Source organism: Microcebus murinus, chromosome 1, assembly GCF_040939455.1.
Source record: "Microcebus murinus isolate Inina chromosome 1, M.murinus_Inina_mat1.0, whole genome shotgun sequence".
NCBI classification, from domain to species: Eukaryota; Metazoa; Chordata; class Mammalia; order Primates; family Cheirogaleidae; genus Microcebus; species Microcebus murinus.
The window spans coordinates 139,798,067-139,915,524 of record NC_134104.1 but is presented as its reverse complement, the minus strand read 5'-3'; the positions used below and the strand labels follow the sequence as shown (position 1 = coordinate 139,915,524).

Genomic DNA, 117,458 nt, shown 5'->3' with positions numbered 1-117,458 from the left:
CTGGGCAACAGAGCAAGAATCTGTTTCTAAAAAAAAATAAATAATAATAAAAATAAATAAATAAAAAAGAATCAACGTATTTAGAAGTAGGGATTCTTAGAACATGGAAGAATAATAACTAATTTTTTGTTGGCATATTTTGTGTCACACAGTCTTAACTTTAAATAATTTCATTAAGTCACTGATCTTTTTAAAACTTTGGGGCATCTTGATCTCAACAAGAAAGATGGACTCCTCAAAGTTCTGAGCTGTGTTCATTGGCTCAACATTTATTTTCCTACGATGTGCCACTCACCATTGGAATACACAGGTCAGTGAGACACTGTCCCTTTCCTTAATACATCATCAGGGAAGTGAGAGGGAGACCAGTACACCAGGATGGGTGGGACCCCTGCCAGGTCACAGGTGGGCCCAGGGTCAGGCTGGAGCTCAGGCACAGTTTGCTCAAGGAGCAGACATTTACACTGTTTTCAAGGGCCATTCAACTTTTGCTAAGCAAAGAGTAATGGCATAGAGGAAATTCCAAGAGGAGGGACACAACCCCTCCCAGCAGGAAACACTTGTGTTTGCTGAGAAATGCTGCTGGCTGGAGGGAATTTCAATCCTTTCTCTCTCCAGCCAAGAAACAATGGGCCCTCCCTGCTCCTGCTCCCTTTGTTCAACAAACTTGCACTAACTGTTCCTCTAAGGTGAAGATTGGAGAAATTCCATCAGTGAGCATTTATGAAGCTTGAGGTCATACCATGCTCCTGTTCAAGACAGGGAAAGCAGACGGGGGTATGTATTAATATGTGTGTATATATATGTATAACATCTTAGAGGGGTGAAATACTTGAGTATTGCTTAGTCTGCAGGCTTTTTACTTTTTGGGGCCACTAGTGGGCCAAGCCAGTAGAAAATTAAATTGAAAAAATAAATAAATAAATAAATAAATATATATATATATATATATTTAAACATGTGTTTCCACAAAACAAGGATCAGTAAGGGAACATGGGATGGGTGGGTACAGGGTTAACTTTGCCCTCTAGGGTGGCTTAGTTGACCCCACACCAGGTTGCAGAGCAGAAAATAACTTAGGTTTGCTGAAGGAAGGGCAAGTTTTCCTGATCCACGTCTCGCAGGGGCCCATTTATCACATCCAAACAAGGAAACGGACAGCATAAATCACCAGCAGACGGAAACCCATGAGTGGGCTGTATCTGAGGATGAGGCCCAAGTGAGATGAACGTTGGTTTCAGAGAGGAGATCAGCTGAGTTTGGAGGAGCCTCCCTGGAAGTTGCAAGGAATGGTGGGAAATCGGAAGGCAGCTGCTGCTAAAAATACCCTGTGCTTGTTAATAGCACCTTGTGGAGGTTCCATGGGCCAAAACCTACAGGCTTTATTTGTAGGACTGAAAAAAATTCTAGGATTTTTTAAAAGGGACTTGAAACAGGTGAAATTGAAGGTCACAGTGCCAGTACCTTTCATTCATTGGTGTTGAGCAGGCATCCATGTGCAAATTCGTCTGCCCAAGGTGCCGCAGGATGGAAGGCCTGTCCTTCCAGAGCTGACCACACCTAAAGAAGTGCCGGGACACTTCCAAAGTGAAATCAGAAGTGCATCAAAAAAAAAAAAATTGGGCAGCAGAGATGAAAAGCAGAATAATTATACCCATAATGTGCCTCACCAGAAGACTCCCCAAAAGGAACACATCAAGCAAGCAATTTAGGGAGCGGTTATTTGCTTACCAAGTACTTTTTGCTTTAGAAAGAATTAATTGGAAGGTTCTTCTGACCCAAAGGAGCCAACAAACATGTGTTTGTTTATAGACAATTAACTATTTGACTCAGGAGAGGTGATGGAGCCAGAGAAATTTAAAGGCGGCTAGGATCTTTGTCTAAAGAGTCCTCACCAAGAAATACCAATAAAACAGCTAATTTGTACAAAGAGGTATATGTAATTATGCTTCTTGAAGAGTTGCTGGCAAATAAAAGGTATAATATATTATGGGGTTGTTCTAGAAATTCTATTGCCTATCAGTTTATGATGCTAAGAATCACTCCTTCCTTTGTTTTTTAATTCCCATGTCCAAGTCCATTTTGCTGGAAGGTAAATAACTGTGCCTTCGGTCCCAGCATGGGCTTATTTGGGGGTTATGAGAGACGCTGTGGGCCAGGGTAGCCAGGCCTGCATTGCATGAGCTGCAGTAATACTAGCTTCAGGCTTATTACTGGGTGGCAAACTGTCCTTCCCCTCCTTTGACCTGGTGAATCCAGGTAACCAGAAAATCCAGTTAGATCTCCTGGAGCAGGGATGCCTCCGTGGGATCTGTGCTTTCCAGGGTGGAGGAGCCTGGAGCCTTGCCTGGGAGGGCCTTGGAACCTATCACAAACTTGAGAGAATGTTGGCGCTGCCAGAGAGAATGGAATTCACCGTGGACACCTTAGCCTGGTGCCTGGCAGATGGTAAACATTCCGCAAGATGTGAGGAGAGGATGGGATAAAAAGTGGTACTTTCCCTAAAACCAGAGTATTGTGGGGCCTCTAAACAGGTCACTGTGGACAACTGAGCCAGCTTGGCACAGAGCCTCACATGTTATCATTCTCTCCACCTCTGGGAATGGTGCACATTCGCTTCAGCACACCAGGAGGAGCTTGTATGGGTCTTTTAAGACCCAGATTAGAGATTGCAATCACTTCTCTTTGGTAGTCTTCTCAGTTATTTTAGCCACCTGCTCACAGCGGAAACTCTAGTTGTCTCTGAATGTCCACTGTCCCCTCCTTCAAGGATAGAATTCTAAGACTTTAGGTGGACACACAGCCACCCGGTTAAGGACATTTCCCAGCCTCCCTGGCAGGTGTGGCCAGGTGGCTAAACAAATAAAAATAATAATAGCTTACACTCTTGTATGTGCCAGGTAACTATCCTAAGTGCTTTAGATATAATATATTAACCCATTTAATTTTCACAATAACTTCATGAAGTGTTAGGAAACAGAGGCACAAAGACATTACGTGACTTGGTCAAGGCCATGCAGATAGTAAGCAGCAGAACTGGGATTTCATCTCAAAAAGTGGGGCTGCATCCTGGCTCACAGTTAGCCCAATGGATGTGAGTAGAACTTCCGGCCACGGCCTCAAAGGGGAGGGGATTGTTCCTTCCTCCTAGCTGCAAATCACCATGGTGAACTACAAGACGGAAGCCATGTATTGAGGATGGCAGGACAACAAGCTAGAGATAGGCTGGGTGCCCAATGCAGCAGAACTGTCCTGTCAGCCTGGATTCCTTATGTTCACATTGTTACACGAGAAAGAAACCTTTATCTGACTTTAGCCGTTGTTATTTGGGGAGGAGCCATACTGTAACTAAGAATATATCCTGACCTACCTCATATAAAGAGTGACATGATGGAGGGACAGGAAACACATTTTTGAGCACCTACTGCATTTTCCAGTGTCTGCACACATTATTTCACTCAATTCCCACGGAAGTTCTGCAGAGTAGGCCTTGTTAGTCAGTATGAGCAGTGACGAATCTGAGGCTCAGACAGGTTAAGTAATTTGCCTAAGATTACATAACTGGATAGTTGGATGGGCTGGGATTTCAACAAGTCTTCCCCAAAGGCCTCTTTTTCACTCTAGCAGTACCTCCTGGAGATGGTGACTCATTCATAAAGGGCATTTCTACAACCTCTGTATCATGATTCATAATCCTTTTATTAGTTACTCTTTAAAGCAATCTTCTCAGATTGGGACTCTTAGTTCCATTTTATAGATGAGAAAACAGGCAAGACAAGCAATTATACCCCCTAAGTCAACAAAAGGCCTAGATTTAGAAGTCACAGCTGTAGAAATTCAAGACTGATGATTCCTCCACAAATAGAACCAGTATGAGACCCCAAAAGATTTTATTCTTGAAACTTGAAAAATAGTCTCATTTTTCATGAATTTTAGAGGAGGAGAATAAAAGGGGAAGGGTGTCAGTTGCTGATGACTCAGAAGTGCTGTGTTTAAATTGATTTTTAGAGATTTTTTTCCTAAAAGGCTTGACTATTCCTGGTTTGTTGGTTACATTGACCTTCCAGGTTGAAGGGACAGTTGCAGAAATCTCCCCCCTCCCCACCCACCCCCGCCCAGCAGGGAAGCTAGCCCTGTTCTAGAGACAAAGGTGGTGGTCATGGAGGTTCTCGTTTACTCTGCCATGTATAGCCTCGAGGTGGAAGACCTGGAGACTCCACGTCCCAAGACTTTCTATGCTTCCTCTCTGGCTTGCTGCACGAGACCAGCTTTCTCTTCCTGATCCATCTGGTGGGAAATGGCAGCCAACATTTCCACACTGCATATTTGCTGGATTCACAAGGATAGCCAGAGTGAGCTGGAAGGCGCCTCTCCTCACCCAATTTCCAGGGAACCAACCCAATGTTAGAGCGGACAACCAATGCCTGCCCCCAAATCCAATCAACAATGGTTGGTGTGCTGTGGATTTGGGGAGAAGGCCTTTCTCATGGAAATGGTAGGAGCCAGGTGACTTAGGACAGGGGCCCTCAACCCTGGCTGCACATTAGCACCACCTGAGGATCTTAAAAAACTACCAAAGCTCAAAGCCCACCCCAGAGACTATGAGTTTTTGGTGTTTTGTAAAATGTTGCCCGGGCAATGATTTGCAGGCCGTGGTAAAGTGTTTGCAACGTGTCTTAACGGCACAGAGAAACCCTTTCAGAAAGGTTGCAAGCAGGGAGGTATGTGTTCTGAAAAGCTTTTTGCTTTGTTCTGTGACTTTGCAGTGGCTCCATCCTCTTCAAATGTTAAAGAAACATCTGAAGATCTGCTGCTTGAGGAGTGGTCCACAGACCAGTGGCATGTCATCACCTGGGAGCTCTGTTGAAATGCAGCCCCCCCCACCCCCGGGCCCCATGCCTGCCCTGCTGAACTAGAATCTGCATTGTAACAAGATCCCCAGGTGCTTTTTGTGCACATTAGAATGTGAGAAGCTATGTCTTCAGACACTCGTTCTCAAATGCGGTTGCATGTTGGAGTCACCTGGGAATATTTTATTTATTTTTTTTTTAATTTTTTTTCTCAAATTTATTTTTTATTTTTTAATTTATTTTTATTTTAGAGTATTATGGGGGTACAAGTGTTAAGGTTACATATATTGCCCATGCCCCCCTCCCCGCCTCGAGTAAGAGCTTCAAGCGTGTCCATCCCCCAAATGTTGCACATCTTACTCATTATGGTTGTATATACCCATCCCCTCGTCCCCCCTCCCACCCTCCCGACACCCGATAAATGTTACTCCTATATGTCCACTTAGGTGTTGATCTGTTAATACCAATTTGCTGGTGAGTATATGCGGTGCTTGTTTTTCCATTCTTGAGATACTTCACTTAGTAGAATGGGTTCCAGCTCTATCCAGGAATATACAAGAGGTCTGGGAAGATTTTTAAAATCTTGAGGCCAGGTCCCACCTCCAGGGATCCTGATTTAATTGGCCTGAAGAGTAGTTTGGGTATTGAGCTTCTAAAGAGCTTCCCTAGGTGGCGGTAATAGGCAGCAAAAATTTGAGGACCTTGGCCACAAGGGTCTTCCCTCCCATACTCCCCACTTCACTTCTCCACCCCCCACTCCCCAATTAGCTAGGAGAGTCAGTACTGAAAATCCCATTTCTATTAGTACAAGAAATCCCAAGAAAGCAGTTTTCCTATTGTGCTATTTGATTTAGGCCTAAAGTAAAGAGCCCCAGGCAAAAATACAGCCCTAAAGATTTGACTTGAATCTTTCCAAGAATTGACTTGAATCTTTCCAAGAATTGATTGGAGGAAACTTTATACCTATTTCTCTACCCCTTCCCTCTCCAGAACCACACCCCTAGGTGTCAGCCTCTTCTCTCTCTCTTTTCAAGCCACTTCTTTGAAGACAGGGAAAGGAGTAAATAGATATTAGGCTCCCTGATGCTCACCTTGGCGTCCACAGCAAAGAATGCAATTTGATATTGATTTGATGTCTCAACCTGGGGAAGTTTTCCATTTTGTTTAAGGTCTCGGCTTTCTGGGCTGCTGGATTTATGCCTTGCCCCTACTGTGAGCAGCTAGACTGAAAAGCACTCCAGAACTCATCCAGCAGGCTCATGTTTTCTCCCGGCAGATAGCATCAGAGGGAAATAATTGAAAGCTACTGTGGAACAATCGTCCTTTTATGGCAAGGCAGCCTCCACCGGGGGAGGGGACGCCTTTGCTTTATCTTCCTTAAAAATTAGCCTCACAGGAGAGGGTCTGTGCCCTCCCCCAGATGTCCGTCATCGCCCCAGTCCTGGGCTTTTCAATGTCGCCTCTCAATCTCCCCCACTCCCTCTCTTTTCTTTTCTTGGGAAAGAATCACGTTTCCTAAAATGGGTCGAGGCAGATGTTGAAACTCAAAACCAGAAAGTCTAAATCTGTGGGAAGTAGGGCGGCCTCTGGCAAGCAGTGACTGGCGAAATATGGCGGAGGCAGAGACAGAAGGCTGAACAAACCAGGACCTTGGTGGTCTCTCCAAATCTGGCTCAAATGAACAGCCACCTGGAATTACAAAAATATGTCACAGTTCCTCAGATCTTCCTAAGCCAAGTCTGGAAGCTGAAGGATGAGTTCACGTAGGAAAGGATGGGTTTGGGAGACATTGACATTGCCTCTCTCCAATATCGATCATACCCCTCCACCATGGGGGGGGGGGGGAACGAGTCGACCCCACCCCAGCTCCACAGCTGGAGCCTGATTGGTCAAGGCAATGGGGAGAGGGAATCCTCCCTTAGCCATCCTGATTGGTATGAAGGGAAGCTGGTCTGAGAACCAAGTCTACACCTCATGGAAGACTGAGCTGAAAAAATAGAGCTGCAGCCCTCAACAATACCTCTCTACTCTCGGGAGTCAGTGTATACATACCCCAACTTCCCCACGCTGGTGTGTAGGATAGAAGCGACGCTGGTAGCTCGATGCTTGATACTGGTGGCCACAGAGGAGGAGGCAGGCGGTGGTTAGACTCTGGCTACCTTACTGAGATAGAGCCAACAGGATTCGCTGATGGGTTGGGTGGGGGTGTGAAAGAAAGGACTGACAACGACTCCAAAAGTTTTTGGTCTGAACACCAGGGGGGATGAAATTGCCATCATCTGACATAGGAAGTCAGTCTGTGGGAAGGCAGCGAAGGGGACTTGCATTACTGCCCCCAGAGGGACATCTCGACTGGTGACAACAAGCCTCTCCCTCTGTCTAGCTGCTTCCTGTCTTTTGTGAAAACCCAGGGAGGTATGACAAACACACAGTTTGTTTTCTCCCAGATCTTTCTGAAGCCAAAGCCAAGGTGGTGGCTGCTAAAGGTCAGCCCTGGAATTGTGGGGAGGGGTATTTGTTTACCTAATTAATCATCTTGGAACCCGCCTGGCCCAGACAAAAGTGTGAGGGAGACAGTGCTTCTCCTTAGCATTCCGGAGACTTTTCACCCACGTCCTCTTGCACCCTGCGGAAGTGGCGTGCACCAGTAGAAAGAGCAGAGATCGCTCCGTCAGAAAGTTCTGGATGATAGCCCTGGCTGTCAGCTGGGCAGTGCCGGGCAAGTTATTTAACTTCTCCCCCCCCCCACCCCCGTTTCCCAATCTGGAAACAATAGTGATGGTTGTCATGTGGTTACAGGAAACAAAGGTGAGCGTTGGAGTGTTCTGTTACTATTGCTGCATAACAAACTACCCCAACATGTAGTGAGTAAAAACACACACCGTGTTACTACATCTGACAGATTCAGCAGGTCAGGAGTTTGTGCAGGACTTGGCGGGGTGATTTGTCCCATCCTTGTGGTGTCAGCTGAGGTTGCTCAGCTGGCCTGGGGGCTCCAAGATGGCGTCGCTCCTATCTGGCACCTTGGCAGAGATGGCTGGAAGGGCAGGGGCTGCTGGGGCTGTTGAGTGGGATGCTTGCATGCGGCCCATCCAGCATGGCAGTCTTAGGGGAGCTGGACTCCTTACGTGGCAGCTGGCTTACCCCAGAGAGAGTGTCCCAAGAGAACAAAGTAGAAGCCATATGGCCTTTTCCCACCTAGCCTGGGAAGTCACATCATTTTCTTCACATTCTTTTGGTTGCAAGTGAGTCATAACATTAGCCCAGATTCAGGAGGAGGGGAATGAGGCCCCAGCTCTTGATGGAGGAGTGACAATGTCAGATTGTAGAAGAGCAGGAAAGGGATGAGGCAAGAGGGGGTGCAGAGGCGCTGGGCCTGGTGGCGCAGGCCTCTAATCTCAACTACTCAGGAGGCTGAGGTGAGAGGATTGCTTGAGTCCAGGAGTTCTAGGCCAGCAAGACCCCATCTTGCTGGCCTAGATGTAGCAAGACCCCATCTCAGTAAATAAATAAAAAAGAAGAGCATGTGGGATGGGAGATAATGTGGTGTCTTCGGAAGCATTAAAAGAAACAAAGGACCGGCGCGGTGGCTCACGCCTGTAATCCTAGCTCTCTGGGAGGCCGAGGCGGGCAGATTGCTCGAGGTCAGGAGTTTGAAACCAGCCTGAGCAAGAGTGAGACCCCGTCTCTACTATAAATAGAAAGAAATTAATTGGCCAACTAATATATATATAGAGAGAAAATTAGCTGGGCATGGTGGCACATGTCTGTAATCCCGGCTACTTGGGAGGCCGAGGCAGGAGGATTGCTTGAGCCCAGGAGTTTGAGGTTGCTGTGAGCTAGGCTGATGCCACAGCACTCACTCTAGCCTGGGCAACAAAGTGAGACTCTGTCTCAAAAATAATAGAATATTGGCCGGGCGCGGTGGCTCACGCCTGTAATCCTAGCTCTCTGGGAGGCCGAGGCGGGCGGATTGCTCAAGGTCAGGAGTTCAAAACCAGCCTGAGCAAGAGCGAGACCCTGTCTCTATAAATAGAAAGAAATTAGTTGGCCAACTGATATGTATATAAAAAATTAGCCGGGCATGGTGGCGCATGCCTGTAGTCCCAGCTACTCGGGAGGCTGAGGCAGAAGGATCGCTCGAGCCCAGGAGTTTGAGGTTGCTGTGAGCTAGGCTGACGCCACAGCACTCACTCTAGCCTGGACAACAAAATGAGACTCTGTCTCAAAAAAATAAAAATAAAAAATAATAGAATAAATAAAATAAAATAAACAATGGAAGTAAAGCACCTGGCATAGCAGCAGGCTCATAGCAGGTCGTCCGGCGACTTTTCCTTTCTGTTGACCTTGTTCCCCCACCACTGAAGCCCCTTGTGCTTCCCAGCAGGGCTTTGCTGTCAAGTCACGCTCTGTGGGGGCGGGGTGGGGGGACAGGTAACCATTCATGCTCACCTTTTGCTGTTTGCACTTCCATAGTGGATCTTGCCACAATCTACCACCAGTCACGCACAGAACCAAAAGTGTCCCAAACCCAAGGGAATCACGTTTCGATTGTTAGGAAAGGGGCTTGTGGCGAGTGGTTGGAATGGAGCCCCTGGATCGCAGCCCAGGCTGCGTGCTGTGGGCAGGGCCCAGGCTTGTGTCCAGGAGGGTAGTTACTATGTGACTTTGGGCAAGTTACTTAAGCCTCCGAGCTGCCTTAGTCCCCTTAGCTATACAACAGGGGTAGAAATGTCTGCCCAGTCTTCACAAGAGAGGCAATTGATTTGTAAAGTGTAAAAGACTGTACAAATCTCAGGTGCTGGATTCTATTTTTCAGGTCGTTCCTAATGAAAGAGCAGCTAAACTAAAGCATTGGCTAGAGTGAAGTCTGTGTTTCACTCTGGTTGGGGTTCTAAAACCTGCCTGCAAATGCTTTGCCACTCCTCCCATCAAGATGTGAAGTCTAACCTGGGCAACATAGCAAGACCCCATCTCTACCAAAAAGAGGACAATTAGCTGGGTGTGGCAGCGTGCGCCTATAGTTCCAGCTACTACTCAGGAGGCTGAGGCAGGAGGATGGCTTGAACCCCTAAGTTTGAGGTTGCAATGGGCTCTGATGATGCCACTCCACTCTTGTCTGGGTGACAGAGCACTGTCTGGAAAAATAATAAAGATATGAGGTCTATGTCCTCTCATGTAGGTTGTACCCTTGAATGTGGCTAGAAGTGTGGCGCTGTGTGACTTCTGAAGATAGCTCATAAAAGGAGATGCCACTTTTACCTTATTCATGCCTGCCTCAGCCTCCCGGAGTACTAGGTTTACAGGCATGAGTCATCGTGCCTGGCCCTAAGCCTGGGTTCTAAAAGCGATTTTGATCTCATTGTATCCTTGTGAACATCTAATGAATGTGTGCATGTAAAGTACCCAGCATAGTTCCTGAGGCATAGGAATGTTTGGTATTGCTGTTACCCTTATTCATTTGTGCAACAAGTATTTTTTATTTTTTGAGACAGAGTCTCCCTTTGTTGCCCGGGCTAGAGTGAGTGCCATGGCGTCAGCCTAGCTCACAGCAACCTCGAACTCCTGGGCTCAAGCGATCCTCCTGCCTCAGCCTCCCGAGTAGCTGGGACTACAGGCATGCACCACCACGCCCGGCTACTTTTCCCTATATATATTAGTTGGCCAATTAATTTCTTTCTATTTTTTTTTTTGTTATAGTAGAGACGGGGTCTCGCTCTTGCTCAGGCTGGTTTCGAACTCCTGACCTTGAGCAATCCGCCCGCCTCGGCCTCCCAGAGTGCTAGGATTACAGGCGTGAGCCACCGCGCCCGGCCACAAGTATTTATTGAACACATAGCAAGAGGTGGACTTACCATGAAGCTAACGGTGCTTAAGCTATAAACCCCTCAATTGCACAGGTCCTTACAATGGCACTATGAAGGCTCCTGAGAACGTCATTATATTATTTGTCTACCTTTGTGTTCATAATAGTGTATTCTCTTTCTTAAAAAGGGCCCTCAAAACTACAAAAGCGGCCGGGTGTGGTGGCTCACGCCTGTAATCCTAGCCCTCTGGGAGGCCAAGGCGGGTGGATCACTCAAGGTCAGGAGTTCAAAACCAGCCTGAGCAAGAACAAGCCCACCTCTACTAAAAAATAGAAATAAATTAATTGGACAACTAAAAATATATAGAAAAAATTAGCTGGGCATGGTGGCACGTGCCTGTAGTCCCAGCTACTCGGGAGGCTGAGGCAGAAGGATTGCTGGAGCCCAGGAGTTTGAGGTTGCTGTGAGCTAGGCTGATGCCACGGCACTCTAGCCCGGGCAACAGAGTGAGACTCTGCCTCAAAAAAAAACAAAAAACAAACAAAAAAAAAACCTACAAAAGCTTCTCATCCTACAAAACCTGGGTCTGCCTTCTTAAAGTTTATTATTAGTAGTAATAGTTATTATTTGGGTGATAATCATTATTTGTTGGGAAATCAGATGGTGTTGTAGGTGACTTCTGAGGTCTTATATTATTACCCTGAATCTTTTTGTTTTTAAGTATCCCAAGGAAGGCCAGTCCTGGTGGACTCACAGGCTGGGGGCAGAGCTCTGTGTATCCAAACAGGGGTGATAGCATTTCCTCCTTTATCACTTCCTTTGGCACGTTGTTAAGCCTGAAAATTCATTTGGAAAGAAAATCGCTTGCGTCAGCTGCTGCCAGTGATGCTTTGTCTCAAGGCTGTGGCCTGGACTAGCGTTCTTTTGGCAGGGAGAGAACTCAGAGACCATGGAGCCATGGGCTTTCAATTCACAGATACAAGAGCAACCTGGATGGCTGGGCGCTCAAAGTTAGGACCTGAGCCCAATACTCCTTTCCCGACAGCAGCCTGGATCCAGCACCCAGACAAGGGACAACCCCTATTTGTCAAAATACCACGGAACCTGCGTCCAGGTGTGTTTTCACAATGCACTGGCTGCTCAGGTATCTGCTACACACATACAAGCGTCATTCCCAACCCGCCCCGGTGGAATGGCCTGTTTGGACGGCAAATAAGACTTTGCTCCCTCTGAATGCCTCTGTACACAGAATGTGTACAGCCAGCTGACCCCATGCAGCTGACTTGGGAAAACAAACAAATTTGTCAGTAGGCACAGCCATTAAAGACACACACCGACAATTTATTTTACAGGGTTCTAAGTAAGTCCCTCTAGAAAAATTTATGCTTTTTTTGGGCCAGAAATATCTAAGCAAGTAAATTTAAAATAGTTTGACATTTTAAGCCACAGTAAGGTGCTGTTCCATATATATATATATCTAGTGTTATTTATTGCCACTCTGAAAAAAAATGTGTAAAATAAAATCGCCTGTCATGTAGGTCTTTGTGGGGAATTACATGCAAAATTAATTTACTCCTTAAACCAGACAAGCATATATAATTATCAGCAGTGGTGAGGATTGAAGTTTTATTTATTTATTTATTTTTTTATTTTCTTTAAGGTCCAAAGACAGTAGTAAGGATTGAAGTTTTAAACAGTGCTGGGAATAGAAATGGATGAGAAAGGAAAGACTTGGATGGGTGCTTTCAAATAAATACTCCATTACAGCTGGTTTATTAGCTTTTGATATTAAATGAATGTATCTGTGACATCCTTGTTCCAGGAACTAATTATCTTTACCCTTCCCCACGTACCCAGATGCCCATACAAATTTCAAAAATTACACTGGGTAACCTTGCTTTTAAATGTGCCTTTCATACTAAGGTCATTTGAACAAAGGTTCCTCACAAGTTAAATAACTTAATTGCACATAATTTTTTAAAGCATAGCTTTGAAAGTCCTAGGGGATCTGAAATAGATGGTAATTTTTATTTCAGTTGTTTTGTTTTGTTTTGTTCAGTTGTTTTGTTTTTCCAGCCTTCGTTTTTGTTCCCATAACATGTTGTATAAACTCCCCTTAGAGCCAGGGACAGGCTGGGTTTACATGTCTTGTCCAGATATCATATTAACCGTGTCCCTTTTGACTCTCAAAACTATCCCATCTTGGGGACAGTTACCTGGCCGCTCTAATTATACTTCAAGTCACCATGGGTTCTGGTGTCTCCCTGCTGAGAATCTGGGTCCCCTGGGGAGGAGAACCCTGTCTTTTCTTCTTCTTCTTTTTATCTTTGTGTTTCTAGTACTTAGAAGAGAATCTGGGAGTGGGGGGGGCAAAGGCAATATACATAACCTTAACATTTGTACCCCCATAATATGCTGAAAAAAAAAACGCCAACAGAAAAAAAAGAGAATCTGACATGTGGTAAGTACTCAGAAATGTTTAATGAAGGATTAATAGCTAGTCACCAAAGGATTCATAGTTGCCATTGAGATGTATAGATTGAGCCAAGACTTAATGATTTCATTTTAGTTACTGACTTGTGCCTGAGCCTAGTAGCTAATTGCAATTGGTCACTAGTAATGGTTGAAAAAGAAAAAAATTGAGTTACCTTGATAGCCATTGAGTGATAGAGTTATAAGAAGATACCAAGCAGAGGAAAACAAAGGAGGAGGAGGTGAATATGACCCAAAGCCGGGGAGTGTTCCAAACACAGAAATGACTTCAGAATTTTCAGAACAGGATCTGCTACTGCAAAACCAAAGTTTGGAAAATTGAATCTCCCTTGCAGTCAAAGAGTATTAAGATCCTTCAATATTTACAATAATATATGCTGGAAAGATAAAATTATTTATAGTGTCTGACTTGCCTGTGGCTGTACGATGATATATTTTAATTTTAAAGACATAAAAATGATACTTCATGGAATTATAATAACTATCTAAACCTTTATGAAAAGGTCTAGAACCCTAAGGGAAATGCATAAGATTCATTTTTCTATCATGTAGTTCATTTCTTAGCAGAGTAGTAGAAATAGTAGTTTTGATTTGTATATTTATCCCATGCTGAAATTATTTTAATAAATCTTAAGGACCACTGAAAATGGAACGAGATTTCCCTCTGATAACAAAAACATGCAGGAACATTTTCACTGGGTGATTTGAGTCTTATAGCTGTCTAAGGGAATGTCTGCCGTGAACAGTTCCCTCGGATTATAAAAGAAATAGCAGCTCGTTGTATAACATTCCATCAGTAAAGAAACACAATAAATTAAAATTACTTCTTCCCTATTCTACTCTCTAGAAGTAACCATTATTTTATTTTTAAATTTAAGCAGGATTTTTAAAAATAAAATTAAAAATTTTTAAATATGCTTTGTACACACACACACACACACACACACAAAATATCAACACAAAGATACTTTTTCCAGGGGCAATGGCTCTGTGACTCTCCCCATGGACACATGTTAAATAAGTTTGTATGCCTTTTCTCCAATTAAAAAAAAAGGTCAATTTCCCTTTACGTGTTAATGGTGTATAAATCAATGTCCAGTCATGATCCTAAGACCCGATGATCCAAAAGATCATTTCTTTTTAACTTTTAACTTTGAAATGATTATAGTCTCAAAAGTAGTTGCACTCACAGTATGGAGAGGTCCCTGGTGCCCTGAACCCAGCTTCCCCTATGGTTAGATCTGATGTAACTACAGTGTGCTAGGAGACAAAGAAACTGACCAGATAGAGCACTTGTTTTTGAAACATCAAGTCATTTGGGGAAAATCCTGCTATAGATATAACAAGAGGCCCTTTGAATTATTATTTTTTTATTTATTTTTTTAGACACAAGAGTCTTGCTCTGTCACCTAGGCTGGAATGCAGTGGCACAATCCTCAATCCTCGCTCACTGTAACCTTGAACCCTTAGTCTCGAAGGATCCACCCACCTCAGCCTCCCAAAGTGCTGGGATTACAGGTACGAGCTACTGTGCCTGGTCTCTGAATTCTTTACACCCAAATAAAATTATTCTGCAAGGTATCTATGTAGTAGAAGGACCTCTTAGCAACTGTAATTATTATAAGTAAACCAGATACTAAGTCACAGACCTGGATAGAAGTTAACATAGAACATTTAATGGGCTTTGATGGGCTATGTATTGGTTTAAATTCTGTACCCTCCCAGTGTGAATGAATAAACTGAATTTAGAGTAACAGATGATATTGATGAACCGAACACATTTATGCTTAGCAGTAATGAGATTGAAAATAAATTTTTCTTTAAAGTACTATGAAGATGTATCACGTATACTTCGGAGCATTGCTTCAAACAGCATCTGTAACAACCAGAAGAACTTACGGCACCTTTCTTGGAGTTAATACAGTCTCCATATGGCAAAAGAAATTTAAATAAAATAATTTGAAAAAAATTTAAAATTTAAAAAAAGAACTTACGGCACCAGTCTTTTAGCTATAATATTCAAAGCCTGCCTTGAAGGACACACATTAGCTCCTCAAAAGCTCTGTGTTTTAATTTATTTAGGAAACACCTTCATTTGGTACCTCATTTCCTTCACTCTTGAGGTAACATTTAGCAAAATCAAAGAAAACAAATAACATGGTAATGAGGCTATTCCCAAATTGCAGTTTTATTGTTATTAAGCAGGTGGCTTGGGGCTTGGCAAACATAGCGACAGTATATTTTTATAAGTCAGAACTACGAAACAGAGGAAAATAGCAAGGCAAAAGAATCTTTAATTCTTCAGGAAAAAAAAAAAAAAAAAAAAAAAAATACCTGCTGATTTTCTTCAGGAAAAAAAAAAAAAAAAAAAAAAAAAAAAGAATCTTTAAGATAAAAAAATCAATCTATATATTTAAGAAATACTGAAGGTCACCTGATACACAGGCACAGTCTTGGGTACTGAGTATACAATGCTAGATTCGAGCTTCCTCCCACTGCCCCCCCCAACATTTTTTTTTTTTTTTTTTTTTCCGTGGACGAGGTTCTGGGGCCCCAAGAGCGGGGCCCCAGAAGTCGCCCTCCCCCAACATTTTGACATCTCAGAAATAGAGAGCTAGCTAATGGTGTCTTAAAAGCACTGTTGGCCAAATGGTAGTTGGCACTGTCTACACATTTGTGAATTTAGTTATAATTCCTGGTTGTAAAACTGTTTAACTGCCACCCTTGAATGTTTTGGTCAATGTTTTAGCCCACCCATTTCATACAGCTATAACAAGGTAATTTACGGTGAACAGAAGTGCATTGCCTCATGGTTCTGGAGGCTGGGAAGTCCAAGGTCAAGGGCCAGCAGCTGGTGAGGGTCTTCCGGCTACATCATCCCATGGCAGAAGGACAAAGAGAAGGTGAGAGAGAAGAGATCAAACTCACAGCCTCAAGCCCATTTATAGTTGGCACTAATCCATTTCTTGAGAGTAGAGTTCTTATGACGTAAACACCTGGAATTAGGTCCTACCTCCCAACACTGTTGTATTGGAGATTATGTTTCCAACACATGCTTTTTGGGGGGATACATTCAAACCAAAGCAGTCAACAAACCATTTGAGAAGCATTTGAAGAAGGAATATAAGTCCTGGTTATTGTCTGAAAACCATCCATTTACCCAGAAAGATCTTAAAAGTATCAACATTAAAACTCACAAAATGAGTGTCAAAGCACTGAAAAAAAAATCCTGGAGACATGAATGGAGCACTCTCTTAAGGGATTCTGAATATATAACATGCTTGATGTCTTTGAGGACAATATGATATATATAAATAATATATACATTATGTATATATTAACCAATATATATTTCCTTTTGTATATATACAAGAGGGAGATATGATAAAAATATGTGCCTAAATAAGTTTATTTTAAAAAGGCCAAAGTAATCCAATAGAGAAATAAAAATCTTTTAACAAATGGTGCTACAATGGATACCTATAGAAAAAAAAAAAAGGAATCCTGCCTTCTACCTCACACCATATACAAAATTAATTTGAAACCGTAAGGTGGTGGATATTTGGGTATAAAATTGTTTCAATTTTTTTGTAGGATTGAAAATTTTCGGCCGGGCATGGTGTCTCACGCCTGTAATCCTAGCACTCTGGGAGGTAGAGGCGGGCGGATTGCTTGAGGTCAGGAGTTCGAAACCAGCCTGAGCAAGAGCAAGACCCCGTCTCTACTATAAGTAGAAAGAAATTAATTGGCCAACTAATATATATAGAAAAAATTAGTCGGGCATTGTGGTGCATGCCTGTAGTCCCAGCTACTTGGGAGGCTGAGGCAGGAGGATTGCTTGAGCCCAGGAGTTTGAGGTTGCTGTGAGCTAGGCTGATACCACGGCACCCAATCTAGCTTGGGCAACAAAGTGAGACTCTGTCTCAAAAAAAAAAAAAAAGAAAAAAAAGAAAATTTTCAAAATAAAATGGTGGGAAAAAATAAGTCTAAAAGGGCTCTTTTAAGAAGTACAAAATAAAAATTCTAAGTGACAAGGAGTCATTGCCTCATAGTTTAGTTGGCAGGGGTTTCTCCCTTCTTAATTATATATAAAATAATGATATAAAGTTGAGGGAATTTTAGATTTGAAGAAATGTAATGGCTCCTAGTTTGGAAGGAAATATAGTCTTCTCTCCCCTCCATGGTGCTAAGTGCTATAATGGGATGGTGGGACTGCATGCACCTTTAAAGCAAGCCTTACAGGCTGGGCGCGCTGGCTCACGCCTGTAATCCTAGCACTCTGGGAGGCCAAGGCAGGAGGATCACTTGAGCTCAGGAGTTCAAGACCAGCCTCAGCAAGAGCAAGACCCTGTCTCTATTAAAAATAGAAAGAAATTAGCCAGCCAACTAAAAATAGAGAAAAAAAAAAATTAGCCGGGCATGGTGGTCCATGCCTGTAGTCCCAGCTACTTGGGAGGCTGAGGCAGGAGGATTGCTTAAGCCCAGGAGTTTGAGGTTGCAGTGAGCTAGGCTGATGCCACAGCACTCTAGCCCAGGCAACAGAGCAAGACTGTTTCAATAAATAAATAAATAAAGCCTTTATTTTTAGAGCTTTACATTGGACTTTCATATTTATATTCATTGCATCTTCTTAACCACCCTGTAGGTAGGCCACAAGGTTAGCCCAATATACATTGATTGAATGAATGAATGACTGAACCCATAAAGATACTAGGGCCCAAAGAGGTTAAGTATCTTAACCAGGATCATCCAACTAGTAAAGGCTCAGTCTGACACTTCGTTCTTCCAATAATTCTTCCTTCTAAGCCATTTGTCTTAGGATGGGTTCCCTAGAAGCAGAGCCTGAGATGGGAATGCCTCTATGCAAGTGATTTATTAAGGTTGTGATCTCAGAAACAACCTGTAAGGGACTGGATGTGGGGTAGGGCTAGGAATTGAAGCTAAGTGAAGACGTAAGTTCAGCCTAAACCCAGCACCAGCCTGATCTCATGGGTAAACCTAGAGAGGGAGTTTTCCCGCCTTGGGGTATGAGGCTGGGGTTGTATAGTCCTATATCTGCCTGTCAGTGGCTTTGGGTGCCCCACCCTTTCATGTAGGGGTTAGGCATCTCTGAACAAGGCGGCTCTGACGGTGGCTCTCTGGAGAAGGTGGGGAGCTGTAACCCATTAGCAGCCAGAAGCAACAGCAGCTAGGGAATGGGTGCACCAGCCAGGAGGCAGCCCCAGCTTCTCCTACAGCACTGCTGTTCTCACGGAGAATATTATCAGAGAGCCCTGGCCTCACGTATCATGCATGCTAGTAGGGTCATAGTCCTGGCTAATGGCCTCACTGTGAGATATTGGGAACAGGGTGGCATTTACCCTTGAGACCCGCTCTGGAGTTAGACAATGTTTACCACAAAATAGAGTTAGAGATAAACTCCTGGTCCTGCTTTATCTCAGTTTACTGTAGAGGTCATGAGCCAGCGCTCAAAAGGCAGGATTTAGCTCACAGATGTGTTTCCTTTGGCCAGTATGGTGTTTAAAGGTTTCAGAAAATTGTTGACATTTAAAAATGTGGAGATTCCCTGTGAAGACGTGGATCTCTTGCTTTCATTGACAATTGGAAAGGGCTGACCGGCTATGCCTGCCTTCCAACACGGCAACAGTGTAAGGCTCGATGCAGAGCAAGCTGAGCCGTGGCCCCACATTGCAGACAGGTGCCCCTCCCCCTGGCCAGGTCCACCTCTCACTTTCACTTTCTCTGCCACTTGACCCTGAGTATTTCAGTTAGTGGCTGCAGGTGCAACCTCCTTGCAACCACTTGGATGTGTTTTTTACAAAAGTGTATGAAAAATGTATGCACTTGCCCCAGTTATCCATTCATACCTAGTATAATTATTAAAAACTGAAGTATAATATACATACAGAAAAATGCACCGTTCACAATGCACACTTTGATAAATGTTCACAAATTAAACACGTCTGTGTTACAGCACCCAAGAACTAAAACATTTCTAGCACCCCAAAAACCTGCCTATGCCCACTTCTGGTCACCCCTGCCCCCGGCTCACCACTATCCTGACCTCTAACAATATAGATCGGTCTTGTCTGTTTCTGTATTTTATAAATATGGAATTGTCCATCTAGTATAACTTTTTTTTTTTTTGAGACAGTCTCACTCTGTTGCTGGGGCTAGAGTGCCAGGACATCAGCCTAGCTCACAGCAACCTCAAAGTCCTGGGCTCAAGTGATCCTCCTGCCTCAGCCTCCTGAGTAGCTGGGACTACAGGCATGCGCCACCATGCCTGACTAATTTTTTATATTTTTTAGTTGTCCAGCTAATTTCTTTCTATTTTTTTTTTTTTTTTTAGTAGAGATGGAGTCTTGTCCTTGCTCAAGCTGGTCTTGAACTCCTGAGCTCAAACGATCTGCCCGCCTCGGCCTCCCAGAGTGCGAGGATTATAGGTGTGAGCCACCATGCCCAGCCAATCTAGTATAATTTTAGAAATATTTCTTATAGAATACATTTAACAGCAGCTTATAATAAAGTGATAAACATTACTGTCCTATCATATACTTTGCACAGGATTCTACCTCGCGTAATTGCTTTTCCAGGTAAGCAGGGCACAATTTAATTCCATCGAGTTTTTCTGTACACTCCTGGAAAGAGCTTGGCCACATAGATGTTGTGCATGAGAAGGGTCATCTTGGTCCATAAAGACATCCTTCATCCTTTTATTCCACTTCCAAGTGCTGATACTTTGGGGACATAGTTGCTCTTTATCAGGGGAGATTATGAGGTTTACCCACAGCAACAGCCTTGGTTTTCAGTTGACAAATAGTTAACAACTCCCCACTCAATGCTAAGCCCCGGCGGACAAATAAAAGAGAAGCTTTCCCTTAAGATCTCATTGTTTGGGCCCGGATAGAAACTGGGCGCTATTTCCAGTTCAGGGTGATAAAAGACTCTGGAGTCAGACTGCTCGGGTTGGAAATCAAATCACCACCAATTAGCTGCGGGGCCTTGGCTCAGCTCCTTAAGCTCTCTGTGCCTCAGTTTCCTTACCAGTAATTGGGTCATTAATAGTACCTGCTTCAAGGGGCTGTTGGGTGGATTAAACATTATCATCTAAGTAAAGCACTTAGTGCAGTACCCAGCAAACAGGGACAGCTCAGGAAATGCCATCACTGTGGTTTCTATAAAGGAATGCACAGGCATACGGGGTGTACAGAGGAGGGGCTCTACCCCAAGTGGGGTGGGAATCAGGGGCCAGAGAAGGGAGAGGAATAATCAGAAACGGCTTGGATTAGGTGAGACTTTGGCTGAGTTTGAAGTTGCCCTATAGGAGTTAACCAAATGTTAACCAAGTTAAACGAGGGGACAAAGGACTGGAATGGGGTAGAAGAGAGGAAGGGTGTTTGGGAAGAAGGAACAGCCTGTGCAAAAGAAAGCAGGCATGTGTGGGCACTACATGTCCTGCGCATTGCACCCCAACTGTTTTTCCTGGAGAATCAACGAAGTGACAGGAAATGAGCCTGGCAAAGTACATGATTGTGCAGAGTGTTTGCACAAATTATAGAAAAATTAGAAATAAAATCAAGTGGATGACTGCATATGATTTCAATGTCATACTGAAGCACTGAGTAAATGCCCACCCAAGAATTATTTAATTCTCTAGGCAAATGTACTATTGTGAGATTTTGCCATTTACTGTTAGTTAAGGACTCAGACTTCATGAAGTTCCATGTAAATTAGATTTATGTGTAGCAGAGATGTAAATAACTTCTGTCTGGTAGAAAAAAATCATCCCAAAAGTTCCAGTTTTATTCCCTTACAGGACATTAACCAGCTTTGTATCCAACCTAGCAAACTTCTGACTTTCTTATTTTTTAAGGACTATATAAATCCCAGTTCCTCAAGCATTCCTTGAACCAGCTTTATTTGCTGATTGGTTTTCCCACTAATTAATGAATTCAATGAATTTTAACATTTTTGTTCTGTATTGTTTGAAAGTCTTATTTATTTATTTGAGATAGAGTCTCACTCTGTTGCCTGGGCTAGAGTGCCATAGCTTCGAAGCAGTTTATGCATGAGAATGACAAAGTATATTGGTGCTTTAAAAAGTTCATTTTGGGGCTGGGCGCGGTGGCTCACGCCTGTAATCCTAGCTCTCTGGGAGGCCAAGGTGGTCAGATCGTTTGAGTTCAGGAGTTCGAAACCAGCCTGAGCAAGAGCGAGACCCCCGTCTCTGCTATAAATAGAAAGAAATTAATTGGCCAACTAATACATATAGAAAAAAATTAGCCGGGCATGGTGGTGCATGCCTGTACTCCCAGCTACTCGGGAGGCTGAGGCAGGAGGATCGCTTGAGCCCAGGAGTTTGAGGTTGCTGTGAGCTAGGCTGACGCCACAGCACTCACTCTAGCCTGGGCAACAAATCGAGACTCTGTCTCAAAAAAAAAAGTTCAATTTTTGCATCACTGTCTAAAGAACTGAGATAGTCATTCATGAAATTTAAACCTGGAAACCACTGGACGTTTGGTGGTGAAAGTAGTGATAAGAATTTCTGAGTATCCTGGGAGCAGGTAGTATTAATAATTTCTGTATGGAAATTTTATCATGTACAGAACCAAGGAGGAAGAGTTCAGAAGGACGTCCTGCATGTTACTATATATTAACAACCACTATGGAAATGAGTGATCATACGTATTTTAAGTAGATAAAAGAAGTTGTCCCCTAGGTTACCATCAGAAGCAAATTATTAATGTTAAAGCAGCCTGAGGTTTTTTAGGGGGTTGGTTTTGATTTTGGTCACATGAAATATACTGATCCTTAACTGATACACTCTATTTCTAATGTGACTTGGAGTTTTCCATTTTCAGACTAATGACTTTAACCACTTCGGTACGGCGCTCACCAGCCTGGAACCCTTGCCCACAGCCGGCACGCACAGTCCGCACGACAGTTTGTGCTGTGCATTGACCACGAATCCGTTTTGCTCTTGTGTGATGAGGAAAGCTTGAAAGCACTGAAAGCTTGTTTTACTTTACAGGCAGCTTTACTTGTAATGTGAATCAGAATAGGTAACATATACATATATGTTTTCATTACGTTATTTTTAAATGTTCACAATTTTATTTGGATAAATGAAAAATTAGAAAAGTCATATCATGGCTGTCGGCTAAAGTCGCTGTGCGCGTTCATCTGTGGCTGTCGACTACAGTCAATGCTGGTACCGAAGTGGTTAAAGGATGAACCCAGCCTATAACAGATCATTTAAAAAATAACCATTTGCTGTTAAAAGCACTTAACACACATTACTGGCAAGAGAGCCTCATAGTATTTGAAATTTACAATTACTTTTTTCTTTTTTGCTCTTAATCAGAACTGATTACTCTGAGTACTCTTTCTTGATGTTTTCCTTTTATATAAATGAACTGTAATATCGCCGTATGGGTCCAATCAGGAGAAAGAAACACACAATAGGTTTAGTAGGGGAAGTTTTATATGAAGAAGTATTAAACCTTTGCACTCGCTTGTTTTTTGCTCAATTCCTTTATTCTACTTGGGATTTATTTTTTGAGACAGAGTCTCGCTTTGTTGCCCAGGCTAGAGTGAGTGCCGTGGCGTCAGCCTCGCTCACAGCAACCTCAGACTCCTGGGCTCGAGCAATCCTCCTGCCTCAGCCTCCCGAGTAGCTGGGACTACAGGCATGCGCCACCATGCCCGGCTAATTTTTTTTTATATATATATATCAGTTGCCCAATTAATTTCTTTCTATTTATAGTAGAGATGGGGTCTCGCTCTTGCTCAGGCTGGTTTTGAACTCCTGACCTCGAGCCATCCGCCCGCCTCGGCCTCCCAGAGTGCTAGGATTACAGGCGTGAGCCCCGCGCCCGGCCAGGGATTTAATTTTTTAAATACCCCAGATTTTACAAAGCGCGGCAGTAGAATAAAAAACTGGAGTTTCTTTTCATATGAACTTATTTATTTGGATTTTTTTTATATTTCAAATTATTGATACATTCAAAGAGTAATTTTAATCTCTATAATTTTTGCTAACCGTGTTGAGTCACACTCGACATGCCTGTGCAAAGGGTTAACTGTGATAAAAGAGTAACAAGAAGATATAAAGGAGTTCTGTGTGGTACCCTTAGGGCTGAGGGGAAGAACCCAAGGGAGCACAAACTTGGAAGGGGTTCAAATCCCACTGGGGAAGGTATGGTTCCGCCCACCGGGCAGCAGAGCCGAAGTTGGCGAGCGGCTGCTGGGAAGAGACAGGCCGTCCATGCTCCGGAGTGCAGCGTGGGGAGCCTGGCTGGGGTGAGCCGTGGGAGTCCACACGGGGATAGTACCCTGGCTTTGGGTACCACGTCAAGAGGGCTATGGAAAGGTTGCTGCCAGGCTGAGGCCGCAATGTCACCGAGGGACTGTGTTCTGGGCCCCTGGCTTAGGCAGGCTCTACTGATGTCCTCAAACCATATAGCTGACCGGCTCACTCAGGAAATTGCAGGAGGGCCTCTTCCTCCTGAGTGTTCCCCCAGCGCCCTCTACGGGGAAAATTGACCTCATGCTCCACTTCAAGGAGAAACGCTTAAAAGAATTCTGGGTAGATCGCAGAGCATTAACGAAGGGTGAGTTCAGAGGTGAGAAGCAATACATTGTGTTTTCCCAAGAACACAGCTCTGTCCGACTCATCAGGTTCTATGGGTGGGGGGTGGGGGAGGGGGGGTGGGGGGAAGAATGACAGAAGTTGACTGATCTCACCCACACTCTGAGTTGGGTTAAGGGGTTCCTGGAAGTGTGAACTTAGTCTAGGGAGGTCTCTACTAGAGTGTGTTCTCCGCACTGGTATGAAGCAGAAGAAAATTGGGGCTACGCTATGCTAAACAAAGCGATAGGATTTATTTACACTGGACACTTCAGAGGCTTTATATGCTAATGTATGACTTCTTTCCAAATTATTTGAACTTGTAACTCTTTTTTTTTTTTTTTTTTTTGAGACAGAGTCTTGCTTTGTTGCCCAGGCTAGAGTGAGTGCCGTGGCGTCAGCCTAGCTCACAGCAACCTCAAACTCCTGGGCTCAAGCAATCCTCCTGCCTCAGCCTCCCGAGTAGCTGGGACTACAGGCATGCGCCACCATGCCTGGCTGATTTTTTGTATATATATTTTTAGTTGGTCAATTAATTTCTTTCTATTTTTAGTAGAGACAAGGTCTCACTCTTGCTCAGGCTGGTTTCAAACTCCTGACCTCAAGCAATCCGCCCGCCTCGGCCTCCCAGAGTGCTCGGATTACAGTCCGAGCCACCGCGATTACAGTGAGTCACCGCGCCCGGCCTGAACTTGTAACTCTTTTTCCTTCAGGTCCAGTTATCTAGAAGGTGTCTGTAGCAGATTGTTTTCTTTCAAAATACCCACAGTATCACCCACATTCCTTTTTACAATGTGATTTAAGAACTCTTGCCATTGAGAATTCGGATCTATTTTCCTTACCATTGAATTCCAGTGAGCAAATGACTGCATTGGCAGTGCCACTACATGACATCCAAGGTTAGATTCTATAAGACAATGCAGCTTCTGCCTGGCTCTCTTGGGACAACTGCTCTTGGAACATAGCCACCATGCTGCCAGGAAGCCCAAGCAGCCACATGCAGATTTTCTGGCCAAAAGGCCTAGCTGTAGGCCCAGCCAATAGCCAGAACCAATCACCATACATGTGAGTGAGTGAGGGTGCAGTTGAATCCAGCTCCCAGGTATTGGGTCACTCCCAGCTTTTAAGTCTTCCCAGCTGAGGTCCCTGACATTCTGGAGCACAGGCAAGCCATCCATGCTAAGTCCTTTCCAAATTTCAGACCCATAGAACCCACTGGCATAATACAATGGTGGTTGTTGGAAGCTACCAAGTCTGGCCTGGTTTGTTGCACAGTAATAATAACTGGAACACATGCTATGGGAAACCCTTTCTTGCAACTCCCAGCTGGCCCGCAGTCTCTGCCCCTCCTTCCATCCTTCTTCCTGCCAATGCCAGGCTGCCCACTGGCCTGTCCTGGCATCCACCATTCTACTGACACGAATGCCAGCGTCCTGTGCCTCTGTAGCAAATCTGCTGTGTGTGACCCCTAGTGACGAGGGCATATTCGAGATTCTTTCTTCAGAGTGCAAGGAATGTTGTCTTTAAGACCAAAGAGGACAAGATGCATGACTTAGCCCAGGTTGTTTGACCTCAGGTTCATGTCTTGCTCACAAATTGTAAAGAAGTGAGTCTGAGCTTAGTTTTGTTTCTTCCCTTTCAGAGTGACAGCCCCTTGAGGCAGTAGCCTCCCAAGGAGGATGCTATCTCCTCCTCCTTCTCCTCCTTCTCCTTTATTTTCTCCTCCCCTTCCCTTCTTCCTTCTTCTTCTCTTTCCCCTCCTCCTCTTTTTTCTCCCCCCTCCTCATTCTAGGTGGTTACCCAGAGCCAGGTACAACATAACCAGGTGGTAAGAATCCTTACCCTCCGCTAGCTGGTGCTGTCTGTATTCCATATCCCAGTGGGTTCCTTCCCCATTTCCCTGCACACAGGCTCTCTAGCCAGCACCTGAGTCTCTTTGGTTTCTTTGTCCTAGGATGGCTCTTGGGCGGCCTAGTTGCAAATGCCTGGCAGTTTACACACCTTCCCCAGTCGCCCTTAGCCTCTGTGGAACTGAGCCCAGACTACCCTCTCTGGGATTTGGCTTAATGCGGCCCCTGGCTTGGCCCTTTTCCCTTCCCTGCCCCAGCCTACTCCCCCATGGGTCTCTCCTGGGAATACTTCCTGATAGTCTCAGGACTGCTTCTGAGAAATGCAACCTAAGATGTTTTTATTTAATGGTCAGGGAAACTGAGAAGAAAATTGCACAAGCTCCATAAAAAATCAGTGCTTGACACTGAGATTTAAACCTGGCTCCCTTCTGATCTCCAGTCGGCATGTCTGCTCATTACTGCTCGCTGCTTCCTGAAACGAGGCAGTCAGTTAACATCTAGGTCTCCCCAGAGGACAGTGCTGGGCAAAACACTGCAAGGAAGGGCCAGCCACACCAAGTCAGCCACCTCTTTACCCACCATCCTGGGGTTCTTTGAAGTTAGTCCTTTGAGGACAGACTGCTATATTCAACTTTGCACCCTCCTTCAATCACGCAGAAAACTTTCCAATATCCAAGTGTCAGGGATTAATGCCTGGCCATGATAAAGCTTTAATTATGCTATAGTAAAAAGGAACAAAAAAAGGCAATCTGGTGAATTTTGTGTGACATCAAAGGCATTCAATTTAAAAGACTCCTCTTGGCTCATACCTGTAATACTGGCACTCTGGGAGGCCGAGGCGGGAGGATAACTTGAGCTCAGAAGTTCAAAATCAGCCTGAGCCCTGTACAAGAGCAAGAGCCTGTCTCTACTAAAAATAGAAAAAATTAGCCAGGTGCGGTGGTGCATGCCTGTAGTCCTAGCTGTTCAGGAGGCTGAGGCGGGAGGATGGCTTGAGCCCAGGAGTTTGAGGCCAGCCTGGGAATATAGTGAGGTCTCTGTCTCAAAAATAAACAAATAAAAATAAAATAATGTTTTTATTTTTCACCTTTGATGGTTTTGTAGGTAATGGATTATGGACCATTTTTTGTGGTTTTTGTTTTTGTTTTTAGAGATACAGGATCTCACTCTGTTGCCCCCTCAGGCTGGAGTGCAGTGGTCTGATCATAGCTCCCTGTAACCTTGAATTCCTCAGCTCAAGCCATCTTCCTGCCTCTGTCTCCCAAGTAGCTAGGATTACAGGCACACACCACCATGCCTGGCTAATTTTTAAAACTTGTGTATAGACAGGGTCTCACTATATTGCCCAGGCTGGTCTGGAGCTCCTGACCTCAAGCAATCCTCCCACCTTGGCCTCCCAAAGTGCTGGGATTACAGGTTTGAGCCACCACACCCAGCTTCTTCTTAATATTTTTCTGTAATTGAGGAAACCCCAAAAATACTATTTTGGGGGACATAGTATTCTTCACTCAATAGAGAAATCCTCCCAGACCCATCAAGTGCTGCTGGAACACTTCAGTGGGAGAGAATGCATTGCCACACAAGGTGATCTGTCTCCCAACACCAGACAGCTACCTCGGTGAGGTTATTACATGAAACCCAAACCTGCCTCTCTCTCTCTCTCTCTCATGAGTGCACTTCTGGGCTCTGGACCAAGATGCACAATTCGGGTCCTGCCCATGAACGCCCTCTGGATATTTTAAGATCTCTATCAAGTTCATCCCATATGTTCAGCCCAAGCTTTCTGTCACTTAAGTTAATCATACCCTACACCATCCTGCCTGTCCTCTTCAAGATAGATCTTCATCTTAAATGTTGCCTATGAAAGGGGCGGGCGTGTGCCTGTCCTGAATACCGTATGTCTTCATTCCTTCGTCGACTACACATTGAGCACTTATTGGGGACCAGGCACTGCAGTGCATCCAGGGACCTGTAAGAGGGCAAGATGGACCCAGTCCCCGCCTCACGGAGCTTACAGTATCCCAAAGGAGGCACATGCAGAGTCCCAGGCACTGCTATTATCTCTCATGACCAGGACTCGACCAAAACTTATTTGGTTTCGACAGTAAACCACTTTTTCACACAAATTGGGACAATGCCAGGCACCTGACATCCTGTACCTGCGCAGGTGTATTTATTTTATGCTTAAATACAGCAGTCATTTCCCTTTCATCTTGTTAGTTACATACACCCCAGCGTTCTGATCTGTCAAAATCATCTAAATGTTATTTATGTTATCGCTTATATTTGCCACTTTGCCCAGCTTAGGGTCATCTGCAGAGTTGCTAAGTATGGCTTTTAAGGTTTTTGTTTCTTAATTAACAGTTGATTTTTTTTTTTTTAACGGAAAAGGCAAAGCAATGGACAGTACCCTATGGAATACCACACCAGTTCAAAGAGCCTCAATAATATCCCGGAAGGAATGAATATGTACTTTTCTCTGAAATTTTTTAAAACCTGCCTTTCTAAGGTCTCCTTGGCTGTTCTTCAAATCAATTGATCACTTTTTCCAAAGAGTCCCTGGCATGTCGATGTCACTGGACTGGTTGTGGTTATCTGTGGTCTGGTCGCTGGAGGATTGCCCAAGTTACCACACCCCCACTCATCCTCAGCTCTCCCCTTCAGAGAGGGAAATTGGGTCATTGAATGCCATGTCCAATTTACCTTAGTTGTGTCAAAAAGGATAACCTTTTTAAAAATTGCCTAAAGTCAACAAAGACATCTGCTCAACCATTTTGTTGGCCCTTTTAAAGCCTCAGGCTAGTCAGGAAGATTCTATTTTTATGCTCATTGTTGAGAGAATCAGGTAACAACAGGAAAGCAAATCCTACTGAATGAGATCAGATAATCCCAAACAATGGCTTGTCCACTGCTGCCTTGAGCCCGAGGACAGTTAGGGTCCCCTCCCAGCACTGGAGCAGCTTGAGCTAGCAGCAGAGCAGAAATCAGAGCCAGATGAAGGAGGCCTGTGATTTATGAGGCTAAGTAAAACCGGGAAATAAAAATGGTTCCTGCTTGCGCTGGCCCAGGCTGTGCCCCCGGGCTGGGGTGTGTGTTGTGTGTGTGTATGTGTGTGTTTGTGTGCACTCCTCACCGGCACAGACCCATCTATCTGCCTAGTATTTTTTGTAGCATGTGGTGGTAGGTAAAATTCCAAGACCAAATATTGCTTGTCATCTTGCTCTTTGCAGGAACTGACAGATTTATTATCTAAATTAAAAGTGTTTTATGCCTCCCAATAAGTTTATAGACCCCTCATGCACCGCTGTGTCGGGGAGTGGATTTGGTTTAGTCAACTTGGAAAAGCAAGTGGTCTGGAAGTACTTAGAGAAATTAGATGTGCAAATATGTACCTGAGAGCCCAGCATTCCCGTCTCCTGGTATGTGTGCCCCGGAGAATGTCATTGCTAGGTCCATGAGGACACATGGATAAGAACACTCATTGACCCATCCTGTGTGAGAGAGGGGTTGGAAGCAGCCTAGGTGTTTGTCACTAGGGGAGTAGAAAAGTGGGCTGTTGAAGAGAGGCAGCCCATGCAATCCTTGGACCGGCCAGAAGCAATGAACTAAAGGTACTTACAAAATAGAGACAGATCTTGAAGACAGGGAGTTGGCATGATAAACTTTAAAAATAGAGGGAGAGGGCCAGGCGCGGTGGCTCACGCCTATAATCCTAGCTCTCTGGGTGGCCGAGGCGGGCGGATTGCTCGAGGTAAGGAGTTCAAAACCAGCCTGAGCAACAGCGAGACCCCGTCTCTACTATAAATAGAAAGAAATTAATTGGCCAACTGATATATATATAAAAAATTAGCCTGGCATGGTGGCGCATGCCTGTAGTCCCAGCTACTCGGGAGGCTGAGGCAGTAGGATCGCTTGAGCCCAGGAGTTTGAGGTTGCTGTGAGCTAGGCTGACGCCATGGCACTCACTCTAGCCTGGGCAACAAAGAGAGACTCTGTCTCAAAAAAAAAAAAAAAAAAATAGAGGGAGATTTGGAACAGCGCCACTCAACACGTGGTCCACTGTGTAGCAGCCTCGGCATCTGCAGGGAACCTGTTAGGAAGGTAGGATCTCAGGCCTCGTGTAGACCTGCTAAATCAGAGTCTGCAGCCCAGGAATCTGTGTTTTCTCCAGAGGATTCTGATGCAGCTGAAGTTGCACTACCACTTATATGCATTTTAAATGCATGCAAACGTTAAACAGTTGTCTGTATTTTTCAAAGGTAGCTTCACATCCAAGGAAATAATACACACAAGAGTGAGTGCTGATGGGGAGAAGCGTGGAACAGAACGCACAACAGAGAGGAAGGGGGAAAAAATCCGGTGAGACAAAATAAACATAAGAGCAACACACGGCCCAGAGAGAAGATGACAGTAAATGATATTGAATGATATGAGTAACTTAATTTCTAGAACTCACATTACAAATATTTGTCTAGCTCAGAAAAAAAATCCCAGAAGAAAACTGGAGAGAGAATGAGGACTTACAGACCCAGGGGGACATTTCCTGCCCTCAGTTTTAAGCCCCTCAACTGTGCTCCAGCCTGCAGAGCTATACTCAGCGAGTCGGACTGTTTGTGCCCACGTTTGAACAGAAAATCAGTTCCTCCCACTCCCACTAAAGAAATGTTTAAAGAATATCAGTTTGAGGGGATGCCAAATTATTAGCCTGGCTAAAATGTTCATATACCTTACTCTGGCCCTAGAGCATTACCTGATTTTAAGAGACCCATAAAGCAGGTGGAAGAAAAACACGCTTTCTCCAGTAACCATTTAGGCCGCAGATCACTCAGGACAGGGCCAGAGAATCCAGTCTGACGCAGCCTGGGCCCACACAGTAAGAAAGCTGACATGACCACAGAGAGGCTGACTTCTCTCCTGTTTTTGTTGTTGTTGTTGAGACTCTTACTTCTGACTGTTGGGAAAAGCAGAGCAGAGGCTTCACCTGGCTGAGGCCTTAAGCATCAGGTAACTAAGGGCCAAAAACAACAGAGGCGCCTCCTGGGGTGATGGCGGACAGGCTGGCACCGCGCTGACGGGCGCTGTGCGTCCCAGGGCACACCCACCACGCCACTCGCCTGCACGCACACGCCCTCGGTGGTGAGGCGCCGAGTGGCCTCCCGGGAAGACGGATAGTGACAGGTGCACAGGCTGGGAGTGGAGAGGGCAAGGTTCTCACGGGGTTCTGAAGAGGGAGACCACATCAGTTATCATCCAAACTGTCGCACGTTTTAAAACTCCTAAATACTTCTATGTGCGTTTCCTGGGCCTAAGGACATTCTGCATTGATAACAGTATGATCATCTCACCCACAGACTTTCTTCAGATTTCCTTTCGTGACCTGCTATCGACTTTTTTTTCCATCTAGGGCCTAACCCTGTGCTATGTGTTGCATTTAGCTGTCATTTCTCTTAGTCTCTTTTAATCTGGACTGGTTCCTTAGTCTTTCTTATCTTTCATGACCTTGACATTAGTCAAGAGTAGGTCAGTTGGCCGGTGCGGTGGCTCACACCTGTAATCCTAGCACTTTGAGCTCAGGAGTTCAAGACCAGCCTGAGCAAGAGGGAGACCTCGAAAGAAATTAATTGGACAGCGAAAAATATATAGAAAAAATTAGCCGGGCATGGTGGCACATGCCTGTAATCCCAGCTACTTGGGAGGCTGAGACAGGAGGATCGCTTGAGTCCAGGAGTTTGAGGTTGCTGTGAGCTAGGCTGACATCGTGGCACTCTAGCCAGGGCAACAGAGTGAGACCTTGTCTCAAAAAACAAACAACGAAAGAGTAGGTCAGTTAATCTGTAGAATGTCCCTCAGTTTGGGTTTGTCTGATATTTCTTAGTGATCAGATTCAGTCTATGTCTTTTGGCAAGAATGCCACATTAGTGCTGCTGTGCCCTTCTCAGTGCATCACGTCAGGAGGTACACCGTGTCCATTTGCACCATTAATGGGGACATTAACCTTGGTTACTGGATTAGGTGTCTGCCAGATTTCTCCTTTGTAAAGTTACTACTTTACCCTTTGTAATTATAACAATTTTAAAGGGGAATACTGTGAAACAATGCAAATATCAAACAGGTATTTTGAGTGTAAAAAAAAGATGCCACTGATACTTAAACTGGGATAACAGAAGTAAACTGGAACAATTCTGAGAAAACTAGGACATATGGCCATCCCAGTTCGGAAGGACTTTTGTAATGTCCTGGCATAATGTCCAGACAAAGCTGACAGGTCACATTACTGGTGAGGCCTGTTCTGAGCCCCTCCCCCCTCTGCCCCATTTCACCCTGTGGGATGTCCATCATTTATTCTCACCCCTCTCTGATTTCCTGTCTCTTTCTGTCTCAGACTGAAAGCTCCTTAAAGGCAAGAACCTTGTCATTTCTTTATCTCCTAGTGCCTTGCATGGAGCTAGAACAGGACAGGCACTTCTTACATATTTGAATTTGAGCTGTCCTTCTCTGAACCTTGGCTTTCTCACCTTTTGCAAAGAGGGATGATGAACTTTGCTGAGTTGTCCTTAGGATCAACTGTAATGAGATTTTGTAAGTGAAAACACCTTAAAACTTGCAAAGTGTCGGAGGAGACTAGGCATTGCTGTTTGGAGCTAAGAAAGGCTTAGACACAGGTGAGCACTGCTCAGTCTCTTCTTACACCTGGTGGGTGGTGGCAACTCAAACTCAGATCCGAAATCAGCTTGTCCACTCTTTGGTCCTAAGGGAAGTTCCTGTGGCTGTCTTGCTTGTCTCAGTAGCCTTAGGACCCAGCACAGAAGACAACCAGAGATACCCAATAACTGTCTTGAAAGAACACCTGCATGAGTGAGTGAATCTAGCCCCTTTCCATCCTAAGTGTCCAATCCTCCCCAAAGAAATTTAAGACTTGCACTCTACCTGATGCAGTATTGTGTAACCATTCAAAATGAATGCTACGAAGAGAACTACAACAAGAGATTGAATTAGTAATCAAGTAACTACCCACAAAGAAAAGTCCAAGACCCACATGGCTTCACTGGTGAATTCAACCAAACATTTGAAAATTCCTCACAAACCCTTCCAAAGAATAGAAGAGGAAGAAACACTTCCCAATTCATTCTATGACACCAGTATTAACCTTGATACCTAAACCAGACAGAGACATCTCAAGAAAAGAAAACTACGTGTCATTATCTCTTAGGAACCCAGAGTCCAAAACCTTCATTGTCATTAAATAGGAAATGTGTGATTTTGAATCAAAAGTGTAGTTTTATTATATCTCAAACAAGAAGCAGTACAATTTATCAAAGTATGTGCCTAAACTATTGATACGACTTTGGCGTCTTAACGGTGCCTTGTTTATGCCAGCAGTGAAGATGGTTGGAGAGCGAGTGGTGATGAAATTGTGAAAGGCATTTTCCACAGCTTGTTGAGAATTGTATATTTTTCTTTGCAAGAAGTGGTCCAAAGCTTGGAAGAAGTGGTAGTCAGTTGGTGCAAGGTCTGGTAAATATGGTGGATGACAGAGAGTTTGCAAGTCCAGCTTCTGTAGTTTGAGCCGTGTTGTTTGTGAGACATGTGGTCAAGTGTTGTCTTGCAAGAGGATTGGCCTGTCTCTATTGGCCACTCTCGACTGCTTAATCACAAGCATTGTCATCATTTCATCCAGTTGCTTGCGCTAAATATTCATTGTAATCAACTGACCAGGTTTTATGAAGCTATAGTGGATAACACCAGTGCTAGACCACCAAACAGACATCATTAGCTTTTTTTGATGAATATTCAGCTTTGGACTATGTTTCGGCACTTTATCTCACCATTGTGCCGAATGTTTGCAATTGTCAAAAAGAATCCAATTTTCATCATATAGTAACAATATGGTGTAGAAATGATTTGCCTTTATGTTGTGACAGCCAAGAAAGGCAAGCTTCAAGACAATTTCTCTTCTGACACTTGTTTAATTCATGCGGAACCCATCTATCTAGCTTCTTTACCTTGGCCATTTGTTTCAAATGGTCCGATACTACTGGAATAGCAATATCAAACTTTGCTGCTAATTCATGCATAGGTTGAGATGGATTCGCTTCCACTATACCTTTCAGCTCATCATTATCTACCTTGGTCTCAGGTCACCCATATGGCTCATTTTCAAGACTAAAATCACCAGACTGGAACTTCTCAAATCATTGATATACTTTGTGTTAATTAGCTACATCCTTCCCAAACATTTCATTGATATTTCGAGCTGTCTGTGCTGTATTGGTTCCACGATGGAACTCATATTCAAAAAATAACACGAATTTTTGACTTATCCGTGGTTTCACAAAAATTACTCTAAAAAAAATTTGAGGCCGGGCGCGGTGGCTCACGCCTGTAATCCTAGCACTCTGGGAGGCCGAGGCGGGCGGATTGCTCAAGGTCAGGAGTTCAAAACCAGCCTGAGCGAGACCCCGTCTCTACCATAAAAATAGAAAGAAATTAATTGGCCAACTAATATATATAATATAAAAATCAGCCGGGCATGGTGGCTCGTGCCTGTAGTCCCAGCTACTCGGGAGGCTGAGGCAGGAGGATTGCTTGAGCCCAGGAGTTTGAGGTTGCTGTGAGCGAGGCTGACGCCACGGCACTCACTCTAGCCTGGGCAAGAAAGCGAGACTCTGTCTCAAAAAAAAAAAAAAAAAAAAAAAAAAAAATTTGACAGATGATCACAAGCCAAAATGTGCATTTGAAAGATTGAAGATGTACCTTCACAATAAAAATAAAACAAGCAATGTCAAAGTAAATGTCAGAGATGTCAACTGTCAAACTTAATACTTAAGGAAATCGGACATTTCATACTTAATAACCTAATAGTAAACAGAATCTAGCAACATATAAAAATTATACACCATGACGAAATGGGATTTATCCCAGAGATACAAGGTTGGCAACATGAAAAATCAATCAATGTAATACACCACGTGACTAAAGGGGAAAAAAGCCATATGATCGTCTCAGTGGAAACAAAGCATTTGATGAGATCTAACGCTCTTTCATGATAAAAAAATATTCAACTAACTAGGACTAGAAAGTAATCTCCTTAACCTGATAACAAAAAAAAAGCATCTACAAAAACACCCCACAGCTAATATTCATCCTTAATGGTGAAATACATAATGTTTTGTTGCTAAAATTAGGAACAAGATAAGAATGTCTGCTCTCACCACTTCTATTCAACATTCAGCTAATCAACAAGCTAATTAGACAAGAATATAAAAGGCATCCAGATTGCAAAGGAAGAAGCAAACTATGTTACCTATTTGCAGATGACATTATCTTGTGTATATAAAATCATAAAGTATCCACTAAAAATTATTAGAATAAATTATTAGAATAAATTATTAGAATAAATAAATGAGAATAAATAAATTGTATCAGCAAGGATACAAAGTCAATATACCAAAATCAATTGTATTTCTATATACTAGCAAGAAACAGTGTGAAAATATTAATTTTTAAAATTCTATTTCTGATAGTATTAAAAAGAATAAAATACTTGGAAATAAAAATTTAACAAAAGAAGTGCAAAACTAGTATGCTCGAACTACAAAACACTGCTGAAAGAAATTAAGGAAGAGCTAAACAGATGGGAAGACATCTCATGTCTATGGATTGAAGGACTTAATGTTGTTCATGTGGCAATACTCTTCAAATTGACCTATAGATTCAATGAAGTCCTTATCAAAGTCCCAGCTGGATTTTTTTGCAGAAATTGACAAGCTGACCTTAAAAATCCTACGTAGGCTGGGCGTGGTGGCTCACGCCTATAATCCTAGCACTCTGGGAGGCCAAGGTGGGCGGATCGTTTGAGCTCAGGAGTTCCAGACCAGCCTGAGCAAGAGTGAGAGACCCCATCTCTCCTAAAAGTAGAAAGAAATAAGCTGGACAACTAAAAATACATAGAGAAAAAAGTTACCCAGGCATGGTGGCGCATGCCTGTAGTCCTAGCTACTCGGGAGGCTGAGGCAGAAGGATTGCTTGAGCCCAGGAGTTTGAGGTTGTTGTGAGCTAGGCTGACTCCATGGCACTCTAGCCTGGGCAACAGAGTGAGACTCTGTCTCGGAAAAAAGAAATTAAAAATAAATAAATAAATAAAATAAGCAAAGGATACAAATATACATTTTCCCAAGGAGACATGCAAATGACCAATAAGCACATGAAAAGATGTTCACCATCATTAGTCATCAGAGAAATGCAAATCAAAACCACCTCGATGAATACTACTTCACACCCACTGGGATGGCTAGAATCAAAAAGACAGATAATAACATGTGTTGGTGGGGATGTGCAGAAATGAGAACCATCATCCTACGTTGCACTGGTGCTGGTCCAACGGCAAATGATGCAGCCTCTTAGAAAAAGTCTGGCAGTTTCTCAAAATGTTAAACATGGTGTTACCATACGACCCAGCAAATCGCCTCCTAGGTGTATACCCAAGAGAATTAAAACCGTATGTCCACACAAAAACCTGTACAAAGACGAACTGTCCAGAATATGCAAATATGCATAGAGACAGTGGATAAATGCTTGCCAGCAGCTGGGGGCAGGGAGAACGTGGGGTGACTGCTAATGGCCACGGGGTTTCCATAGAGGGTGACCAGCCTTCTCGGTTTGCCTCGGACTGGGGGATTTCCCTGGCATGTGGAGGGACTTTAGTGCTAAAGTCAGGACAGCGGCAGGCAAGCCAGGATGAATCGGTCACCCTAGTCCATATCTGTGAACGAATGTGTTATATTAAATTATCTCTAAGGGCTCTACTAGCTTACAGATTTGTTGAGATTTGTGGAAAAAACAGCAACAACACACACCCTCAAAGACAAAAAACAAGAAAAGCCTGTTCTTCTCTCTCTGTCTGGAAAATGATACTCCCCAGGCGAGCTTGCTGTCCGCTTCTCTGGGCCATTCCCAGGGTATCACCGCTTGCAGCAGGAGAGCTCCCTGGTCGTGGGAGACGCATGGGCACCATGCATCTAAAACAACACCCCGGCTCAGTCTCTAACCTCAAACCAATTAACCCAGAATCTCCGGAGATGGGACCCAGGTTATGAGTACTTTTTCAAAAGCTGCTCAGGTGATTCAAATGTGCAGCCAGGTGTGAGACCAGCACAGTAGGATCCCAGAGCTGCCCAGCCCCCCTTCCCCTTCACTCCCAGCCTGTGCCAGCGCCTCCAGGTGATTGGACCAAGGCTTGCTGAGAAATATGAGCCCAGCCAGTGAACTCACACAGGTATGTGAACTAACACATTCTGGGGAAAGCTTGAGAAAGGCCACAGAGGCCGGGGGAAATTGAGGAAGACCAAGGAAAGCAGTGAGCAGAGAGAGGGCAAAGCAGACATGCCAGAAGGTCAGGGACAGAGTAGCCAGTCCTGTCCTGCTTCCATTCTAGGTTTTCCTAATTCCAGTCTTTTGTGCTTTTTGTTTTTGTTTTTGTTTTTTTTGAGACAGAGTCTCACTCTGTTGCCCAGGGTAGAGTGAGTGCCGTGGCGTCAGCCTAGCTCACAGCAACCTCAATCTCTTGGCCTCAAGCAATCCTTCTGCCTCAGCCTCCTGAGTAGCTGGGACTACAGGCATGCGCCACCGTGCCTGGCTAATTTTTTCTATATATATTAGTTGGCCAATTAAGTTCTTTCTATTTATAGTAGAGACGGGGTCTGGCTCTCTTGCTCAGGCTGGTTTTGAACTCCTGACCTCCAGCAATCCTCCTTCCTCGGCCTCCCAGAGTGCTAGGATTACAGGCGTGAGCCACCATGCCCTGCCTCATAAGGATATTCTTAATTAAAAATTGTTCAATTGAAAGTTGTCCATGTAACATCTTCTATATTGCTTTGGTTGCTCTATGTACACTTTCTTCTCCTAATACTAAGAATTAGCTTTAAAGTATTTCCATTCCTAGGACTACGAGAAAATACCTAAATGAAAAGTACCAATGATGACCCAAAGTATATATTAATAAAAAGGAGACATCAAGATGCCCTCTTCTGGACAGGCGTGAGCCACCGTGCCCAGCCAGTCTTTTGTGTCTTTATAATAAATCCTCTTTTTCTTAACAGTGGAGGAGACTGTATTTTCCAAAGATGGCTACAACACTATTTCCATCCCACATGCTCTCCTTGGTGTGACCTTACTATCCCCCCAGCAAGAGGCGGCATATAATTCCTCTCCCCTTGAACCTGAGCTGACCGTATGCTGTAGTCCACAGAGTGCACGTAGGTGAAGCTGTGTGACTTCCAAGGTGAGAAAGCCCTGCAGTTCCCACGTGGTTGTCTTGGGACACGCACTCAACAAGACCTGAACTTCCATGTGAGAGATCTGACTACCCCAGGACTGCCATCTGAATAAGTCATGTGTAGGTTCTTCAACCCACTGGGTCCAGCCATCCAACTGTCCCCACCATGGCACCAGCTGGGGAAGCCATCTTGGGCCCTTCAGACCAGCGTCCACCAGCTGAGTACCACAGAGTGACCTGGGCAGCACCGTGAGGAGCAGAAGCGTTGCCCAGCCTGAGCCTGTCCACGTTCTGGACCCACAGCGTCTGTGACATATGATAAAATGGTTGTCCTGGATCAATAAAGGCTTGGGCTCGTGTGTTACATAGTGATAGTAACTGGGACAGGTAGTTCAAGAAAATCTCTACTCCTTGGCATCAAAAAAGCCTGAAGAGCACACCTGACTCCCTCTCTCAGGGTCTGCCCTCATTTTTTTTTTTTTTCCTGATACAGGGTCTCATGTCTTGAAGTTTCATCCATGTTGTAGCATGTGTCAGAATTGCCTTCATTTTTATGGTTAAATAATATTCCATTGTATGTATATAACACGTTTTGTTTATTTATTCATCTGTTAATGGATTGCTGTCACTTCTTGGCTTTTGTGAATAATATTGCCATGAACATTGTTGTAAAAATATCTATTTGAGTCCCTGCTTTCAATTATTTTGGGTATATATATCAGAAATGGAACTGCTAGATAACATGGTAATTCCATTTTTAATTTCTTGAGGAACCACTGTACTGGTTTCCATAGTGGCTACGTCATTTTACATTCCCACCAGCAATGCATAGCAGTTCCAATTTCTCCACACCCTTGTCAACACTTGTTATTATCTGGGCTTTAAGAAAAAAATAAGCTTCCTAATGGGTGTGAAGTGGTATCTCCTTGTGGTCTTGGTTTGCATTTCTCTAATGATTAGTGAGGTTGAGCATATTTTCATGTGTTTATTGGCCATTTGCATATCTTTGAAGAAATGACTATTCAAGTCCTTTGCCAGTTTTTAATCAGGTCCTTTGGGCTTTTTGTTGTTGAGTTGTAGCAGTTCTTTATATAGCCTAGATATAAATCCCATATCAGTTATATGATTTGCAATTATTTTCTCCCATCCCGTGGGCTGCCTGTAAGCAATATTAATAAAGCTGAGAAAGACTTCCTAAGTATGGTACCAAAATAAGACTTATAAGGAAAATCATCGAAGGATTTGACTACATAAAAATATGAAGTGCTCGCTTCGGCAGCCCATATACTAAAAATAAAAGTGTTAGCTATGATAAAAACATTAAAAACCAAATCAAAAGGCAAACGACACAATGACACATCTGTTGCCATATAGGAGGACTGTCTGGAAAGTACCCAGCCATGTAACCGTTCCCATAATGTTAACAATGGCTGGATACTTTCTGGACAGCCCTTCTATATGGCAACAGATTTTTAGCATATAGCAAATAAAACCCAATAAGCAAAAGACAAACCCTAATAAAATGAAATAGAGCAAAAGACACCTATAGTTATACAAGAAGAAATACATGATCCTTTCTACATACGAAAAAGTCTGTGGAAGCAAAACTGGTATTTTACCTTCACTAAGTCCCATTGGTTAGAGGAAAACAAACAGTTCGAACCCTCTCTAATTCTAGCTCCGCAAATAAACAAACTCCCGAGCATTTCCTGTAAGTTGCTGACTACTTAATGCAAACAACTTTATCCCTGACTTTTGCAATGCTGCTCTTTGAAGACTAGCCTCAGCCTTTGTAGAAATGATAACTCTGTGAGAAAATTGCTGGTTTTCTGCCATGAGGACACCAGTTATACTGAACTATAAATTCAGTAACCTTGGTAATTTTGTAGCATTTTGCTTTAATGACTGGTTGTGTTTTTATCTGATGAGCTGTTCCTTCTGAGGGCCTCGTATTTCTTGCAAGTAAATGTCTTCCTTTTCCAGATGCTGTTATCTCTGAATCTTCAACTCACTGATAATTAATTAGATGCAAATTGAAATATTAAAATGCCATTTTTACCTATTAAATGGGGAAAGTTTTATTTTCCAAGAGAGTGCTCAGTGCCAGACAGATGGGCAGTAAGCAGGGCACTCATATATGATGGGTAGGCAGTTTGGTCATATATATTGAGAGTTTTTAAAATACACCCTTTAGGCCAGGCATGGTGGCTCACACATGTAATCCTAGCACTCTGGGAGGTCGCTGCAGGTGGATCGCTCAAGGTCAGGAGTTCGAAACCAGCCTGAGCAAGATCGAGATCCCATTTCTACTAAAAAATAGAAAGAAATTAATTAGCCAACTAAAAATATGTAGAAAAAATTAGCCGGGGATGGTGGCGCATGCCTGTAGTCCCAGCTAACCCAGAGGCTGAGGTAGAAGTATCGCATGAGCCCAGGAGTGTGAGGTTGCTGTGAGCTGGGCTGACGCCACAGCACTCTAGCCCAGGCAACAGAGTGAGACTCTGTCTCAAAAAATAAAATAAAATACACCCTTTAAATCCTGTAATTCTACTACTAGCAATTGAACCAATGGATATAATTCATGTTGTATACCCCTCAAATTAAACCAAAACACTAAAAATGTCATCAGCTTCCAAATGGCTAACTACATTTTCTAAGGATATTTAATACTATTTTTAATACTATGGGAAAATGCTCTTGGTTTAATGTAAAATGAACAAAGTGGGATCATACAGGGTGATTGAAATTTTGGCATCAAAACTGTATACATGGCATTAAAAAAACTGAGAGGGAAAAGAATATTTCAATTACCACCCCTTCCCTTTCTCTGAGGAGAAAAAGAAAGCATTCAATTCTGCTGACATTTAATAACAGGGAACGCAAAAACGTTATTAAGTTCAATTGATCTGGAAGCATAGACAATGTCGTGCGCTCAGGCTGGTGGGCTGGATGCGGTGGCTGGGGGTGAGGAAAAGCAGCCAGAGGGGTCGTGGTAAGAGAAGAGCAGAGACGAGAGATGGCACAGTACTGGCGGGGCACCGGGAGTGACAGACAGACCTAGAAACCTAGCCAGGATGATCAAATGAAATCAATCCATGGGGCGCTGTTTCTCTCTCTCTCTCTCTCACCAGTCTGTTGTTCCAGAAAGCTCTATAATAGAAACCAGCGAAGAAGTCAGCTCTCTGAACCGACAAGAACACAGCTTCTTCTGTAGATACAAATACCGAAGCGGAAGGAAGTGATGTTCACATCAAATCCTTGTCAATACAGCGCGTGCAGGAACACGCACAGGACATCAGAGCATGGACAGGACATGCACAGGACATGCACTGGAGCATGCACAGGACATCAGAGACACCTCAGAAGTTGTGATCAGCTTTTCCGGAGGGAGAACAAATTGTGTTGCGAAAGGCTCAACCGCCTTCCTTGGAAATCGCCAATAAACATTGCTTGGGTACTTCCCACCTCCCGGAGGCAGGAACATCAGGTCAGGCTGCTGAATTATTTATTGGAGTTCTAATTTAAAAAGAATGAAACCAGTTTTAAGAAAATTAAAAAGGCAGGGTGGGGAGGAGGCAGGCACTGGGCTTAAAAGAAAAGAAGAGGCCGGTGTTTACGAAGGACACGCATGTGCACACACGCACAGGCGCAGACCTGTAATGTGATCAGAGAGGCAGTGTACCAGCAAATTAAGTAAAAGTCTTTAGCAAAGATCAAAAGCAGGAGTAATTGCCCACGGCGGGCACAAGCCACCACATTGCCGAGCAAGCCGTGCTGGCTTCTGGGGCTACAGAACTCACCACCCTGGAGACAGCTTTGGCTTGCTGGGCCAAAGGAGAGCTGTCCTCTGTCAAACTAAGACCTTGGATTGCCCAGGTTTGAGAACTCTTTACTGGATTAGAATCCTCCAACGGTTCTTTAAGTGGTAGGGAAATGTCCCAGATTTGGAATTAGGAAAAGTGTCACAAACCCTGGAGAATTAGCACTAGGTATCTGGAAAATAAAGCAGGGTTCCCTGGCCCAGTAGGAGAGAAAGAGATCGAGTTAGCAGCTTGGTAATTCAGCTGCCTGTGGAGAGAACCCAAGAAGCTATTCAACACCTGTAAGTGCCCTGCCTGGTGTGGATTTCAGGAACCTCAGGGCCTTTGATTCTTATGTGGTCACTCCCTTCCGTAAGTTAAGGTGACGGCCGTCACACTGGCTCACGCCTGTAATCCTAGCACTCTGGGAGGCCAAGGCGGGAGGATTGCTCAAGGTCAGGAGTTCGAAACCAGCCTGAGCAAGAGTGAGACCCCCATCTCTACTAAAAATAGAAAGAAATTAGCTGGACGACTAAAAATATATAGAAAAAATTAGCCGGGCATGGTGGCGCGTGCCTGTAGTCCCAGCTACTCAGGAGGCTGAGGCAGCAGGATCCCTTGAGCTCAGCAGTTTGAGGTTGCTGTGAGCTAGGCTGATGCCATGGCACTCTAGCCCGGGCTACAGAGTGAGACTCTGTCTCAAAGAAAAAAAAAAAAAAAAAAAGTTAAGGTGACACAAGCTCTGAGGTGGCTGAAAATATCATAGCCAGAGAGCCGAGGGGACCTCACATAGGCATCTGTGCATTAGATAATGGCAGGATACACGGAACAAATACATCCTCCTTCCCCCTCCTGTTTCCTTTAACTCTGAAGAGTGGTCTCAGCCTGGGGCACTGCTGGGCCACTATAGGGGACAGATGTGGGACAGCTTTGTAAATGACAAGGAAACATAGACGACTCCCCAGTTAAGTGGGAAAACCTTTTGTGCACACGACACATTGGATGTGCACTGCCCACCCCCACCCGTGAGATGGTTACTACGGTGACATCCCAGGGACACGACAGGGAGCACGAGCACATGTTAGGAAGCCAGTGCATGACGGAAATCCTCCGAGAGACGAGAAGGGAGGGAAATAGATTTGACAGCCTGTTGCTGCCACTACTTCCTTAGCAAAGATAAGATCGAGATTGGGTTTCTTTAAAAAGAGACAAATCCTGGTGTCCACCCAAGATGTCTGTTCTTATTGTATTTAATCTGTTGGCAGGAGCAAGGAAGAAGTCATTTTGGTGCAAATGCTGCTTCAAGTAGTAGCCATTGCAAATTTGCAGAGCGCATTTGTAAACTGTACACTGAAAACAAACCAAGAAAAACCCAGCACATCCTTGGCAACCTGCCCTTCACGGGGCTTCAGCTGTGTTTTCTTAGAAACACAGACCATCTTTGTCAACAGAGCTTTGAACACCCACTCAGAAGGTGTAACTGACTGTCACGCTCCAATTCCTTAGAAAAGGGACGTGCAGATCTTTCCCAGCGAGCCGTTTAGTCAGTTTTGCTAAACAGAATTGCAAATTCGGTGGCTTAAAACACATAGACTTAATATTCCTAAATTAAAGGGGTTTACAGAAAAAAAGTTGGGATTGCTCCTAAAAGATACCTGCAGCAGGGGGTTCCTGGGCCTGTAAAAACAGCGCCTGGACCCACTCTAGAGCAGTGAGATCAGAATCTCTGAAAAGTGGGCAGGTCACTGGCACTATTCTATTTTTTCTTAGTAGAGATGGGGTCTTGCTCTTGCTCAGGCTGGTTTCGAACTCCTGACCTCGAGCGATCCTCCCACCTCGGCCTCCCAGAGTGCTAGGATTACAGGTGTGAGCCACCTCGCCTGGCCCACTGTTTACAAAGCCTCCCCCGGTGGTGACTCCAGTACGGACCAGGCTCCAGGCTAAGAAATAGCCGGCTAGAGTAGAGCTTTTCAAACTCGAATGGGCGTAGGAATCACCTGGGGACCTTCTGCAAGTTCAGAGTCGAATGCAGGCAAGTCTGGAGCCTGGAGAGTCTGCAGAGACGCATGGGTGACGTGATGCTCTCCACCATGGTCCACATTCGGGATAACAAGGGTCTCCAGACCCACCTCTTTAATTACCAGGATTGGAACATAAGGTTCTTACCAATAAAGGACAGTTCGAAGCCAGCCATAAACCTTTTGATCATTTCGGTCAAAGAAACCCTTTCTTTTTCTTTTATTTTTTTTATTTTTTTTTTTGTCTTTTTTCCCGTCAACGTCTCTGGAAAAACCCTTTCTTATGATGCATGAGAAGAGGTCAGAGGGTAAGCCATCAGATCAGATGAGCAGAAATCAGATGTACTAAAAACAATTTCCACATCAGGTACTCAGTGTGGAATTGCCATATCATTCTAAAGTGTGTTGGCTATCGCAGGGACAGGTGTTTGCCAAAATATTCTCTCCGTGAGAACAGGTAGTTAAATTTTATGAAGAACAGAATCAGCAATGTGAATTATCGAAAGAAGATATCTATAGGAATACGGTATTTCTGTGTGACATCATGTCAAATTAAAATGACTTGAGGCCGGGCGCAGTGGCTCACGCCTATATTCCTGGCACTCTGAGAGGCCGAGGCAGGCGGATTGCTCAAGGTCAGGAGTTCGAGACCAGCCTGAGCAAGAGCAAGACCCCATCTCTACTATAAATGGAAAGAAATTAGCCAAACAACTAAAAATATATAGAAAAAATTAGCCGGGCATGGTGGAGCATGCCTGTAGTCCCAGCTACTTGGGAGGGTGAGGCAGAAGGATCCCTTGAGCCTGGGAGTTTGAGGTTGCTGTGAGCTAAGCTGATGCCACGGCACACTAGCCCAGGCAACAGAGTGAGACTCTAGTCTAAAAACAGAAAAACTTTTAAAAATTTTATAAAAATAAAAAAAAAATTCCTCCCGCCTTCCCCTCCCAGAGTGCTAGGATTACCGGTGTGAGGCACCATGTCTGGCCTGATAAATCTATATATATATTGCCTGTTCCTGGTACACCATCACTTCTAGTAATACCACACTGCACTGGCAAAGCAAGTCTTAAGGCCAAGCCCAGAATTGAGGGCTGGGAAATCAACTCTGTCCATATAGTCTCGGGGCTGAAGGCAGGGATTCAGGGAGGGATGAACTGGGGCCAAGACTGAAATCTACCACATCACCATGTGTCTATTTCCAGACAGGAACCAACTGGCACAGGGCACCCCTGCTTGTCACCTCTGGGCTAGATACTGGGGACACTGAGGTATCAGTAGAGAGATACTCTGGTGCAGGGAGATAAATCCCAGTGGGGAGGGCAGGACGTATACACAAAAAGATCAGTAAGATACTCAACTTGAAGAGGCAATTGGGGCCGGGCGCGGTGGCTCTCGCCTGTAATCCTAGCACTCTGGGAGACTGAGGTGGGCGGACATTTGAGCTCAGGAGTTCAAGACCAGCCTGAGCAAGAGCGAGACGCTGTCTCAAAAAAAAAGAAGAGGGAATTGACTGACCCGTGTGTGGAAGGAGAGGTAGGACTTAGTGGCTAGTGCAGAAAAGGATATTCTGGGCAGGAGAGTTGACTGGAAGAGAGGCTGGTGGTAGCCCTGCCTCTGTGCCTTTGTAAAGTGGTGACCACCTCCTGCTTTGAAATGGAACGTTCTAGAAAAGTGCCTGGCACGTAGTACCTCCCAAAAAATGTGAATAGGCTTGGGAAATTGAGCCCTAGCCCTGAGCTACCTCACATCCCACTTACTCTCCCAGTGACAAGCACACTGTCCTTTTTTTTTTTTTTTTTTTTTTTTTGCCTGTTTGTTCTAAAAGTATGGATCTGAGAAGACACTGTCCTTTTTTGGTGCCTTACTCCCTGCCACCGCAGAGCCTTAGCACATGCTGTTCCCTTTACTTGGAACACCTTTCCCTTCCCTGTTTAGTTCTATCCCATCCTGCTACGTGGTTCAAGAGTCACTTCCTCAGGAAAGCCTGCCTTGACTTCCCAGGCTGGGGCCATGCCCTCCTCACAAGCTTCCCCGGCGCATGACAGGCCCTCAGGAAGCACCCGTTACATCCATGGGGTTGGCTGAGTAACACTTGCGCAGCGCTGCCCTCAAGTGATTACTCTGGGTCTTGCAAAAATTAATTTTAAACTGACTCCCCCGGGTTTTTACACGTGGGATCAAATGAGAACAGGGCCCTGAATGAATAAATCCTATGGAGTGCAAGATTTATAAATTCCCCCCAAAGAGACAAAGCGTGAAAGTCTGTCCAGGCCTCACCCTGGACACTTCAATCTTACTTAACTGTTCCTGGGCCTGGAATCCCACTTCCCTCCTTCCCCCCCCCAACTTTGGCTTCAGTAACGACCCAATGCTGACCTCAGCCAAGCAGTGTCTCTGCTCCTCTGCTCCCTTTCCATCTGTACTCCAGAATGTTCTCTTGCTTCCTTGACATCTCCTGTTTCCTAATATGTTCAGGGAATTGGGACAAGCAAATTACATGTTTTCTGATTTTTCAAGAAACCTGACAAAAAGTAAATGATACCATTTATAGGCAGCGTGTGGTGGCTCACACCTGTAATCCTAGCACTTTGGGAGGCCAAGGCAGGAGGATATCTTGAGGTTAGGAGTTTGAGCAGCCTGGGCAACATAGCGAGACTCTGTGTTTACAAAAACCAAAAAAAAAAAAAAAATTAGCCAGGCATAGTGGCACATGCTGTACTCAGGAGGCTGAGGCAGAAGGATTGCTTGAGCCTGGGAGTTTGAGGTTGCTGTGAGCTATGATGATGCCACTATACTCTAGCCCAGGCAATAGAGCAAGACTCTATCTCAAAAGAGAAAAACAATATAAATTTCCAAAAACAAAGTTTGGTGTATAGGGCCTTAGAAAGGACTTGTACAAGTAAGGGTCTTGAAGGTTCAATTTCATTAGCTTCATGATAAAACAGTTTCTAAGTGAAAATTATGCTATCTCCAAAGATAACAGGCAAACCAGAGGGAAGATTAGGATGCCTAGAGATTTTTCTTCCAATGTTCAGCACTCTTCTTGCTGAAACTTCTTCCTTTAAAATATTTCCCTAGGGGTGTTCCTGGAATCTTTCCTAAGAGCAAAAAGCAGGAGGCAGGTATTTTTGCTTTTGTCAGAATGTCAGTGTCAGAATGAGAAAGAGAGAGAAGAAAACAGAAATTTAACAAAGACATTCATAGGCGGATCTCCAACATTAAGGAAGTGAAAGCGATCCAGAAGCAACAAAATTCAACTAGATGCTAAGTGGAGATGGGCTGGAAGTGAAAATAAAACTGCTGGACATGGAAATTGATGGTCTGCTTTGAGTTAAAAAGTATCAAAGTGAACCCTTGAGACTGGACAACTGCCTAACACAAATTAAGCTTAGTTCATAAGAAACGTGTGTCCTTCAAAAAAAATGACCAGAAGATCACAGGAATATTGATGTACTTTTCACAGGATGCCACCTGCCTAGGGAAAAGTCATTCGTGCAAAGTGACCAGTGGGCATGAGGGTTATAATTCATTGGAACTTGGAACTCCCCCAGAAAACATCTTGCCCCTTTTCAGCTTCTTTCCACAAGAAGCTTTTGGGGTTTTGACCTAGCAGTAAATTTGTGGGTTTGGTTTTTTTTTGTTTTTTTTTTTTGAGACAGAGTCTCACTTTGTTGCCCAGGCTAGAGTGAGTGCCGTGGCGGCAGCCTAGCTCACAGCAACCTCAAACTCCTGGGCTAAAGCGATCCTCCTGCCTCAGCCTCCCGAGTAGCTGGGACTACAGGCATGCGCCACCATGCCCGGCTAATTTTTTCTATATATATTAGTTGGCCAATTAATTTCTTTCTATTTATAGTAGAGACGGGGTCTCGCCCTTGCTCAGGCTGGTTTCGAACTCCTGACCTTGAGCAATCCGCCCGCCTCGGCCTCCCAGAGTGCTAGGATTACAGGCGTGAGCCACCGTGCCCAGCCTGTTTTTTTTTTGTTAAATAATGTTTCTCGTTTTAACATTTCTTATAAAGAGCTCACTTACATGAATCTTTCTGTGACTATAAGAATTTTCAGTACCATGAACTATGACAACTATTAGTAAGACAATAGTTGTCAATATTTGTAAAAATATTGCTGTTTTGAATAACACAATTTTACTTTTTACAGTGAAACTTATAGGATTTATACATTCTTGATAAATACAAAACTGCATATTTCTGGAATTTTATTGGTTCAGTGTAGGTCTCTGATTATTACAAAGGAATCCCTAATAGAGAATGTAAAAGTAATCAAGAAAACAGGCTGGACGCGGTGGCTCACGCCTGTAATCCTAGCACTCTGGGAGGCCGAGGCGGGCGGATTGCTCAAGGTCAGGAGTTCGAAACCAGCCTGAGCAAGAGGGAGACACCCCCAGCTTTAAATAGAAAGAAATTAATTGGCCAACTAATATATATAGAAAAAAAAATTAGCCGGACATGGTGGCGCATGCCTGTCCTCCCAGCCTCTCAGGAGGCTGAGGCAGGAGGATTGCTTAAGTCCAGGAGATTGAGGTTGCTGTGAGCTAGGCTGACGCCACGGCACTCACTCTAGCCTGGGCAACAAAGTGAGACTCTGTCTCAAAAAAAAAAAAGAAAGAAAAGAAAAGAAAACAAGGTTAGAAGCATGAATTGCAGTCATCTCTGAGCCTGCAATTCCACTTCTAGGATTTTATATTATGGACCTAATCATGTAAGTGAACAGAAATATCAATACATGTGCAAGAATGTTTATTGCACCAATTATTGTAATAAGAGAAATACAGAAAACACCTAAATATCTATAATAAATTAAGGAAAAGTCATATGCAGACTTTTTTAATATCTACAGATGCAGATATTAAAATGATTTAGGAGATCCGTTATGTTGTCTTTAATATTAAGACTATAAAAGTTTTAAAACAGTATATCTTAAACTATAACGCATGTATGAACACAGTACATTTATGAACGTTTACAAAAAGAATTAAGAGTGATTGCACCTTCTACCTTTCCAGTCACTGATTTTGCTGAACTATTAACACCTATTACTCAAAGGAGTTAATGTAGTCTAGGAGTTAAGAACATAGACTCTTACGCCAAACTGCCTGAGTCCAAATCGTGGCCTCATTAATTACTATCTTTGTTATTTTGGCAAGTTCTTTAGTCTTTTTTTTTTTTTTTTTTTGAGACAGAGTCTCACTCTGTTGCCTGGGCTAGAGTGCCGTGGTGTCAGCCTAGCTCACAGCAACCTCAAACTCCTGGGCTCAAGCGATCCTCCTGCCTCAGCCTTCTTAGTAGCTGGGATTACAGGCACGTGCCACTGCGCCTGGCTAATTTTTTCTAATTTTAGTTGTTTGGCTAATTTCTTTCTATTTATAGTAGAGACAGGTCTCTCTCTTGCTCAGAGCTGGTTTCGAACTCCTGACCTTGAGCAATCCTCCCGCCTCAGCCTCCCAGAGAGCTAGGATTACAGGTGTGAGCCACCGTGCCCGGCCTGTTTATATTTATTTTAGTCTATAGAAATGATGTCAGACAAAAAGCAAATTTGAGCGATTTTCTTATTCGAGTTCAAAATATGACGAAAAGCAGCGGACACAACTTGTAACATCAACAATGCATTGGCCCGGGAACTGCTAATGAACGTACAATACAGTGGTGGTTCAAGAAGTTTTGCAAAGGAGACAAGAGCCTTGAGGATGAGGACGCAGTGGCCGGCCATCAGAAGTTGACAAAAACGATCAACTGAGAGCAATCATTGAAGCTGATCTTCTGACAACTACGTGAGAAGCTGCCGAAGAACTCACCGTGGACCATTCTATGGTCATTTGACATTTGAAGCAAATTGGAAAGGTGAAAAAGTTGCAATAAGTGGGTGCCTCATCAGTTGACTGAAAATCAAAATAATCATCATTTTGAAGTATTGTCTTCTCTTATTGTATGCAACAACGGACAAACCATTTCTCGGTCAGATTGTGATATTCAAGGAAAAGTGGATTTTATCTAACAACCAATGGAGACCAGCTCAGTGGTTGGGCTGAGAAGAAGCTCTAAAGCACTTCCCAAAGCCAAACTTGCACCAAAAAAAAAGGTCATGGTCACTGTTTGGTGGTTTGCTGCCGGTGTGATCCACTACAGCTTTCTGAATCCTGGTGAAACTATTGCATCTGAGAAGTATGCTCAGCAAATCGATGAGCTACACTGAAAACTGCAATGCCTGTAGCCAGCACTGGTCAACAGAAAGGGCTCAATTCTTCTTCCTGACAATGTCCGACTGCACATCGCACGATCAATGCTTCAAAAGTTGAACGAATTAGGCTATGAAGTTTTGCCTTATCTGCCATGTTCGCCTGACCTCTCACCAAACCGATACCACTTTAAGCATCTTGACAATTTTTTGCAGGGAAAATGCATCCACAACCAGCAAGATGCAGAAAATGCTTTCCAAGATTTTGTTGAATCCTGAGGCACGGATTTTTACATTACAAGAATAAACAAACTACCCTGGGAGGCCAAGGCGGGAGGATTGCTCAAGGTCAGGAGTTTGAAACCAGCCTGAGCAAGAGACCCCGTCTCCACTAAAAATAGAAAGAAATTAATTGGCCAACTAAAAATATATAGAAAAAATTAGCCGGGCATGGTGGCACATGCCTGTAGTCCCAGCTACTCGGGAGGCTGAGGCAGTAGGATCGCTGAGCCCCGGAGATTGAGGTTGCTGTGAGCTAGGCTGACGCCACGGTACTCACTCTAGCCTGGGCAACAAAGTGAGACTCTGTCTCAAAAAAAAAAAGAGTTAGCTGACTTGACTAAATGAAAGAAATAGATGGTTAAGCAGGAGCTAGAACCAAATTCTTTCCACAGTACTACTCTACTTTTCCCCACCCCTATCAAAGGTAACATGGCTTGCTGCAGTAACTTGAATGAATCATAGTGTCAATAAATTAGTAGGTTATGCTTATAGATTCTGTATACAACTTATTTCCTCAAAAAAAGTTCACCATTAATCAGTTTATTATGCAGTCATAGAAAGTTTTTAAAGACCATGTAATAAAATTTTAATGGAAATATAGAAAATAACAAAACTGAATGCACAACTAATTCTGGATAAATTTCAGCCTTTGTTTTCAAAAACTGCCTCTCCCTTTTTTCTGTAACTCCTATCAGATGTATGTTCAATCTTCTTACCCCATCTTAGGTTCTCAAATGTTTTGCTACTTTAATATCTTCAGATCTACTTTCCAGTTTACTAATTCCATCTCGGGCTCTGTCAAAATCTTCTATTTAATCTTTCCATCTGTCCAATGATTTATTTATTTTTTAAATTATTAGTTTTGCTCACTGCCACCTCAAATTCACGGGCCGAAGCGATCCTGAGTAGCTGGGACTACAGGTGTGCACCACCACACCCTGCTCATTTTTCTATTTTTTGTAGAGTTGTAGTCTCTTGCTCAGGCTGGTTTCAAACTCCTGACCTCAAGTGATTCTCCCAGTTTGGCCTCCTAGAGTGCTAGGATTACAGGCATGAGCCATGGTGCCCAGCCCAGTGGTGTTTTTTTTTTTTTTTTTTTTGAGACAGTCTGGCTCTGTTGCCCAGGCTAGAGTTCTTGGGCATCAGCCCAGCTCACAGCAACCTCAAACTCCTGGGCTCAAGCAATCCTCCTGCCTCAGCCTCCCGAGTAGCTGGGACTACAGGCATGTGCCACCACGCCCCGCTAATGTTTTCTGTATATATTTTTAGTTGTCCAGATAGTTTCTATTTTTAATACAGTGTCTCGATCATGCTCAGGCTGGTCTCGAACTCCTGACCTCAAGTGATCCTCCCACCTCGGCCTCCCAGTGTGCTAGGACCCAGTGGTTTTTTAAATTTCAAATGATTATATTAATTCTCAGATGTTCTAATAGGTTCCTTTTCAAATCTGCCCGGTTGGGCACCCCCCCCCACAGTATTTTGCCCTTAATATTTTTAAATCCTTTATTTTAAAAAATATCTTTCAAAGCATCTATCATATTACTCAATTATCTGAAATCCCAATTAGATCCTAGGGGTCTGATTCTTCTGTTTTTAAAAAATGTGCTTTCACTTATAATGAATTATTTTGTAATTACTTTTAAAAAGTGTATAATCAGTGGGGCTTTATTTATGGGAAAGCTGTTCAGCCTGAATGGACAGAGGACTTCTGCAATGCCTTTGCATTTGCTTCTGCCAGTTCCAACTTTTATGCATTTTTTTTTTTTTTTGCTTGTAGTTTCCTGGATATAAAAATTCAACCCCCTAAAGTATCTGTGGTGCCGGATCTATGATCACAAGTTTTCAGTAGAAACACTTTTCTCCAGCTGGAGCCCAGCCTCCTTGTTTGTGCCTATATCTGTGTTTTCTTGGCCTTTTGCTCCCCCTGACGACATAGCCTTTGGAGGGCTCTAGTCCCAACCCAAGCCTCCCTACTCTATCAGCCCCCTATTTGTTTCAGGTTCCTGGGGATTTCCTTCACATTGTTGTGAGATCAGCCATGCATATAAAAGGACACTTGTCATATTTTCCTAGCTTTTTAAGGTATATTTGGATGGGGGAGGTGGGGATTTCAAGTTCATTTGCTCACTGTATAGATGGAATTGGAAGGCCTCCATCCTAAATTGCAAGTGTGTAAACATATTATATCAGCAAGCAATGGTAACAAATGTGTTTGAGGGCTGGAACTGGAGACGAAGCCTTTCTTTTAAAGATTGCTTTTAGGCCAGGCACGGTGGCTCACGCCTGTAATCCTAGCACTCTGGGAGGCCAAGGCAGGAGGGTTGCTCAAGGTCAGGAGTTCAAAACCAGCCTGAGCAAGAGTGAGACCCCGTCTCTAATAAAAACATAAAGAAATTAATTGGCCAACTAAAAATATATATATAAAAAATTAGCCGGGCATGGTGGCGCATGCCTATAGTCCCAGCTACTCGGGAGGCTGAGGCAGGAGGATTGCTTGAGCCCAGGAGTTTGAGGTTGCTGTGAGTTAGGCTGACACCATGGCACTCTAGGCGGGGCAACAGAGTGAGACTCTATCTCAAAAAATAAAAAATTTAAATTTAAAAAACTGCCTTTAATATTGTAATGTAATGCAATTCAGGGGGAAAAAAAGAGCTGACCTAAATAAAACTATTACCTAAGCTAAAAGAAAGAAAAACAGGATCCACAGCACAAGTTTGGGGGGGGTAAATGTTTATTAAACCAAGCTTTTAAACTATATATCCACCTATAGTCTGTAAACAAATACAGTACATCTGTAAGTAAAAGGCTAGCAGAGAAGAACTCATGGAAAACTAAAGTTCCCTTTGTATATCAGCTCCTCACACAACACCTTCCTCCTGTTGATGTCATGGGGCCATGTTATAGTTAAGAGTTAAATGAAAAACCAGAAGTTTAGCTCAACTCCATCTCCTGGGTTGGATTTCGGGATAGTTATTTGCTCTACATTATAGTAGGGTGGATTATAGCAAGGCAACAGTGTAGTTTTTACATTCACAGATTGGCTGGAATAGTACAAATTAAACTTTGAATCTAGGTGTCTCCCTCCCTATTACCATAATTAATAAGAAATGTAAATTAAAATAAATGATGGACCACAGATGATTACAAAAATAGATAACTCGCAGAGTAATAAATATCTATAGTTAGCAAAGCATAAACTTATAAAATTTTCCTTTTTCCATAATGTGCAGAATATTTTAAGTATGTTCAATAGGTCCAGTCAGCAGGCTCCAGAGTGGTAACAGTGTGGGCATTTATTTACAGAAAAAGACACTCAAGTACAAAACCCAGAGTAGGAAGCTGAATGTAGATGAGAATATACAAAACACACAAAATCCTAACTCCTCATATCTCATCCTTCTTAATAGACACCACAAGGAGCTTACAGCCCTTTATGTACCTTAAAGAGTAACTCTGTTACCTACGTACAAACTTTAAAAAAGATTTATCATGGGACAGACAAAACTGATTAACTTAATGGTGGCAAGAAAACCACTAAGACCTGTAGCATTTTGTGTGCTTTCATATACTTCTGTGTATGGGGCTTTAAAATGCCCCCCCCCCAAAAGTGTTTTTGACAGAGTTTTTAAAATTCCCATGAAAATCTATTCTGGGGGGTGGAGGCGGGGAGGAGGCCCAAATCTTACAAAGTAACTGAAACTTCATGAATATGTAAACTACATTCATATGTTCCTTTAACACATATCAAGTGGTATTCAAGGTAACTGTATAATGCTACTCTGAAACCAATCTCATTTCAAAGGTACAGTAATTCCCATTTTGATTCTAGAATTAAAAGCACTTATTCCACATAATGTGCGTTTCAGCGATGCTGACATCTATTTATCGTATGACAGTGCCGCCTTAAAGCTTCAAAGATTCACGGCAGGCCTGAACTGTAAAAGTTCAGCACCGACAATACCACAGGGAGTTACTCATCCTAGTTTCTTGCAGGGAGTGAAGAAGGGTCTGCTTGAGTTGTCCTAAGGTCACCTCAGCCCAGAACAGTGTTCCCCGGAAACTTGCCAAAGTTTCCTTGCCAAAAAATGTCTATAGTGTTACATGTTTGGGACTTGCTGGGTTAAGTAAACAGGCTCCCCTGACATGTTAACTAACATACATCCCACACCTGGGAGAGGGGTGTATAGATGCAGCTTTTCCCAAATTCACTTGACCTTTCCGGGGAACACCTGCAACAACCACTGGCTCTAAGGACACTGGTTTCCTAGGGAACACGGTTTGAGGAATGCCAGGCTAAAGTAAAGTTTCTAAAGTAGTGGTTCTCAGATTGTAGTGAGCGTCAGAAACACATGGAAGACACGCTGAAGCCCAGACCTCACCTGCAGGAGGCCACCTCCTGTGGCCTCAGGAAAGGCTGTGCACGGTGTTTGCCACAGCCAGGCAGCTGGAGGTCAAATCAGCCCAGTGACTTCTTAGAGGGTCTTGCACCTTGACGCTACACTTGGCTGCTGGCTCTGTCCCTGCTCACCCGGTGACCAGGCAACTGCATCTTACCAAGAGTGTGCAACAGCAGCCCCTCTCAGAGGATCTGTGAGGCTTAAGAGAAACGTGTGCAAAAAAGCACTTAGACTAACCAAAAGCATCACACAAGTGTCTGTTGTTAATCAGAAGAATGTGCCAGTCACAGCAGGAAAATCCCAGGTGAGTTTTCTGTCTTCTGCCTCTGCTGAGCCTTTACAGAAGCACATTCTGACATCTAACGAAGAGGAAAAAAGGCTAAAAATGCATAAATCTGCAGTGAGAGGAAAATATATAAGTGGATCATCTAATTTAAAATATCTAATTGTTAAAAAAAAAAAGATCAACCCACATAGTAGTTCATTATGCTGGCTTTGAGATAGTGTTTAAAAGTTAAGTCTGTTGATCTTTGAACACATTCACTCCTCCACTCTAACTACCAGGTTAATGCTGGTTAAATTTCAACATCAAAAGAATGAGGAAAAAAAAAAAAATTCCCCCCACTCATATACGTATGAATGATATCTAACAAATTTAGCTGAGATAGTTCCAATCTTATAAACTACCACAGTGGGGAGATTTCAAAAGCAATCTTTAAAAAGGACATTTAATTTTGGTTCATAGAAACATCCACAGAATGAGAAAGAAACATACACACACACACACACACACACACACCACACACACATTCAGTTGTTGCCCAGTATGTCTTAGCCAATGAACTGCCTCTCATAATTTAAAAATGAACCTGTAAAAATTCATACATATCCATGATGGGATTACAGTCAAGCAAACATCATGTTGCCAGGTCCTCATTTCCACACGAGTCCAAAAGATTGATCAGGAAGGCAGAATTTTCCCCTGCGAGTTGCATGATTCACTCTATATATGTTCTGGATGGCTCTGGAGACAGGACAACATCTCCTGGACGGGCCTGCCTTCGTAGCAGATCTGATATACTGCAGTAAACAGCGGAAACCTAGTTGGGAGGAAATGTGAAAAGGCAAGGTTAGGCCATGTGGTTTACCTCACAGAACAAATTAGTTTTTTTCTGTCCTGCCTAACGGATTGCAGATGAGTATGCTACTTTGATAAACGCAGTGACCACTTTCTTCATTCCTTTATTATTTGGTCTGCAGGGAGCCTCTGCCCGGTGGCTGTCACACCTCGGCATAACCATCGTCAGCCTGATTAAGTCTGGAGTGCACTGTCTACAAACGAGTCACACGGTAACCCTTCCAGGGTATAAGCTGTGGTCATTTACATAAAGAGCTGTGGCTCAGGCTCTCGGTCAAACCTGGAATGAGTCCAAGCTTCTGTCAATATTTTAAAAGATGGGAGAGTAAATTTTAAAATTGCAAGGAGGTATTGCCCTCCCTTCTCCAGAAAGGATCATCCCAAGATGATGATGAGGCAACCCACACATCACCATAAATAATCCAGGCCTGGAACGCTCCCGCAAGATTCAAAGTGAGGGCCCACAGTTAGCCAAGCACTGATCTCATGTCGGAAGCTTGATTTATTTTGCCTTTTGTTCTTAAGATGTGAATACAGATATTAAGTGAAAGTTTGAAATGGATGAGGGTACAAAGGAGTGGGCTAATAAGCCATTACATGAAGAGATAACATTATGCCAAGGTTCAGCTGGCTCAGCAAGCATTTTTTTTTATAGCAGCAATCACTAAAGAAATAACTAATTTCAATCAGCCTTTTAAACACACACACACACACACACAGCCCAAAGTGAGCTTAGCAGAATCAATAGAGTCTTACAGGCCATTCTGAAAATTAGCTGGGCAGACTCCTGTAATGACAATTTAATTTAAGAAGAGCAAATAGTACTAAGAGATCACATGCCTTTATGAGAGTCTATTGTTACAGGTTTTTCTTTTCTTTTTCTTTCTTTTTAGAGACACGCAGGCTGGAGTGCAATGACGTGGTACACTCAAAGCTCACTGCAGCCTTGTACTCCTATGCTCAAGTGATCCTCTGCCTCTGCTTCCCAACTAGCTAGGAATACAGGCATGTGCCACCATGTCCGGCTAATTTTTAAAATTCTTTTTGTAGAGGTAGGGTCTCAATAGGTTGCCCAGGCTGGTCTTGAATTCCTGGGTTCAAGCAATCCTCCTGTCTCAGCCCCTCAAAGTGCTGAGATTATAGGCAAGAGCCACCCACCATGCAGGCCTTGGTTTTTCATTTATATGTATGTATATATGTATATGTGTTTGTGTATATATATATGTATATATACATATATATTTTTAAAATATTTTCCCCCCAAAAGATGCCATTGAGAAAAATTGCAGGTTTTTCAAGGTGTGGAATGTTTTGTTATTTTTTGGAGTCAGGTAGACTTTTTAAAAATCTGATCCTAATTGCCTATTAATTCTGAATAAGTTTCACAACCCCTTTGACCCAGTTTGCTCATCTGTAAAATGGAGTTGAATAAGCAAGTCTGTTGTATTAGATGACTTACATGTAAAGTGTACAGTTCAACACTTGGCAAATGGTGGGTATGCAATGATGACAGCTTTTAAATGCAGCCACAAGATGGTCATGGGGTCCTGGACTCTAAGCTCCATGAGGACAGGGCCCAAGTCCCCAAGTCTCTTTTGTTCACCACGGCATCCTCAGTGCCTGGCACAGGACATGGCAGAGGGCCGGTGCTCAGTGAGTATTTGTTGAATAGATTCCTGTGAATGGGATTTAAAGCCACCCCCCACACACACCTTTTTCTTGTCCTTCCATGTCTTAGTGTCCCTGTTCCTAAAACAAGAACAATGTGTATGTCTCCAAAGCAGTGTGGCAGGTGATGACTGGCTATCTAGAATTAGCCAAGTAACCCAGTTCTAGCCAGCAAGATATAATACATGTGCTCAAGGTTTCTAGGGGAAGATAGTTCTCTCTTTGAAAGGCACTGGAGGAGAAAGCTGCTAGCCCAGATTGCTCTTGCTCCTTTCCCGAGTGCAGTGTGTGCGTATGTGATGTCTGGAGCTGCTGCAGCCATCTTGAGGTCCCAGGGAAGGCCAAGTTCACTGAGATTCTAATCCAGAGCCACTGAGCCAAGACCAATATTGTCCACCTCCACACTCCTTGTTATAACTGAACATTGCTCTTATAGCTGAAAGCATGCCCCAACTTTAAAAACTTGCGTTTCCAAAATGCATTCTGTAGATAGGATGTGAGCAAGAGATGCACAGTATGTGTGGGAGGGTGCATTTCTACAGACAAGTAACTCGTTTAATCCTCAAAACTACTGTATGAGGTAGAAAATAATATCATCCCCATTCTATAGATGGGGAAACTGAGGCACAGTTTCTGATTCTGGAGCCAACACTCAACCATGAGGCCATAATGACCATCTAAATATTATTTTCTATAATGCAAAACACTACAAAAGACCAATTAGATCAGTTTGGGGGCACAATCTAAATTGGTCATTGGTGAAAGGAGGACAAAAGATACTGCATAGGAAAAAACTGACATAAATCAGTCAGCCAGCCATCCCACTAATGGATACTGATGAGTTAAGATGTCAGGCTTCAGACTAGATACAGGGATGTGCAGTGTTAGAAATCAGGCCCACGCCTGTAATCCTAGCCCTCTGGGAGGCCAAGGTGGGAGGATCACTCAAGGTCAGGAGTTTGAAACCAGCCTGGGCAAGAGCGAGACCCTGTCTCTACTAAAAAAAAATAGAAATAAAATTAATTGGCCAACTAAAAATATATAGAAAAAATTAGCCGGGCATGGTGGCACATGCCTGTAGTCCCAGCTACTTGGGAGGCTGAGGCAGGAGGATTGCTTGAGCCCAGGAGTTTGAGGTTGCTGTGAGCTAGGTGACGCCACGGCACTCTAGCCCAGGCAACAGAGTGAGACTCTGTCTCAAAAAACAAAACAAAACAAACAAACAAACAAGAAAAACCACAAAGAACTCAGGCCCGGAGCTCAAGGAGCTACGACACTGTTGTGGGCAGAATTGTGTGATCGCCCTCCCCCTCCATACCAGCTTCAGTCTGTGTCCCCGTAGCTAACAATGAATACAGACTAAGGCCCGGCCAACCTGCTAAGCCACAGAATCCTATCAAAGGCACCTCTTGGCAGCACGCAGACGGCACTCGAAAATCCTGGTTGGGAGATTCTTATTATCACCAAACACCCCCGTATTTTTTTTTAAGACTTTAAAATGTTTCGGCCATGGTCATTACATTGGCTCAACCGCAAACAAACACATCACCGTGTGCTGCTAAGTCGGTAAGGAAAACCATATTATGTCAAAGGCATTTTCCTTTTAGTCACGATTGAAAGGTAGTTTAAATCCTCCTTTGACAGCCTGTTTATGAACTTCCATCTCTGCCTGGCTAGTTTTAAAATCCATTTCAGAAAAATAAAATGCAAATTAAAGAAGGAAGACAAGCGCCCTATCCACCCTCATTTTCAACCCGCAGTAGGGACTCTGTACTCTACTGGGTAAAGGAGGAGCGGTGGGTGCAGGGGGAGGTACAGATGCATGGTTGGGACCAGCAGACACCCAGACTGGCAGAACGAGGATGAAAGAGCTGCAACCAGAGACAGCAGCAGAGGGATCTGTGACCCATTTCCCGGCGTGGAGAGAAATGCATGCTGGGTGTTAGCCTCAAGCGGCCATCAGGACAGGTGCCCAGTTCCCTCCAATGGTAGGCAACCAAACTTTCCCTCTCCCAGGGGGTATTATAGAAGACACAGGGATACAGATGATACACTGCATGAGCATTTATAAGGCGGCGTAGTTGGCATCAGGATTATGGGAGAAGGCTCAGTAAATGAGCAAAGGGTTGTGCAGCAGGTAGGGCTGGGGAGAGGCCTCCGAGAGGTTGGGCTTCAGGTTGCAAATCGAGCTGACTCAAGCCCACCTTTCACACCTGCCTGGCCTAGAAGGGCAGTGAAGGATAGATGCTTCCACCCATCCACCCAGCCACTCATCCACCCACCCACGCATTTATCCACCATCCATACAACAAAGAGACTACAAAGCTGAGCACCAAACCTTAACACAGTTCCCTTCTAACAGTAGCATTTTGGGCTAATTTGTCCTTCTTTTTTGTATTTTGAGGTTTCTTTTTAATCTGCATGCGTCAATTATCTATTGAAACAATAATCTTAAAATGTGTGCATAGGAAGCCAAGGCAGGTGGATCGCTCAAGGTCAGGAGTTCGAAACCAGCCTGAGCAAGAGCGAAACCCCGTCTCTACTAAAAATAGAAAGAAATTAATTGGCCAACTAAAAATATATAGAAAAAATTAGGCGGGCATGGTGGCGCATGCATGTAGTCCCAGCTACTCAGGAGGCTGAGGCAGGAGGATCGTTTCAGCCCAGGAGTTTGAGGTTGCTGTGAGCTAGGCTAACGCCACGGCACTCTAGCCTGGGCAACAAAGTAAGACTCTGCCTCCAAAAAAAAAAAAACAGTATGCTTAGGGACAAACCATAACACTGTACCAACTGGATCCTAGATCCTCTTCCCCCAGGGCAGCCCATTCTTGGTTCTTTGTCCTTCCTTTTTTCCTGCATTTTTGACATTTTATTAACATGACTACATCTTTTTATAAAAAAAAAAAAGTAATTGTTTTTGAAAAATTTAAAACGTATGGCATGTAGCTCTTACCAAACACCTGCATGACAAGCTATAGTCTAAAACATCTTATTTTATAACATGCCTTATAGGATTGAGCTCTTCCCGCTGAAGTTGAACCTGGTTTTGTGTAAACACTCATTCTGAGGGTAGGAGAATGCTTCCTGCTAGAGACATGCTCATCACGCAGAGGACTCAACGAATCCAGTAAAGTTCTAAGTGTGCTTGTCAAGTCGTTAGGCCCATCTGCCCGGGGCTGGAGTGGTGAGACCTGGGATGGCGAACGTTTCTCTGGTCTCAGGGGCAACGGGATGACTTACTTGTCCAGCAGTCCCTTCTGCTTGAGGATGCGGTACACTTCGGCAGAAGTCTGAGGTCCCTGGAGCTTCTGCCCGTTCAGCATCTCCTTCTCCAATTCTTCAATGGTCTTAAAAACACAAAGGATAAACAAGAAAATCAACAGTAGAGACTAGAGAATCACTTCTTCCAAGAGGAGGGTGTGGGGGAGGGCTGCGATCCCCTGCTACAAGCCTGGGAAAGGCAGTGACATATGAGATAAAGGACAGAAGGGTTGGCCGGGAGCTGTGGCTCACGCCTGTAACCCTAGCACTCTGGGAGTGCCGAGATGGGCGGATGGTTCAAGGTCAGGAGCTCGAAACCAGCCTGAGCGAGACCCCGACTCTACCAAAAATAGAAAAAAATTAATTGACCAACTAAAAATAGATATATACAAAAAATTAGCCAGGCATGGTGGTGCATGCCTGTAGTCCCAGCTACTCGGGAGGCTGAGGCAGAAGGATCGCTTGAGCCCAGGAGTTTGAGGTTGCTGTGAGCTAGGCTGACGCCACAGCACTCACTATAACCTGGGCAACAAAGTGAGACTCTGTCTCAAAAAGAAAAAAATAAAATAAAAAAGGACAAAAGGGTCCAGTGAAAGCAGCAGGGTCCCCGGGACAACCCCAGCTAACGGCAGACAGGCGCCGTGTTGATCTCCATGCCGCGGGGCTGGGGCTGACCCCCACCCAGGAGCCTCGGTGAGGAAGGAGTGGGGGGCGGCGGGGCAGGAGCCCCGGTAAGGAAGGAGTGGGGGGCGGCGGGGCGGGGGGGCCCCGGTGAGGAAGGAGTGGGGGGCGGCGGGGCGGGGGGGCCCCGGTGAGGAAGGAGTGGGGGGCGGCGGGGCGGGGGCCCCGGTGAGGAAGGAGGGGGGGCGGCGGGGCGGGGGTCCCGGTGAGGAAGGAGTGGGGGGTGGCGGGGCGGGGGCCCCGGTGAGGAAGGAGTGGGGGGGCGGCGGTGAGGAAGGAGTGGGGGGCGGCGGGGTGGGAGCCCCGGTGAGGAAGGAGTGGGGGGGCGGCGGTGAGGAAGGAGTGGGGGGCGGCGGGGTGGGAGCCCCGGTGAGGAAGGAGTGGGGGGCAGCGGTGAGGAGTGGGGGGCGGCGGTGAGGAAGGAGTGGGGGGCGGCGGGGTGGGAGCCCCGGTGAGGAAGGAGTGGGGGGCAGCGGTGAGGAAGGAGTGGGGGGCGGCGGTGAGGAAGGAGTGGGGGGCGGCGGGGCGGGGGCCCCGGTGAGGAAGGAGTGGGGGGGCGGCGGTGAGGAAGGAGTGGGGGGCGGCGGTGAGGAAGGAGTGGGGGGCGGCGGGGTGGGAGCCCCGGTGAGGAAGGAGTGGGGGGGCGGCGGTGAGGAAGGAGTGGGGGGCGGCGGGGTGGGAGCCCCGGTGAGGAAGGAGTGGGGGGGCGGCGGTGAGGAAGGAGTAGGGGCGGCGGGGCGGGGGCCCAGGTGAGGAAGGAGTGGGGGCGGCGGGGCAGGGGCAGGCGAGCGGCTACCTTCCCGGTTCTGGCGAAGGCCTCGGCCACCCTGCGGTTCCGGCCTCCGTAGCAGGTGGTGATGAGGTCGGCCACGCCGCAGCTCTCCAGGAAGGTGGCAGTGGACACCCGGCCCTTGCAGAAGATCCTGGCGAAGGCAATCATTTCCATGAGCCCCAGGCGGATGACGGCGGCCTTGGTGTTGTCTCCGCAGCGCAGGCCGTCGCAGAACCCGGCCCCCACGGCCACGATGTTCTGCAAAGGAGGCGACAGGGCGCAGACGCCGTCAGGGCTCCCGCAGAGGGTGGGGGTTTGCGGGGCGGCGCGCGAGGTGAGGCAGGGACAGACCCGGGACGCCGGCCCTGCCCTCCTAACCCAAAGAAGACACGGCCTTCTGCGTTCCCATTTATAGGACAGAGAGCCCACATTTAGGGTCAGTAGCAAGCAGCCACTGAGGAGCCCTGGCCAGAGCACTGGAACAGATGACAACGGTCTTTGCTTAAATACTATTTGGACCTTCTGAGTTTTTGTTTTTTTTTTAATTGAATGCTTTATGCAACTGTTAACATTCATAAGGAAAGTTCACAAATCCTAAGTGTACAGCTTGATAAATTTTCACAAACCGAACACGCCACGTAGCCGGCACCACGATCAAAAACCAGAACACAACCAGTGGCCACTACCAAAGGGAACCGCTCTCCTCACCTCTCGGGGCACAGATTTGTTTTACACGTCTTTCAACTTTAAAGGAGTGGAACGATACAGTACGTAATCTTTTGTGTCTAGCTTCTTTTTCAACATCATGCTTGGCCGGGCGCGGTGGCTCACACCTGTAATCCTAGCACTCTGGGAGGCCAAGGCAAGAGGATTGCTCGAGGTCAGGAGTTCAAAACCACCCTGAGCAAGAGTGAGACCCCGACTCTACTAAAAATAGGAAGAAATTAATTGGCCAACTAATATATACAGAGAAAATTAGTCGGGCATGGTGGTGCCCTGCCTGTAGTCCCAGCTACTTGGGAGGCTGAGGCAGCAGGATCACTTGAGACCAGAGTTTGCGGTTGCTGATACCACAGCACTCTAGCCCGAGCAACAGAGTGAGACTTTGCCAAAAATAATAATAATAATAATAATAAAACGAAGCTGACAGTCTAGATGAGAGATGAGACACAGCCAAGCCTATCACAAGGCAGAAGGAAGAGAGTGTGCTGACAGACAAGAAGAGCCAGAAGCTTCATTTCAAAGCAGGGATGGCTGCATGGGGGAGGTGACATCTGAGCTGGGCCTTGAATACTATATGTAGAAGTCAGATTACCACACATTTGACAAGGCCTAGCTACACAGATGGCATTCAATTGGGACTTCAATTACCTGTGCCCACCCACACCCCCTGGCTCCTGGCTCCTGGCTCCTGGGTCCTTTACTTTCCCAGTTCCTTCACCAAGAACACTCTAGCCACACTAACAATTTCCAGTAATACCTGGTGATCTTATAGGGATTTGTGACTTGGGAAATCTTAAAACATGAAGCTATTTAGTAATGAATATGAAATATAAGTTAAAATAACTATTTTTTCCCCTCCAAAAACCCATGTTTTATTAATGAAAGAATAACATTTCTTACAACATCAGGCCTATAAAATCTAAGGGATGCAGTGGAAAATGGAATGAACTGGGTAGTAATAAATTCTTTGCGGGTTTCCGTGCAGTTTTTTGATAAAACACATCAAACATAGCATTGGTGTGGCCAGGCTGGTCATGAGAAACAGATCTGGTGGTTTAGAGACAGCTACGACTCCTTGGGAGACTAAGTCACGAAGCTACTTCTCGTGAAAAGAAAACCCCTGATTGGCCCTCCTGAAGCCTCTGTCTCTACTTCCAACTGACTGATCACACAGAGCCCCCTTCCTCCCGCTTCCACAATTGCGGGCATGGGGAGGGCTAGGGTATGCAAGGTCAAGGGTGCGGAGGGCCCTACCTTGTGCTGCTTCTCTTCCTCAGTAACCATCCTAGAGCTTACCTTGGTTGCTGGCTACTCCTCTCACGGCTGCTGACACAGAAAGGAAAAAGTAGAGAGATTCTCTAAAAATGATCAGGAAGCTGGCATGAACTTGTGCGGGTTTTACACAAATTCACGCTACTTCTGTGTCCTAGCCCACTAGCCGGGGAGCTTAGGAGCGCTGCTAACAGACCAGCGCGGTAGCTTCCAATCAACCTGCAACTACAGATGCAGGCAGAGCGGAGGGGGAACCAGGTCTTGTGAATTAGTAGCCTGACCAGCGAGAGCATGTCCTCGTGAGGTGTCGATTTCTACCTGCATTTGCCAAAGCTCCGCAAACCCCTCCCCACCGCGCACGGGCTTTGCAAGCTGTGGGTTCGTCACCTCCCAGGCAGCAATCATCCCAGACTTCCTGCTGCCTGCGCAGTGACAGCGGAAGGGGGCCATTGCTGGCACTCTCAGCATCTGACACCGCATGACATTTGCATGAAAAGGAGAGGGAGAGGCAGTAATGAACGGAGCATGAAAGATGCGGAGGGGTCAGGTGGGACCTGGTTCTGTTACTCTGCTCCAGAAGGGGCGAGCTCCTGAGTCACAAGGGAACACCCGGACCGTTTAGGATGGACGCTATGCAGGCACTAAGAGCTGGGACTACTAGAACACTCAAGGCTGACCCACCCAGGCCCACCAGACACCCCTCCCAGTATAGCAGCCAGGCCAAGGAAGCTACTGGGTGGCACAAGGGGCACACTGACATCCATTGGGCTTCCAGTTCTCACTCTGCCCCTTTGCTGTGTGACCTCAGGCTAATCACTCGACCTCCCTGGGCCATGTTTTGCTAAGATATAAAACTCAGGGCTTTGAAAATATTTTTCAAGGTCCTCCTGGTGGCGACATTCCTCCGGGGAAGCTGGTGAAACTGTGGCCTGCCGTGAGGCTGCAGATAGTAAAGGGACAATGTGCACAGGGACTGACCACAGAGGCCCTGAGGTGAGCTACTGGGTGACTGGCCAAATGGTTTTATTGAAGTTGCCCTGGCCTCATGCTTAGGATTGGGACTGTTGGCCAAGAGGCCAGATTCCTGAAATTGCTCTCTGATACCTCCTGGACTGTGTCTCTTCGTCCCACCGTACCCAGCTGCAACACAACCCATTCTGAAACAGTTACAGGACAAAGCAGTCCCAGGAAATGTCTCCAGACTGAATGGGGGAAAACGAGGACTTCCGTGAACATCGGGCTCCCATAAACAGAGGAGCGAGCTGGCTCGGGCCTGTCACATACACATTGCCTCCTCTGAATTCTTTTTTTTTTTTTTTTTTGAGACAGAGTCTCGCTTTGTTGCCCAGGCTAGAGTGAGTGCCGTGGCATCAGCCTAGCTCACAGCAACCTCAATCTCCTGAGCTCAAGCAATCCTTCTGCCTCAGCCTCCCAAGTAGCTGGGACTACAGGCATGAGCCACCATGCCCGGCTAATTTTTTCTATATGTATTAGTTGGCCAATTAATTTCTTTCTATTTGTGATAGAGACAGCGTCTCGCTCTTGCTCAGGTTGGTTTTGTTGAACTCCTGACCTCAAGCAATCTGCCCACCTCATCCTCCCGGAGAGCTAGGATTACAGGCGTGAGCCACCGCGCCTGGGCATGAATTCTTGAGGACTCTGTGAGGCAGGAGATGCCCCCTGTGCCTTGCTGTTTCCACAGTGTGCAAAATGTGCCCTCCCCCGGGGTCGGAGACCCTGCTGACCCTCTGCAATCAGGTGTCAAAGAGGGTACCTCCCTGGCCTGCAGGAGACTTGGCAGGTAAAAAGGGTGGCAAGATTTGCCAGGAGAAATACTAAAAATAGCAACAGCTAACCTCACTGAACTCCATATATGAACTTGTTTAAACCTCACAACATTCCCACAAGGCAGGTGCTGTAATCACACGCAACGGGAGACAGGGAGACTGAGGCACAGAGTGCGTAGCTTGCCCAAGGAGATCACACCACAGCCTGCTGCTCTCGGGCCAGTGAGTGAAAGGCACAGAGAAGCCGCCACAGAGTCCAGATAAGCCCTTTCAAACGGGAAGAGCCGATCCCACCCAGCCGGGAAGACTTAGCAAGAGCTCTCTGTTACTGGAACCATCCGAGCAGGGCTGTGTGGCCAGGCCCTGAGCTCCAAACCTGAGCTTTTGTGTTGCTGGACTCAGAAAAGGCAGATAAGGAACCAGGCGGGCAGATGAGGGTGCCTGGGGGACCCAGTCACTCTCTTAGCCTCTCTGTGACCTCTTCCCCTCGGGGCACAAGGGTGTGGACCACTTCAAAGCTTCCACTAGCCAGCTAACCTCCCCACCATGGGGAGCAGGTGGCCTCCTCCAGGGAAAACTCTCTTCCACGAGGACCCTGTGCCACAACCCGGTTTAATCGATAGCCTTAGGATGGAGCTTGAGATGCTCGCTCTCCCCCTCCACCACTTATCACTGTCAAAAGAAAAATAAACACACGGAGCCAGTCAGAGCGTGTTTGAATAGCATCCGAGCAGATGTCCTCTGAGATCACTCAGCTGTGAAAGTTATCATTATCCACTGTGCATTTAAATCTGCTTTAAACTATTCTGAAGCTAAAAATACCATAATTTTCAGAAGACAGACATGCTTAAGCCCTTCCCCATTTCCTGGGTTATGGCAACACTCAGAGGTAATCATCCACTCCGAAGTGCAATCTTTGCAATTCTGAATCGGGGCGGGTTAGAGGGGGCTCAATTCCTCTTCCCATCCTACCCTCCCATGAAAAGAACATAAACCAGGAGAACCAGCCTGCACTACCTGTAGGTTATACAAACACTCTCGCCACCTAGGAAGAACTGCCCCACTGGAACCAAAGTCAGTATTCACTATTTTCTCTAAGTCAAGCCGTCCACCTTACTCTTCCTGAGGCTACCTCCCAAGAGGAGACTGTCTACGGAGTTTGGGCTTACCAAAGACAAGATGCCACATACTGTTTGCAGGCTGGTCCCTGTATCAACAGGTTGGCTGGGATATCAAGGGCTGAGGTCAAGCCCACACTTGGTCCCCCAAGCCGGGCACCCTGATATGAAGCTGCCTTAGCTAGAGCACCACTGTCCAATAGGAAGTTTCTGCAATGATGTAAATGTTTTCTATCTGCTCTATCTGACACAGCAGCCACGAGCCACACGTGGCCACTGAGCCTTTGAGATGTGGCTACTGTGACTCAAAACTGAACTGTTAATTTTTAAGAATTTTAATTAATTTGAATGTAAATATAAACAGCACGTATTGCTAGTGGCCGTCTTGCTCTCACCCACACAAAGGTGCTGCTGGGTCTAGCGGTGGCCTTAACTACAGCCGAGACATGAGGTTGCTCATCACAGCATGGTTCATCACACCAAAGCCCTGGAGCAAACCTACATGCCCAGCAATTATTATTACAGAACCACAGAACAGGCCCACAAAGGAACACCATGAATCTGTGGCACAGCCTGCTGGTTTATCCCCATCCTACCTTCCCCCCTCCCCTAGAATAATAGTTTCTTATTTTCATGCAAATATATGGCTATCCAGGAAAAAAAAATCCCCCAAACCATTTTCCCACCTCCCTTGCAGCCAAGTATGGTCACACCTAGTGTGTCTATTGAGACTTTCTAGAACCTTCCTTAAAAGATAGTTGCCACATGCCTTTTGTCCTTTTTTTTTTTTTCTTTATTCTTTCTTTCTTCTTTTTTTCAACCTTGTTGAAGACAAAAGCGACATTGGTGCTCTGGTCACCATCATAGAACATGAAGACAAGGGCCATACCTTATACTAAGGTTTGGGTTAGTCTCCTCCACAACTCATGTTGAACTTTGGTTGCCAATGTGGCAGTGTTAGGAGGTGGGGCCTACTGGGAGGTGTCAATGCTGTTACGAAAAGGACTTTCTTTTGGCTCTTTGACTCTTTTGTCACATGAACAGCAGTGTTCCTTCCTCTAAAGCAGGGGTCCTCAAACTTTTTAAACAGGGGGCCAGTTCACTGTCCCTCAGACCGTTGGAGAGTGCGCACTGTGGGCCCGGGATGAGTCGGCTGCTAAGCAGGACAGGCAGCAGCAGCAAAAACACCTGGCAGGCCGGAAAAATGTCCTAGGTGGGTGGCATGTGGCCTGTGGGCCATAGTTTGAGGATGCCTACAAAGGATGCAACATTCAAGGCACTATCTTGGAAGAGACCAGGTTCTCAACAGACACCAAACTGCTAGCACCTGTTATTGGCCTTCCCAGCCTCCAGAACTGTCTGAGTCAATAAATTTCTGTTCCTAATAAATCACTCAGTCTCCGGTATTCTGTTATAGCAGCATAAAACAGACTAAGACACCCTAGAGAGCAGGAAGGAGCCTAGCTCCCCTAAAAACTCTGTGGAATAGAGTTATATATACTCTGGATATTTTACTTCTACCTTGTTCAGCCATGTCAAATTAAGTATTCCTAATCCAAAAATCTGAAATGCTCCAAAATCTACAACTTTTTTGAGCACTGACATGACACTAAAAGGAAATGCTCACTGGAGCACTTCAGATTTTGGATTTTCAGATTAGGGACATTGAATCAGTAAGTATATCACAAATATTCCAAATCTGAAAAAATCTGAAATCCAAAACACTTCTGGTCTCAAACATTTCAGATATAGATACTCAACCTATATTATTTTGGGTCTCTATTAGTGAAACAATCCTGATAAAGCATCTATTAAAATGATAACATTGAGCTATATACTTACGATTTACCTCTTAAAAGTTAAATTAAAACAAAAACACAGCCCCAATGAAAGAAGCCAGACATAAAAAAGAGTACATATGTACAATTCCACTTATAATAATTCTAGAAAATGCAAACTGTAGGATACAAAAGCAGATCAGTAGCTGGAGGTTGGGGGTACGCAAAGGGACATGTGGAGTTTTGGGGGATGACAGAAATGTTCTGTATTGTGGTGGCAGTTTTCATGAGTGCACAACTGTCAAATCCCACAGTATTATATACTTTAAACAGATGCAATTATATGAATTATACTTAAAGTTGACCTTTTAAAAAGTAGACCTCCTTACTGATTAAGAGATTAATATAGCTAAGAGTTTGTGAAGGACATTCTGAAGGTAGTAAGAGGCACTGGCACAAAACAATTATGCACAATTCCTTCAAATTTTATTTTTACTTTATCCTTGTAGGGAGCTGTTTTCATATCTTTTTTTCCTAGTAAGTCAAATGCCCATGTTTTTTGAGTACCAAAAGATAATGCACATTTCTTTTTCTTTGCTAGTATGAGAAGGTTACTAAAGGCTGCTGATGTGAAAAAAGTAGAACACATTAAACTACTCAAATAGTAAGATCTAGTTTTTGTTTTAAAAAGGGGACATACACGTATGTACACAAGCTAAAAAGATGGGAAAGATATACAACAGACATTAACAGCAGTTATTTTTAGGATGTAAGATTGTTGGTGATTTTCACTTTCTTCTTTACACCTTTCTGTTGCGTGAAACACAGAGAATACAACTACTTTTATAATCAGAAAAAAACCCTAAACTATTGTTTATGTAATGGAAGAAACCTACGGCCATCCGTCTTTGCTGTGGCAGGCTCTGATGAGGGAGGGCTTTGTTTTATTCACAGTGCCTGGATGCACATCAGAAAAGGCAGGTTGGGCGGGCACGGTGGCTCACGCCTGAATCCTAGCACTCTGGGAGGCTGAGGCGGGCAGATTGCTCGAGGTCAGGAGTTGGAAACCAGCCTGAGCAAGAGCGAGACCCCATCTCTACTATAAATAGAAAGAAATTAATTGGCTAACTAATATATGTAGAAAAAATTAGCCAGGCATGGTGGCGCATGCCTGTGGTCCCAGCTACTCAGGAGGCTGAGGCAGGAAGATCACTTGAGCCCAGGAGTTTGAGGTTGCTGTGAGCTAGGCTGACACCACGGCACTCACTGTAGCCTGGGCAACAAAGCGAGACTCTGTCTCCAAAAAAAAAGAAAAAAGAAAAAATAATAAAAAAAGAAAAGACAGGTTGCACATAGTAACCAAAGGACACCAGACTATGAGTTTCGAAACCCATCTTCACACTCCGATTATGCCAATATTTGCTACCCTCAAGTCATTCACTCTGTCTGGTCTGAGTCTCCTTAGCTGCACGATACAGTGGATATAATGATTGGATTCAGTAACGGCCAACTGCCTGTTAGCCTGTGCCTGTTTCTCAGGTTTCAAAAATCCCAGCTATGACGTAACCCGACAGGAACGATGGTAACTGATCTAGCTCCAAAGGAGAAGGGGCACATGGAGGGGGTGATAAAGGGCCCTCAACCCTCCTTGGCCTCCATCTCCCACGAATCACATTCCCTCACGGTAGCAGGCACAGTTCGACTTGCAGGTGCCCTCCTAGCAAGAATGAAAAGCCATTCTACGTTCAGGCATGAGACCAGCATGAGGCTTTTCCAGGGCCCTCAATCTAGAATCACTCTTCTTCCCCAGCACCCTTTGTTCTGGACAGGATCTCACAGCTTCTCCATCAAGGACCAAAAGCATCCAGTCAACTTAAAAACAGCTTTGGAGCAGCTCAGACCAGCGCTGAGCAATCAGGCATTCGTGATGCCCCCTGCTGCCTGAGTGGTCATTAGTGTAATGAAGGACTATTAAAAACACATAAAAATCTCAACCAACAAAAATACACAAAGCCGCCAAAGCCAGCGTCTTAAACGTATTAGCAGGGCCTGCACATAATGGGAAGCATGCCCCACACAGGCACTTAGAAATATGCATGTGCTGCCTGGCAGCTCACGCCTTTAATTGGCTTTAATTTTGTAAATGTTCATTGCATATCGTGTCCACACATATATACATAATACTAATTCTAGAAAGTGGTTTTAAATTCTTACTAGAAAAAAAGATGTGCAATTTATGAGAAAGAGTGGGAAGGCATTCTTTCAATCTTTGCAATCCTCATCTGACAAAGGCTGGGGAATGCCAGATTGCCTAACTTCCTCCCCAGGTGCTCAAATTCCTGAAAAATGACCCAGGAGTAATTCAAAGGGGTATCCAAATAGAGAACTCTTCATTCTCCCCACCCCGTTTTTTTGTAGATGGCAGTGAAAGCTGTTCTGATTTGGAGGGAGGAAGGACCAGGTGGCTGCTGTAGCCCAGCTCCCTGCCTGCGGCTCCCACTGTCAGGGTAGACGGAGGGATAGTGACCCAGGCTTTAAAACGCAGGAGCCAACAAGTCAGAAGCACAAGTGCAGAAACTCTTCCCTTTACTTTGCAAACCACTGGCCCATAGAGGTTGCTTCTTTCATCAGATCTTTTCCCTCTAGAGGGCAAAGATAAAACTATTCTAAGAACAACCTCTGTCAGCAGCAGATTATTTTTTTCCTTTGACAAGAACAACCAGCCAAACTAGCAGAGTAGCATAATTCAGGGGGAACAAGTTCCCATTCCAGGATAATGCACAGGAGAAACACACCAATGATTAGAATCATTCGCTCCTGGGCAAAGCCCTACAATTAAGGAACTCTCCAAATGCTTCCCAAATACCGATGCTGCCAACTTTCCAAATATCAAAACAGCACAATTTCCCCATATTTACAAGTAAAAGCACATCATGAGTAAGAAAGGAGCTGCACCACCCAGGAAAGGCCACAGCAAAACAGGAAGTTACAAACAAGGCTCTCAATTCACTATTCTTTGCTGAAGTGAGTGCGCAGAACACAGAGCCCATTCTTCAGGATGAGATTCAGTAGCGCTAACATTTGCCTTGCTTGATTAACTCCTCTCCTTGAGTAGAAATGACAAGGCTGACTTTACCTTAAGAGCACCACAGAGTTCCACAGTGTCTGCATCATCAACGACAGTAATTCGAAAATTTGGAGTCTGGAGAAGTTCTTTGAAAAGAAGGCCATTCTCCATTACTTTGCTGCCTAGTGAAAGGTTAGGAAAAACGGAAATTAGTAACACTTTAAAACAACTTTTTCTTATTATAAAAAGCAACATATGTTCATTTCAGAAAACTTAGAAAATGTATAGGAGCAGAAACAGAAAATAAAAACATCCCACAATCCAACTAGAGATGATCATTTACAATTTGATATACATGTTTAACTTACTGAAAGTAAATATAAACAGTTTTTCTTAAAGCTGGGAATGTAACATATATGTGGGTTTCATAATCTGCTTTCCCTAAATTCCAGAAGATGGAAATGCAGTGAGAGTCCTTGTTTTTGTTACTGCTATATTCCCCTTCCTTGGGACAGTGCCGAGGATATGATGTTCGGTAGTTTTTACACATTTTTGTTTGCTTGTTTGTTTTAGTGACCTTTGATTAAAAAACAAAAACACCTAGCTCTCTGGGAGGCCGAGGCGGGCGGATTGCTCGAGGTCAGGAGTTCGAAACCAGCCTGAGCAAGAGCAAGACCCCGTCTCTACTATAAATAGAAAGAAATTAATTGGCCAACTAATATATATACAAAAAATTAGCCGGGCATGGTGGCGAATGCCTGTAGTCCCAGCTACTTGGGAGGCTGAGGCAGCAGGATTGCTTGAGCCCAGGAGTTTGAGGTTGCTGTGAGCTAGGCTGACGCCACGGCACTCACTCTAGCCTGGGCAACAAAGCGAGACTCTGTCTCAGAAAAAAAAACAAAAAACAAAAAACAAAAACAAAAACAAACAAAAATAAAACATTATGCCCAGGCCCGGTGGCTCATGCCTGTAATCCTAGCACTCTGGGAGGCCCAGGCGGGAGGATTGCTTGAGCTCAGGAGTTTGAGACCAGCCTGAGCAAGAGCAAGACCCCATCTCTACTATAAATAGAAAGAAATTAGCCAAACAATTAAAAAATTAGCCGGTCATGGTGGTGCGTGCCTGTAGTCCCAGCTACACAGTGTAGGAGGCTGAGGCAGGAGGATCGCTTGAGCCCAGTTCTGTCTCAATCAATCGATCAATCAATAAAACATTATACATTAAGCCTGATGTGGAATCTGCTCAGCTTGGTGGGGTTCAGGGTGAGGCTAAGCAAACCCACCCTCCTCCCAGCTCTGGGAGTGCTCTGGAAATCAGGGCCATGAGGCTTACCAGCCAAGTCCCGGCTCCCAAATCCATGTCACCATAGAGATGGCAGAAAGCACACCTAGCACTTGGGCACTTGGGCTCTGCCTGCCTCGAGGTAGGAGACCAGCTGTCCCCAAGCTTGTCTGCACACAACAATCATCTGGGCTTCTTTAAAAACACCAAATCTCAGCCCATATCTCAGATCAATTGAGTCAGTCTCCGGAGTGGAGCAGGCTGCAGTAGTTTTTGGAGCTCCCCAGGTGATCCCAATGGGCAGGCAAGTGTGTAATGAAACAATCCTCCTCTAGCCTCAGCTTCCTCACCAGTAATACTACGGCACAGTTAAGTAAGAATCATACATGATGTTTCTGAATGGTGGCCATTAAAAAAAAAAAGAATCATCTGTGAAAACAGTCTTTCAATCGCAAGGAGTACTCGGAGACCCCCACACAATGACGATGGAGTCAGCTGGCATTTGACTTGTTTAGGATTATGTTTTTCTCTGCTTACATACAGGGACACGGAGGTCCAGAGAGGTTTACCAACTTGCCGTGCCCACACAGCTAGTAGGAGGCAGAGCCCAAATTCTAACCCACATGCCCACATGCGCTCTGGCCTCCAGGGCCCATGCTCTCTATGCTATGCCACCCCTTGGGGATGGGAGGAGAGAAGATAAACAAATAAAAAAACAAACAAACATCACAATTAGAGCTAGACACCTCCAATGCAGAAAAAGCATGGTTGTCAACAAGTACACCCATAAGTGGTACAATGTCAAACTAGCCCGGGGGACAGTAGAGTCAGGGTGGGGGGGTATACATAAAGTAAGACTGGCCGGGAGTTAATCATTTCTAAAGATGGGCGATGGGGACATGGGGTTTGTGATACTGCTCTATCCACATTTTTAAAAAATTCCATAATAAAACACTTCAAATATCTACACCTAATACTTAGAAACACATTGTCTACTCTACAGGCATTACTGTTATCTGTCATGTAGCGGAGTTTTCCTTTTCCAAATACGGGAACTGTGTGTCAGCTTGAGCAAACTGTCCCCTTCCTTTTTGAAAGGGTGCACCAGCCTGTCAAGGTGATTCTGTGCAACACTGTTTCGCCATCTGGGTTGGGTACACTAGCCCCTGGCCCCTGCATCATACCACATCGTCCCTGTGCCTCTCCTCTGTACCTGCCCCCTGTTCAGCGTCCCCAACATGAGGGACGCTTGTGTGCATCACAGGCAAGCCCCTCTCAAGCCTCCTTCATCCAGCTGTCTGCAGCTGGAGACCTGAGCTGCTGCTGTGAGCAGGCCGAGGAATGTGCGGGGGCAGGTGCACCCTCTGCTGCTATTAATAGGAGGCAGGGTCTATGCGTTCCTCTGTGGTTGCAAATAATACACAGTCTCCATCAGAGAGGTGGGCTGGACTTACAGCAGTCTCACGTTTTCTCAGATATACCTTTCAAAAGTTATTATTTTAAATCATGGATAAGAAAGCACTAACTTTTTTATTACTACCAGTCATAAAGTGACATGGCACAGAACAGGTAATGCCCGAAAACCACACGGGCATACAGCTCCCCCAAACTCAGTATGAACCACAAGACAGGAAACTCCCTTTTCTTTTGTGGGGGCCAAGGCCTTGGGCCTTGGGATGGGGGGGGGTTCATGGAAAATCACTGACATGAAGCAGATTGATCAACAGGAGAAAAGGCATGCAAATTTATTTAACATGTATACACGGGAGCCTTCAGAATGAAGACCTGAAGACACAGGGGGAATTGTCCATTTTTATGCTGAGGTTCAACAAAGTATGGACAGCCATGTAGAAATATGACTGGACAAAAAGGGTCATGGTCTAGTGCTAAAAGACTGAGTGGGGAGACCCAGCAAGCCTGTCTGTCTGGATTCTTCTTGGCCTCTCTGAGCAGCATCCTTCCTTCTAGGTGTGGGGCAAGACCCTCTCTGGAATGGGGGTCTTATGATCTAGAGTCAAACAAGGTAGACCAGATAATTTCTTTATGGCCAGTTTTACACAGAACATTTTTAGGTTTTATGGGTGGCTTTAAGGAAAAGGGGTTCTGGTTTTTACAACCTATCTCGGGGAAGAGGGATTCTAGTTTCTATGGCTACCCTGGGGGGAGAATGGGACAGAGACAGAAGGACAGGAGAAGGTCAGAGAAAAACTTTTGCTTCTGAGGCTGCTTCCAGGGCCTTCATCTTGGGGTACTGTTTTCTGAGCCCCAATATCATGTCATACCAAGTTTAGAGGCAACCAACTTATTTAATAAAAGTCCTTCAAAACCCTTTTTTCAGTCTGTGACTTCGTATTTGTGTGCTTAGAAGCTCCATAAGAAGCTTATGTATCCTAGACATTTAGCACCATGCCTGGTACATAATAATAGGCTTTGAAAAATATTTGTGGAATGACAATAAAAGTCTCACTCTGCCGTGTGCCCCAACAATGAAGGGAGCTTTCACCACAAGGGGGCGGTGTAGCTCACATCACAGTATTTTTAAGACAATGAAACTGACATTTTTCCTTCTTCCTCCACATAAGACTCAAGTGGGCCAAGATTCTGAAATCTACCATAATTAAAAATGAGCTGGTCCCTGATGTCATTAAGGAAGGAGATCTGGATAACTATACCACAAATATCAAATACACAAAATTTAATGTTGATACAATATTATTATCGAATACATAATCCATAATCAAATCTCACCTATCGCCCCCACACTGCCTCATAGCAACTCTCCCTCCCCCACCCAGGATCCCAAACTGCATGTAGTGGTTACATCTCTTTAGTCCTCTTTAATGTGGGACACTCCTCAGCCTTTCATGTCTCTCATGACATTGACGGTTTTGAAGACTATAAGCCAGTTGTTTTGTAACATGTCCCTTACTTTGAGCTTTCCTGATATTTCCTCATGATTAAATTCAGGTTATATAAAACAATTTTTAAAATATCATCTTCACGTTCTATCTCACTTCTGTTTCACTTAAATTAATGCAGGTCACCCGTGCCCACCACAGTTAACCCACACAGAAGGCACAGAAGTATTGAGTAAACAGAAGCCAGAGCTAAAGAAAGGTCACCTGTGTGGATCTGCCTGCCTTTATAACCAGGAAAGCCCAATGCACCTAACTGCAAACCTTCTCACAACAGACAGGGAGGCTAGGAAAAATCCTAGCCAAAATCTGCAGCTAGATACAAAGTTTAAATCAGAGACTGGAGATTAAGTCTCAGCTTTACAGAATGATCCAGTAACCAGTCACTTCCAGCCAACTGGAAAAATTATTGGCAAATAGGATGAGTTGGAACAACCATTTAATAATATTTTGAAAAATAGAAGTCATTACATAACAGCTTCACAGGCTATGTTAAAATTGCAGATGGGTAAAAGAATTAACTGTAAAAGAATAAGACATACACATACATAAATGTGTATACTAGTATAGGTATACATTTTTTTTCTAGAAGGATATTTGGAAACTGCTAACAATGATTCTCTCTGGGAGGAGGGAATTGGGGTGGAAATTACCACCTTAGTTCTAATTTTCTACCTTCTCATAGTGTTTGAATTTTTTTTTTTAACGTGTGTCTGTATCACTTTTGTAAGTGTTAACGTGGGCAGGCGGTATTGTAGGCCATTCTCGTTTTCTTCTTTATATTATGTGTAATTCCTCTCCTCTCCAGAAAATATTATTTCTCAAATAGTGTATGACTTACTACAAACATAAATGAATAGTTTATACAAATAGAAAAAAGGATATATAACAAAATAATGAAAATTAAAATTTTCAAATGGCTTTCTTTTATCTCTATTTTTCATAATAATGATGCAAACTACCTACATAATTAAAAATGAAAATTAAAGGGAAAAATGCAAAACTAAAAATGCCCTACCTATGGGCAAGTATAAGAATCTGGAGTTGGCTGGCGTGGTGGCTCATGCCCATAATCCTAGCACTCTGGGAGGCCAAGGCAGGAGGATTGCTTGAGCTCAGAAGTTTGAGCAAGAACAAGACCCCACATCTCTACCAAAAATAGGAAAAACCGGCTGGGTGTGGTGGTGTGAACATGCAGTCACAGCTAATAGGGAGGCTGAGGCAGGAGATACCTTGAGCCCAGGAGTTTGAGGTTGCAGTGAGCTATGATAATGCCATTGCACTCTACCAAGGGCAACAGAGCAAGACTCTGTCTCCAAAAACAAAACAAGCAAAAAGGAATCTGGAGCTACATTTTCCTGTACACCCCATCTCACTCCAGAGCTTCAGAGCTTCCTTTTACAAAGCTGCCAAGGAGTCAAGATTTCCACTGCTTGTGTGTTTGACAGGGATAGAAGTAAGTTCTGCACTGGTAGATAAAACTTAAACTTTTGCAAAGCATTTGAAAATACAGTAGTATACTCTTCCAACAGGTGCATGGACACTTGCGAGTTCTTAAAGCTCCTTTTAAAAGAAATGAACATTTTCACAACATAAATGTGAGAATAGTATCTCTAATCCACAATGGATAAGAGTAGGAAAAGCTTATTATTTCAGGAAACAGGGGACCCACATTTGTGCCTGGGTTCTGTATTAGTGTGTGACCTCAGGACAGGTCATTTATTCTCTGAGTCTTGGTTATTCACCTGAGAATGGGGTCATGCCCACCAATTCTTAGTTCTCATTGGAATCAAAGAGGATCCAGATACGAGCGTCTGTGAGAGGAGAAGAGCCGGGTTTCCAAGGCCAGGGGACCTCACCATGGATGTAGCCACCGGCTTCTTGCTACAAGCAACCTTGCACTTGTATTTAAGCTTGATAATTAATTACTGGATCATGGCGACTCAGAATAGTCTCCTTGGCTTTAATTCATTCTGAAGGTTGTTGAAACACTTCAGTTGCACAGAATGGCCTACTTACATAAAACCCCCACCCCACTGAATGCCCACCTTAGGAATGTTATGGAGGGCAGGGGAGAGCTGCCACTATAGAAAATACCAGAAATGGAAAATGTACATGCTCTAAGACCAAACGTCCAGACTCCTGGGCCCGTCCCTAGGCAGCCCTTACCGATGGTCGTCTCACAGAACTTCTCTGCGGCTACTTCATTGGCAATGTTGGCTCCCATCAGCACACTGATGTCAATGCCCATCTTCTCCCGGATGATGTCGGAAATGAGCTTCAGCCCCTCAGGGCCCTCGTCTATACCCTGTACGGATGTCCAGAAGTTAGGGGAAAAGAAACCACCAAATCAAAGAGGCATAAAGATAGCTGCTTTATAAATAATCTAGACTCAGATACCCAATGGCATATGCAACTTGAAAACTATCTCCTACTTGCAAGAGCAAATACAACTACTGCATATGTACTGTTTACAGAATAATAAATGAAAAGAATAAAATAAACTTGCTCCTAACACACAGGTTAAGAAACAGAACATGACTGACACTACTGAAGTCCAATGTGTGTCTCCCCTCAAGTTCATCTTTCCTCCTTCCATCCCTCATTCCAGGGGGAACCACCACACTGAATGCTCTATGCCTCACTCCCTTGCTTTTGTGATCATTTTGCCACAAATAATGGTCCCTACAGTTTTATGTCATTATGCCTGTTTCTGAAAGTCTATAAATAAAATTGAACCATTCATCTGTGAGTGCTGTCTTATACTATATTATAATTTTAGAGATTCACCCATGTGGCTGTATAAGTGTTCTACTTCATCCCTGTTTGCTGCTGCATAGTATTCTAAAACAAACAGTTCGGCCGGGCGCGGTGGCTCACGCCTGTAATCCTAGCTCTTGGGAGGCCGAGGCGGGCGGATTGCTCAAGGTCAGGAGTTCCAAACCAGCCTGAGCAAGAGCGAGACCCCGTCTCTACTATAAATAGAAAGAAATTAATTGGCCAACTGATATATATATAAAAAAAATTAGCCGGGCATGGTGGCACATGCCTGTAGTCCCAGCTACTCAGGAGGCTAAGGCAGAAGGATCACTCAAGCCCAGGAGTTTGAGGTTGCTGTGAGCTAGGCTGACGCCACGGCACTCACTCTAGCCTGGGCAACAAAGCGAGACTCTGTCTCAAAAAATAAAAAAAAATAAAAAAAAAAAATAAAACAAACAGTTCACAATTCCTTTATTCATTCTATTGCTGATGGACATGTAGGTTGTTTCAGTTTGCTTTCATAAACATTCCTTTACAAACACTCTAGAACAGAGTCTCTGTAGGGAACTCTTAGTCTTTTTTATAACATGGACCCTATTCTTGGCAGTCTGGTGACGTTTATGGACTCATTCTCAGAATCTCATATGCATGAAACAATATGCCTAAAATTACCTAGGAAACCAATTATTAACATATTATAATATAGTTATCAAAATGTTAAAAAAACAAACTCATGATAAAGTATTATGCACAATGTTTCATTAATGCAGTTATTAATAGAAAAATGTCATGGCAGGTCCAATAATTACCATAATTTCCAAGTGTGAGGAGCACACATCATACCTAGAGATATTGGAAACTATTGTAAAGGGAAATGAAAGTCCTGTGATTTCTATTGACAACAGTGTCAGAGGTCCTGCTAATACTCCCGTTGTTGGAACTCTGGTTGTGAACTCCCGTTGTTGGAACTCCACATTCATAAGTGAAGGAAATGCTCATTTTAGTTAGAGGTTAGAAAGAATTAAAAAAGCAAGGTTTCCCCCCACATTTAAGTACATGAACCTCCTGAATTCTATCTATGGACCTTTGGGGTTGGCTTGTGGACTTCCGGTTAAAACTCCCCACTTTAGGAGTGGGTACCCAGGAGTGGGAACTGCTGGTGATTAATTCTCCAGCTAATGCAAACCACTGGTGATTCCCAGACTGCAGGCGGAGCCCCTGCATGGACTGGAAGGTCCTGGCAGTGTGACCTGTGTCCCATCCTCACTCTGCTGCCACTGCTGCCGAGGACCTGCTGCAATGGAAAGCAGCCTACTCCTGAATTTGAGCTAAATGAGGCTTGTGCGATGTGTGCGTGTGTGTGTGTGTGTGTGTGTTTTATTACCTTTCAGGCATCTTCAAAAACACAATAAAAAAATGGCCACAACCTCCCCTTCAGCTCCACATGTCAAGCAGACGAAAGTGAGAGGAAATGGAACTTTCTGGTTACCAGTGTCCAGTGTTCCTCCCCAGACTCCCCCTCCCCCGCCTGCCCAGTCTGCCTGCGCTCGGTTACCTTGATGAGGGTGATTCCCAGCGCGTCCTTGGGCACACGCCCGGTGATCTCGTCACAGATCCTGTGGATGAACTGGTGGGGAATGACAAACACCAGCAGGTCCGCATCCTGCACGGCCTCGCTGAGATTCGGGACGGCAACCTGCAACCACGAGGCAGAGGAAACGGTTACTCCCATAGCGAAATCTGCCTGTCCACAAGGTTTCGTGCATGGACCATTTATCAGATGCCAGAGCGCTGTGCAGACAGACAAGAACAGCAAGGGTGGTGTTCTCCTCCTGCCTCAGCCTCCTGAGTAGCTGGGACAACAGGCATGCGCCACCATGCCCGGCTAATTTTTTCTATATGTATATATTAGTTGGCCAATTAATTTCTATTTATAGTAGAGACGGGGTCTCGCTCTTGCTCAGGCTGGTTTTGAACTCCTGACCTCGAGCAATCCACCCGCCTCGGCCTCCCAGAGTGCTAGGATCACAGGTGTGAGCCACCACGCCCGGCCTGCCTTCCTTACTCTTTATTATGGGGGTCTGAAGCCAGGAGGGTCCTGCCTCTGTCACCAGCTGGCCAAGTGACTAACCCTCTCCATCCCCCAGTCGCCCTGTCTGTAAAAGGCAGTCGGGACAACACTGTGGGGGCTGCTGCTCTCCCACCATCCCACCCCTGCCAAACCATGTCCTGCTCTTCTCTGCCCCGCTCCGCTCCGCTCCCCGGGAGGCTGCTTTCTGCAGACTGTCTCCCCAGACTCCCTTGCTCTATGGCTTCCAGCTGGCTTCAGCCAATGGGGGGCACTATCAGGAGGTCAAGGGGTGAGAGGAGAGATATCTGAGACAGTCGGGGTACTCAGCCTGCGCAGGCTGGCAGTGGTCCCGGCCCAGCTTCAGTCTGCGGTTATGCCTCCTGCCAGGCAGCCCCTCTCCCGGGTCTCTGAGCCTGCTTTGGGCTGGCTTGGTAGCATGTTCTTTCCCAAAACTGTCAGGGCAGGCAACAGCTTCCTGCTGCTGCTCATTTCTGAGCCTTCACCAACCCCCATCGGCCCCCTTGCTTCTGCCCTTGTGGCACCTTTGCCCATAAGGTAAATGACCCATACTAAACTTTCCTTGCAGAGCGCTGCTGTGAGGACTAAATGCTACAGAACAGCGTCTAGCACCTGGTCTGCACTCGGTCCATGTCAGCATGATGACGATTTCCTTCCCTAAGGACCAAGATGGGTTTAACGCGGGCAGAGGCGAGGGTATATATGCAGTGAGGACACCAGGGCACATGGTCCCTAGCAGAGACCCCCTGGTGCCATCCAGCGTCTGTTCTGCCCTCTTTCTCAGCAACAGAACCCCCAGTTTTGAGCCAGGCTCCTGAATGGCAAGAAAGCAAGCTGCCTTCCCAGCCCCCCTTGCAGCTAGCTATATCGTGCGGCCAAGTTCTGACCCACGCGGTGTACATGCAAGTGCTGCCTGTGAAATGTCCTGTGAGATCTCTCTTCTTCCTCTTGCCAGAGGGAATGTGAGGAGACGGCTGGAGTTCACAAAAAGTCATCTTGGACCATGCTGAGAAGGCAGGATAAAAGGCATCCCTGACACCACAGTGCTGCTGTACTAACCATCAATGCTGCTTACGTGAGCGAAAAATGCACATTTATTTTGCTTATGTCACTGATATTTGAGGTTTGTAGTCACATGCAGCTAAACCTAACTATAATTGACATAGTTCCCATGAAGCATTCCTGCTTCTCAAAATGAAGAGCCTTGATGAAGATCCTTCTCTGACACGGTGGCTCACGCCTGTAATCCTAGCACTCTGGGAGGCCGAGGTGGAGGATTGCTTGAGGTCAGGAGTTCGAAACCGGCCTGAGCAAAAGCAAGACCCCCGTCTCTACTATAAATAGAAAGAAATTAATTGGCCAACTAATATATATATAGAAAAAAAATTAGCTGGGCACGGTGGTGCATGCCTGTAGTCCCAGCTACTCGGGGGAGGCTGAGGCAGAAGGATTGCTTGAGCTCAGGAGTTTGAGGTTGCTGTGAGCAAGGCTGACGCCACGGCACTCACTCCAGTCTGGGCAACAAAGCGAGACTCTTGTCTCAAAAAAAGATCCTTCTCTGAGGAAATTCTGTCTGTCATAGGAACATCGTCTGGAAGGAGCAAGCCTCTGAGGAAACTTGGTTAGGGGGTTGTAACAGAGAGGACCAACTCCTAACCAAAATTCCTTCTCCCCCTTCTCTGTGATCACACAACTGTAGGCTGGTCACTGGTCACCCAGCAGCCCTCGCACTTACACAGGGCCATGGACCACACTCTCACCAGTGGAATGTGAGCGAACAGAGCGCACCACCATGGCCAGGGCCCTTAGAACAGTGGGCTGTCTTCTCTGCACCCTTTCACACGGGAAAACGCAGCATGGGACCAAGAATGACGGCGTGAAGCAAAGCTGCCAGAACACTGTTATGTGAGAGGAAAACAAATCTCTTGTTCTTTAAGTCACACTATTACTATGTCTCTTGCTACATCTCAGCCTATTACCTTGACTAATGTATATGCTAAGAGTTACTCCCACACACACGAATCCCCTCAAGCAAACTTATCTGAAGTTATTTCATTCCTTTATCCCTTCAGTAGGTGTGAAGGATGTCTATAAGTTATTGCCCAGCCTCTATTCCTATTTTTCTAGCAAAAGTACCCCTAAATGTCCTTCCAAAAGCTACCACTTCCCCATTTTAACTGGGCACTTATAGTGGAATTAGCCCCTCCCTCATTCCAGGAATAGTCCCTATCTGTTCAAGCCAATGGACACAGCAAACAATCAGAGCCAACCAGAAACCAGCAGATGTCTGCTGGAGCCTCTAGGGAACAGATGCTTCCTTACTCTTCAGCAGTAGCTACAGGTCTTTCCTTGACCAGTGTGGGATGCTGGTGTGAAGTCTGGAACTGCTGCAACCATTTTTACAAATGTGAGGGGAGAACTTATGCCAAGGGGCTCCCATGTGGATAAAGCCAACTTTGTGGACTACAGAGTACAGAAAGAGAGGAAAAAGGACCATGTTAACATCATTAGAGCTGCTGGTTCAGGCTGCCTGGATTTTTTAGTTACATGAGCCAAAACATTATCTTAGTTTAAGCTGGTTTGAGTGGCGACATAAAGAGCCATGCCCCATGCAGATCACAGCCCAAAGCTCAGTACTTCTCTTTACTCAAGCAACCAAAGGCAAGCAATTGTTTCCTATTCAGAGGGGCTTCTCCAGGTAATCTCTAGACTGGGTAGTAACAGGTGACCAGGATTTATTACCAAGAATCCACCTGCTGTATTAGTCTTCTCACACCTGGAGATTCTGTCCCGTTCAACACAGCAGTTTCTGAGTCTATCACCTCCTGATGTCAACACACATCGTCCTGCCTGTTCTTTATTGTCAAAACTCCTGTTTCTCTCTGTGGTCCCACCCATCCCCCACAGCCTTCACAAGAACTCGGATCCCTCATTCCTTCTTGCATTATTGTTAGCCCTGCCCAGGTGGAGATTTATGCTCCTGACTCCCTCTCTCAAATGGAGCCTGGCAGCCTGACTTTTAATTAAAACCTTTCTAGAATACTTCTCTGGACCTACTTACTGTTTCTCCTCTTCCCCACCCACCCCTAATACACACATGCCCCTCCTTTGCCTCCTTTTTAACATGGTGAAATGGGGAAAACACCAGAACTAAAGAGAAAAGATACAGGTTTGAAGGTCTGAGTTCCACATCTGCAACTGGCCACACCTGCATCTGTAACCTTTGGTAAGTGATGTAGCCGCGTTGACCTCCTTCGGCCCGTAAAGAGAGAAGAGATAAAAATTACCTTTCCTACCGAGCTGCTTCACAGAGCACTTTCCGATTAAGTGATAGAAATGACAGTGTTTTGAAACTACAAAGACCTTAACAAATGAAAAGTGATTTATTCATCAAAAAAATCTACCTGCCTCCTATAAATCCTTAACTTTTAAAAAGTCAGCCCATCCCCATGACCCATGCTAGAAAACATTCTCAAGGAAGCTGCCGGTTGGTCAGGATCTCTTCCTGTCTCTTACATTTCCTTCTTAAATAAATCAATGAAGAACCTGCAGGTGGTAGGGACTATGACTGGTTTCTAGGACAATACGATCTGAGGCTTATTCTCCTTGGTGGAATACTTAGGGCTTAACCTATAGAAGCCATGTGTGATAATACAACACGAGCTGCATTTGTATGCATATTGTATGCCCACAGTCCATTCACAGAACATTATTCCTCTTACATAGTATGAAAATGAGTTCTCTCCAGCTAATGGAGTAATTTGAATCTCATCTTTCAGAATAAAACCTTTTGCTAAGCCTCTACCCTAGCTTCTTGCTCTGAAAATAATCAAGATGCTGCTTTGGAAATGTTCACTGATTTTGTGAGCCTCCTGCCAAAAATCTTTCTGACAGTGTCCGCCGCTACAGTTCCCGAAATATGCTGGGAACAACAGGGCTTGCTTTCTGGTGGCGAGTAGGACAAAAATATCAGAACTAAGGCATTGGGGCTCGTTGGCTGAATGTCCAGCATTTCAGGAGTCCAGTGCTCTGGGTCCAAGTTAATAAAAACCTAACAATAGGCCAGGCGCTGTGGCTCACGCTTGTAATCCTAGCTCTTGGGAGGCCGAGGCAGGCGGATTGCTCAAGGTCAGGAGTTCAAAACCAGCCTGAGCAAGAGCGAGACCCCATCTCTACTATAAACAGAAAGAAATTAATTGGCCAACTGATATATATATATAAAAAATTAGCCGGGCATAGTGGCACATGCCTGTAGTCCCAGCTACTCGGGAGGCTGAGGCAGAAGGATCACTCGAGCCCAGGAGTTTGAGGTTGCTGTGAGCTAGGCTGACGCCACGGCACTCACTCTAGCCTGGACAACAAAGCGAGACTCTGTCTCAAAAAAAAAAAAAAAAAAAAAAAAAACCTAACAATAAACGAGAATCATTGAAAGAAAAGCTAGTAAAGTCTGCGTGGACAAGCCTGAAGGTTCTTTTGTATTCCCTACATTAGTTATCACTGTTCGCTGTGCGTACTCACAAAGCTTTTACACATTATCAGCATCTCATCTGCAGTCATCAGAGTGGGCAAGAAAAGACCTCACTCCCATCATTATAGACTTACCTCTTGACCCTACAAAAAGATGCTACTTTAGGCCGGGCGCGGTGGCTCACGCCTATAATCCTGGCACTCTGGGAGGCCGAGGCGGGCGGATTGCTCGAGGTCAGGAGTTCAAAACCAGCCTGAGCAAGAGCGAGACCCCGTCTCTACTATAAATAGAAATTAATTGGCCAACTAATATATATATAGAAAAAATTAGCCGGGCATCGTGGCACATGCCAGTAGTCCCAGCTACTCGGGAGGCTGAGGCAGCAGGATTGCTTGAGCCCAGGAGATTGAGGTTGCCGTGAGCTAGGCTGACGCCACGGCACTCACTCTAGCCTGGGCAACAAAGCGAGACTCTGTCTCAAAAAAAAAAAAAAAAAAAAAAGATGCTACTTAATGGCCTTTAAAGCCAACTGAAATTAAAATGCTTTCTCCATTTATTTATTACTATATATAGGCTCACTGGATCAAATTTGGGGAAGAAAAAGTATAAGTAGGAAAATAACTGTTCATCATCTCAGTACTAGAAATAATATCATTGCCAATATTTTATTCCAAGTCTTTTTTTTTTTGGAGACAGGGTCTTGTTCTGTCACCTGGGCTAGAGTCAAGTGGTATCATCATAGCTCACTGCAATCTCAAACTCTTGGGCTCAAGCAATTCTCTTGCCTCAGCCTCCTAAGTAGCTGAGACTACAGATATGTACCACTATATCCTGCTAATTTTTAACTCTTTGGAGAGGTGGGATCTTGCTATGTTGCTCAGGCTAATCTTGAACTCCTGGCCTCAAGCGATCCTCCCACCTTAGCCTCCCCCAAAGTGCGAGGGTTACAGTCATGAGCCACCACACCTGGCCTTAAGGCTTTTTTTGAGCCTACAGAAATACCTATAATCATATTTATAGAATTAAAGTCATACTTTTTAATCCATTTTTATACAGTATTACAAGAATTTTCCTGTCATTCGAATGAAGTTTCCCCCCTAAAATCCATGAATCTTACCATATGCCTTTTCATACCAACATCACAGTAATTAATGAGGGTTAAATGATAATCCAAATAAAAGATACTAAGGCTATCCTCAATTTTATCTGATTTCTTAGAACCATTACAATTATTTCTAGCTCAAGTCTGTATGAATCTACATGCCAGGGCAATTTTGGCAGCTAACAAGAATGACATAGTTTAAAAATGGTCTAGCTGCTGCATGCAGTGGTATGCACCTGTAATTCCAGCTACTTGGGAGGCTGAGGCAGGAGGATCGTGAGTTCAAAGGCAATCTGGGCAAAATAGTGAGACACCACCCCCCAACAAACTCTTAAAAAAAAAAAAAAAGAGGAAAAGAAAGAAAGAAGAAAAAGGTATACATGGTGATGGATAGCCCCATTGCCCTGATTATATGACTATATCAAATTATCACATGTACCCCAAAAATATGTATATCTAATATATATCAATAAAAAAACAAGTTGGTAAACTTTTAAAAATGGTATAGCCACCATGGGTGGATGGTAGATAATGGTCTGGCTCTATTGCCAATTAGCTAACACTGGACACCAAGGGCAACTCATCTACATTCTCTGGGGAATGAGTATTCAGATTAAACATCATATTATAAGTAAAACACATAGCAACATAGTACCTGGGACATGGTAGAAGTTCAAAAATATTATAATTCCCTCCTGTTCTCCTAATGTCACTTTCAGCCAAGACCTTTGGTGAAATTCACATTCTAGGCGCTAATGCAAAAAAATGATCCTCACGGCCGGGAGTGGCGGCTCACGCCTGTAATCCTAGCACTCTGGGAGGCCAAGGTAGGCGCACTGCCCAAGGTCAGGAGTTCAAAACCAGTTTGAGCAAGAGAGAGACCTCGTCTCTACTATAAATAGAAAGAAATTAATTATATAATGCTTAAGTTGGGGCTAAAAAAAAAAAAAAAAAAAAAAGAAATTAATTGGCCAACTAATATACATAGAAAAAATTAGCTGGGCATGGTGGCACATGCCTGTAGTCCTGCTACTTGGGAGGCTGAGGCAGAAGGATCGCTTGAGCCCAGGAGTTTGAGGTTGCTGTGAGCTAGGCTGACGCCACAGCACTCACTCTAGCCTGGGCAACAACGTGAAACTCTGTCTCAAAAAAAAAAAAAAAAAAAAAAATTATCTTGGCCTAACCTCATTTCCTACATGATATCACCTAAAAACCTCTTCACTCGGGTTTGTTCTTACTTATCATTCCTTGGCATTTATTCAGACCATAGATAGTGCCAAGCACTATTCTAGCTGCTAAGGAAGACATCGGGGAACCCAGACCTATGCAAGAAACCATATCCAAAGAGTTTAGCAGGAGAGAAAAAAATTTTAAGTTGGGCTTCAGAAGTAAAAACTTTCGTGCTTCAAAGGATACCATCAAGTGAGTAAAAAGGATAACCCACAGAACAGAAGAAAATAATTGTGAATCATATCTGGGAAGGGATTTATATTTAGAATACATAACAAATTCTTACAACTCAATAATAAAAAGACAATCCAATTTTTAAAGTGGGCAAAGGGTCTGAATACATATTTCTCTGAAGATATACAAATGGCCAATTAGCATATGAAAAGATGTCCAACATCTTTATCAGATCATTATCATGCAAATGAAAATCAAAATGATTAATGAGATATCGTGTCACATCCACTAGAATGGTTAGCATTAAAAGGCCAAATAAGTGCTGGTGAGAATGTAGAGAAATTGGAACCCTCATGTACTACTACTGATGGGAATTCAAAATGGGACATCCACTTTGTAAAAAAGTCTGGCAATTCCTCAAAAAGCTAAACACAGAGTAACTGTAGGACCCAGAAATTACATTCCTAGGTATACTCAAAAGAAATGAAAACAGACATTCACACAAAACAGTGTACATAATGGTTCACAGCTGCATTATTCATAATAGCTAAAACGTGGAACAATCCAAATGTCCATCGGCTGATGAATGGGTAAGCAAAACGCGGTACATCCGTACGATAGTGTTCAGCCATGGGAAGGAAGCATTGATAAGTGATATAACATGGGTGAGCCTTGACAACATCATGCTAAGTGTATGGAGCTGTCCCAGTAGACCATATGTTATTTGATGCCATTTGTATAAAATGTTGAGAGCAAGCAAATCTACAGAGATAGAAAGTAGATTTGTGGTTGCCCAGAGCTGGGCAGGCAATGGGAGGAAACAGGAGGTGACTACTAAAGGTACAATGCCTCTCTTCAAGGTGATGAAAATGTTCTCAAATTGATTGCAGGGACGGTTGCACAATTATGTGAACACAATGAAAACCATCGGGTTGTACGGTCTGCGGACTGTATCTCAGTAAAGCAGTTTTTCAAAAAAGCAGGCAGAGCCTTGGAAGACAAAGGTCAGTGGCAATGACGACTCTATTTCACAGGGGACGCTGCAATCTAAAGCCTGGTGTCACACGGAGGCTAGTTGAAGCTGGAACAAGAAGGCAGAGGAGCTCTCTGCCTAGATGAGCTCGAAACACAGGCTCTGAATAGAGAGCTGTAAGAAAGAATCAACAGTTTTTATCTTGTAGTGACAGGAAATAACAAGGGTTCTTCTCGTTCAGGTCTAAGGGGAAATCACAAACCCAGACCCTGTCCAGCTGTTGGCAAGCAGGCGGCGACACAGTGAAGTCCTTGTGACAGAAGGTCCCCGTGTGGGAAGGGTGTCACGTGGGACCTGGGGAAGGGTCAGGTGGGCAGCAGAGTAGGGGCCCCAAGCAAAAAGGACTCACAATCTCAAGTCAGCGCAGGAGCTGACCGACACCATAAATAGCAATCCTGTGTGGACAGAAATGCAACAAGTCTCTCCTGTTTGAATTCGCAAGAAAAAAAAAAAAAAAGATTAGAAACTAGCCTTATAAGTGGTTACCAAAGGCTGGGGGGGTGGGTGGGGGATTTGAGAGATATTGGTCAGAGGACACAAAATTTCAGTTCAACAGGAAGAATAAGTTTTAGAGACCTATTTGACCTCAGTAGGGGCCTAGGAGTGAATTTTTCTTCCTTTTTCAGGCCTCTGTCTACACTAGTGACAGGGTTGGGTGCTGGAGTCAGTCGGCATGGGGCCAGGCTCTCGGTGGCAATGGTTCTAGACTCCTCTATCTGTGTCAGCTCCTTCCCTCTCACTCTCCCTGTTCACAGCACAGGTTCTAGCTTCATAGAGCCACTTGGCAGATTCACTTCCCCCAGCATTCCTTGCGCATCGACTGCAGGAAATGCACCGTGCTAGGTACTAGGGGTGAACAGAGAACCACAGAGTCCGGGTCACACACTTGGGGCAGGTGGAAACAGACAGACAGGTACACAAGGCCTGGCACAAAGCTGTGTGGGAGGGACGTGACAATCAGGTGTGCAGTTTACAGAAATGAAGGGGCAATCAGTGCTGAGAAAAACAGGAAAAGTGAGGCTCAGAAGACTGTCTATCACAAGGATGGATTAGAGATGACGCCAGTGGCCTCCTATTGCAATGGGAATAGCTGCCCCTTTTACTCTTTCTAGCAGATATTTGGACTCACAATGCTCGGGATCCTTCCCGTCCCAACTGCACCAAGAGTGACTGTGGGGAAGTGCTGGCTCACCCTCGTTCAGTGACATGGAAGACAAAGTCATCACCAGAGAAAGTCATCACCATGTGGGAGGTGACAGATTCCGCAGGCTCAGGGATGAGTCCTCCGGGAACCCAGTCCCAACGGTGGCCCCTTGCTCTGTGACCTTGGACAAGTTCATTATTAGCCTTTCTGAGTCTCGGTTTTCTCCCCTGTATGATCAGAATCGTCATCACAATAGAAAAACGGATAGTAACAACCTAAGCGGATCATTGAGAGGATTAAATGAGACAATATATGTGCTGCTAACACAGTGCTTGACACCAACAAACACTATAACTAAAAGCCAAATAAAAATCTTCAGTAAGCTAGGCCCTTGTATCTCCAAATTTCCCCACATTTATTGGTTTATAAATCAGACTCCCCTGGCTCAACTCCCCGAAGAAAGCAAGGAGGTGTCTCTTATTTCTCTTTCTGTGGCCAGCCCCAGCATTGTGCCTTGTGCACATGGTACGGGCTCATGGGGTTTGAACACTGAATATATGTAGGAAAGGGTATTTCACTAACAAAGGAGATGAGTTTCTCAGGTTAACCATAGGAATCAGGAAGCCACAACCGTCCGGTTTTCAAACAGACTATGACAGAAAGCCACCCAAGGGTGAATCTGGCAAGTTCATAAATTCCACTCCAACAAGCAGCAGGGTACACCCTTTTCACTCCCCAAGCTCATTTCTTTTTTTCCCTCTGCAAGTCAGTAGAACAAGGTCATGCAACAACCTATATTTTTCTCTCCCAGACCTAATAAGCTTGAATTTTAAACTGTCAGTCTTACAATTTCCCATTTTCTTCTATCTCCTTCTGTAATTTAGGTCTTGACCCTGATTTTAATTACAGACCAGTGCATTAGCTGTCCTGGCAAGCTGATCACAGTTCTGTGCACTCAGAAAGAGTATGTCAGGAGCTACTTGGGGAACATGGACAGCTGAAGGCAAGGGTATTAGTTCCAGCTCGATGTGACCAGCATTTTGAATATCAAGGAAAAAGCCTATTATGCGCTGTATTGTGCCCCCCCCCCGTCCAAATTCATATGTTGAAGTCCTAACCCCCAGTACCTCAGGATATGACTGTATTTAGCTTTAAAGAGGTAGTTAATTTAAAATGATGGGCCAGATGCAGCGATTACAGGTGACTCACACCTGTAATCCTAGCACTCTGGGAGGCTAAGGCAGAGGATTGCTTGAGGTCAGGAGTTTGAGACCAGCCTGAGCAAGAGCAAGACTCCGTCTCTATCAAAAATAGAAAAATTATCTGTGTGTCATGGCACCCGCCTGTAGTCCCAGCTACTCAGGAGGCTGAGGTAGGAGGATTGCTTGAGCCCAGAAGTTTGAGGCTGCAGTGAGCTACGATGATGCCACTGTAGTCTACTCTGGGCAACAGAGTGAGACTCTGTCTCAAAAAAAAGAAAAAAAGAAAAGACTTCATTAGGGTGGGTCCTAATCCAACATGACTGCTATCTTTACAAGAGAAGATTATGACACAGACAGGTTTGGGGGGAAGGCCAAGTGAGGACACAAGTAGAAGATGATATCTACAAGCCAAGGAGAGAGGCCTCAGAAGAAATCAATCCTGCTGACACTTTGGTCTCAGATTTGAAGCCTCCAGAATTGTAAGAAAGGAAATTCCCAGTCTTTGGCACTGTGTTATGGCAGTGCTAGCAAACTAATACAAAGCCCATTCTCAGAGTTAGGAAAACCAAATCCAACCAACCTATTGGTAGTAGAAAGAAACTAGGGACCAGGCACAGTGGCTCACGCCTGTAATCCTAGCATTCTGGAAGGCCAGGGCAGGCGGATCATTTGAGCTCAGGAGTTTGAGACCAGCCTGGGCCAAGAGTGAGACCCCGTCTCCACCAAAAATAGAAAAAATTAGCTGGGCATGGTGGCACATGCCTGTAGTGCCACTCTGGAGGCTGAGGCAGAAGGATCGTTGAGCCTAGGAGTTTGAGATTGCTGTGAGCTAGGCTGACGCCACGGCACTCACTCTAGCCTGGGCAACAGAGTGAGACTGTCTCAAAAAAAAAAATTAAGAAACTAGGGAAAAGGGAAGAAACTTTCCCATTTCTAAGTCCCAAGTGCTGCTCAGCAAAATGAACCCAATGTATTTTTCACCCCTGGGTCTTACCACATTTTCTGGCAGCTTGTGTCCAGGAAGATATTTTACATTTTCATGGTCATTATTTATGATGTCTGTCAGTTTTCTCCCATTAACCGTTTCTTCAAAGACCCACATCTTGACCGTAGAGGAAAACTTCTGAAGTTTCTTGACATTATTACCAATTATTTTTGCAACAGCTGAACCCCTACAAAAGAAACACAGAAAAGAAAAAAATTGAACTCACTTGGGCAGAAGGAAAAAAAGCAATCGATTAAAATTCAGAAGACTTGCGTTTTGATTCTGATTCAAGCACTGAGCTTACTCAAGATGCCATAAGTCTCAGCCCTAAGCCATTTGCAACTTAGTTGTTTTCGCAGAAAACACCACCCCCTGTGATCAGGAAAGCCCCAGAATCTGGTACAATGTCAAAAAAAGCACCACTCCTTGAAAGTAGTAAGAATCAATATATCTCAGAAGACAGTGTCACAGGCAGAAGAGAAATCCACCTAAAAGCATGAAAATGACACAAGAGGGTTTTTGAAGGAGATTAAAATGTAGCTACTGTAAAATAAACCGCGTTCTGATGAACTGCAACAGGCCCAAGGCAGAATCACAATGGAAAGACAAGAACCCAAGTGGATTCCAGGAAAGGCGCAAAGTAAGAGCACCGGGCCCAGGTCACTGAGCTGTCTGCACCCCTCATCCCCCCACCAAGCAGGCACGCAGCCGACCTCTGGTGCCCAAGCTCCCTTTCTTCTGCATCTCTATTCCAGGAGCATGTTCAGGCGGTGGCTCAGTCTCCCACAGGCTTTCCTATAGGGGGGGGCGAATGCACCCTGACTTGTTAACACCCGTCCTCTGCACAGCAAAGCAGTCTGCAGCAAGTGGCTGCAGCACAGGTGGTGGGTGGGCCCGGGCATACCTGCACAGCTTACAGAATCCGCTGGCGGGGCCAGGGGTGGGCGTCTGATCCCAGCTGAGCCCGTCAGCTTCTCCCTCACCACTTCGAAGTGAAGCATAGCTTGTTTCTTAGACAACTTTACTGGTGCGAGGAGCAAATGAAAGAAGGTGGTTGCCCATTCAAGTGTTAGGGCACTTGTTGTTTCTTCTCACAATTATTATTCTCAAGACAGCTTGGAGAGATGGAGGAGGGGGTGATAACAGAAAAGAGGGCAGCCACGCAGATGCAGAAGAACATCTGAGATGTTTATGTTCACCCCCTGACAAATCTCAGCTATTCTAACCTGACTATAATTCACTTTCTATAATGTGCTTTAATAACCACAAAAATTCAAATAATTCTAACACAGATCACAATTATTTTCCCTTTCCTGAGATAGAATAGATAGACTAAAGTAGTGGTTCTCAGCTTTGCACACTGGAGTTACCTGGGAGATTTAAAACTCCTGAGTCCCAGGCTACACCCCAGACCAATGAAACTGGCACCTCTGCGTGGGGTCAGGCAACCCAGTGACTAGACGCACAGCCAGGGCTGAGAGCCACTGCTCTGCATGAGGATAGACAACGTTGATGCCTCCTCCAGCACGAAAGAATAGCTGTAAATATCAAGGCTCCGTGGCTGCACCTTCGAAATTCTTATTCTATGCCAGCAGGGCAGCTTATTAGATAAATGCCCATTAATCCACTTCTCCTCCTGACACTGTGTAGAAAGGAGGCACCTCCCTACGATCACTCTCACCTTTATTCTAATCTTGGAAATAGCTGCTCACATACTCACAGGGAGATGAGGCTCTGGCTCACAGTGTGCCCTGGCATCAAGTACTGTACACGCACACAAGGTCAGAGGGAACAAGCGTGATTCTGGGGGACTGAGCATCACCACCCGATGGGGACTATAAGACACTAGGAATCCGAATCTAGTAAATCAAGTGGGAAAATAAATCAGAGCCAAGAGGCCTCCTCCCCAGCTCTTCCTGGAATGCACTTGCTTCTCCCGTTAACAGCTGCTTCCTAAGGAAGCCAAGCATTTGCAACCAGACGCAAACCTGTAGTATTTGCTGAAATGAGTTAAGGACATTTAAGTGAACATTGGAACATAAGAATTAAGCCATTCTGGAAGGCCAAGGCGGGCGGATTGCTCCAGGTGAGTTCAAAACCAGCCTGAGCAAGAGTGAGACCCCATCTCTACTATAAATAGAAAGAAATTAAGTGGCCAACTAATAGATATAGAAAATATTAGCCAGGCATGGTGGCACATGCCTGTAGTCCCAGCTACTCGGGAGGCTGAGGCAGGAGGATTGCTTGAGCCCAGGAGATTGAGGTTGCTGTGAGCTAGGCTGACGCCACGGCACTCACTCTAGCCTGGGCAACAAAGTGAGACTCTGTCTCAAAAAAAAAAAAAAAGAAAAGAACTAAGCCCACCGGACCATGTCTGTACATCATTTAGAGTTCAATGGAGCTTAAAGTGACAGGACAAAAATAAGGAGAGGAAACTTCAGTTTTTACTCCTGTGGGTCATCAAGACTTCATCGTACCTCCTTCCCTGGTTACATCAATAACTTCATTCACTCATTTATTTGTCATCAAATATTTACCCAATACCTACTGTGTATAATGCACTGGGCTAGATGCTGGTGATACAACAGAAGAAAAGCAATATGTTCTTTGCTCTTAAAAGCTTACCACCCACCCAGAGAGATGAACAAGGTAAAGGCATTTGAAATTGTATGTGCCATAAGAGGTGGAGGAAAGTGGACATGTGGTTAGAAGGGTAAACTGTGGCAGACTTCAACACAGAGGACCCAGCTGCAATCCATGCTGATCCATGAGAAGGCTCCCACGTTCAACCTTCTGTTGAAAGAACCATGATGGAGGCCGGGCGCGGTGGCTCACGCCTGTAATCCTAGCACTCTGGGAGGCCGAGGCGGGCGCATTGCCCGAGGTCAGGAGTTCGAAACCAGCCTGAGCAAGAGCGAGACCCTGTCTCTACTATAAATAGAAAGAAATTAATTGGCCAACTAATAGATATAGAAAAAATTAGCCTGGCATGGTGGTGCATGCCTGTAGTCCCAGCTACTCAGGAGCCTGAGGCAAGAGGGTCACTTGAGCCCAGGAGTTTGAGGTTGCCGTGAGCTAGGCTGACGCCACGGCACTCACTCTAGCCTGGGCAACAAAGCGAGACTCTGTCTCAAAAAGAAAGAACCATGATGGACAGACCCCAGCCAGGGTGCAGGAAGAAGACAAAGGGATGGTGTTGAGAAAGACTGTCCTCCTGCTGAAAAGCAAAAAAGGCTTCTTAAATCAGGGCTGTAATCCTAGCACTCTGGGAGGCCAAGGCAGGATGACCACTTGAGGTCAGTAGTTCGAGACCAGCCTGAGCAACAGCAAGACCCCTGTCTCTACAAAAACTAGAAAAATCAGCCAGGCGTGGTGGCACACACCTGTAGTCTCAGCTACTCAAGAGCCTGAGGCAGAAGGATCCATTAAGCCCAGGAATTTGAAGTTGCAGTAAGCTCTGATGATGCCACTGCACTGTACTCAAGGTGACAGACTGAGACTCTGTCTCAAAAAAAAAAAAAAATCAGGACTAGGAAAAGCAGATACAGTAGAGCTTCCCACCCAATACTCAGCTAGCTGCGAACACATGAGTGAGCCCAGCCAACCCAAGAAGTCCCCAGCTGATCTGTAGATTCATTATAAGCAATAATAAATGCCCGTTATTTTAAGTAGGTAAGTTGGAGAAGGGTGGGCTGTTCCACAGCAACAGCTGATGGATGCACCAAACACAGCATATCTGAGGCAACTAGAGGTAACTCCAAGTAATTCTGGGCCAAGCTGCTGGATCTGCCACTCAGGAACTGGCAAAGGGGACGAGGGAGGCAGGTGGTCAGGGTTAAAGTAAGGACTGTGGTAGTAAATTCAAGGATGAACACAGAAAGGAGAGGAACAAAAAAATCCCAGTGCCTTAAGGCTTCATCTTGTTCTTTCTAAATAACTTACACAATAATTTTTTTTTTTTTTTGAAACCGGGACTTAAAACGGTATATTTTGGGTTTTTTTAACCTCTTAAATGGCACTACATGCATTTGTTACAAGTGTTACCTCTTCTGACCAATTGAAAGGAGCAGCTTCACTATCCTTGTGGATTCAAGAGAGTAACAGCAGCGTTTTGGAGGAATCTGAATGTTCTGAAAGCACCAGAATCTACTTGGAAGTAACATACCCTGTTGTAAAAAAATGTGACTGGCCAGCAGAGGGCCAGTCCAAAAACATGCATAGATATATTAGAACTGAGCTTACAAGTGCTGACTACAGTCCACAAAGGTGGTCTGTGTGTGAACCTGTCCTGGCTGGGGTCCCACGGCCACACTGGTGGAGCCCTCCACGTTTCGGCCGGTTACAGTGACACTGTACAAGCACAGTCAGGCACAGATCTTTCCGTTGCTAGGGCTGGTGTGACAGCCCTTTCCACACCTGGCCCAGCTCATCCATCTACGAATGATGGGTGGGGCAGATAACCTTCGAGGTCCCTTCTAGGTCTCTGATCCAATCCGGTGTTTCCCGAAGTGAGGAATGGGTGCTGGGTACCCCAAATGGCTGATGCTACCCACACACATGGCACCAGATGACTCCGTTCAACTCCTGCAGTCCTGAGGGAGTGCCGAATGTCTCATTTGAGTGCCAGTGTGTTCTTACCATCTCACCAGCATGTGCTAATTCCCCTTCTTCACAAAGTATGAAGAGGCCTCAGCCTCTGAGCCTTGGCAGAGGGTAGTATCTGGCAAGGATTTTATAACACTGTTTTGTTTGCATTCTACTGGGTTTTGTTGTTGTTGCCTTCAATTTGCGGTATTTAACATAGTGACACAAAGTTTTCTTTTACAGTAGACTTTCTACAGGTATGAAGTAGATAGAGCCAAAACCATAAGGGTGCTGCCTGCCTGATGTCTGCTTAATTCTATCCAAACCCTTCATCTTGCAGATGAAGGCACATGAGACTGAGAGGCCCTCTGACCGTGCACCCCACAACCAGGTATGGCCTCCACCTGGGCCTGACCTTGGGAGGGGAGAAGGGAGCCTTCTAGGCAGAAAGGAAGCCTTGGAGGAAAGGTCAGAAACTGGTGGTGGCATAAGTAGGGGCTCAGGTCTGCTGACGGCCAGTCACGGATGTATACAATCACATCTCCCACAAAATCATTAAGTATCTTAATAAAGTCTCAACCTAAAATAATTGAAAAGTCAAAATCTAGTTTAAAGAGAGTTTATTTAAGCGCAACATTGATGATGGGCCGCCCAGAAGCACAGATTCTAAACAATGGAAGTCAGTGTTCCAAAGTGTAGACGCTTGGGGTTGTGTATATAGATAGACAAAGCTTAGAGAATTTTAACAGAATTTCAATACCTTTCTATGGAAGGCTTAATGCATAGTTACAATGAGCTGATTCGTTAAGGTGCTGTTTTTCTTTTGGGAAAGATACAGTTAACATTCCACACTGAAAATGTAACTGACCTGTGTTCTCTGGTGCCATCTGGTCTGAGCTAGGTACAGGACAATAAAGGAGGCAGTTAATCTATAACAGTATCAGTGACTGAAAGGGGGAGAGGTCTGCTCTCTAGTCTCTCTCAGTCATTTACAGAACAAGAACAATAAAGAAAAGAGTTAAGCTATATCTAAGAAGCAGAACTGCAAACGTACTACATGACTTATTCTCCAGGGCTTAACTTCCCCACTGTCAGAATAAACAGAGGGTCCTGAAATTTTATTTTCTTTTTACAAGTCTTAGGCCTCAAAATATACACTAATTCATAAATCCTGCAATGCTCTGCAAATAAATAAAAGAGACTTGCATGGATGTGTACTTGACATAAGAGCTCATTTAATCTTTACAGTAGCCCACAAGAGAGGTACACATTATCCCCATTTTACAGATAACAAAATTGAGGCCCAAAGAGCATAAAGAAGTTACCTAAGTCATGCTGTCCGTCTAGAGCCAGCTGTTCAAACCCAGATCTGTCCATTTCCAAAGCCCACTACTTTTTGATAGTTTTGTATTATTTGCCCTGGTGTAGAACAGAATCATTTTTTGAAAATACATGTTAAGCACCCATGGAAGTTCAGAGACCATGCTGGGTGCATGGGATACAGGGGAATAAAAGCAGACAAGTCCCTGTCCCCAAGGAGATTAAGAAATGTCACTGTGCCACAGCGACCACTGATTTGGCCAGGCAGGTGACACAATGGCATTTGGTGATGATGTCAGGGAAAGCTGGAAGGAAGTGCGGCCAGGGTTGAACTCTGAAGGTTGAGTGGGTCCCGCTGGGGAGGGGGTTGGGAAGCCTTCCAGGCATACCAAAGCCACCCAGGCAAAGCTCAGCAATAACAGCAACAGTGAGGACATGCAGACTATCCCCTACTGTGACAAAGAAAAGGCTCTGATTCCATCTAGAACCAACACTTCCAGGGAGGAAGGAAAAGAAAGAGGAGAGGAGAGTTTAAGCTAAGCAGAGGAGGAGAAAAGTGGACGGGGACAGGGAGGTTAGGGAAGGAGGGAAGAGGAAAGAACAGGGAGGGAGAGGAGAGGATCTCTTGGGCAGGGGAAGATGGCAGGAGGGAGCAAGAGGCAGGCAAAGGGCGGGCTGGGCAGAAACTGCATTGATTAAGTGATACCAGGTGCCGGGCCCTGTTTGCAATACTTTAACCCACATTATGTGTTTTAAGCCTCAACAGCCCTCTGAGGTCGGTACTAATTACTACTCCTATTTACATGAAGAAACTGAAGCCTGGAGATCACACAGGTGGTTGGTGGAGGAATAGAGATTCCCACTGTAGGCTGCGTCTTCACTGCTCTGCTCCCCGGGTCCCACCTACTGCAGGTCCTAATCCCACACTCAGCAACCCCCTCCCCCCACCTCAGCTAGCCTTCTCGCCTCTTCCTCTCTAAAAACGTTTCATATTTAATTAGGCTGGGATGTGCTGTATCAGCCAAGGAATGGCCACCTGTCAAATCAGGCCCAAACCCAACAGAATTTCAGAGGTCCATGCTCCTTCATGGGGTGCAGAATCTTTGGGGGCCAGGAAGGACCCTACAATCTATCGCTTTTTTACTAAAGAGGAAACTGAGGTCCTAAGAAGGACTCAACAGATTCTCCACATTCTGTGCCTATATCTCTCTTCCAGAGCTGATCTCGGCTATGGTTCCAAGGGCAAGAGAGTGGTCAGTTTTGGTTTAAATAACATGTAGTTTTTCACTCATACATGAAAAAAGTAAAAACAATTATGAATAATCTCACCATCCAGGGAAAACCACTGTTACCATTCTGTGTAATTCTTTGCAGTTAAAGGGCTTTTAAAGAACAATCAAATGCCAGAGTATTAGATGCAAATGTAAAAAAAAATGAAGCATTTTAAAAATAGATTTGACTTGGTGAATGTTTATTTGATCTCTACATAGGGAAGCTTTCTAAGCTTAAAATCAAAGGAAGAAACCACAGAGAAAAAAAGATCAATGAGAACAACTTCACTTAAAGAGAGGGGAGATTAAAAAAAAAAAAGCTTTCTATTTATTAAAATTCAAACCACAGAGGAAAATGCTTATGATAGAATGTTACATTCAACAAGAAGCAGAATGCAAAATCGTACATCCCATGTGATCAGTTGCAATTAACAAACACATACCACCTCAGACCTACCGGGATGGCTACTACCAAAAACACAGCAAATGACAAGTGTTGATGAGGATGTGGAGAAATCAGAATCCTTGTGCACTGTTGGTGGGATTGTAAAAATATTGCAGCTGCCGTGGAAAACTGTATGGCAGTTCCACAAAAAAATTAAAAATGGAACTACCATAGAATCCAGCAATTCCGCTTTTTGGGTATATACCCACAAGAATTGAAAGCAGGGTATCAGATACTTGTACACCCACGTTTATAGCAGCACTATTAACAATAGTCAAACAGTGGAAGTGACCCATCAACCAATGAATAAATAAATAAAATGTGGTCTGTACATACAATGGGATATTATTCAGCCTTAAAAAGGAAATTTTGACACATGCCACAACATGGATGAACCTTGAAGACATTAAGCCAGACGCAGACTTATATGAAATACCTAGAGTAGTTAAATTCACAGAGACAGAAGGGTGGCTACTGGAGACTGGGGGAAGGTGGAATGAACAATTGTTCTTTAATGAATACACAGTTTCAGTTTCATGAATACAAGCTGAAAAGAAATCTGGAGATTGGTTGAACAATGTGAATGTGCAATGTGAATGTAGTTTACTGAACCGTACACAAAAATGGCTAAGAAGGTAAATTTTATGTTATGTGTATTTTATCAACAAAACACAAACATATAGAAAAGGGACTGCAAGAAGACACACAAGAACTAGCATAGGGCCTGATCTGTGGTCAGGTCCTCCTCACAGGGTAGTTCATGGACAGCAGCGAAAGCTTCCCTGGGGGCTTGTTAGAAATGCTGAACCTCAGACCCCATCCAAGACCTGCTGAGTCAGAATCTGCACGTTAGCACGATCCCCAAAGATTCACATGCACGTTTAACTGGAGAAGTGTGGGTATGGCAGATGCTCAAGAAACATTTGTTGAGTGAATACATCACTTTCTTGTTGGTAAGATTACAAGCAAATGCTATTATATTCTTCATACTTTCCTACATCTTCCAAATTTTCCATGCATTAAGTTTGTTTTCATTCTGATTATAAATGATTCTCATCTTTTTGGATATTTTAACAGACCCCAAATCCAAAGCAGACAAATTTCGGCAAGTCCTAAGGCCTGTTAGCCAACCAGAAACTAGAAACTCTGGAGGTAACTGACATCCACAGTTACTTCCTCTGCCTCATTTTAGACAATACTTATTTGCATGTTTTTTCAGGTCAGCCAAACAGGAGCAGTTTTGGGTGGGACATACCTCTATCAGCCTGCTGTAAAATGTCTGCCCATGACCTGGTTTGCCATGCTATCAACCCCACACCATGGGAAAAATGCTCACCCAAGTGAATGGGGTCAGTATTTATATCACAATCAAAGGTATAGACAGAAAACACGTGCTTCCTCCCCACCCCCCCACCACCCTACCACCCCCACCCTCCTACCCCCGCCAGCTCAGGAGAGCAACCTACAGGGTTCCAGAGGACGTCTAAGCCCATGGTCTTGAATTGCCTTTAAGGACCACCACTCTTAAGCAAGGATGGCAGAGAATCAATCTGTCCCTGGTGCTTCAAACAAGCATATTCTACATCCCAACCCAAGCTTTTGGGATAAATGCACTTTGAGGCCTTTCTATTAATAATGGGAAAGAACCATGCAAATTCTAATAGCCACTTAGCACCTGCTCTCTGTTGACACAATAACTGAAAGACTACACGCCTGTGAGAATCACTGGAAACCATTTGCAAACATGCACAAGAGTCTCAATGATGCAAAATCTCAGCTTTCAAACCTGAGCTCTACCCTGGACATGCTACATAATTCAGAGTAAACAAACCTCTTTTCTGCTCATATTTCTATCCCCTCTACAGCTATGGAATGCCACCCTCCACCTTCCCAATACTTATTACAGAGTGAAAACTGACATAAGAAATCATGGCTATTTTCTGCCATTAATTTACAATCATAGATGGAAAAACAGTAAAAAAAAATTTATAATTTTAAAAAAATAATAAAAGAAATAAATAAAAAGAAATCATGGCCAAGTCTCTTCTCATGTATCATTAATAGTTCTGGCTTCTCCTGGCAGATTTGCAGATGGATAAATATAAGGCTATTCACTGCAGGGCTGTTAATATCCATCAATAATGTCTATCAAGAGGGAACGGACTAAACAAAAGTATATACATACCCAGAAATACTATACAAAAAAGACTGAAGAGGAGCCGGGCGTGGTGGCTCATGCCTATAATCCTAGCACTCTGGGAGGCCAAGGTGGGCAAAATGCTCAAGGTCAGGAGTCTGAAACCAGCCTGAGCGAGACCCCGTCTCTACCAAAAATAGAAATTAATTGACCAACTAAAAATATATATACAAAAAATTAGCCAGGCATGGTGGCTCACGCCTGTAGTCCCAGCTACTCAGGAGGCTGAGGCAGTAGGATCGCTTGAGCCCAGGAGTTTGAGGTAGCCATATTTCAAGTGGGTAGGAAGGCATGGATGTTCAGCTAGTCCACTACTTAGTAGATGTATAACCTGAACACAGTACATAACTTCTGTAAGCTCAGCCTCCTAATCTGTAAAATAAGGATGAAGACAATACAGTTCCTCAGCATGTGAGGATTAACTGAGATAATACAAAAAGTGCTTAGAATGCCTGGCTTATGTTAGTCCTTATTACTGAATCTGATATTTGTGCAGCTGTGGGCCACAGCTGAGCATGAGCTGGCTGTGTCAGGCAGGGCCTCATGGATGGGCTCTACTTTGGCAGAAGTAATTAGTCCCACTGGTAGAAACTTAAATATTATTAGTAGTAAATTAGTCCAAGATAGATGCTGCCAGTCTCCACCCCATTCCTTACCCTAGCTTGCCATCATAGATTATAGCACCCTTTTCTGCCAAAGCCACTCTCTTCCTCAGAATCCTTCTCAACACAGAACTCTGTGAAGCCACCACAAATCAACTAGAGTCAGTGCTTGAAATGAAATCTATTGCCATCATTGCTGGTCTTGGTTCTGAGGATCAGATATGTTACCCAAATTCACAAGAGTTCATAAGCAGGTTACCATAGATTTGTTGTTTAAAACAAGATCCTTTTGAGAATAAAATGGTATGCTATTAACAATTAGACTGGGACAAATGTAAAACACTATCCCAGGCAAATACGAATGCTTAGTCACCTAATTATATGTGATAATGCAAATTTATCAATAATAATTTTTTTTTTTTTTTTGAGACAGAGTCTCACTCTGTTGCCTGGACTAGGGTGCCATGGCGTCAGCCTAGCTCACAGCAGCCTCAAACTCCTGGGCTCAAGTGATCCTGCTGCCTCAGCCTCCCGAGTAAACTGGGACTACAGGCATGCACCACCATGCCCGGCTAACTTTTTCTGTATATTTTTAGTTGGCCAATTAATTTCTTTCTATTTATAGTAGAGACAGGGTCTCGCTCTTGCTCAGGCTGGTTTCTTACTCCTGATCTTGATCTTGAACTCTGCCCACCTCGGCCTCCCAGAGTGCTAGGATTACAGGCATGAGCCACCGTACCCGGCCTATCAATAATAATTTTTAACACTTATATACCATCTTAGAGTTTTCAAAGTATTTGCATATGTAGAATCTCAACAGACATCCCACAAGGCTGGGAACCAAGGAGTCCAGTCTATGCAAGGCACTTCCTATCACTGGGTAGTTCCACTTAAGAGACTCAAGTTATAAAAGTTCAATCTAATTTTACACAAAAGGGGGTTAGATGCTTGAAGATATATCCATCAAGCTGGAATAGCGACATGAATTACTCATTTCATCCTGGGGATATATTTCTGTCCAGATGGTCCGTGTTAGGGTCATTAGGTTAGAGTTCTTCTCCAGAGATAAAGAAATACAAAATCTAATCCTTTGGTTCTTTGTTGCCTATAACCTATGTGAACCACTTCCTTTATTCAGCACTTGAAAAAACAGGTAAAGACCACCCAAATGATGAGGAAATAGTTTCCTTAGGACTCACATGTGCCCCTTGGGAAGCACGCTGTAATGAGAATGAGAAGGTGTGTTACTATCTAGGACAGTGTCTCTCACACTGAGAATTATGCACATACTAAAAGAAATGAAACATCAGCCTGAAGAATCTTAAATTTAAGTACAAGAAGAAAAAAAAAAAAAGAAATGAAACAGAGGAGAAAAAAATATCAGAGTTCGTCCCTCATAGTAACATTTCCTACTGTGAAACATTTGTTTCAGGTTGGATGTGAAGTGTCTTGGGCGGTGATATAAATTGTTATGTCAGTTAGTTGCAAGTCAAAAAGTTTAAAGCTACTGATTTAGGAGAATATGAATCTCCTGAATTCACGGACTAGAAAAACATCCGGCCTCATTCACACAAAAGCTTGCAAAGTGCTCATTACATGCATTAAGGTTTGCCTTCTCCTGCTCTTGTTGGACTCCAGACGCCACACGGAGAAGCCCAAGCTAGCCTGCTGAAGGATGAGAGACACGTGGCCCGGTCACTCCTGTCACCCTGGCTGAAGTCTGCCCACAGCCAGACATGTGAAGGGGGCCATCTAGGACACAGAGTCCCCCACCAGCTGACTGCAGCCATATGAGTGAGCCCAGGCTAGACCAGCAGAACACCTGCCCAGCTTAGCCAGCCCGAATTGTTAACCCCCAGAATTATAAGCTAATACATGATTGCTGTCTGAAGCCACTAAGTTTTGGGGTAGATTGTTAGGCGGCAATAATCGATTGAGTCCCCCGCTTCTAAGTGTGGAAGACACTGAGCCCCAAGGCAAAATGACAGCAAAGTGTCGCCAGTGTAACCTGAAGGGAGATGAGAAGACTTCTGGCACGCTGAGCTTTGTTCAATCTGGCATGCTGAGCTTAGTTCTTGACAATCTGGCATGCTGAGCTTAGTTCTCGACATTACTAAGAGTAGGGGTGGGAGTTAGGGAGGAAAGGAAAAGAAGGATGATTCGGATGCTAAGGACCCCAGAAACCACCGCCCACTTGTCACCATTAAGGGACTTGGGGATGATACTTGGCCTGCCACAGAGAATATTTAGTGGACATGTGACTTTTCTATCCAAAGGGATGTGTCTTAGAAAAGAGTAGGCTCTCTCAGGTGTTACTCTGAAATTAACAGGTTAAAAGCTGGAGGTGACAGATTTTTAGCTTAAAAATAAGATTTTTCTAACAATCTGCTATGTTAATTTTAAGACCAGTTGCCTTAAAAATAGTCAACTACAATCACCTGTCATGTCTAAGGGAGAAGGGGTGATTGCTATGGAGTAAACTGAACACGATGATTTTTTTAAATTTAAATTTTTCTTTGCGAATCTCTATCTGAGATGAAATGCATGATGATTTTTTTTTTTTTTTTTTTTTTGAGACAGAGTTTCGCTTTGTTGCCTAGGCTAGAGTGAGTGCCATGGCGTCAGCCTAGCTCACAGCAACCTCAATCTCCTGGCTCAAGCAATCCTTCTGCCTTAGCCTCCCGAGTAGCTGGGACTACAGGCATGCGCCACCATGCCCAGCTAATTTTTTATATATATATATATTAGTTGGCCAATTAATTTCTTTCTATTTTTATAGTAGAGACGGGGTCTCGCTCTTGTTCAGGCTGGTTTCGAACTCCTGACCTCGAGCAATCCGCCCGCCTCGGCCTCCCAGAGAGCTAGGATTACAGGCGTGAGCCACCACGCCCGGCCTGCATGATGATTTTTAAGGCCTCATTTCAATTTTATTTCTTGTAAGTGGAATATTAAACTTTCATTGGGAGGGTAGGTACTCAATATTTTTATGACAATGAGATTTGTCCTCATGTAAAAGTATGCTTCTCACTGAAAATGGTAAGAATTTATAGAAACATGGTGTTGGAGTCAGAGGATCTGGGTTTCAACCCAGGTCCTTGCTTTGACCTTGAGCAAGTTTTCTCTAAACCTCAGCTATGTCACCTAAAATAGGGATAACAATAGTACCACACGGGTCTGTTCTGAGGTTTAAATGAAATAACACATGTACCTGACACACAGACAAGGATCAATGAGTGGCAGCTGTTATAATAATTCTCCCTCTTTAGGGAGAGGAGGAAGTAGAAGAGAAGAATGAAGAAAGAGGTGAGTGAGGGTGAAGAAGTGAAAAGATCAAGATACAAAAACTGAGAGCTCTGGACTCATTCCTACAATAGTACTCATGATTTTTATACTGAGCAGGTGGAGGAGGTAAAGGAAACAGGTGATTCAATATGACTTTTTTTTTTTTTAATTGTACAGACTTTCTCACCCTAGCCCGCACAGCAACTCTGAATCTCTTCCCAGTTCAGCTCTAGGCTACATCCCATGGTTAAACTCTCCCTCCTGCCTCCAAGGCAGAGGTGTATCAGTGCTGCCTAGCAACGGGAAGGGATTATTTCTGACCACAGAGGAGCTAAATTACAGTCCCTCAAACTGTTGCTGAGCTCTCTGAGCGGCAAAGAATCACGACAAACACTAGAGAAGCACAAATAAAAGGGTGCTCAAGGTGGACAAAGAGCCAGAGCATTGCATTCAGCTGGTTCCAAGAGACCCCCCTAAAAAGACAGAGTCACATGTCCAGCTTCAGTCATCATTGCAAAGTGGGCCAAAGCACTCCCTAACCTTCAGTCTCGAAGTTTCGGGCTGTGGGATGATGTAAAAACAAGTGCAACAGATAAGCAACTTCCAGGAAAACTCCACTAGCTGCCTATCAGTCATCTCCTTGTCCTTTGTCTTTTCTCCCATCCTCTGCATCTACCCCTGGGCCAAACCCCAATCCGGTCCATTTAGTGACAGCTCTGGTCAAGGATGATGAAACTAATAAGAGCAGCTGACTTTTATTCAATGCTAGTCACCATGCACTTTCCCTGGATCAACTCATTTAATCCTAATCAAAATCCTAGACAGCAGGTATCAATATTATAAGCAATGATTCTGAGAGAGAAGCAATTTGTCCAAGGCCTCAGAGCTGCCAAGTGGGGGACCTGGACAGAAATCCAGGGAGTTACCTTTCCCAAGTGTCTCCTCATGCCACTGCTCCATCCTGCCCCCAAAGGAGGTTTGGGATGTTTCTGCACATATATATATATACTCCCTACCACGGGTATGGCTATAAATACAGCCCTGAAGTTTTAGCTCTAGAGCTGTATTTTGCTCTCTGTCTGGGTGATCTTCCCAAAGTGCTGGCAAACAAACAAAAATTTTTGTTTCATCTTTGGAGGAACCTGAGAAGCTTTTGCTGTTTTCCTGAGTCACAAGTCACAGGGCCAGGAAAAGTCATGCCAAGTTAGGAAGACCCTCCCTGCCCCACCAGCAGAGGGTAGCACAGCAGGGCTCAGCTGGGTGCACGAGGGCCCCTCCTCCGGCCTCTCTCTGACCTGTCTGGCAGAAGTTTCACCAAAGGATGGGACCAAGGACACGTTATACAACTTGTTTACTTTTCTGCCCAGGTCCTTCCTGGCTGAAACTCCCTGGAAAGCCAGCTAGATTCAGTATTCTGGTAACCGGATTGCAACTGATGACAGTTGACATGAGGTTACCACTCAGTGTGAGAGTTCTATCTACCTCTTAGCTATGAGCTTATGTATGACCACACCTTTATTTACACAAGCACACTGAGCTTCCTCCAAGTCTCAAGTGTAAATATTACATAAGCAACTTTACATTGCAGAGGTGAGGATTAGATTTGGAAGGGTAGGTCCAGATCTTAGTAACCTGTTTTTTTTTTTTTTTGAGACAGAGTCTTGCTTTGTTGCCCAGGCTAGAGTGAGTGCCGTGGGTGGCGTCAGCCTAGCTCACAGCAACCTCAATCTCCTGGGCTCAAGTGATCCTTCTGCCTCAGCCTCCCGGGTAGCTGGGACTACAGGCATGCGCCACCATGCCCGGCTAATTTTTTATATATATATCAGTTGGCCAATTAATTTCTTTCTATTTATAGTAGAGACGGGGTCTCGCTCTTGCTCAGGCTGGTTTTGAACTCCTGACCTTGAGCAATCCGCCCGCCTCGGCCTCCCAAGAGCTAGGATTACAGGCGTGAGCCACAGCGCCCGGCCAAGTAATCTGTTTTAAAATTAGCAAAAGTCTGAATTCCCTTAGGGAAAAATGTCTCACCCTAAGGGAGTATGATTCAGCAAGTCTAGCCTCAGTGGTAATTTGGATTCAAGTAGTCTTAGGACCACACTTTAAGAAACATTATTTAAAATGTAAAGCCTAATCTTGGAACATATATTCCATTCCACTTTGTATTTCTTCTGATCTTATCTTCCAAGCCCTCATCTATCTCACTCTAAAGATACATTGCTTAAGGGCAGGGATTGTGTCCAGCTAGGTCTGTTTCTCTGCTTAGACTACAGTATCTACACCAGGTAACAGTCCAATGTCTACTGACCAGAGCTGAATATGCCTTTGGGGCCTCTCCATGTTGTCTGCAGTTCCTAAATCCCTCAGTCTCCCTGGGGAGGTCGTGATCCTCTCTCTAGTACTGGAGTGGCTCTGCATCCACGGTAGTAGCAGAGAAGCCAACAACTGTTCCCGTCTGATCCCATAATTAATGGAGCTAGGCAGCCAGCCCAAACCATCGGCACATTTCTCAATTGCTGTTTCAGTGTCACTGGCTAAGTTCTACTCTATTTCCCTGGGCTGGCATGGGCCAAGAAAGCAGAGAAGTACATCACAGTGGAGATGCTGTGGGCAGGCAGCCAAATCCCAGTGGAAGGGGCAGGAGGTTCACTTCAGTATTCGTGCTCCAGGCCCAAATTCAGCGTGGCAAAGCTGTGCTACTTCTACTGCACCTTGCAAACTAGGAAAAAGGGCTGTCATCTGTGGACTTTTACAGAAAAGGAAACTAATGTTTAAAGAACATGTGCTAAAATGGGTGCTTTTCCAGTGGCAAGGCCAACAGAGCAGCTGACATCTCACGCAAGTGACCTTGGGATCAAAACTGGCAAAGCCAAGCTGGAAGTTCAAATGAAGCTATGCAGCCAACAGGTACCAACTCCATTAAACACTGTGTAGAACATTTTGTTGGTGGTCAAAAACCAAAGAACCCAGCTTACAGAAAAGTACACAACACACTACTATTTGTAGGGCAGAGGGCAAAAGGAATATGCATGTGTAACATTCACTTGCACTAGCCTGGAATTCTTCCAGAAAAGACAGAAGAAATGAATAACAATGGTTTTCCTTAGGAGGTACCTGGGGGACAAATGTGGACAGGAGATGGTTCACTGTTTTTGGTACTTTTTTGTTTTTTAAACCATATTAATGTATTACCTAACCAAATATAATTACAGTTTTAAAAATTAGTTTTCAAGGCTGGTGCGCCTGTAATCCTAGCACTCTGGGATGCCAAGGCAGGAGGATTGCTTGAGCTCAGGAGTTCGAGACCAGCCTGAGCAAGAGTGAGACCCCCATCTCTACTAGAAAAATAGAGAGAAATTAGCTGGACAACTAAAAATATGTAGAAAAAATTAGCCCATCTACTTGGGAGCCTGAGGCAGGAGGATCGCTTAAGCCCAGGAGTTTGAGGTTGCTGTGAGCTAGGCTGATGCCACACACTCTAAGCCCAGGCAACAGAGACTCTGTCTCAAAAAAAAAAAAAAAAAAAAAAAATTAGTTTTCAGACATTCATTTAGTATTTTCTTGGCATATGCCAGGCACTAGGGTAGGTTAGATGCTATCCTCAAGAGCTGAGTAGAGAGGAATGAAGATATAATCAGATAATATAATGCAGTGATAGAGCACAGGAAAAAGCTGCTGGTGTTACTGGCATGGAAAAGTGGAGAACCAGGTAAGGTTTCCTCCAAGTACTTTCTGGGCCAAGTCCTAAAGGAGTAGGACTAAGACCCAATACCTAGCACCAACTGCTGCAGCACTCCTGGAAGCCTGAACTGTGATGCGTGTCAGGCCACAGAACACAGGCAAATGGAAGCAATGAAAGGGCACATGATTCTCAATTATTCTCTACCAGTCCCTCAGGTGTGGGGAGAAAGAGTGCACAGCAATGGAAAAAATCTTGGAAATACCAGATGCTACACTCTGCGCACCCCATCCCCCAAATTCATCCAAACACATCTCTGAATCCCACTGTCTTAAGTTTGATAAGGGGTATTAAAAGGGGTATTAAAAGACATTTGTAAAGTGCTTTATAAATGCTAAAGTCAAATAAAGCCCAGTGAAGATGCAACGCTTCGCAAACATCTCCCAGAGGAGAATTCTCAACGCTCCTGGGGGAACGGCCTGTTGAAACTTGAGTTTTCTTCCTGACAACAACCTTGCTAAAATACCGGACGCATCAGAAGCGGGGACAAGACAGACACCTTGAAGGGCAGCGCCCACGACCTGGGCAGCAAGTGCTCTTTAGCGCTCTCTGCCTCGGTTTCCCCAACACCGGAACTAGAGCAAGAATGCATGCTCGAGCTTCCTTCCATTCCTCGACCGGGCGATGGGCCGTGGGGAGTGGAGAACGCCTTTGGGGTGTCGTGCAAAACGCCCGGGCGTGGCGAGCAGGTGGCCTCCGTGCGCCCGCCGCGCGGTAACCAGGGCGCAGACAGGTGCTGGCCGGCACGCCGTGCCCTCTCTCCGCGCCGTCCCCGGTGGGCAGGCGAGCTCAGCGCCACCCGCGCGAGTGCCTGGGCGCAGCCTGGCCGGGCGCGCGGTGCCCAGCCTGGCCGCAAGGTCGCCCACCCCACCTCCCTGCGCGCGGTGCCCGGTGCCCATGCCGCTGCCGGGACGCGCGCGGCCCTCGCCCCCCCAGGAGAGGGGCTTCCTGGAGGCGGAGCCCGCCGTCGCTCACCAGTTCCCCGAGCCCACGATGCACACTTTCAGGGGCGCCGCTGCCATGGCCGGGCCGAACGCAGCAGCCAGAGCCGTGCCTCCCGGGCCGGCCGCCTACCTCCGCCTGCTCGGTTTTGCTCGCAGCGGCTGGCGGCGGCCCCGCCCCGCGCGCCTCTCCGCCAATGGCCGGGGCCACCCCCGCCCGGGCGCCCCAGGCCACAGCTGACAGCCGGGGCCGGCCAGCTCCGCCACTCCCAAGAGCCACTGCGCACGCCCGGCCCGGCCGGCCTCCCGCTCGCTGCGGCTCCGCCCCACCCCTGCTCGAGGCATGTCGGGACGTGTAGTCCATACCCCGTGTGGCCCGGCGCCCTCGGACAGCAGCTCCGGCCGCGCCGCGTGCAGGCCGGGGTCATTCGCTGCGCAAAGCTCGCGCTCCCGGAGCCGCAGGCTGCACTTGACCTTCGCGGGCAGAGCGGGCCTGGCCCAGCTCGAGGTGGCGCACGCTGCGCGCTCCCTTTTCCCAGCGCGGGAAGAGCTGCCGCACTGCAATTTGGAGCGGAGAGAGCTTCCTAGGTGGGCTCTAAAGTCGTCCAGACCTGGGCCAGGGCTGGAAGTGCCCACACCTGCCTGTTCAGCCTTTGCCTCACTTGTATGAACCACACACACCCTGGCACCCCTGAACTTCTTAGTGAACTTGGAACCACGGAGGCCTTCGGAACTTGGCTGGACAATACCTGCCCTTTGGGGATGACACCTTTTCTAGTTAGTCAACATAGAAATTTGCACACCCACTTACCTGGCAGGACTTGTCTCCTCGTTGTCTTTGCCCAGGCCTGACTTGTCCCTTTTTGTGGTTTGTTTGTGTTTGTGGTTCAGAAACTATGTTGCCTTCGTTCTGGACAAGTGGAATGTTATTTATTCATTATGAGCGTCAGTCTCTGCCAGGCACCATAGTAGACACTGTGAGAATAGGACAAAGTATTATAATGTAAACCAAGGTTCTCTAACTCTGCTGTATATTAGAGTCACTGGAGTTTAAAGAAACCTCCATGATCAGGCACCACCCCAGACCAATTACATCAGCATCTCCCAGGGTCGGATGCAGGCATCAGAATTTTTTTAAGTTCAACAGGTGATTGCAAAAGGCAGCCAAGATTTAGAACCAGAAAACTGAAATATCAATGAAGACTGGCTGAAGAAACAAATACTCTAGTATCTAGGAAAATACTATCTGTATTGATTTCAAGCCCAGAGGATTAACTGTTATTTTTGTTTTCTTTTCTACATTGAATGAAACATTTATCTGTTACTTATGATATTTATGGCCGGGAGTGGTGGCTCACGCCTATAATCCTAGCACTCTGGGAGGCTGAGGCGGGCGGATCCTTTGAGCTCAGGAGTTTGAGACCAGCCTGAAAAAGAGCGAGACCCCATCTCTACTAAAAAAATTAGAAATTAGCTGGACAACTAAAAATATATAGAGAAAATATTAGCCGGGCATGGTGATGCATGCCTGTAGTCTCTGCTACCCAGGAGGCTGAGGCAGAGGGATTGCTTGAGCCCAGGAGTTTGAGTTTGCAGTGAGCTAGGCTGACACCACAGCACGCTAGCCCAGCCAACAAAATGAGACGCTGTCTCAAAAAAAAAATTGCATTTACTTAAGGAATATGTAAAGGGAGCAGGTAAGGCACAGGATTCTCTCCATTCCCTTCTGTTGGTTTCTCTCAATTATTTACACTAATGCAAAGATACATATAGAAATGATGGGAAAGTTGGACTAATGAAGCTTTATCAATTCTTTTTTCATTTGTATAACAATGCATTTGTCAAGGTAAATAATGAAGTCATGCACTTGGGTAGGTATACATACATTTGCAAAGGTTTATACCAAATGATTCATGTTCAGTCTTTGCCTAAAAGCTTATACCTCATCTGGAAGCTCTTTTTCCTGAATATTACAACTATGCCTGCATTAAAATGCGCTGCCTGGCTATTTTGTGGACATATCCTGCCCAGTATCATTGAATGGTGTATTTGGCCACCTGATATGGAGAACACATTGTGCCAGAATGGACATAGAGAGTAGTCATTTGTTTTATAGATCAGTTACAAAGATTAAGATAAAAACCAAATCAGTGAAACTCATGAACATAATGTTGAGAGATTCAAGTAAGTTGCAGGACAATGCATGCAGTATGATCCCATTTCTGTCAGGTCAGAAAACAAGCAAAATTAAATAATCAAATATATCAGTAGGGATACATACATAGTTAAACTATAGAGAAAAACAAGGAAACACAAAATGCAGGTTCATGATTATGATGGTAGGGAGGATTGGTTATTTTTTATACATTTTGCATATATCATAAACATTTTTGTGTAGATATTTAATGAAAATCATGGTGGAGAGGAGAAGCTACAGTACAGAAGAGCAAAGAAAGCCAAATGAACCACAAATGATAAGAGACAGTGATATGATTTCCAATTTTGAGATGGTTATTCTTCTGCCAGTCCCACTCCAGGTTGTCTAAGATAGCAATGCTGACCACGTTGGCCTTCTGTTTGCCGCTTTCCCCAAGAGGGTCGAGTAGCCTGGAAGACAAAGAGCCAGCCAGTGTCATTACAGTGCCAACTCTTCAGAGACCTGGGGAAGCCCCAGGGTGTATGTAATTGCATGCAAGGAGACAGTGTCTCTGACGACATGACTGGTAGGTATATGCATGGCAGTGGAAAGAGGTGCTTCTAGCCAGCCAGCCAGCTAGAAGTCAGGCAGCACTTTGGAAACTCAGCCTAGAAATCTCCTTAATAAGGTCACTGAGTTCGTAAAGTACACTTTACTTTCTACGTTACAGGAAGCAATGGCAACAGTGTTGCCAAACTTTCTTACATAACTGGAGTCCCCTTTCCCTTCTCTAGATCTGTGGTCCCCAGCTCCCGGGCTGTGGACCGATACCATCCATAGCTGTTAAGGACTGGGCCACAGAGCTCCACCTTGCCCCTGCCCCAGCCGCATCCATGGAAAAATTGTCTTCCATGAAACTGGTCCCTGGTGCCAAAAAGTTGGGGACCGCTGCTCTAGATAACATTTTCTTCACTTCTCTTAAATCCTCGCTGCCAGCCTCCTACCTTGTCGCTAACACTCCTGGGCCCCTCTCTGGCTTCTGTCTGCTGCCTAGTCCCCAAGCCAGCACTGAGTGTCATGGCAGCAGCCACCTCACTTCCGGGTATCAAGGTCTGTTCGGGGTATTGCTTGTTGCATAACAAACCACCGAAACTTAGACCTTAAGACAAGCACAGTTATTTCTTTACCTCCGGATTCTGTACTTTGGGCTGGGCTCAGAGAGGAAAATTCTCTCCACGTGGCGTGGACAATCAAATGGGGCTGGAGGATCCACTTCCAAGATGGCTTGTTCCCATGGCCGGCAAGTTGGTGCTGGGTGCTGGCTTGGAGCTCAGCAGAAACTGAGGGCTGGAGGCCTGAGTCTTCTCCCCGCGGGCCTCTCTGGAGCTGCGTCCCTCTGGTGTGGTACCTGCACCCCACCAGCAAGCATTCCAACAGAAACCAAATGGAAGTTGCCAGTTCCTTAAGACTTGAGCCCCCAGATGGCCATGACATCGCTTTTGTTGTGATCTTTTGGTCAAGAAATCACAAAGCCCCGATTCTAAGGGAGAAGACATAAGCCCCTACCTCTCAGTGACAGAAGTGTCAGAGAATTTGGGGACTGTGTTTTAAAACTACCATACTCTATATTATATTTTCATATTACAAGTGAGGAAATTGAGGTATAGCAACACTAACAAAGACTTTCCAAAGGTGAAGTACAAAATCAGGACCAGGCTTTTTGGATTCCATATCCTACAGTCATCCACTATTCATTCACTCAACACATATTTACTGAGCAGCTACTATGTGCCAGTTGCTGTACTAGGTCCCAAGAATGAAATATTAAACAGGAGAGGGAAGGTCCATACCCTCTTGGATGCTTACACTTAAAGGGAGATATAGGCCAATTAACAGGCAATTACCCTACAGTGTGATAAATGCTACCAGCTTACTATGGCAGCCCAGAAAGGGACCCTTGTCCCAGATTTGGAATTTCAGAGGGGACTCTGATCTCTGTTGAAGCTTGAAGAAAAGATGCTATCAGCAAGGTAAAGTGGTGGGGAGCAGCAAATGAGCTATTCCAGGCAGAGGGGACAGCATAGGCAAAAGTCCAGAGACTAGAGAGAGAATGGCATGTTCCAGAGCTAAGAGGAATTCAGTATGGATGCAGGAAAGAATGAATGAATGAATGAGTGCAGGGGGGAAGGGAAAATGGAGAGAAATGAAGGCAAAGAGGTAGAGCAGGTACCTGATCAAGATCGACCTTGTAAATCACATTGAAGAGTTAGAACTTAACTCCCAAGGTCATTTTAGGGTTTTAAGCAAGAGCTTGATATCATCAGCCTCGTGTCATAGGAAGTGTCGTCTGGATGAATTCACAGGGAGAAGGCCAGGAGGCAGAGGCCAGGAGGGCACCTGCTGCTGTATTCTATAAGGGAAATAACAGTGGCTTAGACTGGGGTGGAGACCGGTGTGGTGGCAATGGAGATGCGGAGAAGTGGGTGAAACTGAGATGTATCTAGAAAGTAGAAAAATAAGACTTACTGCTTTCTTGAGTGGGTGAGAGAGAAGAGTCTAGAATGACTCTAGCTTTCAGGCTTGGGGAAGTGAATGAATATCATTTGCTAAAACAGGAAGCCCAGGAACAGGAATAGATCTGGAGAGGATGAGGAACTCAGTTCTGGACAAGTTAAGGTTGAGGAGTTCATGTGGTATCCAAGTTCAGATTTCGGGGAGGCAGACGGATATGTGAATCTGAGACACGTTTGTAATTCATTGGCAGGTACTTGAAAATCGCAAGCGGTCAGTGCCTAGAACAATGCCCGGCTCAGAGCGGGCACTCAGTAAATGTTGCATGAATGTGATTGAGATCACTTAGAGAGAGGCGTCAAGTAACAAAGGAAGATAAACCAGCACAGGACTCTGAAATGGACTTAATATTAAAGAACAGGAGCCTTAGAGGATAAGAAAGGAGCAGCAAGAACATTCAGTGTGCTGTCATACCTGCCAAAGGAAGACAGCATTTCAAGGAAGCATGGTCACAGGAGAGTTTGAGAGTGGCCAGATACCATAAGGACTGAAGTGTATCTCTCAGGCTAGGAGGAAGTAGGCTGCTGGTAGGTCCACCATGTATAGTTGTACAGGTAGTACACTGCACAACACCAGTGGGTACCATATACATTGCAAACATTGCAGATTGGCATGCTTAAAATGATCACTTTCTGAGAGATGGAAGCAAGTGTCTTGAAGAAAGGGAATGTTTCTCCAGTTCCTACAAAAGCATTGTATGAGCTAGCCACAGCCCTGGTTGTTGCTGCCTCTAGAGAGAGTGGATCACTTTCAGTTCGGGGGCTGGGCATAAACTCAGCTTGCAGTGGATGGAGGTATGAATGGAAGACAGAGAAGTGGAGCTTGAGAGGGTGTATGTGTCTTAGTCTGTCTGAGATGCTAGAACAAAATACCTGAGACTGGGTAATTTATAAAGGTGAGAAATTTCTTTCTTACTGTCGTGGAGGCTGGGAAATCTAAGGTCAAGGCCCTGACCTTCAGTGTCTGGTGAGGGCCTTCTTGCTGGGTCCTCAAAAGACAGAAAGAACAGAAGGGTAGAAAAAGGGCCTAGCTATTTCCCTCCAGTCCTTTTATAAAGTTGCTAATCCTATTCATTAGTGCTCTGCCCTCGTGACTTAATCATATCCTGAGGGCCACACCACTTTGTACTATTTTATTTGAGGATTAAATTTCTGTCTCTCTTTTTTTTTTTTTTTCCTGGCTTATAAACAACAGAAATTTGGCACTGGTGGCTCATGCCTGTAATCCTAGCACTCTGGGAGGCCAAGGTGGGAGGATCGCTTGAGCCCAGGAATTTAAGATTGCAGTGAGCTATGATGGCACTACTGTACTCTACCTGGGGAGACAGAACAAGACTCTGTCTCAAATAAATAAATAAAATTAATTAATTAATTAACAACAGAAATTTAATGTTCAAAATTCTGGAGGCTGAGAAAGAAGTCTAAGATCAAGGCAACAGCAGTTTTGATGTCTGGTAAGGGCCTCTTCTCCATTGTAGAATGGCCACCTTCTTATTTATTTATTTATCTTTTTTTTGAGACAGAGTCTCACTCTGTTTCCTGGGCTAGAGTGCCATGGCATCACTCTAGCTCATAGCAACCTCAAGCTTCTGGGCTCAAGTGATCCTCCTGCCTCAGCCTCCCAGGTAGCTGGGACTACAGGCATGTGCCACCATGCCCCCGGCTGATTTTTTCTATATATTTTTAGTTGTCCAGCTAATTTATTTCTATTTTTTTCTTAGAGACAGGGTCTCGCTCTTGCTCAGGCTGGTCTAGAACTCCTGAGCTCAAATGATCCTCAGGCCTCAGCCTCCCAGAGTGCTAGGATTATAGGTGTGAGCCACCGCGCCCAGCTGTGGAAGGCCATCTTGCAGCAGTGTGGAGGGAACTGGAAACAATTGTCCTAAAAGTGCCGTATCTCAGGTATGGAAACCGAACACCATCTATTCTCATTAATACATGGAGCCAATGGACAGGTACACATAGGCACAAAGCGATATAAAGGACATGAGAAACCAAGGTAAGGGAAGGTGGGTGTGGGATAAAATCATACCTATTGGGTACAACGAACACTATTCCAGTGATGGGCACACCAAAAGCCCTGACGTAAGCATTATACCAAATATACTTGTAATAAAAACACTTATACCCTC

The 117,458-nt window shown here is 44.8% G+C and overlaps 1 protein-coding gene across 1 annotated transcript; it reads right to left on the bottom strand.

Annotated features, from left to right (window-relative positions):
• Window positions 1-55,303: 55,303 nt before the first annotated feature.
• Window positions 55,304-110,894, bottom strand: GPD1L (glycerol-3-phosphate dehydrogenase 1 like). Its single transcript, XM_020282322.2, has 8 exons — window positions 110,654-110,894; window positions 92,251-92,428; window positions 80,370-80,510; window positions 78,224-78,362; window positions 71,928-72,040; window positions 62,138-62,371; window positions 60,640-60,746; window positions 55,304-55,693 (listed from the first exon to the last, which is right to left on the bottom strand). Exons 1-8 carry the CDS (start codon window positions 110,698-110,700, stop codon window positions 55,597-55,599), a joined length of 1,056 nt encoding a protein of 351 aa, XP_020137911.1. The 5' UTR covers window positions 110,701-110,894; the 3' UTR covers window positions 55,304-55,596.
• Window positions 110,895-117,458: the final 6,564 nt, after the last annotated feature.

Coding starts and splice junctions, on each gene's coding strand:
- GPD1L (XM_020282322.2), bottom strand. CDS start 110,700: ATGGCAGCGGCGCCCCTGAAAGTGTGCATCGTGGGCTCGGGGAACTG. Junction 60,747..62,137: donor CCTTCGCCAGAACCGGGAAG/GTAGCCGCTCGC, acceptor TGTGTTTTTAAG/ACCATTGAAGAATTGGAGAA. Junction 55,694..60,639: donor CAGAAGGGACTGCTGGACAA/GTAAGTCATCCC, acceptor CCTCCCAACTAG/GTTTCCGCTGTTTACTGCAG.